At 46.3% G+C, this 134,210-nt stretch overlaps 10 protein-coding genes and 1 non-coding gene across 19 annotated transcripts; 8 read left to right on the top strand and 3 right to left on the bottom strand.

The window, feature by feature from the left end:
- The first annotated feature begins 5,046 nt into the window (after positions 1-5,046).
- LOC113140562 (volume-regulated anion channel subunit LRRC8D) lies at positions 5,047-8,620 on the top strand. The gene is made up of 5 exons (XM_026324449.1): positions 5,047-5,388; positions 5,819-6,370; positions 6,443-6,693; positions 6,991-7,368; positions 7,498-8,620. The coding sequence occupies exons 1-5, from the start codon at positions 5,047-5,049 to the stop codon at positions 8,618-8,620; spliced, it is 2,646 nt and encodes an 881-aa protein (XP_026180234.1).
- A 1,004-nt stretch (positions 8,621-9,624) lies between these two features.
- On the top strand, positions 9,625-15,004 carry ddx39ab (DEAD (Asp-Glu-Ala-Asp) box polypeptide 39Ab). 2 transcript variants are annotated; one of them, XM_026324469.1, is made up of 10 exons: positions 9,625-9,704; positions 11,060-11,276; positions 11,384-11,511; positions 11,976-12,252; positions 12,369-12,487; positions 12,929-13,060; positions 13,251-13,360; positions 13,533-13,677; positions 13,807-13,954; positions 14,445-15,004. In XM_026324469.1, exons 2-10 carry the CDS (start codon positions 11,069-11,071, stop codon positions 14,459-14,461), a joined length of 1,284 nt encoding a protein of 427 aa, XP_026180254.1. In that variant the 5' UTR covers positions 9,625-9,704; positions 11,060-11,068; the 3' UTR covers positions 14,462-15,004. The 2 variants fall into 2 exon arrangements, with proteins under 2 accessions (XP_026180254.1, XP_026180255.1); XM_026324470.1 differs by having other exon boundaries at positions 9,640-9,704; positions 11,064-11,276.
- A 423-nt stretch (positions 15,005-15,427) lies between these two features.
- Positions 15,428-21,248, bottom strand: LOC113140578 (CCN family member 1). Its single transcript, XM_026324473.1, has 5 exons — positions 21,078-21,248; positions 19,635-19,848; positions 18,675-19,115; positions 18,121-18,296; positions 15,428-17,386 (listed from the first exon to the last, which is right to left on the bottom strand). The coding sequence occupies exons 1-5, from the start codon at positions 21,126-21,128 to the stop codon at positions 17,081-17,083; spliced, it is 1,188 nt and encodes a 395-aa protein (XP_026180258.1). The 5' UTR covers positions 21,129-21,248; the 3' UTR covers positions 15,428-17,080.
- A 5,333-nt stretch (positions 21,249-26,581) lies between these two features.
- txn2 (thioredoxin 2) lies at positions 26,582-29,842 on the top strand. Its single transcript, XM_026324499.1, has 4 exons — positions 26,582-26,671; positions 27,737-28,002; positions 28,599-28,722; positions 29,054-29,842. The coding sequence occupies exons 2-4, from the start codon at positions 27,737-27,739 to the stop codon at positions 29,168-29,170; spliced, it is 507 nt and encodes a 168-aa protein (XP_026180284.1). The 5' UTR covers positions 26,582-26,671; the 3' UTR covers positions 29,171-29,842.
- Positions 29,843-36,313: 6,471 nt separating this feature from the next.
- Positions 36,314-65,602, top strand: LOC113140556 (myosin-9-like). Of its 2 annotated transcripts, XM_026324430.2 has the most exons (41): positions 36,314-36,510; positions 48,142-48,470; positions 50,081-50,237; positions 50,959-50,986; positions 51,120-51,213; positions 52,358-52,378; positions 53,839-53,931; positions 54,025-54,088; positions 54,208-54,306; positions 54,417-54,560; positions 54,668-54,763; positions 54,886-55,157; positions 55,406-55,579; positions 55,692-55,865; positions 56,178-56,292; positions 57,310-57,497; positions 57,607-57,728; positions 57,830-57,899; positions 57,987-58,147; positions 58,364-58,472; positions 58,585-58,716; positions 58,799-59,005; positions 59,114-59,251; positions 59,379-59,502; positions 59,620-59,791; positions 59,870-60,082; positions 60,171-60,315; positions 60,402-60,608; positions 60,722-60,826; positions 61,088-61,240; positions 61,338-61,586; positions 61,680-61,892; positions 61,974-62,186; positions 62,278-62,439; positions 62,515-62,643; positions 62,741-62,829; positions 62,921-63,044; positions 63,132-63,340; positions 63,627-63,735; positions 63,972-64,144; positions 64,238-65,602. In XM_026324430.2, exons 2-41 carry the CDS (start codon positions 48,144-48,146, stop codon positions 64,344-64,346), a joined length of 5,883 nt encoding a protein of 1,960 aa, XP_026180215.1. In that variant the 5' UTR covers positions 36,314-36,510; positions 48,142-48,143; the 3' UTR covers positions 64,347-65,602. The 2 variants fall into 2 exon arrangements, with proteins under 2 accessions (XP_026180215.1, XP_026180216.1); XM_026324431.2 differs by lacking the exon at positions 52,358-52,378.
- A 663-nt stretch (positions 65,603-66,265) lies between these two features.
- On the top strand, positions 66,266-69,839 carry LOC113140587 (mitochondrial glycine transporter A-like). The gene is made up of 8 exons (XM_026324486.1): positions 66,266-66,465; positions 67,240-67,317; positions 67,520-67,644; positions 67,759-67,843; positions 67,970-68,149; positions 68,376-68,544; positions 69,039-69,199; positions 69,321-69,839. The coding sequence occupies exons 2-8, from the start codon at positions 67,303-67,305 to the stop codon at positions 69,441-69,443; spliced, it is 858 nt and encodes a 285-aa protein (XP_026180271.1). The 5' UTR covers positions 66,266-66,465; positions 67,240-67,302; the 3' UTR covers positions 69,444-69,839.
- Positions 69,840-72,401: 2,562 nt separating this feature from the next.
- Positions 72,402-75,157, top strand: rpsa (ribosomal protein SA). Of its 2 annotated transcripts, none has more exons than XM_026324482.1 (8): positions 72,402-72,453; positions 73,203-73,374; positions 73,478-73,596; positions 73,848-74,093; positions 74,382-74,510; positions 74,623-74,782; positions 74,892-74,930; positions 75,020-75,157. In XM_026324482.1, the coding sequence occupies exons 2-8, from the start codon at positions 73,242-73,244 to the stop codon at positions 75,112-75,114; spliced, it is 921 nt and encodes a 306-aa protein (XP_026180267.1). In that variant the 5' UTR covers positions 72,402-72,453; positions 73,203-73,241; the 3' UTR covers positions 75,115-75,157. The 2 variants fall into 2 exon arrangements, with proteins under 2 accessions (XP_026180267.1, XP_026180266.1); XM_026324481.1 differs by having other exon boundaries at positions 75,017-75,157.
- Positions 73,632-73,771, top strand: LOC113141716 (small nucleolar RNA SNORA62/SNORA6 family). Its single transcript, XR_003296793.1, has one exon. It is a non-coding gene; the product is annotated as a small nucleolar RNA SNORA62/SNORA6 family (small nucleolar RNA).
- A 679-nt stretch (positions 75,158-75,836) lies between the features above and the next one.
- Positions 75,837-85,488, top strand: ubn2b (ubinuclein 2b). 4 transcript variants are annotated; one of them, XR_003296659.2, is made up of 17 exons: positions 75,837-76,649; positions 77,173-77,301; positions 77,404-77,505; positions 78,225-78,356; positions 78,476-78,582; positions 79,100-79,595; positions 79,988-80,058; positions 80,152-80,281; positions 80,549-80,655; positions 80,767-80,877; positions 80,990-81,133; positions 81,232-81,282; positions 81,359-81,401; positions 81,612-82,892; positions 83,199-83,406; positions 83,543-84,665; positions 84,905-84,943. XR_003296659.2 is itself a non-coding variant. In XM_026324437.2 (17 exons), exons 1-17 carry the CDS (start codon positions 76,344-76,346, stop codon positions 84,949-84,951), a joined length of 3,534 nt encoding a protein of 1,177 aa, XP_026180222.1. In that variant the 5' UTR covers positions 75,837-76,343; the 3' UTR covers positions 84,952-85,488. The 4 variants fall into 4 exon arrangements, 3 of the variants coding, with proteins under 3 accessions (XP_026180222.1, XP_026180224.1, XP_026180223.1); XM_026324437.2 differs by having other exon boundaries at positions 84,597-84,665; positions 84,905-85,488; XM_026324439.2 differs by having other exon boundaries at positions 83,543-85,488.
- A 674-nt stretch (positions 85,489-86,162) lies between these two features.
- On the bottom strand, positions 86,163-87,869 carry trir (telomerase RNA component interacting RNase). The gene is made up of 3 exons (XM_026324500.2): positions 87,072-87,869; positions 86,692-86,763; positions 86,163-86,614 (listed from the first exon to the last, which is right to left on the bottom strand). The coding sequence occupies exons 1-3, from the start codon at positions 87,372-87,374 to the stop codon at positions 86,507-86,509; spliced, it is 483 nt and encodes a 160-aa protein (XP_026180285.1). The 5' UTR covers positions 87,375-87,869; the 3' UTR covers positions 86,163-86,506.
- Positions 87,870-89,660: 1,791 nt separating this feature from the next.
- On the bottom strand, positions 89,661-102,417 carry hook2 (hook microtubule-tethering protein 2). 3 transcript variants are annotated; one of them, XM_026324457.1, is made up of 23 exons: positions 102,222-102,417; positions 101,660-101,742; positions 101,052-101,124; positions 100,865-100,915; positions 100,627-100,759; positions 100,279-100,346; positions 99,832-99,897; positions 99,648-99,728; positions 97,659-97,825; positions 97,079-97,219; positions 95,573-95,774; positions 95,298-95,408; positions 94,779-94,866; positions 94,493-94,559; positions 93,932-94,069; positions 92,627-92,714; positions 91,729-91,734; positions 91,554-91,588; positions 91,392-91,474; positions 91,213-91,316; positions 90,569-90,676; positions 90,414-90,485; positions 89,661-90,269 (listed from the first exon to the last, which is right to left on the bottom strand). In XM_026324457.1, the coding sequence occupies exons 1-23, from the start codon at positions 102,264-102,266 to the stop codon at positions 90,141-90,143; spliced, it is 2,139 nt and encodes a 712-aa protein (XP_026180242.1). In that variant the 5' UTR covers positions 102,267-102,417; the 3' UTR covers positions 89,661-90,140. The 3 variants fall into 3 exon arrangements, with proteins under 3 accessions (XP_026180242.1, XP_026180244.1, XP_026180243.1); XM_026324459.1 differs by having other exon boundaries at positions 90,569-90,649; XM_026324458.1 differs by lacking the exon at positions 91,729-91,734.
- Positions 102,418-134,210: the final 31,793 nt, after the last annotated feature.

Here is a 134,210-nt window from a genome sequence, read left to right as displayed (position 1 = left end):
GTCTTTTTGCATGCTCATGTTTGCTAATTAGCACAAAACCCACGCAGCCTTTTTTCAGTCTAACTTTCCTTGAACATTCAGTAATAAAGCAGCTGAAAACTAGTGTTTTTATTAAGGTTTCCATCAAGATCTTACTAAAGGTTAGACACTGTAAGGTCTAGGCCACTTGCTCTGATGAGGTCTGTGAAAGCTTGTGATGTTTTTTCTCAACATGGACGTGTGAATCCTGTCACATAACACGACCCCACCCAAAACATCCCTGCCCATGGGCATGGTTGCAAGTGCAGATGAAGAGGTGTGAAGCCGCAGACCTTTTCACAGCAGAACTTTGAAACCTAGCGTATTGATGGGCTGATCAGCCCAGCGTTCAGCTTGTACACCACAGTCTAATTATAAAGCCCTGTTTTCCTGAACGAGATGCAAAACATCTCCAGTCTGTCATTGACATCTCAAAACAATGAGAGAAGAGAAGAACTTTCTTGTTCACTATGTTTACCAGTGTCATTGTTGACCATAACACAACGTAATGAAACATTTGATTACAATCACTATTTCTAAAAGACATTATCAGTGTCACGATCAGCCTTTTAAATGGAAAACACACACGGGCAGAAATAAGCAGTCATCATCATCTCTAGGGCCCAGGGACACTCAGCTTAGCATGAAGCCATTTTCACATGTTGGTGCACAGGTCAAACAAACATAATGTTTTATTACTGAGGTTTGCAGCTGTTTGTAGCTGAACCAGTGGATGCAGGGGTGGAGATAATATATGTGCTCTGTATCTGTGGGCGGCTGTGTGCTAACGTTTTAGCCATTACAACTAGTACTTCCCCTTATGTGGAAAAAAACTATTTCATGCAGTTTTGAGGCAAAGACATAATCAAGAGAGGTTTAGCAGATGTTGATTAGTTCACAGAAATAAAACACTGTCTCTGCTAATCCACAGTAATGATGTGATAAATGTTGCTTATTTATAGTAATATTTATTTATTATTTTTCTACATATAGGTTAATTATTTTATTACTTTATTAATTACTATTAATTCATATAATTTAAATAATCTCAAATTTAATAAATTAGAATAACTGCTGTAACAATTGAATTTCCCCTTGGGGATTAATAAAGTTCTTCTTCTTCTTCTTCTTCTTCTTCTTCTTCTGATCTATTACCTTCACTTATTTGCTGTAATGACATTTTAATGTGTATCCAGGCTTGTTACCGACACACAGTTGATCCATCCACCACTGTGGTACAAACTTGGATCCAGGCATTCATGGTCCCCAGATGACGGTTTCTAATGACTTGGATGAACATAAGGGTTTGTATGACCCTCATGGGGTCTTGACGGTTCAAGGATGGAGTTCAGACACCAATGTCCTTCTTCACAATAACTTGTAGGACCTTTGATGATCCTTTCATGTTTCAGCGCCACCATCAGGTAAAAGTTTCACTTTGTCCACAACTTTTGTTCATGACTAAATAGAAAACTAGCGTCTAATCAGTGTCAGTACAGATTAAACTGGATGCACCGTGAGTCTTTGTGCTCAGGGTTTGAAGGTTGCCCAGACAGCAGGTGTCCTCAGTCACTGGATTTAGATTTCCATTTAACAGCTTTCAAAACCACATTAACCCGAGTACAGTGTGTAGTGGGCTGCACTCTGTATGTAGCAGCAGATGTTGCTAATAGATTATCTAAGGAACTGCCCATGGCCTCACAGTTACAGCTTCACACTTCATGTTGAGATGTTTCTGTGCAGGAACAGTCGAAGCCTCTTTCACAAGTACCGTTTGCCACCACTGCTGCAGCTATCACACCACTTCTCTTCCTTTTCTCTACTGTAGCTCTTACTGCACACTCCATCACACACACATACATGTGCACTCGGCGTACGCAGAAAATACACACACCAGCTGTGTAGGTACATCACACTGTGGTTCACAGTCAGTTTGAGTCTTTGCTCCAGATTCTTCTTGGCCCGAATTCAAAGAAACACATGACCCTCCTGTGCAATCACACAACTTGGTTCATGTAAAAATGAGAAAAACGCCTGTTACCTTCAACCTCACACGAAACAACCTGGCACAACCACAAACCCAGTACAACTACTGCGCTGAAGTACAATGCTGAGGTATTGGTACTTTACCTGAGTATTTCTATGTTGTACTACTTCATCCTTGGACTTCACTACATGTCAGAGTCAAACCTTGGACTTTTTCCTGCTCTACATTTATCTGATAACTTTAGTTCCTTTTCAGGATCAGATGGATCCAACAAAATACAGACTGATCATCAAACTTTATTGATCCCTGGGGGGAAATTCCCAAGATACCCAGCAGTATGGAAAGTACTTCAAATTAGAAGTATATAAGGTAGTTAACGTCAGCTACCCAGCGGTATATAAAGTACTTCAAATTAGAAGTATATAAGGTAGTTAACGTCAGCTACCCAGCGGTATATAAAGTACTTCAAATTAGAAGTATATAAGGTAGTTAACGTCAGCTACCCAGCAGTATATAAAGTACTTCAAATTAGAAGTATATAAGGTAGTTAACGTCAGCTACCCAGCAGTATGGAAAGTACTTCAAATTAGAAGTATATAAGGTAGTTAACGTCAGCTACCCAGCGGTATGGAAAGTACTTCAAATTAGAAGTATATAAGGTAGTTAACGTCAGCTACCCAGCGGTATATAAAGTACTTCAAATTAGAAGTACATAAGGTAGTTAACATCAGCTACCCAGCAGTATATAAAGTACTTCAAATTAGAAGTATATAAGGTAGTTAACATCAGCTACCCAGCAGTATATAAAGTACTTCAAATTAGAAGTATATAAGGTAGTTAACGTCAGCTACCCAGCAGTATGGAAAGTACTTCAAATTAGAAGTACATAAGGTAGTTAACGTCAGATACCCAGCAGTATATAAAGTACTTCAAATTAGAAGTATATAAGGTAGTTAACGTCAGCTACCCAGCGGTATGGAAAGTACTTCAAATTAGAAGTATATAAGGTAGTTAACGTCAGCTACCCAGCAGTATGGAAAGTACTTCAAATTAGAAGTATATAAGGTAGTTAACGTCAGCTACCCAGCGGTATATAAAGTACTTCAAATTAGAAGTATATGAGGTAGTTAACGTCAGCTACCCAGCGGTATGGAAAGTACTTCAAATTAGAAGTATATAAGGTAGTTAACGTCAGCTACCCAGCGGTATGGAAAGTACTTCAAATTAGAAGTATATAAGGTAGTTAACGTCAGCTACCCAGCGGTATGGAAAGTACTTCAAATTAGAAGTATATAAGGTAGTTAACGTCAGCTACCCAGCAGTATGGAAAGTACTTCAAATTAGAAGTATATAAGGTAGTTAACGTCAGCTACCCAGCGGTATGGAAAGTACTTCAAATTAGAAGTATATAAGGTAGTTAACGTCAGCTACCCAGCGGTATGGAAAGTACTTCAAATTAGAAGTATATAAGGTAGTTAACGTCAGCTACCCAGCAGTATGGAAAGTACTTCAAATTAGAAGTATATAAGGTAGTTAACGTCAGCTACCCAGCAGTATGGAAAGTACTTCAAATTAGAAGTATATAAGGTAGTTAACGTCAGCTACCCAGCGGTATATAAAGTACTTCAAATTAGAAGTATATGAGGTAGTTAACGTCAGCTACCCAGCGGTATATAAAGTACTTCAAATTAGAAGTATATAAGGTAGTTAACGTCAGCTACCCAGCGGTATATGAAGTACTTCAAATTAGAAGTATATAAGGTAGTTAACGTCAGCTACCCAGCGGTATATAAAGTACTTCAAATTAGAAGTATATAAGGTAGTTAACGTCAGCTACCCAGCGGTATGGAAAGTACTTCAAATTAGAAGTATATAAGGTAGTTAACGTCAGCTACCCAGCGGTATGGAAAGTACTTCAAATTAGAAGTATATAAGGTAGTTAACGTCAGCTACCCAGCGGTATATAAAGTACTTCAAATTATTTCATTTTATTATTATGAATGCAGGACTTTTTTTTGGAACACAGGATTTTTACACTGTGGTATTTCTACTGTTGCTGCAGTAGAGTATCTGAGTACTTCTGGTACTGACTGCTGCAACATGAGCTGAATTCACAGTACTGTAACTTCAGCGCCCCCTGGTGGATATCACAGTACATATAGTGCTGTCATTTTGTTTCTGCAGTACATGAACAATAAACGAAAATAAAATATAATATTCTGTCAAATGAGCCTTTCTGCTGACTTTGTACTTTTTCTTTTGCAATATATCAAGTAGATTTGAATTCTGATATTTTTATACTTTTACTGCAGTAACATTTTAAATGCAGGGATTTTACTTGGAACAGCGGATTTTTACTGTGTTGTATTTCTGCTTTTACTGCAGTATACTACCTGAATAAAACAGGTAAAACTAGTTTCAGCACAACCATAAACATTTTCCACTGTTTCTGTCTTTAAGATGTTTTGCTCAGACCAGTTTGGTTCTGGAGGAGTTAATGGATTCAGACGTGGCCCCCTCCACCAACTGGCTTTGAACTGGTTTCTGCTGCTGAATTAGATTTCTCAGCCACACGTCCCTGCTGCCATGGCGATCTGTGTGTCTGCCAGCCGAGGAGGAGTTTGTTGTAAGTTTCAGGAGTTTTTCACGGCAGAACCGGACAGCACTGGAATAAACTTTCTGTGAAGTGGCTCTGAGCTGAGGAGACGTGGGAGAGAAAAGCAGGAGCACACCTCATTTCCCCAGGTAGGTGAAAGTTATTCTTGGGCTGTGAAATAACATCAATTCTTCAGATCTGATTTGTATTATTTTTTCACTGAGTTTCCCTGAAAACACAAAGCTGTTTTTGTTCTACGTCCATTTGAACTTTTTGTTTCAAAGGGTCAGTGAGCTCATTCAAAAGATCCGACCGAGCACACGGGACAAAAAAAAAAAAAAAAGAAAATACGCAGGAAAGAGTCAGAAACTGATTCCATCAAACTGTTTGTTTGCCGACAGTCGTGTTGTTTGTCTTCTCACAGTTTCACGACACAGAGCTCGTCATGTTTTCACTGTCGGAGCTGGCACCTCTGAACCAGCATCAGAGCCGCTGTAAACTGCTGAAGCCCTGGTGGGAGGTCTTCATGGACTACCTGGTGGTCCTGATGCTGATGGCATCTGTTTTGGCTTGTACGGAGCAGCTCTCCAGGGACCAGGTCGTCTGCGTTCCTGTGGATCCACCTGGGACTGCAAACATGAGTCATCACAGGTCCTCAACCAGCAGAGGCCTGAGTCCATCAACAAAGACCCCCCATGTTCCACACAACATGAACCCAAAACTTCAATCAACTGCCCGGGGTCGACGCACACACCTGGCCTACCAGCAGTATGTTTACATTAGCCAGGTATAACAATTATTTATTCAGATATGTACTGTTAAAGGACACATCCAGTGATTCTGTGTGTCACTGAGTCCAGATCCCATCCAGAGACTGACAGCAACAATGAATGTGTGTGAATCCAGAACCTGGTTCAGCTTATGGGTCTGAGCCGTAGACCTCCATTGTTGTCCAAAAACTATTAAAAACCCAGCAGGGAGCCACACCGCTGACCTGGCTCACATGGTTCTTCCTCACCAACAATGGGAGGCCCGTCTGTTTCCAAAAACCAGCTCCAGCGTCACTGTTTACAGGCTCTGAAGGAACAAAGAGTCCACTGGTCTCACAGCAGAGTCTGGAGCTGGTTTTTGGAAAAAGGCAGGTGGGTGTGCAGCCCTTTGTTAACGTGTTTACAGGTTGAATCACTGCAGGTGTAAGCATCTCTCTGTCTGTGTAGGTGTGCTACCACGAGGCTCTGCCCTTGTGCTCCCGCTTCTTCCCTTACATGGCCCTGCTGCAGGCTCTGGTGCTGGTGTCCAGCGGCTCCTTCTGGCTTCACTTCCCCCACAGCTCTGCCCGCATAGAGCACTTCCTGGCCATCTTGGCAAAGTGCAGTGAGTCCCCCTGGACTTCTCAGGCCCTGTCCCACGCCGTCCAACAGGAGAACATCCAAGAGAAGGAGGTGGAGAGACGACAACAGCAACCTCCTCCCTCTCCTGCACCCCTGCCGACTCGCACCAGATGTCCCAGCGTAGACTCGAGCACAGACAGCCCGCTGCTGAAGAGGTCAGACTGTGGGTCCTCTGCCATCCCACCCTCCCCGTGCCCTTCAACACTCTCCAATCACTCCACCATGTCGCCCGGATCCCTCAGTAAGCCGACAGTCATGATGGACAGCCCCAGGCAGGGAGTCAGCCTGGACAGAAGTGATGGGGAACAGGCCAGGGCGCTATTCGAAAAGGTCAGGAAATTTAGGTCCCACTGTGAAACCTCAGCTGTCATCTATCAGGTGAGAGTCCAGAAGAAGATTCTATCGTATCCTTTACCTCTGAACCTGTTAATTTTAAACTCATCTCTTTAGGTCTACTTGGCTCAGACAGTCTTCAAACTGCTGATGGTAGCGCTGATCGTCACTTACAGCATCCCTCTCCTCGGCTCCTTATCGCTCACCCACATCTGTCGCCCTGAGGAGCAGACCCTGGTGGGCTACTCCACCTTTCAGTGCATCCATGTGCTCTCCTCACTTCTACGCAAGCTGCTGCTGGCCTACCTGACCCTGCTGGGGCTGTATGGCCTGCTCAACCTCTACGCCCTCAGTTGGATTTTACGCAGGTGTGTGAGGTGTTGCAGGGATACACCAGAAAATTTAAAGCTGCAGAGATTCATGTGAACAGACACTGTACAATATAAAAGGGATCCCTTGCAGTGACAAACCCACTGAGATTTTAGAATCAGAATCAGAAATACTTTATTAATCCCTTGGGAGAAATTGTTTATCGTCTGGTTTTGCAGTTTCCCTCCTTTCTGAGGTTTTGATAATAGGATTAGAGTTGAATGCTGGGTTTGGCCTCCAGTGGATTATGTGTCATTCTGTTTTTTGTTTGTTTTTTATTTGATCTCTGCCCTCAGCTCTCTACGACAGTATTCCTTCCACTCGCTGAAGGAGTTGTGCTCCCTGACAGATGTTCCAGACCTGAGGAATGACCTGGCCTTTCTTCTACACATGCTGGACCAGTATGACCCTTTACTGGTGCAGCGGTTGTCGGTTTTTCTGTCCCCCGTCAGTGAGAGCCGGCTGCTGGAGGAAAGTGTGGCGAGGTGCTGGGGTGAGGAGAAGCTGCGCAGCCTGACTAGCGTGGATGCAGAAGGCTGCTCCACCCTGCAGCTGGTGGCCTTGGCTCGCCTCCCCCCGGCCCTCTTCACTCTCAGCCATCTTCGGGTCCTCAAACTGGAGCTCATCACAGACGCCAGGTTCACTGCACAGGTATCCAACATGACCTCACTCAGGTGAGTTGTATGCTGGTGTTTTCATGGTCCACACATTTTAAACTATGCAGTGCCAATCTAAAATAGTAGTTATGTTTGGTCTAACCAACCAATAATAATTTACTCATTTACTGGTTCTGTCTCCATCAGGGAGCTCCACCTGTACCACTGCACAGCAGCAGTGGATCCTGATGCGCTCCGAGTCCTGCAGGAGCGTCTGGAGATCCTGCACCTCACCTTTACTCAGCCGTCAGAGATCCCCAGCTGGGTCCTTTCTCTCCGGAGCTTGCATGAGCTCCACCTCTCAGGTCGCCTGAGTAGTGAAGGTGGGGTGGGCCGTGACTGGGCACTGGGCAGCCTCCGCCAGCTGCATCACCTCCGTGTGCTAGTGATTCAAGGCATGCTGCAGCGGGTCTCTGTGGAGCTATGTGAGGTGGCAGGCAGCTTGGTAAGGCTGGAGATCTACAATGAGGGCACCAGGCTCCTTGTACTGACAGGTCTGAAGCGAATGGTCGACCTGACAGAGCTGCTGCTCCAGGACTGCCAGCTCGAGCGTTTACCATCCGCCCTGTTATCTCTGACCAAACTGCAGACACTGGACCTGAGGCACAACAACCTGAGAACTCTAGAGGAGCTGCTCAGTCTGGCTCATCTGCGACGTCTTTCTTGCCTCAGACTTGCCTATAACCGTGTTTTGGCAGTGCCAGACAGTGTTGGTGTCCTTCGAGCCCTAGAGGTCCTGGATCTGTCCAACAACCAGTTGCGAAGCCTCCCCCCAGCACTCTTCACTCTCCACCGCCTCTGTCGTCTCCTACTGGCTGGAAACCTGTTAGAGGAGCTGCCTGCAGAGGTGAAGGCTCTGCAGCTGCTTACAGAGCTGGACCTCAGTGGGAACAGGCTGGAGAATCTTCCCCCGGCTCTTTTCAGTAGCTGCTTGGAGCTGCGCATCCTTAATGTTTCCCACAACTCTCTTAGTTCATTACCCGAGGGGATTGCAGCTTTAAGTCTTCTGTGCAGGTTGGACCTATGCAGTAACAGTCTGCACGAGCTGCCTGCTGAACTGGGCTGCTGCTCAGGGCTGTGTGGAGGTGGTCTTCTGGTGGAGGAATGGGTGTTTCTTTCTTTGCCTCCCCATGTCAGAGACTTTTTGTGCCGTTCGTGCCCGCCCCCTGGTACATCCTCAGAGGGTCATTCCTGCCCAGAGTCTGACAGTTTCCCATACTTCTCTCCTACACAGTGGAGATTCTCCTCTGCCCTGGAATCACAGATTTAAAACATAATCCCACTAGTTTTCATTGTAGGAAAACACGTTGCACTTACTGTAGATATGTCAGATGAGAAGTGTTGTAAGCTTGAACGATGGTAATGAGGAAATAACTCACTCACAGAGGTAGAATTTCTTGCAGGGTGGTTTCTGATATACTACACTGGGCAATTCATGGTCTTCTATAAGAAAGTGTGTGGTTGTTGTGTTTTGTATTATTATTAGTTTTATTATGAAAATATTTACCATAAGTGTTTATGCACTGTGACTTGATGCTGCTGTGACTGTACGGTTTCACTGGACTCCACACCAAAATCTTGAATTAGCACAGTTTTATCAAAAACAACATTAAGAACTGGTGTTCTTAATGTTGTTTTTATACTTTTTCCACAATCAATTTTGTTAAACCTTCAGGTGTTTAGCACATGTTATGAAGAAGATGAATGAATAAATAAAGATAATACGTTTGTGTTAAAAAAAACAGCAATAATAAAAAAAGCAGCTTCTATGGCCACGGCCAATCTACATATTAAAATTGTAACTGTATACATTAACATATAACATATACAATGGTTTCTATAAATTTAAATTTAAGATCCCTCATCCTGAAAATAGTCTTTTTCTGTGTAGTAAAAGTAGAAGAGGTAAATTATTTAAAATTGGAAATGTTTGCCCTTCAGGGTTAATGAGACAGCTTCAAGTGGAACAATATTTGTTACTTTTCAGCAATTCAAATATTTTTTATTTGGACTTAAATATTCCCAAATATAGTCTATTATTATTATTATTGATGTTGTTGTTGTTAAAAATATTAATATGAGGTTGATTATTAATTATTATAAAATATTTATTGTCCAAGTCCCTCGCAGGCTTCCATACAAGCACTTTCCTGTGTCCCGCTTTTTTTAACTGCGTCGGACTGCGGCACACTTTTTGTCCAATCACTGGCTGCGTTTTCCGCTCGTCGCCCAAATCCACCAATGATGTTAACGCGTTTGAGCGAAGGCGGGACTTCCGGTTACTCGTATAAAACATCTGAGGCCTCCCCATGCGGTTGTGATCCAGCGGTGGACTCGTAGGCGACACTGAAAAGGTGAGAATATGTTGTTCAGTTCTTTTTTAAGCAGTTGGGGGCGATTTCTTTAGGTTTTGTTGATGTCTGGGGCGTCAGGAGTGAACTTTATGTAGCTAAAGTTAGCTTAGCTCTGGATGAAACCGGTTCTTTCATTGTTTGCTTGAGGGAGCTAGCTAGCGCTTTGTAGCTAGCATTAGTTAGCATAGCTAGCTCGCCGAGCTCCCTCTCGTTTGTTAATGTGTTGTTACAGTGAACGGGGAGATTTTTTATAATCCCAGTCATATGTTCTGTGCAATTACTGTTCTATAATCCGTTTGTGTTATAAGTGAAGTTCTGCTGTTACGTTAAACGATTAGCTGCTGTTAAATAGCATGTTAGCTTGCCACGTTAGCACCAGTTATGCAACACAATAGGTTTCCAGCGTAGGTAGCAGCTAGCCGGGATGGTATTGTCGCTAACATCACGGCCCACGGCGCCGTTTGACCCGGTTCGTGTTCGGTGTTGTAGACAATATATTTGTAAGCACACAGAGCACGAAGCTAAACGAGTTAGCCTCACTTTTTATAATGTTCGTTTATATTCGTGAGACCGATACAGGTCGAAACCCAATTATAATCACACCCCCCTCGGCTCCTGTTTTTCTCTCGATGTAAAATGTGAAGACGGACAACAGGTGGGTTCAATTAATCCCTGCTGTTAGGAAATCTTTAACAGCCAAATATATGACTGGACTGAAGGTCATGAAATGCAAAACTGCACATGTATTTTAAGTAATGATCTAGAAATTATGGCCACTTCACTTCTACTTTGGAAATATGAATCATCAGATGCATAAAAAAAGCAAACATATTTTGTGCTAATTCAAGCTCAGGTGTAAAGAAGTTCAGTTTAAGACTTTGACGTTTTTAATATGAGAATAAATTAAATTTATGACCGAAAATGAATATTAAGGCAGAAATTTAGGACGATTGTCAAGATTTGTGTAATGTGAAAGGCAAACACACAAATAGTTTCTGTCCTAAATATTAGTGTTTTCTACCTTGTTCTTTGTTCTCAAAGAGACAGACCTTTTCCTTCCAGGCTTCTGTGCTCTTTATAAATAAAGTCTAGCACACACCTTGAGATACTTTGTGTGGCTCATACTACGAGATATAGGCAACAGGTTAAACCACAGGGGTGTGTGTGTGGTGCATAGCATGCATATTGCAAATGCTCGCCCTGTAGACAAGGAATTATTTTGGCTGCTGTAGTGCTGATATCCCGAGACAGTTTTATGCCATAACATTAAATAAAATGTTTTACATCACAAGGTCTATTGCCATGAATATCATCACACCCACATTGAAGGCTAAACTTTGTGTTTCCTGTGTTAGACAGACATAATGGCTGAGAATGACGTTGATAACGAGCTGCTCGATTATGAAGAAGATGAAGAGCCTCAAGGAGCCCCAGAGAGCGCAGCCCCTGCAGGCAAGAAGGAGGTGAAGGGTTCCTACGTGTCCATCCACAGCTCTGGCTTCAGAGACTTTCTGCTGAAACCGGAGCTGCTCCGCGCCATCATCGACTGTGGCTTTGAGCATCCATCTGAAGGTGAGTGTTTGTCTTGGTGGCTGTTGGCTGCATTAATAATGTTGCAGACTAGTTTTTAATAACAGACTGAGTACATTGGCTTAACTTTTTGTGTGTGTGTTGTGCAGTCCAGCACGAATGCATCCCACAGGCGATCCTGGGCATGGACATCCTGTGCCAAGCCAAATCTGGTATGGGCAAGACGGCCGTGTTTGTGTTGGCCACACTGCAGCAGATTGAACCTGTTGATGGACAGGTTAGTATGTGTTTAACACACAAGACCTCTGTGTCATAAGTGTTCAGTGCTGAAGTTGTCCTTGGCTTTTTGATCCAGAATAAGCATTTGTTTACATCCTCGTACGTCCTTATATTTGATCTGATGGCAATTGAGGGGGGTGTTTGTGGAGCATAAACATAATGAGGTCATCTAATGAAGTGTCTGTAGGTGGTGTTTGCTATTAGAGCTTCTGTTCTTTTAAATCTTTCTTCTTGATGTCGATTCTCAGTTTTTCTGAAGGTGAAAATGCGTTTTACTTAAATTCAAGTAAATTTATTGTTGTAAATTTTTCATTTACTTAAACATGGAGCAAAAGTCCAAAGGTCCTACTGCACTGAGTTCACTTTCCGTTTTAAAAAGGAAAAAAGCCTTACATTTCAGATTAAGTTGTCCAAAGTGTCCAAATGCGGTTTATTTATTTTTTTTCTGTCTCGTATCTACAGGTGTCTGTATTAGTCATGTGCCACACGAGAGAGTTGGCCTTCCAGATCAGTAAGGAGTATGAGCGCTTCTCCAAGTACATGCCTACAGTTAAGGCTGCCGTGTTCTTTGGTGGCTTGGCTATCAAGAAGGACGAGGACGTCCTGAAGAAGAACTGCCCCCATATTGTCGTGGGAACGCCGGGACGCATCCTCGCTCTGATCCGGAACAAGACCCTCAGTCTGAAGAACGTCAAGCATTTTGTCCTGGATGAGTGTGATAAAATGTTGGAGCAGCTCGGTGTGTTTCCTCTTTGATTACAGGCTGATTTATTTCCTTCCCTGCTGTCTCTGATTCCACTGTGATGGATCCATGACCTCCATCAGAATCTAACGTAAGCACTTTCTGTGTGACAGACATGAGGCGTGACGTGCAGGACATCTTCAGGATCACCCCCCACGAGAAGCAGGTCATGATGTTCAGCGCAACACTGAGCAAGGAGATCCGACCAGTCTGTCGCAAATTCATGCAGGATGTGAGTGAATGATGGTGGTTGTTGTCACTGTGGGATTAATGTCCAGCCGCCCCCTGCAGGTTAAAACATTGTGCTTGGCTGAAGCCTGTTTAAAAACAACAAATTGGAAGCCACAGCAACATGTGCAAGAAAACACTGAATTGAGGAACTTTGGGTATAAAACACAAAAATTACATAAGTTTAAAAAAAAAAAAACGACTGTGGCTAAAAAACAGTTGAGTAGTTTCTTGAAGCATGATGTATAATGAAACATTAACTCAACTGACCTTTGTACTTTTCCAATATGGATGTGAAGTAGGGCTTCAGTTACGTTCAGAGTGCTCCTAAACAGTTGGGTTTAACCTGCAGAAAACCTGTCAGTAAACCTGCTGCTGCACATCTTACATTTTGACTTTGCTGGTCAAGGTGACGTTACCTGGTTAACTGTCTTCCCCTGTGCAGCCCATGGAAGTATTTGTGGACGACGAGACCAAACTGACCCTCCACGGCCTGCAGCAGTACTACTGCAAACTGAAGGACAGCGAGAAGAACCGCAAGCTCTTCGACCTGCTAGACGTGTTGGAGTTCAACCAGGTATGATGTGCTGTCCTGCAGCATTCAGTCTGTCACGACCTCGTGACTGTGACCTTCCATCCTGTTCTGTAATTTGGGATTACAAAATTGTGGAAGACAAGACTTTAGGTGAACGTACTGCACTGAGTGCAATATAAACTGTGCACTTTTTTTGAACGTTGTAATTCCAATGCCTCTGCTTCGCCTCTAGGTGGTGATCTTTGTCAAGTCAGTTCAGCGCTGCATTGCTCTGTCACAGCTTCTGGTGGAGCAGAACTTCCCTGCCATCGCCATCCACAGGGGGATGGGTCAGGAGGAGAGGTGAGGCTCCAACTCTCTAACATGGTCACTATGTCTATGAAGCACTGGGCCTCATCTGTTAACTCGGCACCAGTACTTCAAAAATGATCTGGCCCAGTGGTGGGCCCAGCAGCTGTATGATAATCCTGCCCCTAACTCTGTCCTCCCTCCTGCCTCTTCTTAACCCCCCCAGGCTCTCTCGCTATCAGCAATTTAAGGACTTCCAGAGACGGATCCTGGTGGCCACTAACCTTTTTGGCCGAGGGATGGACATAGAGCGAGTCAATATCGTCTTCAACTACGACATGCCTGAAGATTCAGACACCTATTTGCACAGGGTGAGCACAGCTTAAAGTTTGTTCTTCCTGGAAGTTACTTTTCCAGTCTCATGTGACTGAAGGCCACATGTTCAGTGTGACGTATTAAACTTGAGGATTTCACTCACTCGTGTCACTCTGCACCCACAGGTTGCCCGTGCAGGTCGGTTCGGGACCAAAGGCTTGGCTATCACGTTTGTGTCCGACGAGACCGATGCCAAGATTCTGAACGACGTGCAGGATCGCTTCGAGGTCAACGTGGCCGAGCTGCCCGACGAGATCGACATCTCCTCTTACAGTGAGTCTTCCTGCTGAAGTGCGATCAGCGTGTGTCTCGTTTCAGTTTAATCTGCATCATTTAATGAAAAATGTGAAAATACTAAAGTGACAAAAGACCCGAACGATTCAGTTTACACCAGATTAAATGTGACGGGACCAGGACTAAATCTTTACCCTGATATTTGGTCCAGAGGGTTTTGTGACTATAAGCTGAAAAGTGAAGGTGCAGTCACAGGTGGAGAGGCACATGTTAGAGGGATTGTAACTTGTGGTTAAAGTGCGTTCACCCTGAGCACTAACTGATGTTAGTGTGTTAAAGCCTCTGATGTGGGTCCCACAGATGATCAGCTGCTGTAATAAACCTTCAGAGTCGGTTTACATCAGCTGCTGCAGCCAGGTCTCTGTGGACTCATCACGTCCTTCACATGTTCCAACTGATGGTGAAAAGTTAGTATGTTCAGCTGTTGATCATCTCTTTGACCCGCTCTCGTCCTCTGTCCCCCCTCTAGTCGAGCAGTCCAGATGAGTCCCGCGGCCCGGCAGACGTCTCCGCTCTGTGGATCTCGTGTCTTTTATTTGGACGTAGACAGACATCACTGCGCGTTCCCTGTGTTCACCAAACGTTTATTTTTATCGTCAGTTTCTGGGGACACGGACTGTGGTCAGTTTTAGTTTGTCTTTTACTGTTTGGTTTTTTTTGTTTTGTTTTGGGGTTGTTTTTTTTTTTTCCTGCTCAATGAAATTAAAATTTTTTATAAAATGCCATTTTTACTATTGTGGTCTCTTGTGAGGCTGTTCTCCTGTTGACCCCGTTTCCACTGGTCTGTCAGGGATTCGTTCAAAGAAGGAACATGTACAAGTGATTTTTGTTTTTAGTCTTTTTAATGTTAAAACTAGTTTGTTTTGGAGGTTGTGTACTTTCTGTTCGCCCCCCACCCCCCAGCACTGGAACACTCCGGTTTTAGAGAGTAATCGCGTAGTGATACTTGAAGAAATGATTTTGGATCCTATGGCAGCTCCTTCTTTGAATTTCCAGTTGTGGCTCCAATAAAAGAAGTGACCAAGTGGAGTCCTATGGGTGGATTTGCTCATTTTAATACAGATGTGTCATTAGCATGCTGTAGAACCAAATAATTGGCCTATGTGTCTGCTAGTGTGTTGTATTCGGACATTAAAAACACTTGACACACAAACCTGCAATGACAAAATGTCATTAATTGAGCTAGAAACATCCTGAGGATCTACAGGTACTACTGACCTCAAACTCTGCTGTGCTTTTACTGCTGATTAGCAAATGTTAGCATGCTAAAGAGGGACAACAGTCAATATTACGACTGCATGATGAGTTAGCATTTAGCTCGAAGCACTTGTATTGTTCGTGGTCATGTTTTATTTACACACCCTCATATCACAAATTAACCTCAGGGAGCTTTAACGTCTGTACAACCTTAGAAAAATCTTTTAAAAAGGAAATGAAGACTTTACCTGAAACTGGAGTGAAAATCAGTTTATTAAAAAATGTGCAAAGCACCTACTGGAGAAGAACAACATGGCAAATGCTGTGTAGCCTCTGAGAACCTGTCTTTTTTTTAAATGTATGATCTTAAAAAGCAGGATTTTATTGTTGCAGATGGTGTTAATGATCACTACTAAACACACAATCATGGTTTTTAATTAGCCTTTGCTCACGAAGGATCTGAACTCGGTGCTAAACTACACAACTATGAAAAGTTTCAGCCCTTATGCAGCACAGAACTACAAACAAGGTAAAGCTGCGCCTGTACATAGCTGCTCTATAGTGTCCTTTAACAAAACTACACCTACATGAGAAACAAATTTATCGCCTGTGAAGTTACAAAGGTTGAAAGCTTTAGAGGCAGCAGTTTTCTACACTGAAGAAACTGCAAAAACATCGATGCCTCTAACTTATGCCACAACAGCAAAAACTGGAATAAAATGAGGAAAGAAGAGTTTAGCATGTCCCCTCTCTGGGTTACAGTTGCATTTAAGACATGGTTATGAGTCCTGGCTGTGGTAAGGTGCGTGAACTTTAATCCAAGTCCCAGTTGAAGAAGATGCTTGGCTTCTCCAGTTGTAACAAACGCAATGAGCTCCTCTCCTCCACCACAGCAGAGGCGTCTTCAGGAACAGTTGTGTTGACCTGTGGCAGCTCAGGGCCCTGGAGCTCACGTGAAAACACCGTTTCTCCACCGCTTATTGTTTAGTTTCAGTCAGCTGCTCGATTACAGGCCTGAGCGGTTCCACCCGATACTTACAAATGACATGTTTACCTCTGCACACGCACAGGCTCCGATTTTATTTTTATAGCCAACCCTACACTGGCTGGTTTTCTTTCACTGCCCTTCAGACTCGGGATGTAATTTGCACAGAATGAGTCGACTTCTCGACGCCAGAATCCCAGGCGTGTTCTCGTGGAGGGAAGGCAGAGGATGAGTCCAGTTGTGGCAACATGTTCCCTCCTCTTCCACAGCCTTCATCATCCATCATCAAACCAGACTTTTTGACCACTGTGACCCTAGATCTGACCCTGTGGCGTCAGATCCTGGTTCATCCTCTCTGATAGGCCAAGTCTGCCTCCGCAATAAATACAAAAGAATAAATACCCTGAAGAGACTTGAGCTGCGCTGTGGCAGCCGTCCCAGTCTTTTCTGTGAAGGCTCCATCTACTTTTTCAGTATTCAGACACTGGAGTGCACACACACCTGATTCCAGCTGACAGGTTTTCTGTCAGTCTGTCAGACCTGTTCAGTAGCTGTCGCGTGAATCCATCAACAAAAGAAGCAACAGTTGTGCTGGTGTGTGCCAGCTCCTGTTCCATGTTTCCCCAACAAGTCTCAGAGTTCAGGGGACGATTGGTGGCTGTTTGCATCCACAGATTTAGGCCAGAAACAGCTTTTGTCTACAGTAAAAGCAGGAGATGCACCAGCCTGAGCCACCTTCTCCCCGCTCCTCCACAAAACATCGTCCAGAAAAGATGTTTGACGTCTGCAACGTTGCTTTGCTCCTACTCATAGATACACTTAAGGACTGCTATTCTACAATGGGATCAGTTTAGGAGAGGGTGGGGGACTTAGTCTTTTTTGTGAAGGAATGTAAGCTCGGAGGGGGGGTGAGGCTAGTACCGCTAGTCGATGAATTTGTGCGTGTCTCCGTAGAGCCATCGCTGCGGAGGCATGACAGCCTCGTTGAGATGGTTGCACTCGTCGCTGCACTTGCAGGACTGGATGAACATCACAGACCTGTTGAAGCGTTCGCCGTCAGGGCAGGCGAAGGTCACGTTGGCCGTACGGGTGCGACGGGGCGAGCAGCATCGCCCATCCCTGCACACGCCGCAGTAGTTGGGCCTGTAGAGGCGAGTGCTCCTGCAGCCGGCGTAGGACAGACGGTGGGGCTCAGGGGCCTTATGGGTGCGAGAGCATTTCCTTCCTTTCTGTGGAGGGAGACAGAATGAAGTCAGTGTTTCATGGTGACAGGGCTAAGCAGGCAAACATTTCCTAATCAACCCTAATTCTAGGGTCACACCGCCAGAGCTGCTGAACTGTCACTCTTCAGACTCTGGGACATGAACGTCAAAGTTCATGCAGCTTGTACAGAGACAGAAACAACGTAAAGGTCAAAACAGACGGCAACGTGACACCGATGCACGTTAACGTCCACAGCAGCTCTGCAAACATCAGGAGAGCAGAGACAGGTGCAGAACACGTCATGGGCTCGAGGGTGGCTGCCTGTTTCTCAGGGGGTGATGTGTTGAAACCAAACACATCTCTGAGGAGTCTGGTTATTTATGAAGAAGAGCTTTTTGGCTTCATTTCTTTGGAGCTATAGTATCTCAGCCTGGTTGTCTGGTTTATTTTTCTGGTCCTCTACAGTAACTTGACTTGACTCTTGGAGAGATCTTTTGTATGTGCACCTGTGTCGACATGCTGCCACGCAGCAACAGATCTGAGAACAGATAGAAACGGCTGCAGCTGCAGAGGGGTCCAGGGGCTGGGGGCTGTGTACATGCCATGATATTAATACCAGTGTGCCCCCTGGAGAGACGTGCTCTCCTGAATCTATTTAGCGACGTGGCTGCACTGCATGGTTGTGGGCCATTAGAGGAAGCTGTACAATCTGTCCCTTTATAGGCCCTTTATAGGCTAAGGCACCAAACACATTCCTCACCTTGACAGGGATGGACATGGAGCTGCAGGGCCGGACGTTGCACAGGCGCGTCTCCTTGATCAGCTTACACCGGGCATTGTCATTGGTAACACGAGAGGAAACGCCCATCCCACAGCTCCGGGAACACTGAGACCAGGAAGTAGTCTGAACCACACACCGATCACCCACCTGCCAAGCTGGGAGAGATGGAGCAGAGGAGGACAGGCACGGAGAGTCAGAGAAGAAGATCAGCAGTGGTAAAAAAGTAGAAAGAGCCGGTGGGAGAGGGAGGGAGGGAGGAGCAGAGGTACAGAGCCTCATTCAGGGAACAGGCAACAGTGACGCATGCAGAGGGTGATTACAGCGAGGGGAGAGCTGGGCGACAGAGCTATGTGCTGTGAGAGGGAGGGAAAGCACCACTGGTGTGCAAGGAGCCAGTGGAAAACAAGCCTCACATAAATGCTGACACACTGATGCAGAGGGAGAGTTGCACAGTGAGGCCGTTTGTGCGTCATGGCTCAAACATAAACATGATGCTTTACTGCGTACAGGAAACAGGCGGCGCCCTCTCTTACCCGCCAGGTGCTTGTTTCCACGAGGCTTGTCCCACCTGCGCCCCACCTCCAGCAGCTCGTTGCCCAGGGTGTCCTTCTCCTTTTTGGGCTTGTAGGGGTACAGCTTCCGGTGGAGCTTAGGGTAGGGCTTTGGGTAGGGGTAGGCTGGGTAGGGAATGAAGGGGTAAGGTGGGTAAGCGGGAGGCTGGAGTCTGCGGTGCACCGGAGGTACAGCGGTGGTTCCCTTGTGGCAGTCGATGCTGAGGCAGCACTGGCCCGGCACCTTGACCAGCTGCGGGGCCGGACAGGAGGGTGACGCCAGGGGCAACTGGCTGGGGCAAAGGGGGACACACCCCACCGCTCCATCGATGCAGGTGCACTGGTGCTCGCAACCAGCACGGAAATTCTCGCCGTTTTGATAAATCCGCCCGTTGTACTCACAGGAGCGGCCCTCTGCCTTCGCTGGGGGGACAGAAGAAGACAGACCAGTTAAAAAAACAAGGCTGAAAGTGACTTTAATGGCAGGAAGAAGGAAGAAACAGGAGGAGGCTCACATTTAGGTCTTCTGTGCTTAGAGGTTAGAGAGCGGGAGAGAAGCAAGCTCTATTCTTAGACCAGAGAGGAATTTTGAGTTGTTTACAACGTCCTTCCCCTCATTGGGACTCCCCATGCAACACCCCGGATACCCCCCTTTTTATAGAAACACCCCCAAATAAACACGCATATAAAAATACCACTGTGTGCGTGTTTCATGGGGCTGTTTGTGTACACACTGAACTGCTTATATAAATCCCGGAGTTGGCCAGGTTTCAGTGGCAGCTCATGAAGGTGCTCTGTTTTCAAAGTGTGGCACAGACTTCAAACCTCAAGCCCCTTTCAAAGCGGCACTCCAGCCGCTTGGCTCAGAGGCCAGATCCCCCACCCTGAAGTTACACATTTCCCAAAGTCAAAACCCTTAACCCCTTCCTCTGCGGTACGCACCCCTGCAGATGCCGTGGGTGCGGCCCACGTCGTTGCCGTAATTGCACTCCAGGCCTTTGTGGTGGTCGCAGGGCCGTCCCTCATGGCAGTCTTGGTTGAGCTGAGCCGCACACACCTTGCAGCAGCCGCATCCATCCGGGACGGAGCTGACTCCTGGGGGACAGGACGGGGGCCCTGCCGGACACTCGCACAGCACCGGGCAACCTGCAGCCACCTACAGGAGGGAAGGGGTTGGAAGGAGGAGGACAATAGTCAGACTCATGTTACACACATGACAGAAATTCCTCAAAGTGAGTGTGGCTTGAACATCATCTGAATAGCCAGCACTGTCCCAGCCCCACAGAGATATCCGTAACCCTCTGTCACCTCCCGCTCTGCAGTCACACTGCGAGCAGGGATGAAAGGGACGTCCTCTGACCCCAAAAACACCCCACCTCCCTGCTGCTGCAGCTTCAGTTCCTCACTCCGTACTCACAAACACTCCAAAGACTCCCAGCAGGTTGTGAGACCACAGGGAGCTGCCAGCCTCACCCAGCGGGACCCCCCCCTCCCCATCCCAAACCCAGACCAGTTGGTCTGCCCCGACACAATGCAGTGACAATAACTTTCCATTTTTAGCTTTATCACTGGGTATAACCTGGTACCAACCAAAAGCCACTTAATATTCCTGAGGATATTTATGGAGAGCAGTGAGTTCGTATTGGCCTGGAGTGTATTTTTATCTATTAGTTTAACTGTTGGCTAATATTACTGTGGCTTGGAAATAGCTTTAGTTTTTTTTAACTTTACCAACTAGGGAAGTAGAAACCAGCAGCACATTTACTCACGTTCTTCAGCACAGATTTCATGTTACTTGTCTTCATTTGAGGTGGGAATACTCCTTACCCCATTTATTTATTCACTTCACATTCTGTTTCATACAAAACCCTAAAAACACAGCGTATTATAACGTGTATAACATGTAGTATTTAGAAAGCTACATTAACGCAACAATAATAATATTCCAATAACAAAATACTTTTAATATTTCAAGTAGGAGCGACACAGAACCTGTGTCAGTGTTTTTTTATTAGAGTATTGTTATTTTTACTGAAGTCTTGAGTTAAAATATCCTCCGTCACTGTGGATTCCTGTCCCTTAATTGTCACCACACTCATTTTGCTGAGGACCCTCTGAAACTGGTCCCCTGATGGTCCCTGAGCCACATTGTGGAGACCAGCTGGTGCATTACTAATAACAAGCAGGGATGTGAATAGTGAATAGGATTTCATCAGAGCATTATTCGGACAGCTGTAAGCTGTAGCCAGACCACAGCAGCCCGAGGACGGACGGTGAAGCTTTTTATCTGGAGACTAATTTTGCTGATGACTTTCTGACATCAGACGGAAACCTCAGGCACAGAAAGTGTTTCTTCCTCAGAAAGTAAACCTCACACACACTCACCAAGCCGACCGTCAGCACCTGCCACACAGCCAAGAGCAGCAGTATCCCCATCCTGTGAGCTGGTTTGCACAGAAGAGGAGAAGAATGTTGGAAAATAAAGAAATAATCCTCAGCAGCTTTTGTCCACAGAGGTTAAATCCATTTGCTCCAAGACCCTTTCATGTTTCCCATCACTTCACATTTTCATGGCTCAAAGTTTGAGCCTCTTTTTATACCAGCTCCGTGCTGTTTATACAAGCCACGCCCACTCGGACATCTCAGAACCAATCAGCGTGCAAGGGGCGGGGCTCGGAGCTCCAGCACGAATATTGGAGGCCGGGGTGGGGGCGTGGCCAAACATGAATGCACTCATTCATAAAAATTCAGAATTACTACATTCCACAGACGACCTGGCTTTTGGCTGCTTATTTATTTGTATGTGAGCAGAAATAACATTTTTGATGCTTTGAAGTTCTGTCCATACGCCTGCCTCTGTCCGGCTGCTGCTTCATGAAGAGCAAAATAAATATACTCAGCTGCTGGGATGTGCTGCATTAATGCTGGGAGCAGCCTCGGAAAACTGCTGGGAATTTCCTCAGGGAAAACTGGACAGGTGAAGTACAAATACAGAGTGTGTGTTCCTAGACAGTGATAACTCATCATTTCTTGTCCTGTGTTTAGCTCCCACATCACTTTTACTGCGTCACCACACACACACACACACACATCATGTAAACAGACGACAGCTTAGATCATTTGGTTTAAGGTGGATAACCTCCAACACACATACACACACACCTGCACAGACCCTCTGTGTGAAAGGGTTAAATACATATCCTACATTGGCACTTCCAAACAGAAACACATGCTGTGGGTGGGATGAAAATGTTTTGCTTTGCAGTTTTCCTGAAATCTGTCATTAACCTGGAGCATCCTCCTCCATCCTGAGCCCAGAGGTTCAAACCACTAGGTTTGTGTGGACATACACAGATATACTCAGGTCATTTACTACCATTAAATGGCAGTTATCACACAAACTGCACCTGCCACTTTGCTGCTTGTGTTTTTCTTGTCCTCAGATCTCACAGATCGATGGATCAACCAGTCACACTAGGATTTATACATTAAACCACAAACTACACGATAAAGTAAAAAATGTGTTTATTGAAAATAAAATAAAAATAAATTAATCAGAATGAAATGAAATACTTGGAGCTTAACAGCAGGGTAGAGTCTAATATGCACTGTAATAAGTAATATAATGCAAATACTGTGCAAGAAGAGCAAATACCATCATGTATACAGTAGTATCAGAAAGTATTCAGGGCCGTCACTGCAGATTGAATTACTGTGCAGGAGGGGAGGGGGTTTGAAGGCTCTGTGAGGCGACTGTAGACACAGAGAGCAAAATTCTGTATTCACCAAACCTCCATCCTCTTCCCACACAATCCTCCTCTCTCTGTCGGTGCGAGGAGGTGACGTAACAGGCCCCTGTAAACAAACCCAACACGTCGTTAGAAAACGAAGCGGGAAAAAAACACTGGATTCACTGAATCTGTGTGTGCAGACACCCTCACAACACACACACACACACACACACATTCTTGTTTTCTTATTGAACTTCCATTGACTCATCAAAGAATCTGTCTTTTCCACTTTGTCCTCGGTGGCTTCCATCCCAGACATAATAAACAAACAGAGAATTTCCAACACACCAAAGTGGAGGCATTCATTAGTTCCTGCTTCCACATTGTGAGCTGACGGCAAACGTCATCTCGTAATGGTTAAAGTGACTGGTTGAGGAGTTCACTGGAAAACCTCCCTGTCACTGCTAATAAACAGTCAAAGGAACGGTTGGAGGTGTAACGGGGGAAAAGGTGAGCAACGGCAGTGAGAAACAAGCTTCAAAAACAAGTCAGTGGAAATAAAATCCAGGCAGCATGGAGGGATTACTGACCTGGGCCTACTGGACCTGGGCCCCGGGGCCCAAGGTGTTTCAGGGGGCCCTGAGCCTCCATGTGAAGTAACTTCAGAGCAAATACTTCTTGTTGACAGATGCACAAAACGACCACAAAGACTCTAGAAGCTACGAAGAAAAGCTAAACAAACAAACAGACTCAAAATGACCACAAAGACATAAAATAACCTCAGAAAGACGAGAAGCTACAGACACAAATCAAGAAGCTACAAGCAAAATAACCATAAAAAGACACAAAAGACTCGTGAATCTACAAAGAGACAGAAAGCAAGTACAGAGACTAGTCTGGGAGCCCTTTTCCATTCAGGTGCCCTGAGGATGACCCATCCATGCCAGACTGACTTTGGATATGGGGGGAAACATGAGAAGGTGCATCAGGACCGTAGAGTGAAGCCAGTGGAGGTTTTTTGGCACAGCGTGATGAGCGGAGCAGCGTTTGGTTTTTCCCGTAAGGCCTGTGTGTGAACGGGGAGGGGGGGCAGAGGAGGACAGGTGTGGATGTTTGTTTAGGAGAGATTCTGCCACACCTGCTGCAACAACTCCCACGCTGCAACCGGTACACCTGCTTCCCACTGTGAATGTTCTGTCATCACTGTTATTGTCGTTATTACAGATTTGCTTCTTTGCTTCAATCCGCTGAAGAACCAATAAGGGACTTTGTTTGTATGTGACACTATCACATGTTGAGCTGTTGTCCCTGCTCATGCCGTCTCTTCTTCTTCCTGAAAATGGACGGTAGTAAACATGTTCTGTTATCACCCATGTGTCATGTATTTCAGGCATTTTCAGTGAAGGCCAAGAACAGGGAGCCTGAAAAACACGGCGCGCCCCAAAGCCGAAGGAAGGGGAAGGAAAACCAGGCAAAGCGAGAAGTTCGGAGAGTGCTGGGAAGAAAGGACGAGAGGAGGGGGGCAGGAATTTAAGTCCTGAAGTTATTTTTAAACCAAGAACAGGGACGCTACTGTTGACTTCCCAGAGATCTGTGTAAGAGTCAAGCAGGCGAAATGAGCCAGGGAGTGTGTGTGTGTATACACCCTAACACAAAAACACACACAGCTGTCAGGTGTGTCATCCCTCCAAACACTGTCACACACATTTTCTGTATTTCTGCTCTAGTTTCACACCCTCAACAGGCTGCACATTGACCCTCATGTAAACAGAGTGTGTTTTACAGCAATCACACCCTAAACCTCCGATGAGAAATGAGTAGGGCATTCACCTAAACATCTATTTGGATGATTCCTGTTTTCCCATAAATGTATAGACTGTACGTGTCTGTGTTTCATTTGGTCTAAGGGACTATAATAAAAACTTATTCTGAGTCAGAATATCCCAATTAAAGTTTCCCAGTAAATGAGTAAAAACACGAGGTCACCGGTTCTCATGGCACAGTGTGTCTGCACAACAACAGGCTTCACATTCTGTGCTCTGCCATCAGGCTGTTATTATCACATAAAGGCGTCTGGGTTTATGGGGAGTGAGCGGGGACACGACTCACAAACACAAAGGATCCTGGGAGTGTTGTGTGTACGCAGGGAACACACGCCCTGCCATTCATGCGTGCTTTGTCAGGGGCTGTTATGAAACCTCAGCCTTATCAATGGCTGTTGTACTCCCCACTGCAGGAGTGTGCAGGAAACCTGTCGGGAGTGGGAGGAGCCGCGAGAACGGAGCGGTCTGTGCAGGACGACTTCCATGACAAGCAGAGTACAGTTTGCTCTGAGTATCCTTTCTGTTTGACCTTTGCCCCCGAGCGCTCCTGATGGGGTCAGATGAAACTGGGTCACCTGTACCTGTTAGTCAGTGGATATACTGATGGCGCCCACCGACCAGCCGAGGCAAGGTCGCGCCCTCCCCTCTGGATCCCCCCTTCCTCCCGCGTCTTCATCCTCTCTCTGCACCTCCAAAGTGTCACAGGGAGCACCCTTGTTCTAGCCTTCTCCTCCTTTCCACCAGGACCCCTCAAAAATCCCAGATATCCCTGCAATTTCCGGTGCAATGTTTATTTGGTGGGAAGAGGCCTGGGGGGCGAAAAAAGAGTCTCACTCACAAACAGTTTGGGCTCGTTCGAGGGTAAACACGTACAGGAGGGGTCTGCGAGACCAGGGGTAAAGAGGACTGAGGCTGGTGTGTTCTGGTCCTGACACACAGATCCCACCTCAGCAGGGACACAGAGCAGCCCTCTGTTCAGGCCCCACGGCCACAGTCTGATAAACACCCCCTCCTCTCCGGGCTGCTCAGGGGACATCGTCCTCTGCTGGAGAAATGAGGGCATGACATGAAAGAACAGGTATCAACAAACAAACCGAGAGACTGAAATAAACGTGTGTCAACACTGCAAGAACTTCACTGCATCACATTGATGTAACCATGATGTTTATCCATAGCTTTTACCTTGATATTTAAACTGTTCATAGATGTTGTTATATTACTTTGGTTAACATGGTTGATTCATTTTTGCTATTTTACCAGCATCAGCCAACTAAACTATCAATCATTAGTTTTTACTAATTTGAACTGTTTATTTATTATTGACTGTATTTCACGTCTGCAAACAGCTGACTCAATATGGGAATATATATATTTCAAATTAGTTTTCTAATTTTTTCACCTCAGTTGAGTTAATCCACTTCCTCCCCACAGCAGAAGTGAGAATCACTGATTTTAATTTCAATTTTTTCCAACATATTTGCTCCTTGTATCAAACCAGAGGTGTGAACATAGAGACACGGATCAATGTGCAGCTAAACCTGTCGAAGGTGGAGGTCGCCCTTGTTTGGCGAGCTGGTGTCTTCTCACTAAGGTAGTTAACGTCAGCTACCCAGCAGTATATAAAGTACTTCAAATTAGAAGTATATAAGGTAGTTAACGTCAGCTACCCAGCGGTATATAAAGTACTTCAAATCAGAAGTATATAAGGTAGTTAACGTCAGCTACCCAGCAGTATATAAAGTACTTCAAATTAGAAGTATATAAGGTAGTTAACGTCAGCTACCCAGCGGTATATAAAGTACTTCAAATCAGAAGTATATAAGGTAGTTAACGTCAGCTACCCAGCGGTATATAAAGTACTTCAAATCAGAAGTATATAAGGTAGTTAACGTCAGCTACCCAGCGGTATATAAAGTACTTCAAATTAGAAGTATATAAGGTAGTTAACGTCAGCTACCCAGCGGTATATAAAGTACTTCAAATCAGAAGTATATAAGGTAGTTAACGTCAGCTACCCAGCACTATATAAAGTACTTCAAATTAGAAGTATATAAGGTAGTTAACGTCAGCTACCCAGCGGTATATAAAGTACTTCAAATTAAAAGTATATAAGGTAGTTAACGTCAGCTACCCAGCGGTATATAAAGTACTTCAAATTAGAAGTATATAAGGTAGTTAACGTCAGCTACCCAGCAGTATATAAAGTACTTCAAATTAGAAGTATATAAGGTAGTTAACGTCAGCTACCCAGCAGTATATAAATATAAAGTACTTCAAATTAGAAGTACATGAGGTAGTTAACCAGGTGGTGGCGCTGCTCTCGAGCTGTGGTCCTAAGAAGCTGCTCTGTCCCGCTTCCTCTGTTGCACCAAACCGGAAGCTTCACTGGTGTCAGAGGCCCAGGTCCCTCCAGCTGCAGACCGAGGTAAAGACTCTGCAAAGACCCGGTTTGTCCTTGTTCCTCACGCGGTGGGAGGTACGCGCGCGTGTGTGTGCGTGTTGTCGGGCTGTCCGGTTGTACCTGTGTGTGTTTATGTGCGTTAAAGGGGCGGAGGTGGCGGGAAAAGGTGAGGAGGAAGAGGAGGACGAAGAGGGCAAAGTCATGCGTAACGCAGGTTAATGGAGGAGCTGCAGTTTAACCGTGAACACATTTAACATGAATGTATCTGATATTATTGGTTATCGATCATTATTGTGTTGATCACTTTAACGTATATTACACACGAAACGACTTTAATTACTTATTCAACGTTAATATGTACTTAATAATATTTGTAGATTTAATCTGAAGAGATGTTCTCACTGGTTGGTGGCACAGTGGTGCAGTGGTTACTGCTTTTTCCTGCCAGTAGCAGAGTGTGGGTCTGAACCCAGGTGGACCCGGGGCCTTTCTGTGTGGAGTCTGCATGTTGTCCCTGTGTCTGTGTGGGTTTTCTCCTCCCACAGTCCAAACACATGCAGGTTCGGTTGGTTGGTGACTCTAAATTGTCCGTTGGTGTGAATGTGTGTCTGTCTCTGTGTGTCAGTCCTGTGATTGGCTGCTGATCTGTCCAGGGGGGACCCACCTCTGACCCACTGCATGCTGGGACTGGCTCCAGGCTTCACTGGCTGCTTTTTGTTTTCAAATGCATTTAATCTTTATCAGTCTTCATATTAAACTGTTGAGATTCACGTTGATCGTCTTATTCACTGTTTTCTTTATTGGGCCGATCATTTTTAAAGAAACAGATTATTTAAACTTTAAAGCTCCATCAGGCTGGAACTGCAGGATTCACTTCCATCCCTTACTGGTTTTAATGGTTTCAGGTTTTAATGGTTGTTGTCAAAGTTGATCTGTTCGTCAGTAAAATGTGTTCTGTTCATTTTATGTTGGGGAGAGTGTTTTCATGGGTTTGGTTCATGGTTTGTTAATCTTTGTGTATTTTCTGGTGACCCCCCTGTAACATGAGACGTGTTAATGACTTAGATATAAACTTTGTCTTTGACACAGATGGCTCACAGGCTGCTGGTGCGTAGAGTTTGGACGCTGTCTACGAAAGATATCCGTTGCCTCCGAGTCTCCACCGCCTCCATGGCTTCCTCCTCCCTGCGGCCCGTCACGAGCCGGGTGTCCTTCCTGTCTCCCTCGTGCGCTCTGCCTCGCCCGCTGCCTCACAGCTTTCGCAGAGAAGTCTCCTTCAACGTCCAGGACCAGGAGGACTTCACGGACAGGGTCATCAACAGCGAGCTCCCGGTGCTGGTCGACTTCCACGCTCAGTGAGTGAATGACTGTTGTTTGTGTGTCTGTTCCTTCCCATCATGTCAGTCAGGGACATGGACCAGGTGTGAACCCCCTGAGCTCCTAAACTGCCACCATGCACAGACTGAACTGACATGTGAAGAACATCAACGTCATCTGTGCTCAGTTTCTTCCAAAGCTGCTGGGTTCCCATATGTTCCGTCCAGTTTGGCTCCATCAGGAGCTTCTCCATAAATGTCCAACCAATGTGAAGCGTCCTGGTCTCTCCACTGCCCCCCCTCCTCCATGTTGATGGTTCCCACACTGAATGATGACGACAGGCGACATGTGCAGAGGAGGGAGACGTTAAAACGACCACATGGATTCTGGTCTGACTGTTCTGACAGATAGGAATCGGATCTAGAACCAGATAGTCAGTTTATTAGGAACCCCAGTGTCAGTCTAAGTCAATCTAATCCAACAGTCCTGCAGTAAACACATTTTTAAAGGCGTGAGACGGCGTTTGTTCCACAGCGTTGCCCTTCTGAAATCTTCATTGCATGTATACTCCTTGTACTGGTTGTGTTTCGGCTGATATAGTTATTTGTGTGTGTGTTTGTGTGTGTGTGTTCAGGTGGTGTGGGCCCTGTAAGATCCTTGGGCCCAGGTTGGAGAAGGCCGTAGCCAAACAGAAAGGCCGTGTGGCCATGGCCAAAGTCGACATAGACGATCACACTGACCTGGCTATTGAATATGGGGTGAGTCTTGTTGTTGTGGTTCTACTGACATTTGGTTTATTGATGTTTTCTCAGAGAAACATCTTTGATATTTACAGGAAATACTGTTGTTTTCTTAAACTGTACTAGACCGACATAAACCCCAGGCCTGGTGCCTGGTTACTGTGAATGTCAGGGATTAGATGCTTTATTCTTCCTAAAGGAAACATAAAACCTGCAAACCTCTTATTATATGATAATATAATAATCCCCTATTATATGATAATATAAGACGTTAGCTTCTTCTTCCTCTTCTTCCTCCTCCTCAACTGTATCGGTCTCATCTTCTGATCAAACCCTTCTCCGTCTGCAGGTGTCTGCCGTTCCCACGGTGATCGCCATGCGAGGGGGCGATGTCGTTGATCAGTTTGTGGGGATCAAAGACGATGATGAGCTGGACTCATTTGTCACCAAGATCATTGGACAGTAATGCAGTGGCCCCGCCCACCGCCACTGTTCAGGTGCTGTGTACGTGACTCTGGCACCGTCAACAGCACTTCGCCGCCGTTTTCAGGCCGTTTAGCAGCCGCCGACAAATAAACCCAGCCTGTCCGGTGCTCACACCCATCCCCTGACACAATGCATCAACTCTGCTTCAGCGCTTCTGTCTTTGTCTGTCCCACGTTCCTTTTGTCTGGTGATGGGTGTGTGCCTCCATTACGTTTTTAGTGCGCTTCATTTCACAGCAGTTTCTTCCTTTTAAATGTGATGGCTCCGTTTGTACGAGCGGATCCACTGAGCCAGGGTGGGACTACACAGCTGCACAGCACCGACCCTGCAGAACATGAGGGATGAGCGTTCGCACCTGTGGGGTGGGGGAGGATTTAACTTTAAACCTGACACTGCAGTTAGTGACCATGTTTTCTGTAGTTCCTGATTTTGTACACAAGAGGGCAGAATTTCTTTAACAAACACACACACACACACAGACAGAGTCATTCTGGGGTTTGTATGTGTTTGTGTGTCTGGGTCCTGACTGTGAAACTGAAGTGGAGCAGGAATTGCAAGTATGAGTTTTTAGTTTCTTACTGAATTGAACTCTTGTGTACTGGAAACATGTCCAAGTGAAATAAAGGAGTCAGAAGACGTGTTTGTCTGATGATACGGACTCTGCTCACTGCCCCGTGTTCAAACCAGTCATGTGCAAATCGATCAGGTCGACTCAGCACCTGGAGACGTATCGTCTGTGCCCTGATAACTGAATGTGTGTTTAAGAAAGAGATGTGAGTTTCACTTATCTTCTCTGACGCCGTGTTAAAGTCCACCTCGTGTCCCTGCCTCAGCGGTTTCAGCAGCACTGGAAATATGCAGGAATCAGCTGCTGGTTTTTGTTTGGCTGCAGGACGTAGACTGGAGGAAGGTTTCTGAGTATGTGAACATTTTTAGATCAACTTGTCGAAGCTCTCGATAAATAAATATAAATAAATAATTCGCTGTCAACAGTTTGAACACTAACCGACTCGTGGAGCAGAAAGTTCAGATGGACTGTTTTTTTTTAATCCACTTATGGCTGTGAGACATATTTGACGTCCTTGTTGGAAACCTACTGTCAGATCTATAAGATCAGTTTCACTGATCCTTTCTCATGACCACAGTGGCCAAGGTCACATTAAATAGACGTACAATAATTAGAGGTTTTAAATCTGGATTAGATTAACAGGGAGAGTGTAAACGTTTGCAGTTTTAACTTTTATTTGGAAAGTTGAGAATAAGCAGCTTTCCAGTCCTCTGTGAGATTGTTCAAATTAGTTAAACCTGAATCCTTTTTTCCCACCCAGGTCACATCAGACCAGGTCTAATTAAAATCCATTAGACTTGGATTCGTCAAGACTTTTAAAGTGGATTAAAAAAGAGTATTATTGCTCGGTTTGATTTGCTCAGACTTATGCCATAACCTCTGAGTTGGAAGCTGCAATAACCTGATTCTTAATCTCAATTCTAAAAGCAAAACTAATAAACTGTGTGTTTCCTCTAGACTTTGTCAATAATTAACAGCAGAACGTGGAACCTTTATTTGCACAGCAAGTCCGACAACAAGGCGATTCAGAGTATTTTATAAAATCTAAGAAACTATGATTCTTGAGGGTTTTTTTGACTTTTACAAGCAGCACAGACTGGTACTAAGTGAAAGTCGTCATTCCTGTAAAGTGTGTGTGCGTGCGTGTGTGTGCATGCGTACGTGCGCGCGTGTGTGTGCACTTGAGTAAAGCAGGTCAGACGACAGGAGAGCACCTGTGGCTGTGATTCCATCATCTCCAGCACTAAAAACATTCCCTCCCCAGCCTGTGTGTTGTTTCAGAGCTCTCAGCTGGCAGTGTCCTTGTCCTTATCACTCAGCAGGTTTTATCTGTGGTCCTGGTCAGTTTATTAGGAACACCTAGATGAAACAGAGTCAGTCTAATCCAACGGTTTGCAGTTTCTGAGCTCTTCCTTTTATTGTGTCCACACTTTTAAAAATTCCTCTGACATTACATAAGCAGGTGTGACTGAAGGTGGTGACCCACAGGCACAGAGGTCTGTGCAGTGAACTGTGTGAAGCACATTCCTGCATCACTCTGAGATGTCTGGGATCCCAGGGCGGCACCCATCTGAACCACTTCCTGCTTCTTCTGCTAGTTTCTCTGCTTCTCAGTAATCGCCGACTGCTCCCAAGAGGCCTCAGGATTTACACAGATGAACCAAGCTGCCCCCAACCCACCCCCGCTGCACACAAAAGAGGTGACTGAGGGGATGACGACAGGCTCAAAGGTTCAAGAAGCCTGCAACCCTACACCTCTTCCGCCAAAAACAATAGACCACACCTCCACCCTGCTCTCGCCGTCTCTCTCTTTTACTCCACCACTCTTGTGACCATATAAGGCAAAAAAAGACAGGGGAAGCCGGCGGCTGCTGCACAGCAAACCGACCGAGAGGCAGAGCTGCAGAATTCTTCTCTGCCCGAGTCTGCACGCCTTCCTCTGAGCCCGAAACCATTACGATGTGCTGAGTGTTTGTTTGAAATCAAACCCTGCTGTCACTGAGCCAAATGATGTCAAAGTGTTTGTACTTGGTTTGTGTGTGTGTGTAACAGCAGCCTGATCTCGCACATGTTGTGTTTACAGTAAATACATAGCTGTATTTATATTCAAACACAGGCTGCCAGGTCTCCACTCTGTTCCAGACACCAGCCTGATACAGCTGCGCTTTAACCCAGGCAGTTTCCTCCCAGTGGTCGGTTTATTAGGAACCCCTGTGTCAGACTGATCAGTGTAATCCAACAGTCCTGCAGCGAATCCTCCTTCATGAAGGTGATGATGTCCAGGTTGTGTTCAGGCTGTTTCACAGCTGTTCAGTTGGCATTGTGTGTTTTTTTTTTTTTTTTTTTTTTTTTTATTTAAACAGGTGTTTCTATTATTTTGTCCCACCCATTTGCGTCAATGAGGGCAGGCTGAATAGCACAAACTGTTCTCAGGAGAACACAGTGAAGAAACTACAGTAGAGGAGGAGGATTAAATGCAGGCCTGCCTACTGACATGCTGTATCATTGAATTAACATGTGTAATAGATGGAGATGTCACATTAGTAGAAACGTTAACTGAGTAACATCCCAACAAGGGAGGAAACGCTTTGTGTATTTTCCCTTTGCTCCACATTCCTGAGTTTTGTGAGTCAACATGAGGCTTATCGCTCCTTCCTGTGTACTGATTACTGAGGAAAGGAGGCTGGAGACTAACAGACAGAGGGCAGGATAAATAACCATCCACTCTGCTGTACTCTCATTACTGCATTATCTTAAAAGCTGCAGTGGCTCTTAATTAGCCTTTGGGGCTCTGGTCTTTTAAATACACACAAACAGACACTTTGATTTCTCATGTTACAGGCTGTGTGAACTGAAACACGTTCAGCTGTGGTTTTTACTTGACTGGTTATATAACCCAAGACGCAAGGTGCAGGAATGAATGGCACTGTGTTTACATGTGGTTACTCAGTACTTCATTATACTGCAATACATTTATCTGATAACTTTAGTTCCTTTTCAGGATCAGATGGATCCAACAAAATACAGACTGATCATCAAACTTTATTGATCCCTGGGGGGAAATTCCCAAGATACCCAGCAGTATGGAAAGTACTTCAAATTAGAAGTATATAAGGTAGTTAACGTCAGCTACCCAGCGGTATATAAAGTACTTCAAATTAGAAGTATATAAGGTAGTTAACGTCAGCTACCCAGCGGTATATGAAGTACTTCAAATTAGAAGTATATAAGGTAGTTAACGTCAGCTACCCAGCGGTATATAAAGTACTTCAAATTAGAAGTATATAAGGTAGTTAACGTCAGCTACCCAGCGGTATATAAAGTACTTCAAATTAGAAGTATATAAGGTAGCATAATTAGAATCCAATAGTATTTTGCTGCTTAGAGTACATTGTGTTGCTGATACTTCTGTAGTTTTACTGCAGTAATATTGTGGCTGTAGGATGTAAACCTGTGGTAGGAGCTGAAATATCTGGGTCAGACTGGGGCAACAAACAGACCTGACACAGATCTGAGCCACAGTTGACACATACACTCAGTTGCCAGTTTATTAGGTACACCTAGCGACGCCTAAGGCCTCTATGGAGGTGGACTAGCTCATGTCAGTGAGGTGTACCTAACAAAGTGACACACACTCCCACCAAAACACTGCAGAGCGAATGCCCAAACACAAAGACAGTGGCCAGTGAGTCAACGGGCTCTTTTCTACCATGCTGGCACTGAATGAGCTGCTTTCTTTCTGACTGCATCATATAATGGCCTCATATAACGCCCTGAATTACAGACACACCCTGCTGCTATTACAGCCAAGGGAAGGAAAAAGAGAGGGAGAGTAGGTCACAGTGAAAAGCAGAGAGGGAGGCAGATCGTGAGGTCAGAAGTCTCCATATTTGGTAATCCATGCCCACGTCTGTTTGGTGCTTTTGTCGACTAATTTCTTCACTTTTTCAGTCCGAGGTTTTTATTAGAAGCTGAGCTTCTTTTTTTTTTCTTGTTAGTTTGGGTTTTGCCTGGATTTGTTTATTTTAATATTTCCCCTCTGTGACTCACTCCCACTCGTTGTCCTCTCAGCACCGTGGCATCTGCTCCTGCTCAAAGTAAGGGGCGACCTTTGACCTCCCAGCTGACATTTTGAATATTTCCCATCCGTCCCAGAGAGGGAGAGAGAGAGAGAGTTGGAGATTTATTGGTTTTTCCAGGCAGGCGTGCTGAATGGTCAATGTTTTCCTCTACATACATGTGATGCCCAGCTGCTAAGTGTATAGGAAAACACATTCCTTTCATAATGACACATCGTGAACGCAAATCACACATTTGACCGAAACTTACTGTTTGTCAGTGGATTCCAGTCGCGGCTGAGACCCCGTCACGATGTCAGAGAGTCTGTGTTGTGTCAGGGCAGCTTGTTTCTAGCACCATCTCCAATGTAAAGAAGGCAAAACAGTCCACAGTTCCACCCTCTATTTATCCAGTAGATGGTTATTTTAGCTGTTTGTCTGTTTCTCTTATTTTATTTTTTATTATATTTATCTAAGAACCCTCTAATGCACAGGTACCTCTGGTTGCAAATCATTATCAAAGCTGCTAATTTTTTTTAATCTGCGTTTCACAATGTTTATTTTCCACAGCTAATGTGTCCCTGCTGGTTGTGACATGTGCACTGGCTCTGTGCCGTCAGCTTCCCTCAGCAAACTGGGCTCAGATCAGAACTAGTCTGAATCCCAGGAAAGTATTTGAAGTAAACAGGTTCACATTGTGCTGTTGCATTCTTCTGTGTAGATTTTTGGCAGTACACTCTTTCCCTTTTCATCCAGGTTTTGTGCGCTGTCCCACCACGCCATCCTCTCTTCTACCAACGCCACGCTCCTTTGCTTTATTCCTCCGTTGGTTTTAGTTCCATTTCCCCCGCGCAGATGTGTTCTCTCCGCACTTGTCTCGAAGAACCAAGACAAAACAAGTGTCAGGATTGATGTGAAGGCTGAACAGGTGTTTACCTTCCTCACATTAATCAAATCATCTCCTGCAGCGGTTCCCAGGTAGCGTTGACATGTCTGCTCATGAACCTGGGCTTACCTGTTTGCATGATGGGAACCTGAGACTAATAAACACAGCTTCATCAAGACACCCTGTCTCATGGGCTTCGATCTCGGAGAACATGTGGGTAAAACAACAACAGAACATTTATGTGTAAGAACACAGAACATGCTGACACTTTATTGGTTAAATTTAAGTTATTTTACAAAAATCTAATGTTTGCTCAAATCTGTCACGTTTAAATGAGCAAAAACACACAAATCTTTCATTATCAGCAATATCTGAGATGTATCACTAACTTTTTCTTACATTTGCATGTAAAGTATTTAAAACTTTAAAACTCAGACTCATCCACATTGTTGTTGTTGTTGTTGTTGTTGACCTGCATCTGAAAACACAGGGAACAGTTTATGTAAAATATTTCAAATCCCTTGGTGGAAACAGGGGCCAGTAGGGCCAAACTAGTTATTGTGAGTCTGCTGCAGGCCGGTGACCACCCTGACCTGGGGCCAGACACCAAATCCTTATCAGCTCCACTGGTCCTGTTCTGCTGCTGACCTCTGACCTCCTGTCAAAGCAGCACACAGGGACAGATAGTGTCGTAGTACGAATTTAACACGTGGATATTTCCAGTGTTGCACAGATGTCGGTGAGCAGTTTGAACAAGGATGGACTGTTGCATGAACAAGTTCTTTGTTACAGAGCTTTTTTTTTTTTTTGCCTCAATGATATAAATGGTGTGGACAAAATAATAGTAACACCTGTCAGCAATACCCAACTGTAGACGCCAAGATGATCATCAGAGCACAAAGTTACATTATCACCTTCATGGAGGAGGATTAACAACAGGACTGGATTAGACTGATCGGGTCCGACACAGGGGTTCCTAATAAACTGGCCAGGTCCGACACAGGGGTTCCTAATAAACCGACACCTTTATCTATATGTGTACCTGTAATCAGGTGTATTAAGTCTAATTTAAATATGAATGTAACTTTGTAAATTGGTTTTGTAGCTGTGACCTTTCTTGCAGAGGCAGGTGTAAACAACAATCCTGCCAAGGGGTTTTTGTTCCCGTAAATAAATCCTCCTTTGTCTGTGGACTGAAGTCTTTGCTGTGACACAGGCACATTGGGAATAAGGGTATAGAATATCCCAGACAGGATTTGTCTGATATTTGGCAGCAGGAACTGTTTTCAAAGCGGACCAGACCCTGCGGACGCGTGAGGGGGGACCCATGATGCTGCAGTCTGGTACTTATATGGTCATGAAAATCCTTAGTATGCACATACCTCCCTCATTAAACAGCATTATCTGGCCCCTCTCCCTCCCTCCTCTGGCCGCTTTCATGTTCAGTTTTTCCGGGGCCCTTTGCCCAGCCCAGAACCCGTTTCCCCGCCACCGTGCGCGCCCGCAGCTGCGCCTGATTGGTCCGGAGCGCGCGGATTGCCGGCGCGCCGCAGCCATTGGCCCGAGGGGCGGATACAGGCGCGCCGGGGCCCGCCTCGTCCTGGACCGCGCCCCGGCTCCGTCTGCCTGTGCGCTGGGTGAAATCAGGCGAAGCAGCGAACAGCCAGAGGAAGAGGGAGGCGAGAAAAGCCGAAGAGAAAGAGGGAGGACTGAGACCTGAATCTGAAACTGTCGACGGGGAACGAACTTCGACTCAACGGTGACTGAGCCTCCCGGTTGTTGAACGACGCCCCGCACCCTAAAAACAGGTAAGACCCTCGGCCCGAGCCCTCCGGCCTGCCACGCCGTCTGCCCGGGTACTTTCATCCAGACTGCCCGGCGCAGCAAGTGCAGGGAACCAGGAAACGCGGTGCTAAGTCCCGGCTGCAACTTCGGCGGCCACGCCGGAAGAAGCGGGAGCCGCGGGGCGGATCGAACCCGCTTTTCTTTCACTTCCCGCCGCTTAAACACGAACGTTACTGCCCGAACCCGAACACGCGAGCCCGTGCACGGCAGGTGAGCTCAGGGCGCGAGGACAGCGGCACTTTTTTGGCTTTGGAGACAGGAAGTGCTGGGCCGGTACCGAACGGCAGCTGCTCGGCTGGAAGTCACAGCAGCGAGTCGGTGATTAGTTTGTGGGGGAACTTTTGTGTGTGTGTGTGTGTGTGTGTGTGTGTGTGTGTGTGTGTGTGTGTGTGTGTGTGTGCGTGTGCGTGTGTGTGTGTGTGTGGCCGGTACCGTGTCTGGCTGGGGGGCATGACGTCAGTCGTTCACCGGTGAACCGAAAAAAAAAAAAACGGTGCTTCGGCTGGAACCTGGTCCCGGTTCTACTGTGAGTTTACTCACATTCATTGACTGAATCCAGTTTGGTCCTAAACATTCTGCTTTATTTCTTATTTATAGATTTAATTCAATCACCAGAGACCAGATACATAAAATAAATAGTAAACTCGGACCAGGTCCTGCAGCTACAGACCTCGTTGGGGAACAAGTCCTTCATATCAGGGATTCAAAGACCACAATTACAATCTGCTTTACTTAGAACACATTTGTCTATACACAGGTGTCAGTTTATTAGGAACCCCAGTGTCGGGCCCAGTCGGTTCACCAGGAACCCCAGTGTCGGACTGATCGGTCTAATCCAACAGTCCTGCAGTGAATCCTCCTCCATGAAGGGGATCACGTTCAGTAGCTGCAGGCCCAGGATGTGTAGAATGAAAATGCAGTTTGACAAACGTAGAACAGACTGAGGATCCTCCATGTGGAGGATTTAATCTGAAAACTGGAACAGATAACTGGCAGCCAGATTGTAACCGACTGGTCTGTGAAGTTCACCAGAGCGGCAGCTGAAAATAACCAGGGTTCTGTTGTAATTGCAGCACGTTCCTTTGTGATGAGCATTAGCCGGACAGCAGGAGTTCTCCATGACTTAGCAGATCTTATCAGGCCACGTTAGGTGCATTTTATTTATGTCATAGGGCTTAGCATGAAAATGTTCCAAGGCTCGGAGCTGATTAATGTTTGGAGAGAACACGTGAGAAGTAGGACATTTGCAGGCCCCGTGAGACCTCATAGCAGGAACGTGGAACCTTTATTCAGCCTAATGCAGATGTTCCATGCTTTGTTGTTCCTGCAGGCCAATCTCAGATGGTTCTTTACAATCTCAGACCTTCATCAGGTTCTTCAGGTGTCACCTTTCCATCCTATCTGTGCTGATGGAACAGCCAAGGACTGAAGTGCTTAGTGTTGTGTTTTCTGAGTTTATGACGACAGATGACATTAAAGTCAGACTGGGCATTGGAACTTCTCCACCCAGCCCTGCTTCTCCTTGTGCGAAGTGTTAGTGGTCTCAGAGAGAGGCAGCACCTTTTTCCTTCCACTTGTGGTAATCGGAGCCTTGCCCTCCACTCAGGAAGCTGTAAAACTACAGCGTGAGCTTAGCTGCTGGGTTTAGTTTTTCATAACGAGGCACAGAAACGTTGCGCTAACGTTCTCCACAGCGTCCTGTGTCTTTTACTGACGTCATCTGTCACGGCTGTTCTTCACGGGATGATGCACCTCGCCGTGACAAAGGCAGATTGCTGAAGACTTTGCCTTAAAGGGCCACGTTGGGTGTCATGTGGTATGTCACATCCTGTTATTGCGTTTGAGTCACTTGTTTGAATCAGGTCCTCGCGGTGCGTTGTGCAACGCCTCGTCTCGAGGCCTATTCTTCTCATTTATGGACGTCTCGGTGCTGTTGCTGAGCCCCCTGCAGAGCTTATTGCATTCCATCATTACTGTGTCAGCAAGGTCCACGTTCGAGCCCCCCCCCCCCCCCAGGAGAGTTTGTACTGCAGGCTGGACAAATTAACTGCAGACGTGTTAAACTCGGTCGTCTCAGTGATTCAGTCTGAGAGAACTTGCCTGTGGATGTTTGGATTTCGGTGAAGGACGGAGGGCCCGGCTGTTTTTGTTGCTGCGTGTTGGAGCCGGTGTGACACAGTTTGGCTGCAACCCCACAGTCGTCTTCTGTTATGAAGTCTCAAGGTTCTCTTAACAAATGTGGGGGCGTTTATAGTCTGAACGATCCTTTTCAGTCATAAACGCACGGTAGCACAGGCTGAAGAGCTCAAACACTGATCTGAGCCAGAGCTGGAATAACCAGCAGCTATTTTAGTAATAGAGTCATCGTTTATTTTCTTTAACAGATGCCAGAAATCACAGTTTGAGGCTTTTCAAATGTGAATATTTGCTGGTTTCCTTTAATGGTAGAAAACGTGGGTTCTGCGGTCCAGTTATGGATCGTTGGACAAACAGGCTGTGTGGGTGCCCTTTGTGTTGTGATCCTGCCTGTATTTTGTGTTTCACGTTCTGGGAGTTGAATGAATGAATGAATGAAGCTGCTGTCGCTACTTTTAGCATTTAATGAATAATCGGCTCATTTCTAGTGAAAATAGTTGTTGGTTCTAACCCTGTTCCTTTTAAGTAGATTAGAGTATGTTGATGGTTTGGTTCTTCACGTACAGTAGTTATGCACCTTCTCATAAAGGCCTTGGCACCAGTGTGACTGATCAGGCAGAGCAGCCAGGTGTCATGCACACAGGACAGTTTCCTACAGAGTCAGCTGAGACTCATTCATGCAGGGAGAGACTCTTAGGGTTCTGGATTAGCCCTGATGGAGGTTTTATCTGGTACAGGTTGTGATGCAGCTGCACACAGACTGTTGTTGCCTTTTAATTCAGCTGCTTTTCCTTGGATGACTCTTCTATTTCTGGTTGACATGAACAGCATAATTACATTGCCTCAGTCAGGCGGGTTGAGCTGACTGAATCTGCAGCAGTGTCTTCTGTGGGTTTCCTGTTTCCTTCTACCGCGGTTCATGTCTAACATTTCCTTGTTGTCACACTCAGACCGTTCTCTGTGACCTCTGTTCCCTGTCTGTGCGCTTCAGCTCCAGCTTAACTGCCTCTGTTCTGTTGTTTTTTCTGCCCCACCCCCTCTGTGCGCACACACACACACACACACACACACACACACACACCTGTCAGCTTTCAACAATACCAGGAAACGACAGAGTTCTGGCTCGGACTACCTCCTAAAAGGAATCGGTTAAGTTCCTCATCTCGTGGGAGAACCTCGACCGATGCCTTTTCTGATAATTGCTTTGTGCACAGGAGATAGTGCTGCTTTGTTTTGTGGCGTGAACAATAGTAATGCTCCTTCAGACCTTCTGTCTTCTCTGAAGGGACGTTTTGCTGGTACAATTTCCTGCCGCACTGGGTGAAAGTCTATCTGCCTGCACAGCTTCCGTTTAAAGCTTTGTAAGGTCGTTCTAGTTGTCGGGCCGTTTTTTTTTTTTTTTTTTTTTTAAGCACTTACACCGTCAACGCTGTGAAAACTAATCAGTGGTGATGGTAAAGCACGGTTGTTCCCGTACATCAGGGGTGTGTGTGTCTGTCTGACTGTGTGGAGAAAGAGGTTAATGCTCTGCAGGTTGTGCAACATGTTCACCTCAAACACTTTAAACTCATTTTCAGACTGAACTTTGAGACCGGCTGCCTAATGGGTCTGTGCTCTGGCTGCTGCTGGGTTTTGTATTTGCATGTCAATAAACATCGCCCTGCACACCAGACATTCAGGTCGTCAGTGGATCTTTGAATGCATTGTCTGTGGAGGTGATTGTTAAAGTGAGATATCTGTGCACGGACTGAGAGGCTCGGAGGGCGTGCCGCAGGTGGTGATAAGGAGAGATAATCTTCAGGGTAGAGGGAGTTGGCTCTGTCAGACATGAAAGCTGTGCCAGTGGAGCGTTCCTCTGAAGAAGAGTAACTGCTCATGTGAAATGTGTGTCTTAACTCCCATCTGCATTCTTTGCCTGCTTGTCAAAGGCTTACCTAACTGTTTATCTAATGGTCGGCACCGTCGGAGGGTGTTCGTAAAAGGTCGAGCTGGGGTCGTGCACACTCTGCGTGATCGGCCCCACTGTTTCACTGATAGATGTGGAATTTGCTCTGTGACCCTGAGAGTGATGTGCTTATCAGACCCACACCTTATTTCCAGTGAAATAGGTGAAGCCACCGTTACACCAAATGGTACAGGATGGCTGGATACCGTCGGTGATTGTCAGTACAAAGAGCTAAAGGTAACGGATCAACAGTTGAAATCAAGTTGTTTTCATCCACTGTTTTCTAAAAACCTGAGGGGTTTTTCCTCCGTGAGCTGGAAAAGTTGGTGTGTTGATAAAAGTCAAATGTAACAAAGTGGAAACAGACTGAGGGGATGATGATGATGATGATGATGATGATGGTGGATGAGACCAGCTGCAGACCAACACGGAGGCGTGTGGGGCGATGAGGAGGCTGGGACCTTCCTCACGTTCATTCTGCTGTTTGAGCTGCTTCTTCTCAATCAGCTCCTCTTCTTCTGTGGTGGTTCAATGGCAGCGACTGGAGAATCGGCTCCACCTGCCGTTCGCCTCCACAGAACAGCAGAGGATGGAAGCGGAAACTGGCTTTTGGTTAGTTAAAATAGTCAGCTCTGTGTGTGAACTAGTTAGCTGAGGGGCGTCGTGGCTTTTAGTTGAAGTTATGGACACGTGGTTTTAATGGTTAAACTGGTTGAAATGTTTGCGACTGTTCGTTGTTCTATACGTCAGCAGTGATAAATAAGTGTCCGATCAGTTTCTGTAAACATTATTGACACGATGGGTATTGATGAGCGATAAATAGTGAAATAATGAAAGACAGTTGGGTCCTCTCAGCCCAGTAAATGGTGGATGGCCATGGCCAGCCTGCAACTCACAGTGAAACTGGATCCCAGCCGTGGCAGGAATGTGAAAAGCAATGTGGAAAGTGATGTAGATCTGTCATGCAGTGCGGTTATTTTCCAGCAAGGGCTTAATTTACTTCTCAGTTCTGAAATCCGCTCCGCATGAGCTCAGGAAAACGCCACCTTCCCTCAAAGACGCAAACACACCAAGTTCCTCAAATGGCAAAATAGTTTTCTCAGTTTGTCATTTCCTCTTTCCTCACTTCTCCCAGCCCTGCCCTTCCCACTTTCAGAGCAGGAAGGCGAAGGGGAGGGAGGGAGTCTGTGATAATGGATTTTGCCTGACCAGGAACCGCTGCAGTCCCTGCCTGGCACCCGCTCTGCTCGTCCTGACCCAGCGTTAGAGGGTGCAGATGGTTAAAAGCACAGGAGAGACTGTCGCCCTAGAAATAAAGATTGGGGATTTGTTGGAGAGGGAAATCCAAACACACCAGTGTGACAGCAGCATGAAACCACAGCCCAGGACTCAGGCCGAGCAGGCAGGGACGCTGTGCCGGGGAATGTACCGTTATTGACTCTGCTGTTCTATTATTATTCCTGTCAATGGGTCAGTCAACACGGCATCACTGGGTTATGGGTTTGACTGTACATGGCCATGCTGTGGTGGAGGTTGTCACGAGTCGTGTTTTTACAGGAACCCAGGGAGAGTCAGTGAGGTGGAAAGGAATGAGGAGGAGTCCAGCTCTGTTTTATAAACACCAAGGTTAACCTGCTTTTTAAAGAGGCGTGTCAAAAAGACTTGAGCGTTTCGAATGAGGTTTTATTGAGCTGAGAGCTGTTTAGATGGTCTAAATCAGTGGTTACTAACAGCCCCATTGGCTGCTGAGCATTATTCATGAGCACCTGCTGTGATTAGCTCAAGGTGATGATGACTCATGTTCTCCCACAGCCAATCAGAAGAGTACCTCATGAATAATGCATGGTTCAGCTCAGCCCTTTGTAAAGTAAAATGTCCTGTGACTGGAGAAAACAGCAAAAAGGACGTCTTATTCCAAAAGCTCCCATGGTGAAAAATCCTACAACACCCAGGATGCATTGCACCCGGTGCATCACAATGGCCCGTCCATTGTAGTTAATTTTAACTCCAACTTCCTGTTGACGAGAGACGAGCTGTAATAAACAAGCATTGGATCTTCTGCCGATCATTGAGGAAGGGTTAGTCCTCAGTTTTTTTTCCAAAGAGCTCTGCTCACAGGTCACACAGAGGTCACACACAGGAAAGCTGTTTGTTTGCAGCTCGTTCTGATCTTTTTGTAAAACTGGCCTCCTTTTGTTTTATGGCTCCCCTTTCTCTTTCAAGTCTGACAGGATACTGCTGGGTCTGTTTTCATGTTTAGAAGATAATCCTTTAATGGTGTCTTAGTCAGGCCCCATAAAGTTCGGGGATTTTGGCCAAAGAGCTGGTTTCAGGTTGACCTACGTATTTGAATGATGAGTAATGCTTGTTATGAATATCTGGATGAGCTAATCTCCTCAGCATTGGGTCTCAGCAGAGCTGAGTCAGGGGAAGTTTGATTCTTACAGGATTATGGAGGACTTGAACTTGTGCCCTGGTTGAGGCTTTATGGTCCCTGTTTCACCTGAAAGTCAACATCCATTTGTCTTAATATGACTAACTCCACTAGGCCTGGAGCTAAGGCCTTAAACCGCCTGATGGGAGTTCTTTATTCCTCTGCCGCTTTTACTTTCGATGTAGAACAGCACGTGTCGAACCAGAATAGCTGCCGGAGTCATTTTTAGACCTGCTGCCTCTGGAGACCTACTTTGAAGTGTGTCATTGACTTTTCTGTGCCGTCTGACAGCGAATGTCCAAATCAGAGGGTCGGCCATCAGAAAGTTGGAGGAGGCAGCCAGTGTTTTTGTCTGTGTGTTGTTGTTACTCAGTGTATTAGACCTCAAATGTTTCAGCTTTCTGCTCGTTCATTTGAAGCTTCTGTGACAGGATCAGCTTCATCCTGTGTTTTGAAAAACCACATTAACTAAATTAGGTGGAATTAACAGCATTATTTCAACTTAAGAGCATGTTTGAGGAGCAACAGCCCAGAGCTCTGGGTGTTCAGCCAGCTCCACTTCTTTTATTGTGGAGGTCAAACAACAAAGCTGCAGATCAGAACCAGCTCATATTCAACCCTGTGTTAACTACCTTATATACTTCTAATTTGAAGTACTTTATATACTGCTGGGTAGCTGACGTTAACTACCTTATATACTTCTAATTTGAAGTACTTTATATACTGCTGGGTAGCTGACGTTAACTACCTTATATACTTCTAATTTGAAGTACTTTATATACCGCTGGGTAGCTGACGTTAACTACCTTATATACTTCTAATTTGAAGTACTTTATATACTGCTGGGTAGCTGACGTTAACTACCTTATATACTTCTAATTTGAAGTACTTTATATACCGCTGGGTAGCTGACGTTAACTACCTTATATACTTCTAATTTGAAGTACTTTATATACTGCTTGGTAGCTGACGTTAACTACCTTATATACTTCTAATTTGAAGTACTTTATATACCGCTGGGTAGCTGATGTTAACTACCTTATATACTTCTAATTTGAAGTACTTTATATACCGCTGGGTAGCTGACGTTAACTACCTTATATACTTCTAATTTGAAGTACTTTATATACTGCTGGGTAGCTGACGTTAACTACCTTATATACTTCTAATTTGAAGTACTTTATATACCGCCGGGTAGCTGACGTTAACTACCTTATATACTTCTAATTTGAAGTACTTTATATACCGCTGGGTAGCTGACGTTAACTACCTTATATACTTCAAATTAGAAGTACTTTATATACCGCTGGGTAGCTGACGTTAACTACCTTATATACTTCTAATTTGAAGTACTTTATATACCGCTGGGTAGCTGACGTTAACTACCTTATATACTTCTAATTTGAAGTACTTTATATACCGCTGGGTAGCTGACGTTAACTACCTTATATACTTCTAATTTGAAGTACTTTCCATACCGCTGGGTAGCTGACGTTAACTACCTTATATACTTCTAATTTGAAGTACTTTCCATACTGCTGGGTAGCTGACGTTAACTACCTTATATACTTCTAATTTGAAGTACTTTATATACTGCTGGGTAGCTGACGTTAACTACCTTATATACTTCTAATTTGAAGTACTTTATATACTGCTGGGTAGCTGACGTTAACTACCTTATATACTTCTAATTTGAAGTACTTTCCATACTGCTGGGTAGCTGACGTTAACTACCTTATATACTTCTAATTTGAAGTACTTTCCATACTGCTGGGTAGCTGACGTTAACTACCTTATATACTTCTAATTTGAAGTACTTTATATACCGCTGGGTAGCTGACGTTAACTACCTTATGTACTTCTAATTTGAAGTACTTTCCATACTGCTGGGTAGCTGACGTTAACTACCTTATATACTTCTAATTTGAAGTACTTTATATACTGCTGGGTAGCTGACGTTAACTACCTTATATACTTCTAATTTGAAGTACTTTATATACTGCTGGGTAGCTGACGTTAACTACCTTATGTACTTCTAATTTGAAGTACTTTCCATACTGCTGGGTATCTTGGGAATTTCCCCCCAGGGATCAATAAAGTTTGATGATCAGTCTGTATTTTGTTGGATCCATCTGATCCTGAAAAGGAACTAAAGTTATCAGATAAATGTAGAGCAAGAAAAAGTCCAAGGTTTGACTCTGACATGTAGTGAAGTCCAAGGATGAAGTAGCACAACATGGAAATACTCAGGTGAAGTACAGATACCTCAGAATTGTACTTCCCTGCCATAGACAATGTGAGCAGTCAAGTTTGTCCGACGCAGTGATGCTGATCTGTGAGTGATGACCTCTCTGCATGACCTGCTGATGTGAAGGGAGTCAGAGGAGGAGGAACAGGAAGTAAAAGCTGCAGACAGAGCTGAGAAAGATGTGAGGACGGAGACAGGACAGGCATTAGTGGAATGCCTTCGCTCGCCGTCTCTCCCTGATAAAGGGTGAGTATGGCAGGAATGTGACCCTGAAAGTCCTGGGTAAACACAAGGGGAGGGAGCGTAGAGCCAGCTGAGGCCTGCCGCAGGACTAATGTGGTCCTCGCTCTGTTCCAGGACGGGGTCACTACACCAGAGATGGGTCGGGAGGGGGGCGAACAGTGATGGGCAGCAGCTGTAGTGCAGCCTGACGGAGGGAGGCTGGGGTCATGAGAAGAATGGCTCCGTCTGGTTGTTTCTCACAGATCAGGGTTAATGTACTGGAACAGGAACAAGGCTGTTAAATGCAGCAGCTTTTCTCTCTCTCTTTCGAAAGACTCAAGGGCCCGTCGCCGTTCCTGAGTGCGGGTCAGGAATGCTTCAGAGAAAGTTGTTGTTGGGAGCTTCAGCCTTGTTGATGAACGTTTTGCAGTGTTTTTCTAATGTTGTTAGAAGCAGCCATGAGGAAAGCAGTCTATCCTCCCTTTACCTGGAGCTGATCCCGGATCACGCTGGGCGAGATAGTTGGATATTAACCTTAAAGTACACAAATATGATATTCCTGTGGGGGGGCTGTGCAGCTGCATCATGCACGATGACTTCACTTAATAAAATCTGTCGTTAAAGGCAGCGAACCCCATCCAGAGACCGACAGCACCAATGAATGTGTGCGAATCCAGAACCTGGTTCGGCTTATAGGTCTGAGCCGTAGACCTCCATTGTTGTCCAAAAACTATTAAAAACCCAGCAGGGAGCCACACCGCTGAGCTGGCTCACATGGTTCCTCCTCACCAACAATGGGAGGCCCGTCTGTTTCCAAAAACCAGCTTCTCTCTGCTCACAGCAACGTCTGGAACTGGTTTTGGAAAGACACGGGCCTCCCATTTTACACCACATTCATTCTTGGGTTTAGTCTGTGGATGTGATTTGTGCAAAACAACTAAAAAATCACAGACCTTGTCATTTAAACTATGGCAAGACTTGTCAGTAGAGTGTTTCACTCTGCTGCTGTGTTCTGTGAAACTGAGCATGAGAATCTGGCACCGGAACCTCATCCCACTGGACCACACTGCATTGTGAAATTACTCTCATGGACGTTTGCAGCTATTATTATTTCAGATACAACGACGAGTATCCAAACTGGACCTGACCTATTATTCCTTCAGCTTCATTTCTCTGCTCTGGCTGTTTTTCTGCACCCTCTTCCTTTGCGTTGATACTGGTTTTACTCGTTCAGTGACTTTCTCTGTGGGCTAAGCCGCAGCACTCCCTGTCAATGACATGTTCTTTTTCAGCTTTCAGAGGCGTAACAGCAGAGAAGTCGACTTGCCTGAACCCGACTTTGTTTTTTTTTTTTGTTTTTTTTATAGGCCGTGTGCTTATGTGTGATATCAAACATCTGCACAGAGCCTTTAATGTCGCTTGTTTTGGTCCACTGCACGTTTTGTATATTTTGGCAGTTCCTGTCCTACTTAACTCTGCCCAATACTAAGAAACACACAGTACATGGCCGGTTTATTAGGAACCCCTGTGTCGGACCCAGTCGGTTTATTAGGAACCCCTGTGTCGGACTGATCAGACTAATCCAACAGTCCTGCAGTGAATCCTCCTTCATGAAGGTGATAATGTTGGCACTTCTAGTATTTAGCCTCAGATATCAGTGGAGTGGACAAAATAGCAGAAACACCTGTAGGTATATCGCACTACAGTTCAACAGCAACACAAACTACAGCCTCCTGAGCATTATCACCCTCACGAAGGAGAATTTACTGCAGGACTGTACCTGGATACCAGGTGTGTCTAATAAACTGCCAGCTGGGATATGCAGACACTGTTTTTCCACACGCCACAGCTCCAGACATCGTAGTTTCTGATGAACTCAGAATGTTTTAGTGTTAATTTTAAAACTGAGGGTAAGGGTTTATTCTGATGTTCCCATTAAAACAAACATTTACTGAGTGAGGTAATGCACAAACTGAGGTCATCGCTGCTGCAGTAACTAACCAGTAACATGCTCTGGTGCTGACTGCAGCAATTCTGTCTCAAACAAAAGTTGCTTTTTACGCCTTTTCCATCTTGAAAGTTGAAAGTTGAGGTTCCTGGGCCTGTTTGGTCTATAAGAGTCCAAATTCATGCAGAGGTTTACCTCATCTCTCCACGATCACCACAGTTGGCTGCCCCCCTCCAACTGATCGGCACCCTGACCGACTGGAACAGCATCAAAGACCTGCTCCCTCACAGGGCTCCCACCCAAACTGGACAGACCCTGCTAGGACCCAGACCTTTGTGGTCCTGGGCAAATGTTTGTCGGTGTCACCTGAAGTTTTCACAGCAGTTAGTCGGGGAGTAACATGGTGACATGGGGTCTTGTTTCCTGTTGTCCGTCCCATCAGTGGTGACCTTTGCATTCCTCAGTGACTGTATGTGAAGATAGGAAAGGTCTGGTCCTGAAAGCCGGACTTTATTCTCCATAGCCCCTCTGCCCTTTTTCTGAAAGCTATTGCTGAAAATGTGTAGCGTCACACAAACACCTTTATTTTAGAGTTTTCTGATTTGATGTGTGTTTCTGATCTCTATCTGGGGACTGACCACAATCACTCTTTCTTCCTCAGTCATGTCAGACGCGGACAAGTTCCTGTATGTGGACCGCAACCTGGTCAACAACCCGCTGGCACAGGCCGACTGGGCCTCCAAGAAGCTGGTATGGATTCCCTCGGAGCGCCTGGGCTTCGAGCCCGGCTCGGTGAAGGAGGAGCACGGCGACGAATGCGTGGTGGAGCTGGCGGACTCCGGCAAGAAGATCAGAGTGAACAAGGACGACATCCAGAAGATGAACCCGCCCAAGTTCAGCAAGGTGGAGGACATGGCCGAGCTCACCTGCCTGAACGAGGCGTCGGTGCTGCACAACCTGAAGGAGAGATACTACTCTGGTCTCATATATGTGAGTATGTGACGTGCACTGTGCTCGTTGTGGTGAGTGTTTGTGAAGAGGCTGAGAACCAGCACTAAATATGTGTGAGACATTTGAAAATGAGCTGACGTCACTTAGACGTAACCCGCCTCAAAAGAAAACATCCATCAGCAGCTAACTTTGGGTTTAGGTTCTGGGTCTGACCCGGTATCAGCAGATATTCAGTCTAAAAAACTGATCAGGACCAGGGCTCGTGTTTGCTGGACATTAAAGAGTCACAGTGATGCTGGGGCCTAATTTTAGCTTCTGTCCTGGTTTTGTTTCCAGCATGACAGTATTTCCCCAGACGTCTTTATTCTAGAGCACAAAAAAACGGTCCAGGTCCACGCACCCACATCTCCAAAGAGCCTTTTATTTTTCATCATGCACGTATCAGCACAGGGGAGTCCCCTCAGCTCGGACACTGAAAGCCAGGCTGAAGAAGACCTGGTTCAAATGTGCTGATATGTGCATGAGAAATAAAACGACTTCAGGTAGATTTGTGTGCCGAGCTCCTGCTCCTGCTCTAGATATGAATGTTGCTCCTGTTTTCTTGGCCTGCTTGTCCACCACACAGATTAATTTGGTACTTTCCTCTCATGTGTGTGAAATCCCCACTCGCTTACAGAAAAGAATCTGCCATGACCAGTCTCCAAACCAGTTTATTTCCTAATTATCTCATTAGGCCTCATTGTTCAGCATCATCCATTGTGTGTGCAGCTGTTAACGTCCTCATGGTGTGTCCATGTGGTTTTCCTTCCCCTCTCTCTGCTCTGCGTGTCCCCTCCCTCGTCCTTTGTTTGGAGTCGTGGTGTAAACAGGAAGCTGTGGGGAACAATGCAGCGTGTGAGGAGGGGGGGGGGGGGGTCACAGTCCACTTTCTTGCAGAGATGGATGTGGAATGTAAATTGTGTTGTAGCAGCTATTCCTCCCCCACATAATTAATCCTATTTATCACCCATGTTCTGGGCTGGGAGTGATTTGGACTCTTTGACTCTGTGGTGTGACCCGGTCACATCCACACAGCCTGTAGCCCCCCCCACCTCCAGAGGTCCAGGATACGCTCGGTTTGAGAGGCTCCAGGCTCTGCAGCTTTCAGATCGTCCGTCTCAGGGGAGAGCGGCTGCAGAGCAGAGGGCGCGAAAAGAATCCAGTACAGGACAGAGCTCCAGTACATGAGAAATTAGTCGATTAAAGATTTAGTGCAGTTTCTAGAAAAGAATGAAGGAGATTTTAAAATTTGGCCTCAGAGCTGAAACGATAATCGCAGCATGTCGATCTGAGCTAGGACTTGGCTAACGTGTCACGTAGCTGCACTTTTGTGCTCAGGTCACTCCTCAGTTTAAACTTGCAGCAGGGTGGGGTTGGGATTACATCATGTAGGACGGGAACAAATGTTTTGCTGGGTTTCCTTGGGGAGGGGAAGCCCTCATTATTGCTGCCACAACTTCTCTGTTCTATGGAGAAGCAGTGATACGTACATATTAGTGTGTGAAGTGACCAGTATCTCAGGCCCTGAGCCTGCTCTGCACAACAGTTTTTAGCATTTGGCCTAAAATCATGTAACACGAACACCGTCCTCTTTATTTTCTGTTCTGCAGACGTACTCTGGTCTCTTCTGTGTCGTCATAAACCCCTACAAGAACCTGCCCATCTACTCTGAGGAGATCGTTGATATGTACAAGGGCAAGAAGAGGCATGAAATGCCTCCTCACATCTACGCCATCACTGACACATCGTACAGAAGCATGATGCAGGGTAAGTCCTGGCCCCCCCCCTCACTGCCACATGACGACATTAAACCTTATCCAGCTCTTTTAGCCTCCTGTGATTGTAAAATTGGGTCCTTCGTGGTTGCACCACCCACAGAGCTGTAAACTGCATCAGTGCTGGAGCTTTGTTTTCATTTTGAGTGTGGGCCTTAAAATGGGAGACCCTGGCAGCCAATCAGTGGCCGCAGAAAATCCAGACTTTGTTGAGCTGACAGTATTTGTGAGACTGTGGCAGCATAACTGTCATATTAAAGGCTCACGTCTGATTTTTGTTCCTCTAATGCAGATTTCCTGTCTCTGGCATTTGCATGTGTTTTTTTTTTCCACCCTCTTGTTTTACATAAAACACAAAGGGTTTGTGACTAAAATCAGCAAAAAAAGTGATGTGAGCACGTAAAGCCGTTTCCTGCAGGTGTGTTTCTTTAGTGCACCTCCTGTGTCTGTGGTGCACACCACCCAAACTGCTCCTCCTGTCTGTTGCTGTTGCTTCTCTGCATGTTGGGCTGCAGCAGCTTGTAATTAGTAGCTCAGTTGGAAAACCCAGCATCACCTCTTTCCAGGCACAGGAAGCCAGATAGTGATTTTCTGTCTGTTGCTCTTTTGTTCTTCCTGTTGTACAGACAACAAACTGTATGTGCTGTGGTGGTAGCTCAGAGTACACAGCACTGATGTTCTGTATAATTAACATCTGCACGTTTCTTTGGCAGATCGTGAAGACCAGTCCATCCTCTGCACGTGAGTCCAGACACACAAACATCACGAGGCTTCAAGTTGTTGTTGCCATCATTTTAAACTTCATCGGCCCCTGACTGTCACGCTCCTCCTCTCAATCCTCCGACTGTTTTCATTCTCTCTTTGTCTCGTGCAGAGGAGAGTCTGGTGCTGGAAAGACAGAGAACACCAAGAAGGTCATCCAGTATCTGGCTCACGTGGCCTCGTCTCACAAGACCAAGAAAGATCAGGTCAGTCCTGCCTCTCACCTTCCTCCTGCTCTTTCACCAGCCTCCACTCATTCCTCCATTTATCTTCATCTCACTCACTTCACTTCCTCCTGTCACTTCTTGTTTTAATCATTTTTAAATGAGACATCCCATAATTCCTGCAGAGTGTGTTACAGGAACAACCTCTTCCTCTGTGCACACTTTGTTATTGTGTAGGTGATTGTTGTATTCAAGCAGCAGACAGACTGAGCACACCCCTGTGAAATATCACGGCAACATTAAAAGCAAGAATCACAATCGTCTTATAAAGTTGTGGGTGTTTGACCCTAAGAAACAACAGGTTGAACAGGCCCTGATAAAAACACAGGCCACATTAGAAACCAACTGAACCTCACTGCAGCAGAAGTGAGTCCAGATGTGGTCTCCAGGTCAGAAACAGCAGGTCTCCCTGCTGACTTGGTCTCTGTCTGATGCAACGTGGCTCCGCACGGGGAGGAACTGGCTGAACCGGTGAGAAACCAGACTGTGAGACTGGATGAAGATGGACCCAGAGCATCAGCAGCTGCTGAACATCAGCTGGATCACAGCTGCAGCTGCAGGAGGAGCCACACGACCAACAAGAGGAGCAGCAGTGACTCGAATGATTGACGCCAAGGATGATTCACTATTTACACCAACCTCCCTGTGACGAACAGAAACTAAGACCTTCTGACGCTGGACCAGGATTATCAGTAGAAACTGCTGTGGTCAGACGCAGTGAGGGACGCTGCAGGACGTCAGAGCAACCACCACCCGCAAAACTGGACCGAGCCTTAAATTCATAATATTTGTTCATAGCTGACTTCATGTTTCAGTGATATCAAGCAGGGGGGGTGCTCGCTGCTGTTGTGTAGTGTTTTCTGCAGTGCCACAGACGTTAGTGTCAGTGCTGCTCAGAGAACCAGCAGGTTTAAAGGCTCCTGACACAGACCAGAGGCTTTACTCTTGTCATCTGCACCGTTTTGTTTCACTGCACCTTCTCGTCTGAAATGAAACCAGAACATCACGGTCGTGCATCACTGCACAGCTGTTATCTGACCTGCCAGCCTCGTGTGGCGGGCTGTGATGAAAACCACGTCTCTCGGCCCATTTTGAGCTTGTTGTATTTCTCTCTTCCCACCAACAGAACAGCTCGATCCTGTCACATGTGAGTTAACTCCCTCCCTCCGTTCACTCTTCCTCTCCACCTGCTTCTGTCGTCACCTTCCTCACCCATCATCCTCCCTCTTTCCCCTCACTGGAGCTCACTGTTGTGGGAGTCACTGTGTGTCGAGGGCAGAGGGGACGTGTCTCTGCAGCCAATAGGAAGCTGGGAGGAAGTTTGTTTGCAGATCAGTGGCAAGTGGAAAATTCAGCCAGACAATGGTCGGATAAGGGGTGGGGGTGCTACGCTGGAAAAACACAGCAGCTTTTGTCTGAACAATGAATTTGTAAATTTGTCTGGTTGAATTTTTCAGACTTTATTGTGTGTGTGTGTGTGTGTGTGTGTGTTTGTCTGAGTCCAGAGTTTGACTTGTGCTTTTTTTTCTGTTTGCTTTGGCATCACCTTCACAACACTCCTGGACACTGACATCCTCTGTTTGTCTTTAACACACGCTGAACTTCTCAGAGGTTTGTATTTACCGAGAGGCTCAGTGTCCAGAAGAAGAAAATCCAGGGCAGGGATCACACTGCGATAGTTGCCACCAGACATCGAACGGTTCTTAGTACCTGAAGATGCAGCAGAAAACCACAGCTTTGTTTTGCTCCACCAGTTTGACTCTCATGTAAAACTGGCCTCACCTGTGAATCAGTGCAGTGGATTAATAACATACTACACAGAAATATGTTTAGAGACTTTGCTAAGAGTCAGTATCACTTGGCGGAGGAATAACAATTACACACCAATGAATGTGGTGAATCCAGAACCTGGTTCAGCTTATGGGTCTGAGCCGTAGACCTCCATTGTTGTCCAAAAACTATTAAAAGCCCAGCAGGGAGCCACACCGCTGACCTGGCTCACATGGTTCTTCCTCACCAACAATGGGAGGCCCGTCTGTTTCCAAAAACCTGCTCCAGATGAGCAGAGAGAAGCTGGTGGAGCAGTGGAAACAGACCAGTGGACTCTTTGTTCCTTCAGTGTAAAAAGTGACAGCTGTCCTCACACACACACACACACACACACACACAGAATCGTTTGCTGATCCTTTAAAGGTTCTATTGAAGCTGCTTGGCTCATTCTGCTCTGGGAAACAGGTGATGGGTTTCTGAGGAGGGTCACAGGTGTTTTGCAGGTTTGGGCACTAACCTGATGTATATGTGTGTGTGTGTGTGTGGTTGACGTGCTTGGTGTGGGATGTGTGTGCGTGTGCGCTGTGTATCGCTTCTTTGATCACTGTTGGTTGTAAATGTTTTCACTTCATGTTCTCACTTCTCCTCAAACGTAAGTACATCCTGGCTAAATAAACACAAACCGTCACATGAGCCTCGTCGTGCCGGTGAAGTGTCACTGTGGTAAATGAACAGCAGACCACTACTTGTTAGATGAGACTGACAGAAATGCTGATTTATTCGGAGGAGACGGTGTGTTTTTAAACTGGGCTTTGCCTTTCTCTTCATGTCCATCAGGGGGAGCTGGAGAAGCAGCTGCTGCAGGCTAACCCCATCCTCGAAGCCTTTGGAAACGCCAAGACAGTTAAAAATGACAACTCCTCCAGATTTGTAAGACTTGGAGCCACAACTTGCATTTCAGGCTTCTTTATAAACTGCCTGTCTACGTGTCCTTAAATGCTGCTGTTTTGTTTCATCCTCCAGGGAAAATTCATCAGGATCAACTTCGACGTCAACGGCTACATCGTTGGTGCCAACATTGAAACCTGTATCCTCGATGCCGCCTGCTCGTTGCTTCCCTTTTTGAATGCTGTGTGTTCTCACTGACACTTCAGACCTTTATCTTTCCACTATCAGAAAGCTTGACCTTGACAGACTGATCTCCAGACCTGCTGGAGAAATCTCGTGCCATTCGCCAGGCCAAAGAAGAGCGGACCTTCCATGTCTTCTATTACCTGCTCACAGGGGCTGGAGACAGGTTGCGCAGTAAGCAGCACACACCTGACTTCGTGTTCAAAGAGGATCTCGGGGATTGCGGAGATTCCTGCTGTATGAATTTTTATCTTTTATGCTGATCTTACTTTTTTTATTTTCAGATGACCTCCTCCTTGAAAATTACAACAACTACCGTTTCCTTTCCAACGGGAACGTTACCATTCCTGGGCAGCAGGACAAGGATATGTTCACGGAGACCATGGAGGCCATGAAGATCATGGGAATCCCAGAGGAGGAGCAGATCGGTAAGGCAGGCACATATCTGAAGACAACAACATTGTGTCCTTTCAGTGGGACCTGGTGTGTGTTCGGTCAGTGCGGCATGAAGCATGTTTGCTGTCTTGTCGTGCAGGCATGCTGAAGGTGGTGGCCTCTGTGCTGCAGCTCGGGAACATGAACTTCAAGAAGGAGCGCCACACGGACCAGGCCTCCATGCCTGACAACACAGGTAAGTCGGAGCTTAACCTGCTGCATTTCACAGGTGGTTCATGATCCTGCAGACATAACGTTGCTGTCTCTCTTTCCCCATCCACCCCCCCATTCCTGTGCTGCTGATTTCCTCTGGAACAGCTGCCCAGAAGGTGTGCCACCTCATGGGCATGAACGTCACCGACTTCACCAGGGCCATCCTGATGCCCAGGATCAAGGTGGGCAGAGACTACGTCCAGAAAGCCCAGACCCAGGAGCAAGCGGAGTTTGCTGTGGAGGCGCTGGCCAAGGCCACGTATGAGAGGATGTTCCGCTGGCTCGTCATGAGGATCAACAAAGCTCTGGACAAGACCAAGAGACAGGGCGCTTCCTTCATCGGCATCCTGGACATCGCTGGCTTTGAGATCTTTGAGGTAAACTGCTAAACGTGCCTGCGGGAGTGTGTGTGTGTGTGTTTGTGTACGTGTGTGTACACAAGTGCAGTGAAATGATGCAAAATGTCAGTTACTTTGCTTTGTGAACAACAGTAAGATAGACTCTTATGCAAATAAAAAAAATCCAAGGCTCTGTGCTTGAAGCCTCCACCAGGGCGTGGTGGTGTGACAGGTTTTCATTTTCTTTCACTCTGATCAACTGCGTTCTTGTTCTCGTGTCCCTCCAGCTGAACTCGTTCGAGCAGCTGTGCATCAACTACACCAACGAGAAGCTGCAGCAGCTCTTCAACCACACCATGTTCATCCTGGAGCAGGAGGAGTACCAGAGGGAGGGCATCGAGTGGAGCTTCATCGACTTCGGCCTCGACCTGCAGCCCTGCATCGAGCTCATCGAGAAACCTGTATGTCGCTTAACGTCACTCACCTGTTGATTTCTGATACTGACGTTTTTGAAGCAGAAGATCAAACTTCCTGCTTCACGCATTGAGGTCTGCACTGCTCCTGTGTTTCCAGGCCAGTCCTCCTGGTATTCTGGCTCTGCTGGATGAGGAGTGCTGGTTTCCCAAGGCCACTGACAAGAGCTTTGTGGAGAAGGTGCTGCAGGAGCAGGGCACTCACCCCAAGTTCTTCAAGCCCAAGAAACTGAAGGATGAGGCCGACTTCTGCATCATCCATTATGCTGGCAAGGTAAACATGGGCATCAATACGTTTCTTAGGTCTAATTATTCATACTGATTTTATCCACTTCTCACATTTAAACATGCATGAGCTCAGGTGCTCCACCCAGTGTGGTACCGGCAAGTAACCAGAGCAAAGCTTTGTCCCAACCAGGCACCCGTAGTTCACGTCGTAGCTTCAGGAAACAGGACGGGTGGGAGGAGCTTATGGTGGGAGTGAGTTTGGGTCTTTTGAGGCTCTAGAGCCCGAGGAGACATGAGGTAGAGCAGCTTTAACAACAATATCCCTGAGGTTTGACTGTAAGACGACGTCTCTCCTCAGGTGGACTACAAAGCAGACGAGTGGCTGATGAAGAACATGGACCCGCTGAACGACAACGTGGCGACGCTGCTCAACCAGTCGACCGACAAGTTTGTGTCTGAGCTGTGGAAGGACGGTGAGTTCAGGCTCATTTGATCCAGGAATCTCTGCTGCTCCACAGGCGACGCTTGAAGTGGGAAATATTTAATGTTGATGCCGGTTTAGTGTTTCATCGAGCTTTGTTTCTCTCTCTCGCTCTGTGCTGTGCGGACCTTTGTTTTTACCTTGTTCAAATCCAACTGTTTCCGTCCATTTCTTCCTCTGTTTGGCCCCGTTTTGTCTTGTTTTCTGCTACTGGGTCTCAGAGGTACAGAATTGTCAGAGAGCCTATTTTTATCAGCGTTTTCCCATTCTACACTCTGACTCAGGTGATGAGGTTTCCTTTTCATTGATTTAGTGCTTTTCCCAGTTTCTCCTGCTGTCTCTGTTTAAACGCCACTTTCCACCATAAACCTCTGTCGTCCCTCCATCCTTTTCTCCTGAAGCTGCTTTTCAGACGATGTCAGTAGATTTTGTCAGTTGCTGCTGTGTCTTTAATCATAATTTGTGCAGGAACAGAATCTTCTCCTCGTCTTTCCGCTTTATTGAACTCTCTTTTCTCCCTCTGTGTAATAGTGTGTTTGGGGCCTCCTGGTGTTGGTCTTGGGTACTGCAGCGATGGGTATATACTGCATGGGTTTGCTTTGGTTTGGTTTTGGTCACCACAGAGATTCATTCCCACTGCAACCCCCAGTGTTTGTCACCTTGCTGACACACATACACACTCAAGTGAAGCACCACATGTAGTTTTCAAAGTACCACTCACTGCACTGACTTTATATTATGTTGTGTAGTCTTTCCACTCTGCACTGAGTTTTTTTTTATTTTTGTCTGTGTTTCTGTGCACAATCACTGAGTTTGTGTGGTGTTTCACTGCCGCCATCCCTGCTCTCCCCTGGTGTCTGTGTACCAGGAAACCAGTGGAGACAGACAATGAACATATTCATTCTTCCCTGACATGCATTTGGTTTGAGTTTGCAAAAATATTCAGTTAAAAACCCACTGGCTGTTTTCATAATGTCTTTCCTTCCTCCTTCTTTGTTCCCTGTTGCAGTGGACCGCATCGTGGGTCTGGATAAGGTGTCTGGCATGTCCGAGATGCCCGGTGCCTTTAAGACCCGGAAGGGCATGTTCCGCACCGTGGGCCAGCTGTACAAGGAGCAGCTGTCCAAGCTCATGGCCACCCTGAGGAACACCAACCCAAACTTTGTCCGCTGCATCATTCCCAACCATGAGAAAAAGGTCAGTCCTCTGCACAGTTTCCTCCAAAGCTGCTCCAATCCGATATCTTCCTTCCAGTTCGACTTCTGTTTGGGCTCTCTCCTGATCTGTAACTGTTCCTCGTCCTCAGGCTGGTAAACTGGACCCCCACCTGGTTCTGGACCAGCTCAGGTGTAACGGTGTCCTGGAGGGGATCAGAATCTGCAGACAGGGTTTCCCCAACCGCATCGTCTTCCAGGAGTTCAGACAGAGGTAAAATAGTAATGAGTCTGTTGTGTTGTGTCCTTGTTACCAGGCAGATTTGTCTTAAAAAATAAAATAAAATCTTCATCATCACCTCCTCCCCCTCCTAGATATGAAATCCTCACTCCCAATGCCATCCCCAAGGGCTTCATGGATGGAAAACAGGCCTGTGTGCTCATGGTAAGCCATGTACAGAGTCCTAGCTGAGCTCCACCTTTAGCCAGTCTGCCTGCATCTCGCTGATCAGTGCGTTCCCTGTCCTGTCAGATCAAAAGCCTGGAGCTGGATCCCAACCTCTACCGCATCGGCCAGAGTAAAGTCTTCTTCAGAGCCGGAGTCCTGGCCCACCTGGAGGAGGAGCGGGACATGAAGATCACAGACATCATCATCAGCTTCCAGGCCTGGTGCAGAGGCTACGTGGCCCGCAAGTAAGAGGACAGTCGGATCCTGTGGAGCAGGACCCTGTTTGAACACATCACTTTCCCTCCATCTCAGCCTGTTTCCATCTGAAAACTGGTTCAACTTTCAATACAGAGCTGAGCAAAATATCAGAGTAACCAAAGTAAAGCACGTCAGTGTGAGTCAGAGCAGCTGTCCTTGGTGAGCGTCCTTGAGTCTAATGAGAATCTATTATTACTTGGCAGGGCTTTTGCCAAGAGACAGCAGCAGCTGACTGCAATGAAGGTGATCCAGAGGAACTGTGCTGCGTATCTTAAACTCAGGAACTGGCAGTGGTGGAGGCTCTTCACCAAGGTGAACCTGACTCTTCTTTGACATCGCAGCCAACGTCTCAGCTACTGTACCGTCCATGGTGTTTTTCTTTTTGCCCTGTTGAAATTTCTCATTTCCACTGTTTGACCCACAGGTGAAGCCTCTGCTGCAGGTCAGCAGGCAGGAGGAGGAGATGCAGGCAAAGGACGAAGAGCTGAATAAGGTGAAGGAGAAACACATGTATGCTGAGCAGCAGCTCCTGGAGATGGAGGACAAACACCAGCAGGTAAGACGTGAGATGATGGATGCTTTCTGTGTCATACAGATGCTGTTTGACTTGGATTTAAACACCTTTGCTCTGCTTGCAGCTGAATGCAGAGAAGATGGCCCTGCAGGAGCAGCTGCAGGCGGAGACGGAGCTCTGCGCTGAGGCCGAGGAGATGAGAGCCCGGCTGGCTGCCAAGAAGCAGGAGCTGGAGGAGATCCTGCACGACCTGGAGGCCCGAGTGGAGGAGGAGGAAGAGCGTGCCTCTCACCTGGCATCAGAGAAAAAGAAGATGCAGCAAAATATCACAGTAAGTGGGAAAAGTTCTCTCCCTTCATGCAGCCGGTAATTTAGGGTCACGTCCAGACTGAACACTTGATGGGCTGGTGATTGATCCGTGTCCTTTACCTGCACACAGGACTTGGAGCAGCAGCTGGATGAGGAGGAGGCTGCCAGGCAGAAGCTCCAGCTGGAGAAGGTCACCCTGGAGGCCAAGATGAAGAAGATAGAAGAGGATGTTATGGTTCTTGATGACCAGAACAACAAACTCAATAAGGTCAGGATGAGAAGACAGGACTATAATGAAACTAGTGACTTGTTGCACATAATGTGAATCTTTAAAAAACATATCAGATGGTGCTGTCTCTGAGGAAACTCACTGTTAAATCTGTCTGTGAGCACAGGAGAAGAAGCTGCTGGAGGAAAGGATCTCTGAGTTCACCACCAACCTGGCAGAGGAGGAGGAGAAATCCAAGAGCCTGCAGAAACTGAAGACCAAGCACGAGGCCATGATCACAGACCTGGAGGGTAGGAGGAGAACACCACATGGACATGACCTTTAATGACACAGGAGCTGTTTCAGATCAGAACAAGATGTTATCACCGCTTCCAAATTTCAGTGTTGTTCTTGTCCTCTTTCTCTAGACCGCCTGCGCAGGGAGGAGAAGCAGCGTCAGGAGCTGGAGAAGAACCGACGCAAACTTGAGGGCGACTTCACCGAAATACACGACCAGATCGCTGAGCTGCAGGCCCAGATTGCTGAGCTCCGTGCCCAACTCGCCAAGAAGGAGGAAGAGCTCCAGGCAGCTTTGGCCAGGTCTGTATGAGCTCTGCAGCTCGCTGTTTTAGTGAGAGACGTTAGTTCTTCCGTCTGCTGACCTGTTCCTCCCTGCAGGATTGAGGAGGAGGCAGCTCAGAAGAACCTGGCCCAGAAGAAGATCCGTGAGATGGAGGCTCAGCTCTCTGAGCTGCAGGAGGACTTGGAGCTAGAGAAGCAAGCTCGGGCCAAGGCCGAGAAACACCGCAGGGACCTGGGCGAGGAGCTGGAGGCCCTCAAGACCGAGCTCGAGGACACTCTGGATTCCACTGCCGCTCAGCAAGAGCTCAGGTAGAGAGCTCCAGCAGTTAACTTCTGTTACTGGGGGTTTGTGTTCTGTCTTCACACATACTGATTAATCTCTGCTCTGTCCCCTCAGGACCAAGCGTGAGACAGAGGTGGCACAGCTGAAAAAGACTCTGGATGAAGAGGCCAAAGTCCACGAACAGCAGCTGGTCGAGATGAGACAGAAGCACGGTCAGGCTTTTGACGAGCTCAATGAGCAGCTGGAGCAGGCTAAGAGGGTACGTCACATCTTTTCACAGCCTCTCGACTGGTTTACCTCATCTCTGTGCGGAGAGTCGCTGACTGTTTGTGACCTTCTCTGCAGAACAAAGTCTCGATGGAGAAGGCCAAGCAGGCGCTGGAGTCGGAGAGGAACGAGCTGGCCATCGAGCTGCAGACGCTGATGCAGGGTAAAGGAGATTCAGAGCATCGCAGGAAAAAGGCAGAAGCTCAGGTCCAGGAGCTGCAGCTCAAACTTTCAGAGAGCGAGCGCCAGAGAGTGGAGGTGGCTGAGAAGCTGACGAAAGTGCAGGTACGGCCGTATGAAAGGAGCTTCCTGGGGTTTGGTCATTGCTAAACCTCTTTAACTGGTTTGGCTGATGGTGTGTTGCTCCTGATAGTGATTTCTCTCTCCTTTGGGCACAGACTGAGCTGGATAACGTCAGCGGCATGCTGAATGAGGTGGAGAGCAAGTCCATCAAAGCAACCAAAGACTGTTCTGCTGTGGAGTCCCAGCTGCAGGATGTGCAGGTACCACAGAGCTGTGGCCTCCGTGTTCTTTCACTTCAGTCATGTCGTCATAGCTGGGAGACAGGGACAGACCACAAGTTTAAAACCAAGACTCTTATATTTAACAACATCTGTGATTGAATAATCCAAACTTAGAGCTCAGAGTCAGAAACAGAACATGAAGTCAGGTAACCCCAAAGACTCTTAACAAGCAGGAATTTCATCTGTAAAATCCGAAGTTGTTTGTTATAATCCGTCTTTACGTGTCCGTGTGAACAACAGGAACTGCTGCAGGAGGAGACGCGGCAGAAACTGTCGCTGGGCACACGTCTGCGACAGCTGGAGGACGAACAGAACAACCTGAAAGAACAGCTGGAGGAGGAAGAGGAGGCCAAGAAGAACGTAGAGAAGCAGCTTCAGATGGTGCAGGCTCAGGTAAAACTCGGCTTTTTAACTAGTTCCACCTCATCTGGGACACTTTCCGTAGAGCACAGGACTGAGCACTGCAGTGTCCCCACCTCTGTCTGTACAGCTGGCTGAAATGAAGAAGAAGTTGGAGCAGGATGCAGGTTGTCTGGAGACTTCGGAGGAGGGGAGGAAGAGGTTTCAGCGGGACCTGGAGGTATCGAACCAGCGCCTGGAGGAGAAATGTGCTGCCTACGAGAAGTTGGACAAGACCAAGACGCGTCTCCAGCAGGAGTTGGACGACCTGCTGGTAGACCAGGACCACCTCCGACAGATCGTCTCCAACCTGGAGAAGAAGCAGAAGAAGTTTGACCAGGTGAGTCATTGCAGGTCTGAGGGGCTGGTCTGGGATGGGGGGGGTCTTTTGATCATATCAGTCTTCATGTGAGGTTTTGCTGATTTCTTACAGATGCTGGCAGAGGAGAAGAACATCTCTGCTCGCTATGCTGAGGAGCGTGACCGAGCTGAAGCAGAGGCACGTGAGAAAGAGACCCGGGCTCTGGCTTTGACTCGCGAGCTGGAGTCTCTGAGGGACATGAAGGAAGAGCTGGACCGCAACAGCAAACTGCTGCGGGCTGAAATGGAGGACCTGGTATCCTCCAAGGATGACGTGGGCAAGAATGTAAGTCTGAGGCTGCAGAAGAGTTTGTGCCTGTTACCTGTTCACACTGTCCTCACCTCAAACCTCCTCCCTGTGCTGCAGGTCCACGAGCTGGAGAAGGCCAAACGTGCTATGGAGCAGCAGCTGGAGGAGATGAAGACTCAGCTGGAGGAGCTGGAGGACGAGCTGCAGGCCACAGAGGACGCCAAGCTGCGTCTGGAGGTCAACATGCAGGCCATGAAGGCCCAGTACGAGAGAGACCTGGCAGGACGTGATGAGATGGGCGAGGAGAAGAAGAGGGCTCTGGTCAAACAGGTACAGACCAGTTACAGACTGAGCACGTGCGTGTGATACAGGTGGAGCTTCTTATTGGGGATGTGGCTGAAATCATGTCTGCATCCTTCAGGTACGGGAGATGGAGATGGAGCTGGAGGATGAGAGGAAGCAGCGTTCTGCAGCCGTGGCTGCACGCAAGAAGCTGGAGCTGGACCTGAAGGAGCTGGAGGGCGGGATCGACATGGCCAACAAGAACCGTGACGAGGCCCTGAAACAGCTGAAGAAGCTCCAGGTGAGACTCCAGAGTCTGGTTTAAATACCAGGTCTGTGTTTTCCAACTTCCTCTGACTCGCTCTTCTCTCCTCAGGCCCAGATGAAGGATCTTATCCGGGAGCTGGAGGACACTCGCATGTCCAGAGAGGAGATCCTCGCCCAGAGCAAGGAGACCGAGAAGAAGCTGAAGGGCATGGAGGCCGACATGCTCCAGATGCAGGAGGTCTGCCTGAACACCACTTTCACTCCTCCTCTTTTTGCTACACTGTGAAAGCGATTGTGTCCTGCAGACTCAAACTTGCTGATTGTTCCCTGTGCAGGAGGTGGCAGCTGCAGAGCGGGTGAAGAGACAGGCCCAGCAGGAGAGAGACGAACTGCAGGATGAGATCAACAACCAGGCCACCAAGAAGTGAGAGCAGTTTCCCGATGGTGATGATTAAACTGTTGTTAGTGCAGCAGCTTTTACTCACCCGCTGGTGTGTCCCGTCTATGTCCCTCAGTGCTCAGGCTGCAGAGGAGAGGAGGCGGCTGGAGGCTCGTATCGCTCAGCTGGAGGAGGAGCTGGAGGAGGAGCAGTGCAACACTGAGCTGACCAACGACCGGCTGAAGAAGGCTATGCTGCAGGTCAGTGGGCTCCCGTTAGGAAGGTCCTCTCAGCACACGCTTTGGAGCTAATGTCCAGTTAGTAAATGTCGTGTCCCGCCTGTGCAGACTGACCAGCTGAACGTGGAGCTGACGGCAGAGCGCAGCACCTCCCAGCGGGTGGAGGGGTCCCGTGCCCAGCTGGAGCGCCAGAACAAGGAGCTGAAACTGAAGCTGCAGGAGCTGGAGGGGACGGTCAAGTCTAAGTACAAGGCCAACATGGCCGCCCTGGAGGCCAAGATCGCTCAGCTGGAGGAACAGCTGGACATGGAGACCAGGTACGTTTACTCAGGAGGTGTGTGTGTGTGTGTGGGGGGGGGTGTTTTCTACAACAGGACATGGGTGTCTGCCCTCAGGTCCCATCCTAAGGTTTTTATAGGTCTGAAATAAAATACAGTAATCAAGTTAAACAGAGCAGGAGAAAACTGACCTGCAGGTGTGTCTGGGCCTGACAGGCGTCCAAGTACAGGTGACTGATGCTTCTGTTCGGTACTTTTAGACTGTAGTAGATCTGCACACTCCCCCTCCCTCTGGTCTACAGTTTGTTTTCTGCTCGGCCCACAGGGAGCGGCAGACTGCCACCAAACTGGTGAGACGCACCGAGAAGAAGCTGAAGGAAGTCATCCTGCAGGTGGACGACGAGAGACGCAACACGGAGCAGTACAAGGACCAGGTGCGAGGTTTTCTGAGTGTTGGTGCTGTCACGTGTGTTTGAACCAACAGCAGCAGATTGTACCTGCCCATGTTTCATGAAAGCTCACGTCACTAAAATGATCAGTAGCTAAATAAAATAACATGTGACCATGTAGTCTGAAATTTCCCAGCATGCCTGCCGTGTGTGTCAGCTGGAGAACAGGCCTCAGGACCTGCCTGTGCCTTTAACTCTGTCTGTGTCTGTTGGATTCTTAGACCGACAAGTTGAACTCGCGTATGAAGCAGCTGAAGCGTCAGCTGGAGGAGGCTGAGGAGGAGGCTCAGAGAGCCAACGCCAACCGAAGGAAGCTGCAGAGGGAGCTGGAGGAAGCCACGGAGTCTGCAGACGCCATGAACCGAGAAGTCAACTCTCTCAAGAGCAAACTCAGGTCAGCTTTTATTTCTGTGCCAATTTCTGCATCGATCAATGAAATGTTAAAGCGGCATCGTTCCAAGTGACCGACTCACCGTTTCTCTTTCAGGCGTGGCGACCTCCCCTTCACCATACGCTCCCGCCCTGTTCCCCGCTCCGTCGAGAGCGACGAGGAGAGCGAGCCCAAGAGCGAGACCCCCGAGCCGAAACCCGAATGAATAACCACAGTGCCACTGCTTCCTAAAACAGAGCGAAAACACACGGACAGAGGAACAGAAAGCTGATGTTCCCTCCACGTTTAGGCCTGTCAGTCTGATCTCTAACGTTAATCTATGCATTTCTAAACACACAGAAGCCAGTAAACTCAGACAATCACCATGCTGACAGTTACTCACATGATTTTTTTTTTTTTTGTTGTTGTTTTTGGGCCAAATTTTTCTTTTGCTTCATTTTTCATTCTCTGGGAAAATACGAAACAATATTTTTGTAAGGAAACATTCCAATTATGCAAGTCCTGATTTAGGAGCTATTTTTCTAATTGAAGACAGACAGAAATCAAAGAAACATGAATGAAGACGATTACTGGAATGGGACCAAAGTAATCTCTCTAGAATTGTATTTTATGCAGAAGTTTTTATAACGGTTCAGAATGGAGGCGCTTCGTGTTTATTATGCTCGCGCTCTGGCCTCAGTTTATAATGAAGGTTTATATGCTGAAATGTATTCTCTGTTTAGCTGCAGTTAGCACTCGTGACTCCGCTTTCAGCTTAATCGTTTGATGCAGAAACAAAATTGGAGGCAGGTTTAAAGTAATTGGAGACTCAACTGACGAAGTCGTGACTGTGCTGAAATTTCTTAATTCTGCACTGAGATGGAAAAACACACCTCAGCCTAGACATCCTAGTGCATGTGTGTGTGTGTGTTTGAAGCAGTGACGCAGAACAGATGCCAACGCACACTAAGGCCTTACATGAACCCTACTGGCCAGGGCTGTTGGCTTTTTTCTGGGCATGCATTGATTTTTATGTTTATCACTATCAGTGTTTGTGCTTATGTTCAGGGTCAAGTGTAAGAGGGGTGGTGGGAAACTTTATTACTCACAGGACACACTGTATGCTCAGAGCACAGCTCGTCTAGGGAGGGGTTGTAACTGTAACCTCTGCCCTCGCCTGCAGGGCTCCATCCAGGTCATGTGTGGCCAGGTGAGGGGTGGAGGGTCACATGATCCCCTGGCTGGCTGTGCTCAGGGGGGCTTTGCTCACACTGTTGGGAAATGAGAGGAAAATGTTAGTTACTGAAAAAACAGCTCACAGTTTAAACCATCATGTCTGTCCCACTTCAGAACTCCAAAAAACACAAGAAGAAAACTGCATCTTGGCCGTTTCTCTGTAACGTTCGTCTGTCTGCACCTCTGCAATGAAATCATGTTGTGAAGTGTTGGTGGTGTTGGAATTAAAGAGGCTTTCTAAACTGCTACCGCCTGTGTGTTTTTAATGCTGATGTCTGGGAGCTTTGAGGTTCACGGCTCCTCACTTGTTTTCATGCACTTGTGTGTTATCACCAGCAGGGGGCATCAGATCCCACCAAGTCAGAACCGGTTTCAGTAAAATCCAGACAAGGAACTTTTATTTCCAGTATTTAGGCTCCTTGCATGTTCCTGTTGCAGTGTTTTTTTTTTGTCTTACTAAAATAATTGACTATTTTCTTAATGTAGAACATTTAATATGATTTTAGTGATGCTTAGAGAAAAACCTTTGTTGGGGGTTTTATTTTGTACTCCATTTTTATTTATTTATTTATTTGTTCTGCCTGAATGGAGTCAGTCAATATTTAAGGTTCTAGTTTGTAAAGCTGTTCATTGGAGCAGTCAGTGGTGATAGTGGAAACAAGTAGAGTAGCTCTGAAATAAACACTGAACATTAATGTGAGTTTTTACTTGAGTAAATAACATATTCACACACATATTGTGTCCACTGGGTTGGTACAAACATATTTGTTGAACTAATGTTCTGTTTCTAAATAATAAACCTCGCCCTGTTTCTGTCACGTACTAAGTAGTGCCCTTTAAATAGTGACGTCATGGTCAGAGCGCTGGTAAGCCAGTCAGACGTCAGAGGCGCGTGTGTGGGCGGGGCTTCCTCAGAGTTGCGACACGTCGCGCCGTTAAAAACGAGAAGCTGCCTCCACCTGCCCAGGTGTGTTGTTACCGTCGGCCGGAAGTCAATGTCGCAGTAGGTGGTTTTGGGCCGAGAACAGGAAGAAACCGTGACTGCGGCAAAACAACGAGGTTCGGATCCGTCAGAGGAGAAGAGTTTTCTCCAGTGTCCTGTGTTTGGGGTAAGCTACACCAGACCTGCAGCCAGTTTATTAGGAACCCCTGTGTCGGACCCGGTCGGTTTATTAGGAACCCCTGTGTCGGACCCGCTCGGTTTATTAGGAACCCCCGTGTCGGACCCGGTCGGTTTATTAGGAACCCCCGTGTCGGACCCGGCCGGTTTATTAGGTACCCCCGTGTCGGACCCGGCCGGTTTATTAAGAACCCCCGTGTCGGACCCGGCCGGCTTATCAGGAACCGCAGCGTTGGTGGTTGGCGTGATTAATGAGTAGCTGTTGGTCGTGCCAGGTTGTGTGTGTTTGTGTGTGTGCGCGGTCCAGGTTGTGTGTGTGTGTGTGTGTGCGCGGTCCAGGTTGTGTGTGTGTGTGTGTGTGTGTGTGCGCGGTCCAGGTTGTGTGTGTGTGTGTGTGTGTGTGTGTGCGGTCCAGGTTGTGTGTGTGTGTGTGTGTGTGTGTGTGGGGTCCAGGTTGTGTGAGGGTGTGTGTGTGTGTGTGTGTGTGTGTGTGTGTGTGTGTGCGGTCCAGGTTGTGTGTGTGTGTGTGTGTGCGGTCCAGGTTGTGTGTGTGTGTGTGTGTGGTCCAGGTTGTGTGTGTGTGTGTGTGTGTGTGTGTGTGTGTGTGTGTGTGTGGTCCAGGTTGTGTGTGTGTGTGTGTGTGTGTGTGTGTGTGTGTGGTCCAGGTTGTGTGTGTGTGTGTGTGTGTGTGTGTGTGTGTGTGTGTGTGTTCTTACAGGAGCTGTAACCACCTTGTTTCTCGTCTGTATCTGTGATTCTGCAGCTTGTGGAGCAGCCAAGTGAAGGACTGACAGTTTAGTGGCTGAGCTGAAGCATCTTCCTGACTATGGAGCTGTCACTGGTGGGTTTCACAGCCAGAACGACGACGTCCATGTTTGTTTATCAAACTTTAGTCGTCGGTGCTGAAGTTTGGTCTTTTATGGATTAGACAGAATCAACATGTTCTATGATCTCAGGGCTGATCAGCCTTGTTTTTCTGACTGTTGACAAAGTGTTGGTGCTTCCTGTTTTTCTTCACACTTGATGTGTCCCCCCCCCCCCAGGCTCACCCAGTTATCAAGGCCTTCATGTGTGGCTCCCTCAGTGGGACCTGCTCCACGCTGCTTTTCCAGCCTCTGGATGTGGTGAAGACCCGTCTGCAGACGCTGCAGGGCGGCGTGCAGCCTGGGTGAGTCAGCACCTGAGCACACAGTTTGGTTTGGAACCCCATGAGCTCCAGAAGCTGCTGTTCTAAAGCGGATGGACACAGTAGAACCTCAAACACGCCGGTCGTGTCTTTCAGGTCGGGCAGAGTGGGGATGGTGACGGTGCTGCGGAGCGTGGTGCGGACAGAGAGGATGCTGGGACTGTGGAGAGGAGTTTCGCCGGTGAGAACTTCAGTGCTCTGCCTCCTGCCGCTGATAACCACACCTGTTCTCCACCCCCCCCTCTCAATCACAGTCTGGTTCATAAGTTCAGCAGCTCAGACTGACCCTCCTCTCTCTCTCCTCCAGTCCTTTGCTCGGACCATCCCGGGTGTGGGGATCTACTTCAGCACCTTCTACTCTCTGAAGCAGCACTTCTGCCAGGACAGCAGCCCAGGGGCCCTGCAGGCCGTGCTGCTGGGAGCAGGGGCCCGGACGGTGGCGGGCGTCTTCATGCTGCCAGTCACCGTCATCAAGACTCGCTTTGAGGTAAGAACAGACGTGTTTGTGTGTGTGGAGGGTGTGGTTCCCTGTAGGATGCAGTATAGGACTCTGCTTCCCCTGTTGTGTTTTAGTTCTCTGCACTGTCTCATCCTGCTTTTCACTCCTCAGTGATGTTTCAGGGGATGAAACGTTCTAAGTGTGTGTTAGTTTAGTGTAGTTATGTCTGGACAGGTGTCATGTGAACTGCAGTACCTGTGTTTCTGTGTGTCAGTGTGGCAGGTACAGGTACAGGAGTGTGGTCGGGGCTCTGCGCAGTGTGTGCCGGTCCGAGGGGCCTGCAGCTCTGTTCTCGGGTCTGATGGCCACGCTCCTCAGAGATGTTCCCTTCTCTGGGATCTATGTCCTGTTCTACAGCCAGACCAAGGCCTCGCTGCCAACAGGTACAGACAGTCATGTTTAAAACATCAGGTGATTTTAGTGCAAATCTCATCCAGAGACGACGCAGTCGGTGTACGTGTCTCAGAGCTGCGTGTTATTCTGACAGAACAAAAACAGCCATCTTTAATAAAAAACACCAGCTCCAGATGTTGCTCGAACCAGAGACCAGTGGACTCTTTGTTCCCTCAGAGACTGTAAACAGTGATGGTCGTTCTCAGCGTCTGGAGCTGGTTTTTGGAAAAAGACGGGCCTCCCATTGTTGGTGAGGAAGAACCATGTGAGCCAGGTCAGCGGTGTGGCTCCCTGCTGGGTTTTTAATAGTTTTTGGACTACAATGGAGGTCTACGGCACAGACCCATAAGCTGAACCTGGTTCTGGATTCATCACATTCATTAGTGCTGTCGGTCTCTGGATGCGATCTGGACTCAGTGACACACAGATCAGCTGCTGCTGCCCTGACTTTGAATGAAATCCCTATTGTCTGTCTTCCTCTCAGAAATCAGCGAGTCTTCCTGCGCCCCCCTGGCTAACTTCGGCTGTGGGGTCCTGGCTGGTGTGTTGGCCTCTCTGATCACACAACCTGCCGATGTGGTGAAAACGCATGTCCAAGTGAATCCACAGCTGAGGACGGTGGAGGCTGTCAGATACATCTACGTGGTAACTAGGACACACAGGATGTTTGGTTTGGTGATGTCCAGTTAGCAGGTTATATTTTAGCTGTTCAGCACGTCTGCATGTTAATGGACAAACCTGCCTTGTGTCCTTGTCCTGTCCTCAGGAACATGGACTCCAGGGCTTCTTCAGAGGGGCGGTACCTCGCTCACTGAGGAGGACCCTGGTGGCCGCCATGGCGTGGACGGTGTATGAGCAGATGATGAACCGCCTCGGCCTGAAGTCCTGAAGAGGATGTCGATGAGGAATCTGGATGAAGGAAGAACAGGAAGTCCCGTCGCAGGGTGAGCAGGCAGGAAGTGTGGAAGTGGAGGCTTCAGGTATTTCACCATAACGAGAGACCAGACCTGAGAGCCCAGAAAGTCTGCACTCATCACATTACAAGAGCGACCTGGAAAGTTTTTTTTCTTTGAAATGTGTCAGGGCTGAAAGTCAAACGTCCTGGTCTTTGATGAGGATTTGGACTCAGACTTTCCACATGTTATAAAACCTCAGTGGGAGAAACGTCTCTAGTGTCTTGTGGTTATGGAACATGTACATGTGGGTTCAGAAAGACTGTCCAGTGTTAATCAAGACACTGACCCAGATAAAGTCGGACTTTTGCAGCGCACTTTGAGCTCAGCACCTCGTGTCACACGTTCACTCGCAGAGCAATAATTTTATAGTCTGTAAAACTTTGGCCGGTGAGCTTCAGGTGTGTTTTAGTCTGTGCTGGGCTCAGTTTTCACACCACACAGACCAGTTCTACATTTACTCAACGACACTGACTTTTATTTTTGGGGACTGGGGCTGTTGAACTGTCCAAAACAATAATGCAGAAGAGGAATGTGATTTCCATGCACCCTGACGTCTGCAGCCTCTGTTTTCTGTTTGTACCGTCTGGGTTGAAAACATATGAATACAGGCAGAGTGCACAGCAGGTGGAGGATCATCGGGCTGATGGAAAATGTGATGATGCCTTTTTCTAACAAATATGTATTTGGATCCTGCTGCAGGTGGACGTGTTTCAGCCTGAGCTGATGATGCATGTCTGTTCATGACTGGCCTTTAAACAATGTTTATGCAAATGTAAGACTACAATAAATTTACTGTTCATGTGGGACATGATTCTACATCTTCATTTTGTGTTGCTGTTATAACACGACAGACTTTAACATGGAGCTTAGATCAAGAACGGTCCTGCAATAAATCCAGTCCAACAGCAGCACGAACTGATCATCCAGCTGTGAAACAGCCTGAACACAAACTGAACATTATCCCCTTCATGGAGGAGGATTCACTGCAGGACTGTTGGATTGGACTGATCAGTCTCACGCAGGGGTTCCTAATAAACTGGGTCTGACACAGGGGTTCCTGATAAACCACCTAATAAATGATACCAGATTTAAATTGCCCCCTAAACCATTTAGATCCTTATGATTATTTATTGCAAACACTGGTAGACTGATAGAAGGAACGTGTGTGAAAGTGTCTGAGACACTTCCAGGAGTTTCAGCAGACACACAGCTCAGCATTTTGCAGCAGACTGTCGGACCATAGAGGCCAAAGACTTATCACGGCTGAGGGACAGAGATAAGCAGCACAGGGGGAGTGGTGACCCGGCATCAAATAGGAAATAAGGACAAGGAGCGCCGGTGGTCGGGCTGATGTCAGATGAAACAGACAACTGATCCATTATAAACCAGATACTTAGAGAAAATATCTGTTACTGAACTTCATAAAGACACATTCCTGTTTGTTTCTGTTTGATTTATTACCTGGATATTGTGTTAAGACCTTATCAAACACAAACCTCTGTTATGAAGAACACACACACACACACACACACAGACACAGGTTTTCAGATGACACAATTGGCTTTTCATCTTGACACATTTAAAAAACCTCATTTGTCACATGCTGTGATCAGCTTTTCTGAAGGTTCAATGTCTCTGAGTGAAGAAATAAATGAGTCACTTACTAAAAAACCAACATAAAAAACAGACTTGAGTGTTGAAAACCCAGATTTTTCTTTATCTACCAGTGTTGTGTTCTTTACCCTCCTCTTTCCCAGAAAACAAGTCCAAAACATGTCATTCCCTCATGTGACACGTGGCCCACTCCTTCTTTAGCCTTATTTGTAAGATCCATCACTTCCAACGTCCTTGACACTCACCCAGAGCCGGAGTTCTGAATCAACACATCATTACCAATTAACCTATTTCCTTTGTCCTTTCAGTATAATACGCAGTGCTGGAAGAAGTACTGTGATCCTTTACTGCAGTAGTAGTAGTAAATGCAGTAAGTGCAAGAATACCATAATAAAAGTTCAAAAGCACCCTCATCCAAATGTACTTGAAGTATCCAAAGTAAAAGTACTCATTGTGCAGAATGGCCCATTTCACATGAATGGATCTGATATTATTGGATTCTAATTATTGATGATTATTGTGTTGATCACTTGTGAATTTCCCCCCAGGGATCAATAAAGTTTGATGATCAGTCTGTATTTTGTTGGATCCATCTGATCCTGAAAAGGAACTAAAGTTATCAGATAAATGTAGAGCAGGAAAAAGTCCAAGGTTTGACTCTGACATGTAGTGAAGTCCAAGGATGAAGTAGTACAACATGGAAATACTCAGGTAAAGTATAAATACCTCAGAGTTGTATTTGGACTAAATTAATTACTTTGATAATACGCAGCTTTCTGCACAAAATACACGTCAGTGAAATCATTTCTCAACCCGTTGTGTCACTGTGTACATATTATGATCCCTGTGTGTGGAACTCTTTATCTCTAGCAAATACAGTTTCAACACAGCTCAGTCTTTCACCGGTAAGTCACCGTCTCAGCATTGTCTTAATATGGTCTTTCCATCTCCATTGTCTTAATATGGGATACCCATCCGACCGGCACCTGACCTGCGGTTACAGCACGTGGGATACAGCCCCGCCTAGTGGCCACAACCTAAAACTGCACCAACACGTTTTTAAATATTTATAGTTTTGTTTTATTTTTTGTCGTTTCTTTTCGTCAATTGACTCGTCTCGATGATCTCATTTTTATTTTGTTAATATCCGTATTATTAATTCATAGCACAATCAATCAGTGTGTGTAGTTTTTGTAAGCTCAATAAAGTTTTTCAAAAAAAAAATCAACCAATCACAGGCTTGGAAATTTGCTATAAAAACTACGTCATTTCCTCCCAGCGCCCTCTTTTTCGCCGTGTAGACAGATCTCCATACGGCGTTGTTTCGTGGTGAGTCTTATTTCAGTAATAACCAGTATAAATGCGACAGAGAGGAGCAGGTGACGACAGGTTGTTTGGTGAACACACACCGGGGCAGCACAGGCTTTGTCTGCCGCCTTTTATCGCCTCGGATGATCCTAGAACAGGCGATGCTAACGCTCTTAGCTAACTCGCTAGCTACCGACACGCGGTCCTGGAGCTAAAGTTTCCCACTGAATGGTCCCGAGGTCACGGCGACAGCTTATAAACATGACCTCAAACCACAAATCAGCCATTAAAGGTCTTAGAAAAAGGCGAGCTGCTCTTATTTGGTGCACAGCTTTTGTTTTTGTGCTTCTAACCCGGATGTCTTTGGTAACAGGCGGGTGAAAACATGAAAAGTTGTTGTGCTGAACCTCCAGAATCACAGCTGGTGTGAAATGTTTGTTGTGAAGAAGAGTAGTAGTAGGTGTGAATGTTTTTTCACTTCGCACCATCACCGTGACTGGCTTTAGTGTCAGTTTGGGTCAGTGACAGCTGATTCAGGAGCAGATTGAGTCTTAAACGTGTCATGTTTATAATTTTCCACACACACACACACACACACACCTGTTTCTGTTCTCCAGTGTGATCAGTAAGTGATTGGACCATGGACTGACACAGTTTGTGACAGTACATCTGGAAGAGATCCAGAAAGGCAGAACAGATTATGTCGTATAAACCGATGTGATTGAATCGACTGTGATCTGCTGACCGGTGCTTGTTGTGTTTTGTCCCAGCTCTCCCATCTAACTCGTAACGCGGGGAAAGTGGTCACGATGTCCGGAGGTCTGGATGTCCTTCAGATGAAGGAGGAGGATGTGCTGAAGTTCCTGGCTGCAGGAACCCACCTGGGAGGCACCAACTTGGACTTCCAGGTGGAGCAATACATCTACAAGAGGAAAAGCGACGGTGAGTGTCTTCACTGTGGTTACTCGTTTTACTTAGTGACACTTACAAACAGAAGCAATCATGACGTGAGTAAGTGAGATTGTTCTTGGTCATTGACCGCCAGGTGTGTACATCATTAACCTGAAGAAAACCTGGGAGAAGCTGCTGCTGGCAGCCAGGGCCATTGTTGCCATTGAGAACCCAGCAGATGTGTGTGTCATCTCCTCCAGGAACACTGGACAGGTAGTTTAATCACTGTACACGTGAACTTTAACTGCTGTGCACACTGTTAAAGCCGGGCACTGAGGTCGGTGTTCAGGTGTCGGAAGTGTGCAAGAATAAGTGGGCCGGGTTTTCGCTAACACCATGAGGACGTCTGTCCCATGACTGGGGTTTGATAGTGACCTGAGCCACAGACGAATTTGTTACATGACATTAATCATTAAAGCTTGGCTGAGGTGTTAACTTTGAGTATCACTTTCTGTCCTGTTCAGAGAGCAGTGCTGAAGTTCGCCTCCGCCACTGGTGCCACCACCTTCCACGGTCGGTTCACCCCTGGTACATTCACCAATCAGATCCAGGCAGCTTTCAGGGAGCCTCGTCTCCTGATCGTGACAGACCCCCGTGCTGACCACCAGCCACTGACTGAGGCGTCCTACGTCAACATCCCCACCATCGCCCTGTGCAACACTGACTCTCCACTGAGATACGTGGACATCGCCATCCCCTGTAACAACAAGGTAATTGTACCAGTACATTGTAGGGATACTTCCAGTGACTCCCTTATGTTGCACACTGTTAGAGCCCAGCGCTGCCCCTGTCTGTGCAGTGCAGGGTGTAGGATGTGTGCTAAAAAATATGCTTGACCTTTAATCACCTCTTTCTGAACCACACAGGGAGAATGGGGTAGAGGTCTTGCCACAAAAGGCAAAGTTTGATTTATATCTTTATGATTCTGTGAATCTTAAAATAAATCACTAGGTAGTTTTATTCTGGTCCTAAATGGCCAACCCATATCTGTGTTGTAGGGTCACCACTCTGTTGGTCTGATGTGGTGGATGTTGGCCAGGGAGGTTCTCAGGATGAGGGGAACCATCTCCAGGGAGCACCCATGGGAGGTCATGCCAGATCTGTACTTCTACAGGGACCCTGAGGAGGTGAGATGGCAGTAGTGCACCTTGACAAATTTACATGGGCTCGAGATTTCTAATTTTACTTTGGATTAGTTGCACATTGTGCTTACACACTTGAATGTGCACCTTTTTGCAGATTGAGAAGGAGGAACAGGCTGCAGCAGAGAAGGCTGTTGGAAAGGAGGAGTTCCAGGGCGAATGGAGCGCCCCAGCTGCTGAGTTCGCTCAGCCCGAGGTGGCTGACTGGTCAGAGGGTGTTGCTGTGCCATCTGTGCCCATCCAGCAGTTCCCTGCAGGTAAGATCACTAGTTTCCTTTTCAGCATAGACACATACCTTGACTTGAACCCTGCAGTCGGTTTTCTTTCATGACACTTACTGTTCAAACTTGTCTTTCTTTGATACAGCCGCTCCAGCTGCTGTTAAGACAGGCGACGTCTATTCTGGTGAGTGTCAATCAGAAATGATCAGAACATGTAAGAAGTACTAATATGTCCACTCAGTACTAAACTAGCAATCTTTTGTTTACCTGCAGAGGACTGGAGTACTCAGCCTGCCACAGAGGACTGGTCCACTGCGCCCACTGCCCAGGCATCCGAGTGGGGTGGTGCCACTTCTGACTGGTCTTAAATCTTTGACTTTGGCAACAATAAAAGTGTTTTGTACACTTTGACCTTGTTGTTGATTTATTTGGTATTTACATGCTCACTGTGAAATGTTCCTCTAACTAAAGACACAGACGCAGCCAGTGGAACCTGTTGAACTGAGACTTTTAATAATAAAATACTAATATTGTAATCCGACTTTCTTACTGTGTTTATGTACTAAATGTAGATAAACCCTTCACTGCCACTCTAATAGTTATAATGGGTATTTATTTTGTGGGAAACCTTTTTGAATATGTAAAAACATGAAATGGAGAGCATTAGGATTTAGTGAAAAGTATTTATACTGGCAGCTGGCTTTTCAGGTTTTAGTTTTTAATAGATTTGAAAGAAATAGAAACATCTTCACTTTGTTATTCTGGGAGTGCAAATTGTTGGACACAATTATGGGTTTAAAATAGAATCTGTGTGAGCAGGAATGGGATATGAATATGTTCTGAAGTGACTGTGTTATAGGATATAGAGTTAAATATCGTCCCTGATTTTATGAGCGACCAGAGAAAAACGCACATTACTGTAATTTCCCCTGGTCTGTGATGAAGTGCTCAAATCCACTTTACAGCCAGTTAAAACCAAAACATAAGCGCAACGGAGCATCTTGTATGTGCAAAGTAACTGAGGGCCACAGCGCAGTATTTCCTTCTGAGTTGTATAAGTATACAGGAACATCCTTCAGTAAAGCACAAGTACTATTGAATTGTACTTCAGTACATGTACTCAGTTACTACACGAGTAAACAGATGGATGCAGGCGCCGGACCTCACTCATGCGCAGAACAACGGTTTCCTCATATTCGCGCTTCTGGGTCAGGTGGGCGTGTTCCGGCGCTGTCATTGGTCAGGCGCTGCTCCCTTTCCTCCCCGGCCACTGAATAATGATGATCAAGATGGCTGCCACAGAGTCCTCCTTGCCGTAGCCAAACATTAGTTTCATGGAAGAACTCAGAACTGCGACTCCCCTCGGTTTAAGTCGCTCGTAAGAGGCGGGAGCGGTGTCGGGGATTATACTATATGGATTGAAACGGGCCGGGAGGAGAGAAAAGTCTTTGTGTTGCCTGCAGCACTCGTATCGAGGAAGCTAGCTAGCAGCTAGCAGCTAGCAGCACCCGTCGACCATCTCCAGGTTTCCAGCCCGCGGCGCAGGAGCGCGGCGCTCCCCGGTTTACGTGCCCGGTCTTCGGACGCAGAGCGTCAAATGGCAGAGCCGAGGAAAGTTCCGTTCGTCACCATCTCATCCTTCAACACGTCGCCGCCCCCGGAGTCCGGCAAGAAACGCCGTCGCGAAGATGAGGCCGTGGACATCAGTTTTGGGAAAGATGGAGGTGCCGCGGCGCCGGGGTCCGGAGGTGGCGGGGGTCTGTTCGGGGACACGAAAGCAGGCGACGCCGAGAGCAGGGACACCAAACCGACTGTCCGCCTCAACCTCCCGCTGACCGAGCCAAGTGACCGAGGGTCCGCCGAGTTCAACTACGGCGAGCTGGTCCAGTCAACTCTTTCTCAGGTTAGAGGGGGACAGGGCGGTGCTGGGGCTCACCCATGGGTGCTGGTGCTCTACTTATGCTCAGTGTTGATGTATTATGACCGACCAAATGTTGCATGTGTCAGGGTTTAGTTCTGTTTTGCCACAAAATAGGGGCAGAGAAAAGCGCCGAGATGTCCTGAAACTCCTTTTGAGTTAGACCTTCAGGCCTGTTTGTGTCAGATCACACATGTCAACACATTGGCCTCATTACAGCTTAAATGTGTCACACACAGTTTAACACTGCAGCCATTACTGTGGCTGAAGACAAGTGCCTCTGTCCCAGTCATAATTATTTATTAAACAAGTAGTTACTTCAGTATGAAATGATCGAGACTTAAAGCCATAAACATCTTTTAATCTCTAGATGCTCCAGTTTTTTTCAGCTCGAGTTATCTTGGATTATACATGTTTACACAGGTGGAGTATTTGCAATGAGTGTGCTAGTCTGACTGCAGAGTGCTCCTTTAAAGGAAATCTGTCCTCCTGTCGTTGTTGTCCTCAGGTAAAGCTTGCAGGTTCAACAGTCCCCAAAGGACTCGCTCCTCCACTGGACCCCAGCGACCCCTTCGCTGACGATGAGAGGGAGCGGCGAGAGGTCGAGGAGCTCGCTAAGAAATTTGAGAATAAATATGTAGGTACTATAGTCTCAGTATAAATGAATTAGTTGTTCCAGCTGTTTGGACCTTGTGCATGCTGTGGGTGTTTCTTTAAAGGTGTTTGTTTCTGTTTGCAGGGCGGTGGCTCAAAGAAGAAGAAAAAAGACAGGATACAGGATCTCATCGACATTGGCTATGGCTACGATGAGACCGACCCCTTCATAGACAATTCGGAAGCTGTGAGTTCTCTTTTTGCTAAATACAGTCATTTATACATGTTCATATTTAGCAAACTGCCAATAATTTAATTGTTAATATCCCATATTGTTGCATTACAAACTGATTGATTCAATTCAATTCAATTTTATTTGATTGTTTTAGTATTTAGTGTGATCACACTGGAAAAGTAACTTTTAATACGCTCAAAGTCGTTATTTTGCTTGTTTTCATGGACACTTACAGTATAATGCAATGAGACAACTTTAGAAAGACTGCAGAAAACAAAAGTAAAGTTTAAATCCCTCTGAAAACATTCAACGCTCTTTGAGTTTAACTGTAATAAGGTTCCCTGGTTGTCCAGTGGTTAACTGAATGTCCATGGTTCGACTCCCACCCAAAGGATGCTTGTTGTTTGTCAGGAGTTAAATTATTATAGCATGGAGAAAAATATGGCTTAGCGGTGTTACCCCATGGCCATACCCCATACCTAATGTTTCCATACGGCTTACAAACTCAAACCACATTTAAGTTTTAACTCAAAAAAAAAAACAAGCACCATTTTCTGTTGGTACAAAGACATCTCTTGGATACTAACTGTAAAAACGCAGTTACATGGCAGAACAGATTAGAACAAATATAAGTTTGCAGTCACATATGTGCATCCTGCAACTTCACACAGCTTTGTTAGTCTGAGCAGTGCAGGTGTGTCGCAGTAACTGTTCTTCTCTCTCGACCTCAGTACGATGAACTGGTTCCAGCCTCTCTCACAACCAAACTTGGAGGTTTCTACATCAACACAGGAACTCTGCAGTTCAGACCAGCGTCAGACTCCGAAGCTGAAAACGCAGGAGCAGAGGATAATCACTTCAAGGTAGGTCCATGCTGCTGCGAGAACACGGTGAAGTAGATCAATATACAGGCCGAATGTGCATGTGTGTTAAAACTGCTGCTGTGCTGAGGAAACCAACTATTTTCTGGACCTGTTTGTAGAAGCTGAAAGGTGGTGAAGAGCGGGTGATAAAGAAACGGCGGAAAAAGCAAGATGGTGGAATTCTGGAGGATAAGAAACCCAAGAAGAACAAAGTACCAAAGCCAGGGTGAGGTTTCCATTTTTATTCAGTGCTTAAACACCCAGAGTTGTCATTTCTCCTCTGTTTGTGTCTCATTTCCTCTTTTCACAAGTCTTTTTTGTAAATCAGCAGCACATGCACTTTAATTTAAAGGCCTAACGAGTGTACAGCTGTGCAGACTGAGCTTGTAGTAATTCTCTGGTTGGAGGTTTGTCAGAAGTGTCCTGGCAGGGTCCTGCATTCTCACATCTAAAATCATGAAGGGCTGAGGGCTGACAGGTTCTATCAGTCATTCACAATTTAAAACTAAAAAAAGGAAACTCATGAAGGCTGATTAGTCAGTAAAGTGCTTTGGTTTAGATGTTTGAAAACTTTTATTTCCATTTAACATCTAGTTCATGTTACCTGAATGAAATTAAACATATTTATATGCACATTATTTATCATCTCTCTCTCCTGTTAAATTCAACTGAACTCCTCAGTTCCTAAACCATGTGAATCACTGCTCTTGGTAAATGTTGTTCTTCTTCTTGTGCCCTGGCAGAGTTTCAGTCCTGAATGTTCATCGGCCAGAAAAGAAAAAGAGGAAGAAGCTGATGAAGGATTCTCTGCAGTTGGCCAACATGCTGCGTCGCTTCACCAGGGAGAAGGAGGAGATGCGTAAGAAGAACCTGGCACGTGTCGATCTGACGCGGCCCAACGCCAAAGTGCCCAACACCAACAGTGCACTCCTCAGTACCCACCCCAAGGCTGCTGGCAGCAACGACTGCGGCATGGCTGACCTGAGCGCCGACCCGGCTGTGATGTCACTGCTAGGTACGGCCAATAATGACATGCTGCAGGACATGATGGGTGACCTGGACTTTGCGATGCTGGACTCTCCTCAGCCCTCCAGTCCAGCGCAGGGGGAGAACGGCTCCTTTGGGACGGGACATAAAGCAGGAGGCAGCAAAGTGTCGCAGGTTATCCTCGCGACCCCTCCTCCTCTGCCCACTGGACTCCCAGGCCCCCTGACAAAGCGCATCGAGGACCTGAGAGCGGTAGGAACTGGATCCGTGTTTTAGTGTAAATTTAAACTGAACATTCAGGATAGAAATCACTGTGTGATTTGACAGAGGTGACAAGGAACACAGGATAATAAACAGGAATAATATTTCTGTGTAAAAGATTCCAGACAACAGCAACTTTGAATCATAGATGAACTAAGGCCAGTCCAGACATAAGACTCTAAAACAGCTCCATCAGATTAGGGCAGCCAGGAGAGAACAGTTTCTGCAGTGAGGATTTGGATTCATGTATGCACTGCTATAGAGGAGCCCTGCTTACATGTTTTTATGAATAACCCCACACAGATAAGGCAGATGTCACCCAAGGACGGCTTCATATATCAGTGTACACCTACCACAGTCTCTAATGTTTCTTCTCGTCACAGGCGTCCCGTCTGTTTGATGAAGAGGGCAGGAAGAAATTCTTCACGTTGGACATGAACAATATCCTTCTAGAGTGAGTACCCTTCACATCTTTACTTCTGCAGACTGGTGTAAATAAATCCACAAATGAAATGTGTGTAAATGTCCCTGTGCTTGTGCATGGCAGTATTGAGTTGCAGGTGCAGGAGCAGCCCGCTGAGGTGCGTTCAGCCGTCTACTCTCACCTGGAGGCCTTCGTGCCCTGCAACAAAGAAGCTCTGCTCAAACGCCTGAAGAAGCTCAGCCTCAACATACAGGTGTGTGGGAGCCACTGAGGCTGTTATTGTCAGATCACAGTGCACGAGCACTCAACAGTAACATGAGCAGATTTAGAATCGTTCTCCGTTTTCCGTTTGTTAGTTTATTAGTAAACTGTAGACTTTCGTTTTCCAGTATTTCACAGCACGTTATCAGGAGTCAGGGCCGTGAGCCAGCAGTTTGAGTGTAACAGTGTTTTTGGACTTGCTGCCTGTGGGTCTCATGTGAGTGTGTGATTTCTAACTGGGCCTGTTCCTGACACCCAGGATGACCGTCTGCGAACACCCCTGCTGAAGCTGAAGCTGGCGGTGTGCAGTGTGATGCCGGAGCAGATCGCTCGCTACAACATGGACTGTATTGCTAAAGTGGCAAAGTGAGGACACAGATCTGTTCAGTCCTTTTATTTTGAAAGTTCTCACAGGATGCTATTAATGCATGTTTCCATCCACGGTTTCTTTTACACACAACGTTTGTGTGTTTTCAGGCAGCAGTCTGAGGAGGGAGAGAAAAACGGCTCCGAGGACGACGATGAGGAGAAACCAGGGAAGAGGGTGATGGGGCCTCGAAAGAAGTTTGTCTGGGACGACAAACTCAGGTCGGGTTCAGACAAAGGGCGTTTGTTTCTCATGCTGGTGGCTGTAAACGTACATGTGACATGAGTTACTGTGGAGCCGTGAGCGTCGTCATGATCTCTGTGTGATTTCCAGGTCGTTGCTGTGTAACCTGGTGCGGGTGAAGCTGTGCTGCTATGAGCTGGAGAGCAAGAACTCGCTGTCTCTGGAGGACTACCTGAAAGCCTTCATGGAGACTGAGGTCAAACCTCTCTGGCCTAAGGGCTGGATGCAGGCCAGGTGTGTGTTGAGTTCACACTGTCTCATAACTAGGTGGTGTATTGTGGCGTCACCTGGCAGCCCACCTGAGTACATGTCATGTTTTCATATTTGTGCAGGATGCTGTTCAAAGAGAGCATCATGGCTCATGGTCACCTCACAGGCTACACGTGAGTCATGTGACCTGTTATTACTTTCTTCCTCACTGACTGTTTAGCTTCTCACTCACTCGTGTTTTCATTCCAGAGCAAAGAAGAAGATGCTTCCTGCTCCCAAGGCAAAACCCAAGGTCAGTTTCCAAGCCCCGTTTCATTCATGACTGCGAACATTACGACCCTTTAAAAGCTACAACTGATGTGCTCATTGTCACAGTCACATTCAAAAACCCGTCAGAAGTAAAAGTGGTTGATGAACCTGTGTAAAACACTTTAAATTCGACATATGTACAGACCAAACTGACACCTTGGTGTAAGTCTTATGTTTGTGTCTGTTCCTACAGGAGACTGTGTGGGTCCAGCGCTCCACCCCGTCCTCCGGGGCCGCACCCTCCCCTGTTGTGCAGGTTTCCAAGCGACCGCCTCAGTCGCCGTCTGAGCCCATATGTTTGGACTCCCTCGACGACGACCTGGCAGCTCCCTCCCTGGACTCCATCTCCCAGGCTCTCGCCATCCTTGGTAACGCAGCCAAGGGCCTGGCCCAGGGGGACAGCCCCCCCTCCCCAGATGGACCCAAGACAGCCACCAACCCCTCCCCTCTCCACGCCTCGCCCCTCATTCAGCAGCAGAAAAAGAACTCCGTCAGCACTCCGAGCTCCACTGCACTTCACTACATCTCTACCTCTTCTTCTTCCACCCCTCTGTCTCGGCCTCCCTCCGTCACGTCCTCTCCCCTGCCCTCGGTGAGGGTGGATGGGATGGGGGTGGTCAAGGGCACACCGCCGGCGCACAGACACTCGGTGTTGAACACTCAGAGACCTATGGGTGTGGCCAAGCCCAACATGCCTGCCTCAGCGTCACCACCTAAACCACGTCCACCTCCCACTGCGTCTCCACTCGTGCCCCCAGGATCAAAGGGGGGGGTCTCCGCTACCCCGTCCAGCCTCCTCAAAGGCAGCAATAATAAAGCCACTAGTGGCGACGCGCTCATCATCACATCACCTCAGTCTCGGCCTCACACCCTTTCATCGCCTTCGCTACTGACCCACAAAACCTTCCAGACGCCCCGCCTGCCCCAGACCCCCCAGAGCAAACCCTCCCCCTCCCTCACTCAGACGCTCCCTGCAGTTCAGTCACAGCCCCAGCCGCAGTCCAACTTCATCACCCCTATGCATGCAACTCTCACCAAGTCCACACACAGCAGCAACCCGCCCATCATCAAACTCACTCCCCGCACCCCCAACCCCATCGTCACCGCCACCACCTCAGCCTCCCCCTCCATCTCCCACAGCCCCAGGTCTCAGGCAACCCCCACCATGCACCAGTACTCCCCCAAAAGCTCAGCAGGGTTCCGGCCGACATTCTCAGGTGCCCAAGGAGGAGCGACCAAGCCGGGGCAAGGCAGCTACACTCCTACAGGCAGCCAGAAGCCCCCGAGCAACAACTGCACCACCAGCACCAGCCTTATTAACACCTCATCCATAAGCAAGCATTCAGGATCCAGTGCCTCCCCCACAGTGGCCTCTGCCAACCCAGGCCAGCGACAGAGGCCCGGGGGTGGGACAGCTCAGGGGGCCAAACCAGTCGCAGCTGTTTCATCATCTGTCTCGTCTCAGCTGCCGCAGGTTGGTACCGGCAGATGGTCACCTGATCGGCAGCAGATCACGTGGTGTCTTGAATATTCAGTGTTTTTCAGCATTTACATGCACATGGAGCAGTAGAAGCGTATTTAGAGCAGTATAAAAATATCTCCATAATGTAGTACAGCGTGATACCATAACCAGTAGTTTTTAATATAGTGTTTGCAGTAGTTTTACACTGTGAGCTTGTCACTTGTACTACTGTGTCGTAGAACTGTAAAAGTGGAACAGGGTTCTTGGGTTGTGTGTTTGTTTCTGGTGCAGGATCTGAAACGTTCACTTTGTGCTCAGGTCTCCACGGCAGGCAGCGGCGCTCTGCTCGGCACACCCTCGTCTCTCCCCCTTGGCTTCGGGATGCTGGGGGGTCTGGTGCCCGTGTCCCTGCCCTTCCAGTTCCCCCCCATACTAAACCTGCCCCCCCTGGGTACGGCAGGCTCCAGTACAGCAGCCAGCGGCGCCGCAGCCAGTAGCAACGCACCGTTTTCCACCCTGACCCAGAGTGAGTGATGCACACAAGCCTCAGACATGTTTCAGTTGTTTCCCCACATTAATCTCAAACTGCAGACAACTGAACACCAACACTTTAATTAGTTTAATTATCTGTACAAAGGTTCGATGTATTTTTGGCACATTAGGCTGCGTTCACATCACAGGCCTTAATCCTCAAACGTGAAGTGTCCTGGTCTCTCCACTGCCCCCCCTCCTCCATGTTGATGTTTCCCACACTGAATGATGACGACAGGCGACATGTGCAGAGGAGGGAGGCGTTAAAACGACCACATGGATTCTGGTCTGACCGTCCTGACGGAGCTCGCACACTCACAAGTCAGATAGGAATCGGATCTAGGACCAGATGTGCAGGTGGCCCAGATCTGATCTGAGAACATCTGGTTTGGTCTGGGTCTCTTGGAGGGAAAACAGCAGCACTGATGTGGACGCAGCTTTAATGGAGGGAAATTTGTTACTGTCCATAAGTCATCACAAACGTGTTTTTTAAAATGTGTTTGCAGTTTGTTGGGGCACAGGTGACACAGGGATCATGTTATGCTTTGACTTTAAATATGTAATGTGGAAAATGCTGATGCCATGTGGCTTTAACTTTTGCTGCTTCATACTCAGTTCATGTTTTTGCCACGTGGCTGTAAAAGATGAGCTGCAGCAGCTGCAGCCACTAAATGCAGCAAAGACTTGTGAAAGAAAGTACTGACTAATCCTCCCGTGAGTGAGACATGATCCACGTGTGTCAGGTCTTTAAATCTTCCTACACAGCTTGATGTTTTTAGTAAATTGCAGAACACACGTTTGTGACGCATCAGACAGGCGCTCTATGTTTGTTGCTCTGCTGTCTGTTCCTGTGCAGGCCTGTTCTCTGTTCTGTGTTACAGCATCGTTTGTTTTACCACCATATTGTGTCAGATGTAAGCTTGTGACTTTTCTCCTTTTTGACATAATTCCATTTGATTTTTCCATTTCCCAACATCCCTCTCACTCCTGTCTTGCTTACTTCCCCACCTGCCACTCACTCTGTTCCCTCCTCCTTCTGTCTGGATCCCTCCTGATTGGCTGTCATCACCTGTCCTTCACCTTTGTGCCATCTTGCTCCTCTCCCTTCTGTTCCACATCCTCCTCCTTCTCTTTTCCCCCTGTTCTGTTGGTTTCTGTTCCTCCCTCCCTGTCCTGTTTCCTCAGATCTGTATAAGAGTCTCCAGTCAGGGTCTCAGGTTGCTCTGCCTCCTCACTTGCAGCTCGCTTTCTCAGGTAAAATCTGACCCTCCCTCTACCCTCAGAGCCTGCTCCATTTACTCCCCCTCCCTGCCTCTCTTGGTTCTGGTGTTTTCTGTCTCTGGTTATTATTTATTTATTTATTTATTTATTTGTCTGGTCTTGTTCTGTTTCCTGCTCATCTGTCAGTGGCAGCATGAACTTTTTTATGTAGTCATTGTAAAATGTCTTTTTGTCTGTTGCTGCATGTCCCTCACTCTGCTGCTCCTGTCTAGATGTCAGTCAGAGCCCAGGAGGAGACGCCAAGAGGAAGACTCTATGACAGAGCTGCACCTCTCCGCCCAGCGGACGCTGACGTCGGGACAAATCAGCTCGATGGTCACCGATTACAGGGTGGGACGTACAAGACTGGGTTACACTTGACCTGAGGAGGTCAGCTCAAGTTTCCATCACCAACACAGTTAAATCTAACTTTTTAAAATGGTTTGATAACTTTTAAATACTATTCTTCATAGAATTGTTAAATAAAATGACAAATAGTTTGTCAATGTTTACAGAATAGACCTTTATCACTGTGGACGGGGAGAAGGCCTGAATGGGATTTTTAGGTGAATGTGTGTGTGTGTGTGTGAGAGAGAGAGAGTGAATGTGCCTTTGTACGTCTCCCACTCTGATGCATGGTCAGCGTGTCTACTTGGTGCTGTTTTTATCATAATGTAATTATCACTGATACCTGTAAGAAATGTAAACTGCAAACTGAGTTTGAGCTTTTTTTTTTCTGTATGCGTTTTTTCATTGTACTGGGATTCTTGAAATGAATTTGATTCTGTATAGAACTCAAACCTGCTTTTAATTAAAATCTTTCCCTTCACAATGGCCTTGTCTGATTCCACTGGCTCGTAAATCAAAAAGTCAGAGAGAAGTCAGAAGGTACTGTCTGCAACAGGTTCTAACAAAACAGGCACAGCAACACATGTAAATGGGCAGTGGAGATTTAATTTTAACCTCAATTTGGCCATTAACAAATCAAATTCAATTATTAATAAACTCTAACAAAGTCCTGACATGAAAAATTTGGAAAGCTACAAAGGATAAGGCAGCTGACTTACTCTTTTGTTTTTTTTAACACATCCCATCCAGAGACTAAAATTTGGTGTACTCACTATAATGTGTGTGGATCCAAAACCTCCATCCATGATCTTTATGACCCATTCTGTAGGGGGTCACAGGAGGGTTGGAGTTGGTCCCACATGACACTGGATGAGCAGCAGGGCACAGCATGGACAGGCCTCCAGTCTGTCATACAGTTAACACACAGACACAGGAAGAACAAGCAAACTGCACACAGAGACCCCGGGTTGAATCGGGAACCTTTGTCCTGTGAGGTGACTGCCCCCAACAGGTCCAGAACCTGGTTCAGCTTATGGGTCTGTGCCGTAGACCTCCATTGTTGTCCAAAAACTATTGAAAACACAGCAGGGAGCCACACCGCTAACCTGGCTCACATGGTTCTTCCTCACCAACAATAGACAGACCAATGAGCTAAACCAGGTTCTGGATCCACACACATTACACTGAGGATACCACATTGTTGCTGTCAGTCTCTGGATGGGATCTGGACTCAGAAACACAGAGAAAGTCACCAGCCTTATCCTTTAACAAGGTATGACATGTTTCTGAAACATCTGACACCAGATCAAATCACCACAGGTGAAAAATAATAGAAAAAGGGGAATCAGGTGAGTCGATGCGAGCAGTCTGTGAAAGACGTGACAGGAAACTTGAACTGGCACGATAAGAAGGTCAGGATTGGCCCGAGCTTCTCCCAGGTGGTTTTCCTCTCATAACACTGTTGCTTCATGTTCACCTTTCGGAGCCTACTTGACCAGAGGCCTGGTTTTATCGTCGTCGCCACACTGGTGGGCTTTGTACTTTTTCACCTCGGCCATGTACTTTGACCAAGCATCGCTCTTGCCTGGCTCGACCTGCGGGAGAGGAGGCACAGGTAAACAACAGAGGTCAAAGGGCGACAGAGCATGCTCACACCACCAGCCACACTTACTTCCGAGTCCTGTTTCTGCTTCTTCGCAACCACGCCGGTCTTTAGGAACACCCCGCCTCTGCGCTTCCCCACCTGGGTTAGGGGATAGAAGACTGACACCGTTACAGGAGCCCTTGCAGACGGACTGCCAATGAAGGAGACTACACCAGAGCAGAAGTCTACATGTGTCTCTCCTGCTGCACCACCAGCGACACCACCATCAGTGGGGAGCACCCCTAGTCTTTACTGAGCTACGGTGTGTAACTTAATGCAAGTACAATACAAGCACTGTGGTGTGTAAACATCATACACAAACTGAGGGACACTATTCAGGCTGCAATGAGTGAGAGTATGCCTGATAAACTGCAGCTATCGCATCTTACAACCAAACCCTTCCTTACAAAGCTCGTCACGGGGGGCGGCTTCTTTCCCACCGAGGTCTGTCCCTGCTCGGTGGCTCTCGCCTCTCCACCTGTTTGCTGCGGCTCCTTTGTCCTCCTCCTCTCCTCCTCCATCTTCTTCTTGAACATCTCCATGAAGCTGCCGTCGTTAGCGAACACGTTGCCTCCGGGCACCGGGGCTTTGCTGGAGGACGGAGCGGGGCTGCCGGAGGGGGACGCTGGGCTGTCGCAGCTGGAGTCGCCGCTGCTGCTGCTGCTGCTGCCGCTGGTTTCGGGTTTTCCGTGTGTGCGCTTTGGATCCATGATTCCTCGGTGTAACGTTCATACGGAGCCTCGCAGGTTCGGTTCACCGTAACAGGGTTGGCAGGACCGGCTGGACCCCACCCGCTCCGGAGCTCGGCTGTCTAAAAGCTGCACGGTCCGATTCAGAAAAACGTCGTTTTGACGAACTGAGCCGAAACAAAAACGTTTTTCCGAAATGAGCCGAAACAAAAACGACCCGGGGCCTGCGCCACAAAAACAAAAGCGATAGCTCGGCTGCTAACGCGGCTAGCACTGTGGGCTAACGCCCGCGTTACTAAAGGCCTTTACGGACGAACAAACTCAACTTAAACCTGCAATTCATGCGCAGGATGTATGAAAATATAAAATACAGCTACGGATTAACACAAAGTTCAAATACCAGCACCGAAGACAAAGGGATTTGGGGATTTTACCGCCGCGTATCGCTAGCCCTCACTGGCTATCACTCACAGGCCGCCATCTTTCTTTCCTCTGCTTACGTCATGCCGCTACTTTGGCGCCCTCTTCAGGTAAATGTACAGGTACATCCGGGTCACAAACCGATTCTTTCTGCAGCCCGAACTGTCCGTTGGAGTCTGTTTCTGTCGTGTTTGGGTCCCGGTCCGAACCAAACCGTGACGGACGAGCAGAGAAAAATGTGACAGTTCGACATTTCGATATTCGGCAGATCCACCTTCGGATCCGCTTTAGGGACCGTCACTCAATAACTGACAAAGAAGAAAAAAAGTTAAAAACTGACCCAAAAAAAAGAAGAAAAGCAAACACGAATTTATAAGAAAAATGAAATGAAAAGGTCGGTGGACAACAGTCATTGAAATTATTAATGAATAAAATAAATTCACATCTGTTTAAAGTGTTCAAATATATTACTTCATTTTTTATTAATCTTTATATTTAATATTGAAGATTTTTGCTCAATAGCTTCCAGGTCATGACCCGATGCAACAGAGTTAGGCATAATTTATATGCCTGGTCCGGCCACACAAGACACACCTCTTATAATTAAAACATGTCACCTCTTTAATTTTATATGAATTTTTTTTATTTTATAGTGTAATAATGTAATTTTAATAATTATAGAATGTTTATAATTCATATAAAATGAATGAAGTTTTGTTTGTGCTTGTGTGCTGGATGAACAATGCTTTCCCCAAATTCACTCAACTGCTCATCAGTTGCACAAAGAATGTGAGAAGTCTGACGAATCAGTTTGGCCTTTAGATCACGACAGAATTAAAACCCACAGGGAGGACCAAGGTGACAAAACCAGGGTCGACTGCTCTGGGTAAGTGTTCAGAGCTGGTTTAGTCAGCAAAGAAAACACCAGATGCCACTTATTGTCTTAACATCCCATTTATGTGCAGTGCAGTAGTAGAACAGAAAGGCCTACAAATCATCACACTTGCCTCAGACCCTGTGTAAAGTACAATATGCTATAATCTACTGGACATGATACAAACAACCAAAAAGTTCACCCTTCAAGACATGCAAATGTGCAGCAAAGATAGAGCCTTAGCAGCATAAATATGAACTGGAACTGATGAAAAATAAGTTGAAAAACGTGCACACAACAGCAGGATCGTGGTCTGTGTAGATCATAGCACAAACATTTACAGGGAACAGGTACAAGTCACAGAACAGCAGCTCTGATACAGGACAGACTCAAAGTTACTGCCTTTGGAAAGAAAAAAAAAATGAGTAGTGAATCAAGGCAGATGTAGTGTTAGTAAATACAGGCTCATCCTTCCAACCTGCCTTTGACCTCTTGTTAACATACAAAACAATTCCAGCGTATTCATGAGTGCGTCCTTCCAGCTCAAACTGTAAATGAGGTTTAGCAGCAATAAACAACCATTAGCTGTTCTTAGTGTTTTTAGCGTTTAGGACTCCAGCCTTCAGTCGCCCACATTCACATCTGTTTAAAGTGTTCAGCTTCGGGAAAAAGTTAAATTCATAGTCAACAAACGAGGACATTGTTCAGAAATTCAGATGCGGGAGTCACATTATCAGCAGAGATATGAAAAAAAAAAAAATCTGCCAATGAGACATGGAGGAGTTCTCACTGCAGGGATTTAACAAGGCACCGAACAAACCTTCAAGAGAGAAAGTGCTTTGGTGAACACTGAAAAATCAAATAAACTCTGAATTACTAATATTAAGGAGGAAGATTCAACTGAATAAAAAAGAAATAGAGACCAAAGCCAATAATTAATACACCCTTACGGTCGTTACATCTTTTCCAGATCCTTCAAATTAAAAACCAAAAAAAAAAAAAACCAAAAAAAAAAAAAAACAATCCAGAAGACAAAAACAAACATGAGAAAATTAAAAACTAATGAAGAAAACCAAACAGATTCACCACCAGCTGAATGCAAGAACCTGTGTTCTCTGTAACCCTGTCAAACTGTATTCCACAGCATAAAAGATATTTTAAAAAAGTTTAAAAGAGACTAAAGAAACAGGAAAGAGTCACAGAAGCTAAAGAGGAAATAAAAATCACCTCAAAAGGTGCTACAGCTCCTCCTCTTCCAGTTATTTCTTCTTCAGAGTGTAAACTCTGAATCTAACCGACAGCAGAGTTAAACCCTGTAAGTACCTTCATCCTCGGGGGCTCCACAAAGAAAACGAAGCTGTTGTCCTGTCATTAAGAGCCAGCAGGGGGCAGCAGCAGCACGACGAATATCTGAGGTGCAGCGGTCCAGTGAGACTGTGGCTCATCTCGTCCTCTTCTCCGTTTCTGCACGTTCGTCCTCCTGCCTGGGGGTGTTATCTGGGCTGGTAGCGGGTCAGGCCTCTCCTGGCGTTGGTGGACTGTCTCTGCTGGGCGAGGAAGGACATGGCCTGGTTGGGGGCGCCCAGCCGCTCGCCGGACACTTTCTGATGCAACGCCATCCCCTGAGGAAGAGACACACAGAGAGAAGAGTCAGGTGTGGGCGTGGAGAACAAATACACAGAATAAAGTTTTTGTCCAGATAAAACAGTCATTGTGTTGTAAATGATGCTGTTGGACTTTCTTCATGCTCGTCTTTGTACACTCACCATGTTGTACCATGCACTGATGATGAGTTTCTCCTCCTGGTCGTGCCTGGCTCTGCTCTTCTCGTAATCGTGCTGTGCACAGGAACAGACCACACACAACATCAGCGGGTTAAGACCAGAGGCCTCGTCTGTGTGTTTGTGGAGAAGGATCTCACCTCCAGGTGCTGGATTTTTCTCTCCTTCTCTGTCAGCTGGTTCTTCAGCGCCTGGATCTCAGGAGTCACAGTCACCGGCTGCTGCTTGTGGTCCAGGGTTTTGATCACCTGCCCAAAGGACACAGAGGACAGATAGGAGCAGTCCACTAATGTAGTTTTACCAACAGAGACAAAGTGGACAGACATCGATCAAAAACGAGTTCGTGTGAGTGAATGTGAGTTCAGACTTCACCCCCCCGAGACTGAGGCGCAGTTTTATAACCAGCAGGCAAAACGACTGTTTCCTGCTCCATAAATGAATCTAAAACTCTGTCTGACTGAGGCAGGTTTTGGAAACAGATGGATTCCTCTGGTAAAACTCTATTATAGAGATCACTGCTCAGTCCTGTGCATGTGTTGGGGAGGGGACTGTGTCTGTAGTTTGTTGAAATATTAAAATCAGTGCAGCAGAACTACAGATGTCGGCTCATTTTTCCCCAAATGTAGTGGAAACCTGGTGCCTACATTAAGTGTCCTCTGCAGGTCTGATATGAGTGTACATGGATTTAAACGTGAGTAACAGCTACAAACACAGTCTGACGTGTAAAGTCAGTGGAGTTGCTCCTTCATTGTTATTTCCGGTGGTTGTGTTGAGGGGGACTGACCGTTCGGGCCTTCTCCATGTAGCGTTTGTATCTGTCCTCCATCTGCTTCATGTCCTCATCCTTCTTGCGCAGGATCTCCTGGAGCTCATCGATCTTTTTGGCCACTGAGGAGAAACAGGGCGACGGTGAACGACGAGGCAGGTGAGCAGGTCGGAGAACATTTTAAACTAATGTCTTACTGTTGCTGTCCACTTTGGGCTCCAAGTCGTCAATGACCTCTCTCTTCCTCTGCAGGTCTGAGTGAGCTTCGTGGAGCTTCTCCCTGGAGGGATCAGAGCGTGTGAACTCGCTGTGTTTGGAGCCCACATGGACAAAAGTCTGTCTGAGCTGAGGATACTTACAGATGCTCCTCGAGCTTTTTCTTCAGTAAAGATGACTTCAGAGAAGACAAACAAGAGGAAAACATTAAACTCAAAACTCAAGTGCTTCTAAAGCGAACATGAACACACACAGTATAAACTGAGAAAGTCAGAGTCAAATCATGGGCCAGGTGGACAGAGGGTGGGCCGTACTTACGATGGCCTGATTTTGGCAGTGGATCGGTGGGGGCAGGCGGAGAGAGACGCAGAGAGGGGCAGGCGTTAGCAGTGAATCACCACAGCAAACATGGGTTAAATTCCCACACAACATGTATGAAAAGCAGGAGAACAGACACTTCAGTCCCCGACAGCCAAGTCTCTTCAACTCTCATCTCTGTCATATACTCAGTGTGCCATGAAAACATGGGAGGGAGTGTTACATTTAACTGTTCGACTCCTGCTTCTCTCTCTCTGGTTGACCAGGATGTTCTGATGTTGCTTAAGCTGTAACAAATATTTCTACTTTATCAGATCAAGGGAAAAGTCTCGTCTCTCTGCTCTGTGGTGACGCACAGACGTGGCTAGAACCTGTTCTTCCTCACATCAAAGCTCCTTTGTCTTTCATTCTGTGTCCACCTGTTGTGAGCACGTTTTCATTTCTGTAGGATTACTGCTTATTGTGAGGACTGAGGTTTGGTTCTAGTACTGCATGTGGGATTTATGTTGGCCTGTCTGTATTTCCTGCATCTCAATGGGACCTTCCCTGGTTTGAGAAAATGAAGGAAAAATAATAAAACAGGTTGTGGAAAGAACTGAATTCTTATTCCACACAGATTTGAACAAAATGACTGGTTCCCCTCAGACTGTAGCCACATCTGTGCATCTGATTTCATGATTACCACTAATTAATAAGAACAATTCCCATCCTCACTGAAATCCTTAACTGACCCCAACCCTGCTTCCCCTCCTCCAGGTTAAACATGAAGGTCTGCTGAAGGAGCACACTGTGTATATAATCTCTGATTCTTGTGCAGAAAACTGTGATGCGGGGATTTGTAAACGTGCAGTGACAAATCTGGGCAGAGGAGAAGGATCAGCTCCGACTCTGCACTCACATCCTCAGTCCTGCTGTCCTGCTCCTGCAGTGCTTTCTGAAGCTCCTCGACCTGAGAACGCAGCTCTGAGATCTGCTGCAGGTTCAGCCTGGGAAGGAAGGACAAGAGTTGGGATCAGAAAGAGCAAAAAAGACGAGAGAATATGAAAAGGTTGAAGGAAGAATTATGAGGAAGCAGCGGGTGATTCTGTGTGTGTGTCACTGAGTCCAGATCCCATCCAGAGACTGGCAGCACCATATAAATGTGTGTGAATCCAGAACCTGGTTCAGAACCATGAGCTGCGACTGAGGCAGAGTCTACAGAACTCCTCACTCAGTCTTTCTGCTTCTCTTTCCAAAGTGTCTCCTCCTGCTCTTCTTTCATTCACAAAGCCACGTCCTCTGTAACTGGACCCTGTTAGACCTGGACTCAGCTTGTGTCTGAGGTTTTCTTGGTTCTGTTCCTCTGCTGGAACTCTGCTTGTGTTCAGTGTGGGCTCAGTGAATAATGTGAGCAGCTGTGGTCTCTGGAACATCCAGCTGCTGGGAGACGCTCTGCAGCCTCCACCTGGACTCTGCTCAGACTCTTCTCCTGTGTCTGCCCCACGGTCAGGGTGTTCACACAGGGACCACAGGGGCCACAGTGGCAGCTTGTGTCAGGCTGAATGAAGATTATCAGACTGAACACAAACATCATGAGGCCCCTCAATCATCTGCGTGTCTGAGGAAGTGGTTGTGTTGTTCAAGTCAGTGTAGAAGAATTCAGCTCTTTGTTCTGTGACAAACCAAAGGCTGCAGGTATGAACACACAGTTTAACACTTTGTACTTGGAGTGTAGTTTCACCGTGGAAGGACCCAGCGCTCTGATCCACGTCCGCACGTCTGCTGCAGGCAGCGTCCATCCGTTCACCGCTCCACCCTACTGAGCATGCTCACTAAACTCCTGTTACTGTTGCTGAGGAGGCTTCCCACACCCTGGGCCTGGTGTTGCAACGGACACACACACAAACACACACAGTCCACCCACATGTCCACATGCCCACAGGCATGTAAACACACACACAGTCGAGGGACAATCTGGCTTTCTTGCTGTCTGTCCTCCAGTCCAGCCCACACAGCTCAGCTGAGCACACAGTCCAGAGGGTGAGTTGACATTTAGGCAGATATCACTCCTACTACCAGGCAAACAACCAGCCTAATGTCCAGGAACACACAATATGGTGGGATGATTATTTCACACTGCTGAACAACAAGGTGGACAGCATGTTGAACACACGCACGCACGCACACACGCACACACGCACGCACACACGCACGCACTCCTCACCTGTTCTGAGTCTCCAGGGCGTTGTTGCTCCGCTGAGCCTCCTCCAGCTCAGCCTGCACCTCCACCAGTTTCTGCCTGTACGTCTCCTCCTGGACACACAGCATCTTGTTCTCGCTCTGCAGACGCACCACCGTCTCCCTGTTGGGGGGGGGGGACAAGGGGGACGAGGACAAGGGGGACAGGAGGTAAAGAAGAAGAAGGAGAGAGTGGAGGACAGATGAAGTGGATCTGCTGATCTGACCCTTCTCTCTGACAACGCCCAGGCCAAATGTGCAGCGCTGCCATGTGTCACTGTATTAAGGAGCCAACTGCACATTCAAGTCCCAAAATAAACTTTTGTGGCTGAGTGAGCCTGAGCACTTTATCACGGACTATAGGGGATAAATATAGAGCGTGAGTGGGCCACCGAGTGACACCACTGCACATCTGCTACAGGTTTAGAAAGAAAATCTCATCTGTTACGCTGAAATGTGTTTGCTACAGTCACTATACCCACACACACACACACACACACACACACACACACAGAATAATAACACACTGCTTTAATAACAGACTTACTTCAGCTCAGTAGGCATGATCTCTGCAGCGAGGTTTCCTACTGTGACACCGGTGTCACACAGGCCTCCTGGGGAGAGAAACGGACACAGATTTTATTAAACAGACTCATTAGTTTGTTTTAATCTGTGACAGGTGAACTTTTTTGACGTATTTCCATCCTCTTATTTATTTTACAGCTATAAATAGATTTAGTTTTGTCTTTAGTCAGGAGGGTTTTCTAACATTTAATATTATTTTCACTACCTGAACATCCTTTCTATCCTTTCTCAAGGGTGTACGACCTCACCTGTCCCACTGAGACACCTCTGTTGGACCTGTGCACACCTGAGCTCCTCATTTGTCTCCCGAAGCGTGTCTCTCTCAGAGATCAGTCGCTGAGGATTGAAGCACAACATCATACTTTGATTTGTATGCTAAGGAGACTGATATCTGTAAAATCAGACCGTATGAAACAGAACACACATGAAAGTGGACAGTACTGATCCGTAGAGGATGTATTTCTTAATTAATCTCACAAGCAACTGAGGACATTAATCACTGCTGCCAGATTGCAGAAGGTGTTAGAACTGACACAGGACGTGGGAGTCCACTGAAGAATAGTACGATATTTGCCTGGCAACAATTCCTCCTGCAGGGATGTGCATCCTGTCATAACCACAACTGATGCCCTGCCACCCCTGAAATTAACTATACTGGTCCTACGCCTTGTCAAGCCACTACAAACAGATGCTACACACAGTAAAAATACTGCATCCTGGCCTGAGCACAGCTGAACTTTTAATCTGGCCAGTGTTCGCAAACTCACTTCTTTCTCCTTCATCAGCGCGTCGTACTTGTCGTGAAGGTTCTTGTACTCAAACTGCCACTTCTCAGCTTTCATGGCCTCCGCTGAGTGCTTGGTGTGAAGCTCATGAGCCTGCGAGTCACAAAGCACAGCAACAGCCTGCATTGGCAAGAGTGCTCCATAATAAATGCAAGTTTTTCCAAACACGTGCACAAGCCAGACTGTGTTTAACATCACTTGGACGTCAACACGGGAGGAAGCGCCCCCGTCCCTCCTCCCTCCTGCCCACAGCTTGCCTGTCTCTTGTAGGTGTCCAGCTGACTGCGGACGGCGTTGGCCCTGCGGAGCTCCTCCTCCAGCTCACAGGTGCGCTGCATGTACACGGTGTTACGCTCCTCCAGGAGGCGCACCTGCCTGCGCAGGTCTCCCAGATCCTCCAGCTTTCTCTTGTAGGTGTCCACCAGTGCTTCGAGCTGGTTCACCCGGTCAGACGAGTGCCTGAGAGGGAGGGGGAATCAGATTTTTAGTTACACACAATGCATCTTCCTGGATATTTACTTAACTACTGAAAACTCTGACGCAAGCCGGTGTCAGTGCATGAAATTCATATTATCAACACAGATGTCAGAGAGGAGCTGAATGGACGTCTGTGTGTGGGCAGAGTGGGAGCTGTTTCTGAGAGTGGAACTCATAATAGATGAACTACTGTTTAAAAGAAAAGGCTGGTGATATTTCATTCTGCTCACACAATCAGGCTTAATCCAACAATGTGCTGTAGCTCTCAATACAACAAAATTCCCCCTTTCAGCCCGTGACTCTCTGCTCCCAGCCCATTCATTTCCACTCAAGCATGAAGGTCAGAAACATTTTCTGATTTAAAAAAAAAAAAAAAAAAAAAAAAAGGCTTTGTGATTTGCTACAACAGTTCTGCAAACCTCACTCAAACAGGAGTGTAAATGTGGGGAATATTTTCAGCTGTAAAAATAAGCCGCAGATATTTTTCCAGGACTAAGGTCATGTATCTGCAACGGACCTAAAAACTGAAGAGACTAAACTAAAACTAATTAATGGCTATAAAGGCATTCAGCTGCCTCTCTCTCAAATACTGTCAGGAAATATTTACATTTAAACGTTGTCGGACCCAGTCGGTTTATTAGGAACCCCTGTGTGTCAGACTGATCAGTCTGATCGTACAGTCCTGCAGTGAATCCTCCATGAAAGTCAAAGTCTAATTTATTTTTAAAGCACATTTAACGCAACTTAGTTGACCAAAGTGCTGTACAATTATAGAATAGCTGCAGACATAGAACAGACAATAGACAATAATAATAAAATAATATAAAAAGAAGAATATCTCATCACTCAGTATTAAAGGCCAATGTGTATAAAAAGGTCTTAAGGTGAGATTTAAAAATAGGAAGAGTACCTGCCTGGTGTACAGGGGCAACTCATTCCAAAGTCTGGGGGCTGCTCCTGAAAAGACCCGACTCTTCATCCTAGATTTAGGTACTATGAGTAAAAGCTGCTCACCAGGCCTGAGAGACCGTGCTGGACTATATGGCTTATCTGAAGGTGATAATGTTCAGTTTGTAATGTTTTTGTAATGTTTTTTTTGCACTGATAAGTTTTGAATGAACTGCACGTCACTGCACCGTCTCTTGCCTTTAATGTCGGGCAGCTACCAAGACCAAACAAAAGCTCCTTAGCGTCAACTCAACACCCACGATAATCAGCTGCACAGTTTAATTTGTGATAATGTACTTGACTGGGTGGGATTTTGAAAAAGCCAGTGCTGGTCTCACCTGAGAATGTCCATCTCATCTTTGAGGGCCTGGGCCTCATGCGCCAGGCTGGTCAGGTCTTCGTTCCGTTGCTGCAGCTCGGCCACCTCCCGCTCCAGTATCTCTCCCCGCACACACAGGTCATCTCTGCTGCTCTCCAGCCTGAGATAAACAGTTTTTGTGTAACTGGACAGGCTCTGGAACAAAGTGACTCAGCAGCAGCGCCTGATTCATATATGACTTACAGGCCTTCCATTTTTAGAAATACTACGACTACGTTTCTAACAGCTGAGCAAATTATGTTAACGTAAATAATTATACAGGTCTTAAATTCTTTATATCTGGTTTCCCCTTAATGGCTCATCCCTGATGTTCCCACAGTGGGAACAGACCAAACCAGATCTGGGCCACTTATGGTCCAAGAGCCGATCCCTATCTGATGTGTGAGTGTGCGAGCGCTGTCAGAACGGTCAGTACAGAATCCATGTGGCTGTTTTAACATCTCCCTCCTCTGCACATATCGCCTGTCGCCACCATTCAGTGTGGGCCCCTCACATAGCAGGAAAAAAAAGACGCAGTCTGTGTGTGTGTGTGTGTGTACCTGTAGTTCTCCTCTTGAAGCTGCTCCATCTGACTCTGCAGCAGCAGCAGCTTCTTGCCAGTGATAGCTGTAGTGGAGGCGTCCACAGAGTCGCAGCGGCTCAGCTTCTCCTTCAGAGCACGTGTCTCTGCCTGAAGGGACGACTTCTCCTCCAGAGCCAGCGACAGCTGTTGGGACACAGGAACAGAAACCAGAGTGTGGAGAGTTGGTAAAGGACAGCTGAAAGAGAAGATGATAATCTACATCTGCAGAGAGAGCCTAAAGAGAGAAAAATGCAAATAAATTAATTGTCCTCCAAACTGAAATAAATAACTCAAATAAATGTGAATAAGGCAGAAGATTCACAGAGAGAAAATACACAGTGACAAACTCAACACCTTTATAGTTCACAGAGAACCTCGAACACATGCTTTGTTCTCCATTCACATGCTCAGGCATTACAAAGCTAGTTAGTCTGCTGCTGTGCAATGATCAGGCAGATGGAGCTTTCTCAATAGTGAAGTTGTTAGTGTTAGCCTTAGGGTCCAAATCAGACCCTCATGACATAAACATGAATATGCACAGCTCCTTAATGATACTGGTTGTACTGGTACAGTCGGAGAGGAGAGATGTTTGACTTCAGGCTGATGAAGTTGCAGTTCAGAGGTGCATTACGTCCACAAAGGTTCATGCTTGAGTTGGGCTGAGCTGAGGTTAGAGAAGCCGGTATTACAAGGTGGACAAAGGGGAGTGTTCACTTACCTGCTGCACATCCTCCCAGTTTGAATACAGCAAAACCCTACACTGAACTTTAAGGACAGATAGCACAGGAGCAGCAACAGTAAATAGCTTCAAAACAACACAAATGACTAATCCCCAGTGCGTGGGTTAAACAAGTAAACAAACAGGTGGGCTGAGAGCAGTACAAATTATTGTTGGCTGCTGCTCCATCCCAAGGCAACGTGTCAGTGTTATCTTGATGTTATGCAACTATTGACTAGAAAAAAAACTAAATGTGTCCCTCCTCAGTCAGTGCTGCAAAAACAAACTGTGGGAGCACAGTCAGGTGGGCTAATCAATAAGGGCCAGAGCACAAAAGCTGCAGGCACATTCAACATGCTGCAACCACAGTTCGAGCAAAAACAGGCTTCAAAGTATCTGAAAGCCAGTTACACAGGTGAAACGCTTTTATTTTAGTCTAAAGAATTTGCACTTTGAGATAACATCAACAGCTCTGTTAGACAAATGGAAGACAAAACAAAACCAGGCTTCAACATGCACTCAAAGTGATAACCCTCAAGATTTTCTGCCTCTGTTGGATACTATTTTGGGCAGCAGTTCAACTCAGCGAATTTATTTGCCATGTATAACAGTTCTAATCCGTCTGCCATTCCAGCACTGGATAAAAATCAGGAAACGATGCAGCATAAAACCTGTGTGAATTTATTTGACCGTCAACATATTTACCCTCCAGGTTAAAAGTTTGGGGTCACCTCAGTTTCCCAGCTGTTCTAAAAATGTGTGTAGTTCACTGTTATGTCTCAGTGTGTCTGAAATTAAAGCACAAACACACATGCAGCTGAAAACTCTCCAGGTCTCAATAATGTAACGTGAATGTTGGATCATCCAGCAGCTTCACACCCTGTGGCTGAATCTAATATTGTTGGGACAGACAGCTCTGTTGTTGTTGTTGTTGTTGTTGCTGCTGCACCTGTAGGCGTCTTCCCCTCTTCACCTGGAGAGTCTGGAGACTGAGCTGCCGTTCCAAGCCGAGCGTCTCGTTCTTTCCTTCCACTGCCTCATTATCCTGACTCCCTTTGTTCATTGGCTTTTACATGTCAGTCACAGCTGAAATCATGAGGGGAGCCCAAACTTTAACCCGTGGTGTAGAAGCTTCTCTTCTGCACCATCACCACCACCTGATGGCTGCTGCCAGACCATCCAGGACCCATTCATTTCAACAGAAAACATTAAGTGAGTAGTAAACTAAACCACATCCAGCAAACCAACCTGATGTTCCAGTTCTCGACAGCGCTGCGAAAGATCTTCCTTCACATCTACTTCCTCACTTAGGAAATAATATTTCCTGGACTGAAAACACAAAATGTGGAGAAACAACACACTGTTCACATCAGTGGAGAGGAGGGAGTGAAAGATGCAGCACAAGTACACGGAGGGGCAATGAAAGCTTCACCTGGTAGTCAAAATCTCCATAAGTCTCTGGGCTTGCTGGTTCAGATGAAGGCTCTTTTGATAAGAGCTAAAACAAAGCAGAGCACAGAGAACACATTATTTTAAGGTCTTGAGTCCATGGTCTTGCACTTGACACCTATCAAAAAATAGTTTTAAATTATGAAGCAGGAAGGACGCTCAGATGCTCAAAAACAGCAGAACAATAACCGTCTATGATCACGCTCCGAGCTGCTGGAACAACCTTCAGAGGAGCTGAAAACACTGAAGTTTGATAAAAACCTGGCACATTTTTTTCAGTCACACTGGTGCCAATGAAACACTAAACATATGAGTTTGGTTTCTGGGTCTCTGTTCAGTTTCACGCTTATCCGGATTTGATTGTGAATTCACCATGACTAAGAACTGGGATTAATGCAAAGCAGGAGGATAAGCAGAGAGGCTCACTCACCTCCTGAATGGCCGTCATCACAACATGCTGGACAGATTCCTCAAGTGTCATTATCTGCTGGATTTGCTCTGTGTTTGGAAGTAAACAACAGGGACCAGTGAAAGTGCAGCCAAACACAGATTAACATAAATACTCAGCCGGCATCTATTTTCAGTGCTCATGTTTAAATAATAACCTGATCCGTTTCTTTTCTGAATTATAATCTGCAACATGTTTCTGGAGTGGGTACAAACAAGCATGCGGACAGTTTATCATTTTCATCATGACTGACATTAGAAAACAACAACCACATGATTTGGCTGGAGTTAATCCTGTGTTTTCTCTTCCTGTTTACAACAGACAGTTCACCTTGTTTCTTCTCACAACTGACAGCGCAGCCCAGTACGAGCTGCACCAGCTTGCCCAGTTCAGTGACATCTCTCATCTCCCCTATCAGGTTCACGTCGGGCAAGTGCTCATCTGACACCTGATGACCAAGCACCTGTTCATGGAGAGTAAGGAGAGACTGGACTGAGTCTCACAGATACCGGAAAGACGGAAAAGCTTCACGCACACATTTAGGAAAGTAATAATGAACTCTTCTTACATCGTGATAGTATTCCAGCATACTCTTCAGAATCTTTTTCAAGTTGCTGACCTGAAAGAACAAAACAAGAGTTCCAACTTTAGTCCTCATTTTCTCCAGGGAAATGAAAAAAAAAAAGACCTAGACATCTTGATTATTTAAGGTTGCTGTGGGTTATTCTGTCATATCCTGTTGTTTCAGAAATTACCTTGAGGCGCCAGTTGGCCTCGCTCTCCTCCTTGATCCGGCCTAGCCATGTCTCATTAAACCACGAAGGGTCTCTGTTAATGAGAGCAGAACAGAGCTCTAGTGACAACAAGGACGACACATCTCTGGACATCAAGACTACAGGAGGCCACGGGGCACCGAGGCTGTGCGCTTCTGTTCAGCCATGCACAATGACATTTGAGTCGGGCTGTTCATTAACGTCTCCCATGAGAATAATGATCAGAAGCAGTTAATGCAAAGTTAAAATAGCAGAACATTTTGTGTCACTCAAAAGAAAGTTGTGTTGTTTGTCTGTTTATCTAAACACAAATATTCCACCACAAACTACAAAGGTCATCAGGCCTGGACAGACTGTGACTGTGTCTAGTATAGTCCAACCTACACTTTTCAACCACAGCTGCTCAAACTCACTCAAAAAAAAAAAGGTTTGCATAGATAATGGGTTGTGCAATTCAAAGGGCAATTCAGTGCAAATCACATAGATAAGCTAAACTCAGTGAGTAGGTTCTGAATGAGCTGCACTGTGCAGTTAAATAATCCCAACAGCAGCAAATACTAAAAACCACCGGTACATATGAGTGCTCTTACATTCTGTGCAGCACATGTGCAATGGCCACTCCGCTCGTTAGGTCGTGCTTGTTGCTGCAGGACGGGACCTGAAACGTCTGAAACTGAGGATGAAGATAAAAAGACATATAATTTGGTATCCGCAGTAAATAAGAACAAACCAGCAGTGCAGGACTAGTCTGCACCCTTTCAGTCTAATAATGAACAGCAGCGTATGTTTCAGTCCAGTCTGTGTGGAAAAAGAGCCAAACAGGCGGACTGAGCCGGAGTCTGTAGGGCAGCCTGGCCGTCCTTCGGTCCGGGGCAGGACTGGGCTGAGCCTCCAGGTGCAAACCTCCAAACTCTTATCTAACTAGCTAGTTAGCTTGGCTGGCTAGCGACAGTTAGCTTCAAAAACATAACGTTCGCACCCGCTAACTGCTTTTACGTGAACCTGTCCAGTCAGTGCAGGTGTGTGTGTGTAGCGGCCACACGGGGCATAAACTTACAAACATTATTAACGACGTACTTTCATCACATTTTACCTGCTGTCACCTGTTAGCGGCTTAGCTTTGGTAGCAGACCCGGCTAATGCCAAACTCACCCAGGTGAACAGGGAGTCACAGAGTTCCGCTTTGTCCAGACTCATCGTGCCGAGGAACCTCAGGAGCTCACGGAGAACCCGCGGGGTTGGTTCTCAGGACTGTTTTTGTGCCCCCGAACTTTGCTACTCGCTCCCGGTGCCTTCCACGTCAGTCGTCACCGAGCCCCGGCCTCCCGCTGCTCCCAGCCGCTTCGCGTTTCGGCTCCACTGAGCCTAACGAGCTTCCGTACTAAGAGCGTTCCCATGGAAACGGCTAATCGCGGCAATGAAAATAAATAAATAGCCGACTTTTTATTTTTTATTTATCTTTTATTAATACTGTTATCTATAACTGTGATGTGTTCTTAGTAATTAAAATCTTAATAATAATGATAATAATTCATAGCTCTGCAGAGAAAGGCCTGAATGAAGTTGAAGGAGAAAGTTTAAAACACATTTGATCAAACCTCTATTAAAAAAAAACAAAAACAAATAAACCTTTATGAGATTAAGAATCTCTTTTTCCAGAGCTTCCTGACCAAATAAAGTACAGTCAACACAAAACACTAAAAATCCCAGAATTTGTGATCATAAACAACATGGAAATTTAAAAAAGTAAAAGTACAAGTAACATAAATAGCTCATAAAAAAACAGATCTACACTTAAAGGTAGGAAGGTGTGTTTTGTTTTGATAATTAACTGTGATTTTAATCCCTGAGTCCACAACATTGTGAATAGAATATGTTCAAATGAAATGTAGTTTCAGGCTGCTGTTCGGTTTGATTTAAGAAAGAATGAAAGAAAATCCTCAGAGCGACCGTGTCCAGTGTCTTAAAAGGTCCTGCTGTTTTTGCTGCTGCATTCAAAGTTCTATAAAGCACCACTGGATGGCTCTAGCTGACAAACAGCCTTAGAAAACAAACTGATGCACAACTGGCTGCTCCACAGCTCACACTGTGTGACAGGTGTGGGGGGGGGAATGGTTCCTGTCTTAGACCAGAAGGGATCATAGAACCCACTCCTCTGGTTTGCATTAGGAAAATTTGTGGGACACATTTTGTGAACATTTATAAACACCAAACTCCACACTTCATAACCATCTGTCAGCATAAAACAGTCCAGTCCAAACTGAACAGCTGTGAAACAGCCTGAACACAAACTGAACATTATGACATTACATGGAGGAGGATTCACTGCAGGACTGTTGGATTGGACTGATCAGTCTGACACAGGTGTTCCTAATAAACTGACCACTGATTGCATCTGATCCATATTTATTGTTTTCACTGCAGTAAGGCCTAAACCAGTGTGTTATTTTCCAGCCTCAAAAACACGTTAGCAGGTTTGCCGTGTTATTAACATGCTGACAAACACGTCCTCCTTTTCCTCTGTAATCGGCACCTCTCCCCGTCCACACGTCTGCTTCCTGTGTTTATTGTTGCTGTCACAAACCAGACTCCAGCGACCAATCACAGCAAAACACTGCCCACTGTGTTTGCTTTGGCAAACCCAGTCAGTGAGTGTGCACCAAGCCCACTGCGCTTGTTTAACACCTGCATATGAAGAAATCTGTGCTGCACTTCCGGTCCTTCTCATCCAAAACCGGTCTGGTTACAGGACCGCCTTACATCTGGTGTTACCATATTTGTCTGGCTGGAGTTCCTGTTTTTCTGCATGGCTTCTCCCCAGAGGAATGTACGTTTGCCCCTCCACTGGCTTTTATCAGAATCTGTCTCTGCTGTTATCTCTCAGCTGGTTATGATTAAACTTTAATTAAATACTTTATCACTGTATTTAGTCAGTCTATCAGCTTGTACTCGGCTCCTGCCTCGTTCGGTATCTGCAGTCGCACACGCCCTTTTCTCCTGAATGGTTTTGTTCTGGTTTTTAATGTTTATGAATTTTGTTTGAAATCTGCTGTAGAAATAAAGAATGAGCAGTGGTAGACAGTAACTAAGTACACGTACTTACATACAATTCTGAGGTATCTGTACTTTACCTGAGTATTGTTGTGCCACTTCATCCTTGGACATTTCAGAGCTAAATCCTGTACTTTTTACTGCTCTACATTTATCTGATAACTTCAGCAGAAGACGGAAATCATCAAGTAAAGTACAAATACCTCAAAGTACAGTATCTGAATAAAATAATTACTGTATTGCAGCTGTTAAAGTAGCTGCTTGTTTTATCTTTACCTATAATAATATGTCAGAATTTACTGTTAAATATATCTTAATATTTTGAATCTGGAAAGTAACCAAAGCTGGAGAATAAATGTAGTGCAGTAAAAAGTATGTAGCGTATGTACACTAATGTAAAATGGAAATACTAAAGTAAAGTAAAAGTACTTTACATCAGCATTAGTACAACAAAAATTTCAGTCAAAGTTAGTTAGTTTTATTTCTGCTTTTTCTTTAGTTTAAATTATCTTTGAATACTTCAGATTCAGAGTCTTTGTCTCACTGTAAAAATCCACGATCTAAGAATATTTTTCATAATTTTTCTGCACATGAATGTGAAAACAGCCTCTACGTGTCACAGTCTGCTCAGTGAAGGTCAAACACATTCCTGAGTGCAGGGAAACGTCAGGACATGAAAACAAAAAACATGAAATATGTAGATTTTGTTTTAATTCAGAAGGATTTCATGCAACCTTGTTGTGAGCACAGTGCAGATAGTTTGCTCTTTGCACTTAAAGATTTTATTTTTAAAAAAAAGGAACTATCCACATTTTTTTTTCCAAGCAAGAAAACCACAAGCTTCAAAAAAAGGAATAATTACTCAATCTTAGCTGCTGGCCCTCCCACCTCCACCCTCCCAGTTCCCCGCAGGGGGATGCGAGTGCGTCAGCGTGGGGTTGGAAAAGAGGAGAAGTAAAGCTTTTTGACTTTCAGGAAGGAAACACATCTGGGGAATAAGGAAAGAGAGAACGGGTGAAAAGAGGAATTAGAGTGGAGGAAGAGGAGCTGGCCAAAAATAGTCAGCCTCCGCTCGAGCTCCGTGCACCACACCCCCCCCGCCACTCAGGCATTAGTCAGCCCGACCCCTCCCTCACTGGGTGACTAACTTGTCCGCTGAACCCCCCCCCCCATGTCATGACCCTCACTTCCTCCCAGGTGTCTTCATTCAGTTTGGGATTACTCAATTTGAGGCCCCTGAACAGTCCTAATCTGAGGTATTAGTACTTCACCTGAGTATTTCCATGTAGTGCTACTTCACTACTTCACAAATTAGAAGTATATAAGGTAGTTAACGTCAGCTACCCAGCGGTATATAAAGTACTTCAAATTAGAAGTATATAAGGTAGTTAACGTCAGCTACCCAGCGGTATATAAAGTACTTCAAATTAGAAGTATATAAGGTAGTTAACGTCAGCTACCCAGCGGTATGGAAAGTACTTCAAATTAGAAGTATATAAGGTAGTTAACCTCAGCTACCCAGCGGTATATAAAGTACTTCAAATTAGAAGTATATAAGGTAGTTAACGTCAGCTACCCAGCGGTATATAAAGTACTTCAAATTAGAAGTATATAAGGTAGTTAACGTCAGCTACCCAGCAGTATGGAAAGTACTTCAAATTAGAAGTATATAAGGTAGTTAACCTCAGCTACCCAGCGGTATATAAAGTACTTCAAATTAGAAGTATATAAGGTAGTTAATGTCAGCTACCCAGCGGTATATAAAGTACTTCAAATTAGAAGTATATAAGGTAGTTAACATCAGCTCCAACATTAAAGTGATCGACACATTAATGATCAATAATTAGAATCCAATAATATATTATACATTATTCTATAATCAGAAGCATTAATGAGTACTTTTGGTACTTTATATATGAGACTTTTGATGCTAGTAATACTTGGAATACAGAAATATTTACTGTTGATGTTTTACTTAAACACTACTGATTCTTACTGCTTTTGCTTCTGTATAATTGAAGATTCGTAGACAAATGATTAATATCTTTACGCTGTAAAACAGGTCTGGAGCCTTTTTGCAGTATTAGCATGTGGTTGTCACAGTGTCCTCATTGTCAGGTCAGTCCACGCTGTGAAAACACCACCACATCTCTGAATGAGTGCTGTGATTTGGAGAGACAAAGACGTGCTGCACCTTTAAATGAAGGAATGCCAGCGATGTGCGGCTGTGCCCAGGCATTTGGGGCAGGAATGTGTCGGAATGCCGGCAGCGGTTCATTTCCCCTACAGCTTTCCCAGGTGTTTCAGGGAAAGGAAAACAAGAAAACCACGAAGCAGAGTTGGACAGACCTCGAATAAAGGAGAGGGTGTGGACCTGTAGGTGAAACACAGCCTGATCAGACAGCACTTTTCTAGACATGAGCTCACTCATGTATGTACAGACTGTCAAGACATGTAAACCAGAGGAGGGACAACAGAGGTTTACGACCTTCCCTCCCTTATCAGCTGTCTCCTCGCTCGCTCTGGAACCACAGTTTTATGTCTGTGGTCAGGGCAGGTCGTCAGGAACGACCTCACCTCTGGAACCTGGCGTCGCTTTGAACCGTGCACGTGGATACGGGCCGGTTGCTGAGCCGCAGAGTGTGTGTGAAGGTTGAACTGAAGCACGCGGCACATGTTGAACACATTCGAGAGATTCGGTCAGTTTGCTGCTGTGTTTGTTCAACTCTCCCTGGTGACTCAGTGGCTGCTGTGTCTGTGCCACTTACACACTGAAGTTTTACTCACGTTACGTAACAGGAACTGAATGACCCCTACGCTTATTGATCCAAATCTTAGCATGACTCATGGCAGCAGCAGCAACTGGAGCATCAAGCCCCACTCTGCTCTTTTCACACTGGGCCAGTGTAACCCTAACCCCGAGGCTGAGGAGGAGGAGGAGGAGGAGGAGGAGAGATCAGCTGTGCCCCCATCCATCCGTCACCATAACCTGTAAAACAGTTGTGCTCCGACTGCTCTCGCTCTCCCTGCACAGTAAACTCTGCTCTGTGTGTGTGAGAGCTCCCTCTCCTCATCTCCCTCACCGCCTCGCCCTGTTGCTCACACACACACACACACACACACACACTCAGGCAGCACATGGCCAGCACGGGTGAGTCACAGCAGGCTGCTAACAAGTGCCTCTTCTCAGGGAGAGTCCCTCCATGTGGGCTCGTGATTAAGGCCAATCCCCTTGAGTGTATCAGGTGCACGGCTCTGCTGGGCAACGTGAGACTTGGTTCCACCGTCTCCAGGCTGACAATAAAAATGAACTCATGCAACTCGGGCACCTGAAAGATGATACCAGCTGGTTCAGATAATCCAGAGCTTCCACTTTATGATGGGGTAGTGTCTCTTTGCTTGTGTTGTTGTATGACACAGATTTGACAGAAACCCGTGCATGTAAAAATAGAAGCATTGAGTGTTTTCTGTGACAGGATGCAGCAGGGGACAAATTACAGTCCACTGGGCCTGACTGCTGAAGTTGTACTGTCAGGTCAAGGTGGATCCCTACACTGATTATGAGAAAAACACTGTCAGCATGCTAACATAACGTCAACATGTTGATGTTTAGCCTGTATATTTTAACCTGTATATTTTCATCCATCTTTAGTTTTGTGTGCTAGCAGGCTCATTAGCGTTACCCAGAGAATGCAAAGTCTAGTCAGGTGAATGTTGCAGGTGAAAAAAGCTTTGTATGCAAACATTTTGATGAATAACTACGGTGATTACAGGGCAGGATGTCAGCTCTGTCAATCCAAGATGTGCTGATTATTTTTATCCACTGGTGGTTTATACCGTTTAAGCACTGGGGACCTGCTAGCCAGCGTTTGTTTAACTGGCCTAACAGGATCGGATCATGCAGCTGTCCTCAGGTGCAGGCTCTGTATAATACCTCAAAGACTACCTCTGGATTGTGGCTAAAAAGAGTCTGAATATGTTACTTAGTGGTCATGAATGCAATAATTACCGTTTCAGGACTAATAACAGGTTGGAGGCTTAGTGCTTAAGCCCGCTCCTCCCAGCAAATGTTCACAAACTAGCAAACACACCTCGTACACCCACAATCAACTACAACAATAGTGGAGCGTGCACTACACTCCACCTCACCAGCCAGGTGCCAGGTGCCAGGTGCTCCACCCTGTTTGCCTTTTCAGATACACTCCACACACCCTCCTGCAGAACAGAGCGTCCAACAAGGGTTCTGCAAATGGAACAGGACATGGAGTCCTGGTCCTGGCAGTGATGGTGGATTTACACTGGCAGGGTGTGTGGTGAACATGACTGGGCCTGCTGGAAGGCCTGTTGTCCCAGTAAAACCAGCACTCAATGTCAACACTGCAGAGACTCAGTGAAGTTATTCCTAAGATTTTAATAACTGTCACGTTTCTCAGTCTGGGTGTGCCTGTGTGTTGGTCTGTGGCAGTGTCAGGTCAGTAAAGAAAAACCCTTTTCTATTTCGAAATCTAAGGTTGATGAGGGACAAAGTCCAGTCCTTCTGAGGCTACCACTATCCCCATCAGTCTGAATTCAACAAATAAAGTTCTAAAGTGCTGTTAGCTGTGGACAAAGATCAGGAAGGGATTTCTTTACAGCCAGTCTGACCAGGACTCACTCTTTTGTCTCACCATGAAACATGTGTGCCATAAGTACATACGAATAACTTGCTCCACTTATGCTGCTGTGAGAGACGGTTACGATCAGGGTGATGGATCGGGGCATGTGTCATAGTGAATAAAATCTCGCTACTAAAACATGAATCCATTACACATGGACTTGGCTTTTGCTGTACATATTTTGCAAAGCATGTTATTGGTACTCCCTGGGATGAGGTCAGACTGAACAAGTACAGCCACTAATAGGTTATAGGTCGGTTTATTAGGAACCCCTCTGTCGGACCCAGTCGGTTTATTAGGAACCCCTGTGTCAGTCCCGCAGTCAATCCTCCTTCATGAAGTGTCATAATGTTCAGTTTGTGTTCAGGCTGTTTCACAGCTGTTCATTCAACCTGCATGACCAGTTCGGAGGCTGTAGTTTGTGTTGACATGTGTTCCTATTATTATGTCTACCCCATTTATTTCATTGACACTGGGGTAAATAACAGAAACAGCTCCTGGATAACTCAGCACAGTTCAACAGGAGGATGCGTGGCAGGACTACTGGATGAGTAGATGTACCAAATAAACTGACAGCTCATTGCATCAAGAAATGTGGACCTATTTTTATTAGCAGTGACGCCGAACGCCACCATTCTTGACCGTTTGCTGGGTGTGAGACCAGATCCTAATGAGTTGTCAACACATGCCAAAAAAACGTCAGCCACACCTTCAGCCTTGCACAACTTCCCTATTCTTTTGGTCCGCACACTGTGCAAACACACCCAAACGGGCTTCACCCCTTAGTCCCTTCGTCTTCTGCAGCCTAAGTTAATTGATGCCCTTCACTAATAACCTAAATTACACAGGCGGACTTTGAGGGCAGCGAGCGGACTGTCAACAAGCCTGGCCTGAGTGAAACCGCGGGCCTTCACCCGATGTGACGCTCCGCCTGACTCAGCAGCACACAGGCTCTGTTTACTGGACCTGTCCACCGCAATCAACAAGCCTGGATCTGGCCTAACTGTAATTCCACTGTTACCCTCATCCCTGCTGAGAGAGGGGGCAGACGGGGGGAGGGGAGGCAGCAGGGAGGCGTACCCCCCCCTTCTTCTCTGTCCGTCCTCATCCACATCATCCAGAGCAGCACACAACGCTCACAGTGCAGCAAACACACAGCTGCATGCATGATCCTGCTGAAAGCATGAAACTGAAATGCAGCTTTATTCTCTGCATACATAATACACAGAAAATCTAATTAGGATTCAATATTCCAATTACAGCCTGTGTTCAAATGTAAATGAAAGCCACATATTTTATCATATTGGAAAGCCGCAGTCACATTTGTATCTCAATGATTTAGGCCAAACTAAATAAATCTCCCTGTTTTGGTTAATATATGTTGTTTTTACCCAAAAACTGAAACACTGTGAGCTTCCTGAAACAAATCTTAGATTAGATTTTATTTTATTTCAGTGTTTGGTGAGTACGGTCGAAGTAACGCGTCTTAAAAAGCCTAAGGAAAAAAAATAAAGAATATGTGGCAGAGCTGCGTGTTGCACCGCATTAGCTTTTACAGGTGTGCCTAATAAAGTGGCCACTGCCTGCAGGCACTGGGCTGGTTGCTCACTTGTTGCTCACACATCTGTCTGCAGTAGCATCAGCACAAAGCTGGTGTGGAGCGTCCCAGTGAGAGTGATGCGTGCAGACAACCACCCACAGGTGAACTGGAGCGACGGCGGAGCTGCTGTGCCGAATGACACCCTGTGACACACAGAGCCGATGACCCGAAAGAGCAAAAGCTGCTGACCCCACACTCTGTCTCATTTCACAAGGCTCCATCATCCAGTGCAAACTTGTGCTGAACTCGTCATTTGTCTGATCTCTGGTTTGCTTAGACCCAGCCGCCGACTGAGAAGCTGATTCGCATAAAGTCAGAGCCCTTTGAAGTGGCCATCACAAGGCAAAACACCAGGTATATGTCACACACTCCCGCTACAAAGGGATATATACACAAAGAAGACGATAGCACCTGTGGTTTTGGAGGTAATTACAGGAATGTGAATAAAGGTTCAGTTTGAAAAGGGAGTTGACGTGCAGGATTAGAGCCTTGTTGAGGCAATAACTCCTCGCGACCTTTGAACTCTTGCTGCAGGGTTAGCCTGCAGAACGCCTGCTGCAGCTCTCGCTAAGCACAGGGAGCAGGGTGATCTCACTCCCACTCCCAGCTCACTGTTACGCCATTGTTCCTGTTATCTGTGGGCTAACTGGCCTACAATCATCCCAGATTTACTGACTGCACTGATGAAACTTCAAGGTGCATCGAATAAGTTCAAAGTGCAACAAAAGGTCAAATATTTATCTCAGCTTGTAATTAAAAATAACTCAGGAAGCCAAAATTCACATACTGAGTGTGTAACAGAGAAAATAGTGGTATTACCCTTTGTATTGTAACAGAGTGAGTCATTAAAAGTTAAACATTTTATACTAAACTGCTTTTGAATTTACAGAATTATTGATGTTTATTGACGTGTGGTTTCATGTGTAAATGGTTTAATAATCATATGAATAATGTGTGTACAATGCGTGGATGATCTAATGATTTCCAAAAGTCCAGAAGTACCAGCATCCAAATGTACTTGAAGTATCCAAAGTAAAAGTACTCATTGTGCAGAATGGCCCATTTCACATGAATGGATCTGATATTATTGGATTCTGATTATTGATGATTATTGTGTTGATCACTTTAATGTTGGAGCTGATATTAACTACCTTATGTACTTGTAATTTGAAGTACTTTATATACCGCTGGGTAGCTGACGTTAACTACCTTATATACTTCTAATTTGAAGTACTTTATATACCGCTGGGTAGCTGACGTTGACTACCTTATATACTTCTAATTTGAAGTACTTTATATACCGATGGGTAGCTGACGTTAACTACCTTATATACTTCTAATTTGAAGTACTTTATATACCGCTGGGTAGCTGATGTTGACTACCTTATATACTTCTAATTTGAAGTACTTTATATACCGCTGGGTAGCTGACGTTAACTACCTTATATACTTCTAATTTGAAGTACTTTATATACTGAAGTGTAGCTGACGTTAACTACCTTATATACTTCTAATTTGAAGTACTTTATATACTGATGGGTAGCTGACGTTAACTACCTTATATACTTCTAATTTGAAGTACTTTATATACCGATGGGTAGCTGACGTTAACTACCTTATATACTTCTAATTTGAAGTACTTTATATACTGAAGTGTAGCTGACGTTAACTACCTTATATACTTCTAATTTGAAGTACTTTATATACTGAAGTGTAGCTGACGTTAACTACCTTATATACTTCTAATTTGAAGTACTTTATATACTGATGGGTAGCTGACGTTAACTACCTTATAAACTTCTACTTTGAAGTACTTTATATACTGATGGGTAGCTGACGTTAACTACCTTATAAACTTCTACTTTGAAGTATATAGGTATATATAATATATATAATCTGTAATATCAGTAGCTAAATTTATCCAATAATTGTAGTGACTCAAATGACCCAAACTAACTCCCACCATAAGCCCCACCCTCTCGCTATTTGCCCCTCCCATCTCGTCCTGTTTCCTGAAGCTACAACGTGAACTACGGATGCCTGGTTGGGACAAACTGTCCAGTCCAAAGCTAGCGTTAGCTGACTGAGGAGTAAATGTGTCAGTCCAGTAGACGCTCTGGTTCCTGCTAACGTGACCCAAAGCTCCAGGTCCTCCCAAATTCTGTCACCTTCAATCCAGGTGGCAGGGGGGGCTCACTGACGGAGCGGACTTTGCCAACACAGGGTAGAGGAGCTGGAATAACAACAGCAGAGAGTCATGGGGGGGGCATAGCTGAGAGACACCAGGGCCTGGATCTGGGTACCTGCAGGGACCAGACTGGGTGGAACACCTGAGTTCATGGAGCTTTGAGTAGGTAACAGATTGTGCCCTTAGGGCTTCAGTAATGTCTATAAAGCAAACACCTGCCAAACAAAACAGGCTATAAACTGCTTTAAGTGGATTAGGTGGATGTGTGGTCTGTTACAGTCTCTTTAAGAAACATTGAACTAAGCAGCTCATTTCAACTCATCCTCTAATTCCTTTTCATTTAACAGTGAATTACTTTGGCAGTTGGTAAATCCCAACCCCACCGCTGTAAATGGTGCAGAACAAAGCCTTATCTGTTTCACAAGTGAGTGCCCCCCCCCCCCGATAACAAACTTTCAAATGTCCGCCTCACATAATTAGAGCCGTTCGCAGGACTGGCCCCCACAGGGAGGAATGGAACAATCCCACAGACAAACATTAACCCTGGTCCTGACCCTGCAGCCTGTCAAGAAGACGAACGTCTGAGACTGCAGAGAAAAAAAAAAAACAGCTTTCCATTTCCAGTAAACCAGGAAGGGGGAGGGAAGGGGGATTTTGGGAAGTTTGGTGAGTCATCACTTTCTTTTCTATCGGCGCTCCCCCTTTGGCATCGCACCGCTGAGCCTGAATACCTCCACGGCAGATTGCCCCGTCATGCTTTGAATGGGCCCTCTTCAGAGCTGATAGCTGCCTCACACCGAGCGTCACCGCCAGAGTCGCAGCTGCCTGCGCGGCTGTCGGCGTCCTGAGCTCCCGGGATCCTTTGAAACCAGAGGAGATAACACGCTCGGGCCCAGAGCATAAAAAACAAAGAAACAAGCAGCGACTTGAAGCTCTTTGAGTTTGTCTCTCCGGTCCATGAGTCAGTGGATATCTGCTGAGAAATTATTATTCACAAACTTCACCATGTGTGACAATAACATGCTGACAAATGGCCGTAAAGTGATGACAGAGCTGAAATTCAGGAGCTTTTACAGCAGTTTTCAGAGCACCCCGTAATGGAAAGTGCCTCAGTTCACATGGAGAAAACCGCACATTTTATTGCTTTACTTTCTTCTCCTGTTTTTATGTCAGCGCTTTGTGTGACCGCTCAGTCCTCACAGCTCTGGGGCCCACTAACTGTTCATCGACATCATCTTGTGGTCAGGGACTCTCCCCAGTGGGGCCCCCTGCGCTCTGCACAACAACACCCTCAAACCTTCTATTAGGGCCCACACTGTTCACTGCCACACACACACACACACACACACACACACACACACACACGCAGGATATTTATCGCACTTTAATGACAGGCCTCACAAAGCATGATGTCACCGGCCGCAGCACAACAACGTACAACAAAAGGGCGGCCGTCGCGCTCGCCTCTCAGTTGAACCGCGCTGACCTCACTGGATTGAGAGGCCCCGGCCTCACTGGGCCCTTTGTGCCCGTGAAGCCGTCGCGGTGTGTGACACATGCGGCCTCGGTGCTGCTGCTGACTAAGACTGAGTAATCAAAACAGTCGTGGAAAGCAGCCGGATTCACAAAGACGCTGTTCCCATTAAAATGTCATTGAGTACTTGATATAAGGCAGTGTTTGCTCTTGTAGGCGAGAATGTGTCGCCTTTGTTAGCTGTGGTTGATTTGCGCTACATGCACAAAGTAGTCAGTTTATTAGGAACACCTGTCTCGGGCTAAATCGGAGGGAGAGCTGCAGGTCAGCATGAAAGAGGAGGGCGTGTTTGTCAGCATGAGTGAGGGAGGCTGTGGATTCTGGGCTGGAAATTACAAACCAGTGTGAACCCGTTTGGTCCACAGGCGTTTTCTACCTTATGCTTCGCTGTTTCGTTGATTTAAGAAATGACTTGACCTGATCATACAACAGCATTCAACAGACAACCTCTCTGACCGGTTCCATCGGTAGAAGAAAGGAATTAAGGCCGTACAATTTCAGGTAATTAAAAATCATGCTGAACGTTTTTCAGCTACAGGCTTTCTCTTTCTGGAGGATGCAATCCGACACAGGGGTTCCTAATAAACTGACCACTTAGTGCATGAGGCCTGATGTGTGTGTGTGTGTGTGTGTGTGTGCTTCATGTTAACTAGTGTGGATGTGACATGCAGGCCTTATTGGCTCTGTGTCACCTGTCAGGCTGCATTTGCAGATGTGCCAGTTGTTGTCGGGTGTGTGTTTTGTCCATCATTGCTCATTAACACACACTGTATTCACAACAGCAGCTTGAATCGTGGCCCTGCTTTACTTCCAGTGTGTGTGCTTCACTGATGTTTCAATAAACAAAGACAAAATCCCCTTCACACACAAGTTTAATCCAAAACACATCAGTTTTCTCATTAATGAAAGTGAAAAATGAAATGTGTTTAAGTGGAAAATGCTTGAAATAACTTTGTGTGTGTGTGTGTGTGTGTGTGTGTGTGTGTGCACCAGACATACACACCCATCAACACGCCTGCATTAAGTTAAAAACATGATCCTGTCTCACAGTCATTACACACAAGCTTCTTCCAGTTTCCAGTAAAGGTAAATAACTTCAATAGCGTTTCTCTGAATCTGCTCCCTTGTGCATAAACACACATATTTAACTAATAGACTCATCAAAGACCTTCCGTCTGAAATATAAAAAAGCTCAACAACCTCTACTGTGATTTATGAAAAACAAATCCATTACTTCTCCAAACGCCTGCTTGTGGTTTTCCTTCAAACGGTTGCTTTGCTGGCTAACCCAGTGGCTGATGTACGGTGGATTTCCACTTCCACTTTGGCCAGTTCATCTGAAACGCAGCAGAGAACAGAGACGGGGAACGGGAACGGAGGGAGGAAGAGACGAAGATCTGGAAGCCATTAGAGGCTGGCAGCTGCAGCCTGGAGTGGCTGATTCAGAGGAGAGAGAGGGTTCGGCACATGATTGCCATAATGAATTTAATATCTGTGCATGTGCAGGTCATTAATGCAGAGCCTTGTGATTTAGCAGCGGGGAAGATGGAGAATGTAAAAAAATAATTTCCAAAAGAAGTCTTTTATTTTTGCAACCGCTCTGCCTTCATTTCTGGAGAGCAATTAACTCTCATCTGGCTGTTTATCCACCGTTTCCAGTCTTTTTCTTGCTTCCTTCCTCTCTTGGTAAATGTGCAGCTATGTTGGTACTACTGGAACTGTGAGGACACTCAATGATATAATCCATTCCCATGCAAGGCTGAGCCCTAAAGCCAAGTCTGAACCCCCCTAGCAGCCCTTTGGAGGGTCAAAGACCAAAACAACATGTCCTCACAATGAGATAAAACTTCTCCATCCAGCCATAGAAAGACTCAACCCAGGGCTGTTCCTGTAAAACATTATTCTAACTATGGAGACAGACTGAGAGGGATCTGGCTGCAGACACGACAGGAGGCTGCCACCAGGATTTAGGTGCTGTCAAGTCGTCAGCTTTTTCCAGAAGTAGAGCTACAGGTAGGTTCGTGTTAACCACTACCCATAATTCCTGTTGTAAACATGACCATAAAGCTGCCATGGTTAAAAGCTTCCAGCTGACATTGGCGGTCTGTAGTGGTCCCTGTGACCAGGCAGCTTTGGGACATGCAAACAGGTCCAGACAGGTACGGCTGACCGTTAGCTAAAACCCACCCCCAAAACAGTGATTGTCCAATCACAGTCCAGCACCACAGCAGGTGTGTCAAACCTTGGACTGGTCCACACGTTGAGCGATGAGCTTTGCAGGCTCCTTCTTTCTAAATATTCTAAAAACATTAGCCTCCCCAGCTCAGTAGCTTTCCAGCTACAGCATCAAACTGGTGTTACGTTCAAAGGCAAGCAGCAGAGGAATTCATCACTTCATAACGTGATGAAAAACACCTGTTCAGGTCATGAAACGGCACCTGTGTCAGAGCCGACATGCATTTAAATCAGAGCTCAGACCGATGATCGTAACTAGACTCCATGTTAGCTAGGAGAGAGCTAACCACCATGTTTTTAACATTCCACCTTTTTAGATTTAATACTCCACATGGCCTGTTATTATTATTAGCATTACATATGTAGGCATTCACCTCTTATAACAAACCACTTTACACTTTCTTCAGGTAAAAGTGAACCAGCTGGAAAACTACAAAGTCAGTTGAAGTTTCCAAACGAAGCTTGAAATGACCTTTGACCGTGTAGCGACCTCTAGCTAAGGCTGACATTTCTAAGACATTAAAGTTGTGAATCTGCTGCTGTTAAACCGGCACAGGTAGTTTGACAGGTGAGCTGGAAAAGCTCCTGATGATAATATGTTGGTCTGTGGTTAAATAACAGCTTCCTGTGGTGCATCCATGTGGGTCCCGTTTCACTTTAGTGTCCTTGCAGAGGAAGTGAGACAAGTTTGCTGTAAACAGACAGATTCCAGAGAAGAGATCCCAACTCTCCCGTATCCTGTTCAGAAAACCCCCGGACTGGACCCACAGTGGGACTCTGGGTTTTCACCTTGTGACTCATCCACACGAATCACAGGGATGAAGATTATGCGACTCACTCCAATACGCACATAAAACCTCACACGTGTGGAGAATGTGTGATAATGCAGGACATCAACAGCAGGCAGACACATTAAGGATGGAAATATTTATGACTGTTGGGAGCGAAGGCAGTGATTGATAACCATGTGAGGGAGGCAGCAGCACTTTCTCTGGTGCTCTGTGAGGGATTATCTGTGTTAAACACCCACGACAACACAAACACAATGCAGACACACATTCATACAGTTGATTTCTTCATCCCTATCTCGGCTCGAGCTACTGTGTTATGTCAGCCTGGGTAACCACCTCAGCTTCATGGTGAACCAGCGAATAATAATTAACCCTCCCTGCAGCTCAGTGCCTGCTGTCACAGGGAACAAAGAACAGTCGGTTAGACACGAAAGTGAGCAGCATTGTTCACTGATGTACAACATGAAAAGTTGGGCCTGTCCCTCTGCCTGCATCTACATTTCATACGCTCATTCCTAAACCACTCTCTGCATGGCTGCTCCTTCTCTTCATCAGCTCTGGTGGTCTGACATCCTCACTGAGGTGGTCTGACACCCGTGTGGTCCTCCAGGTCAACAAGGAGAGCACAGACACTAAGCGGGCCAGAGAACACACACACACACACACACACACACACACACACACACACACACACACACACACACACACACACACACACACACACACACACACACACACAAGGGGAAACAGATCACCTGGCATGAGTAACTAAGAAGGAAAGTCCTGCCTGTAGGGGCCTCACAGATGGAAAACAAAGATGGTTTAAAGAGCCATAGTGGTGGCAGGGGAGATAAAGATACTGTGATCCTGTACTTCAGTAACAGTAGAAATACCACAGCCTACAGATCCTCTGTTCTCATTTGAAGTACTTTTCATTCTGCTGAATTTCAAAACGTTTGATGATCAGTCTGTATTTTGTTGGATCCATCTGATCCTGAAAAGGAACTAAAGTTCTCAGATAAATGTAGAGCAGGAAAAAGTCCAAGGTTTGACTCTGACATGTAGTGAAGTCCAAGGATGAAGTAGTACAACATGGAAATACTCAGGTAAAGTATAAATACCTCAGAAATAAAGTACATTACTTGAGGACATGAGTACATACACATATTATTAAACTCCATGGTGTAAAAACCAGTCAGTAAGAACCTGAGATAATTAATCTTGCAGTAATGAATAAAAAATATGTTTATTTACAACTTTAAACAGTACTGTCTGCTAAATGCTCGACTTCACCATGAAAAAACAATAACTGGCTGATAAAAGCTGCACCGGCTGATTTGTATATTCTGCAAAGGCATGAACCGAAACCAGCAGCTCTCTGGAAAGTAGGAAGATTTTTTTTTTTTCTCACTTTTTTTTTGTCTGCAAAGATAAAACTGGTTGCACAACATTTAAACAGAGCACAGGATTAAAACCCAGCACATCAGAATAGCTGGCAAAAACCAGCAGCTATCAAACGTTCATTCAACCGAAATTAAAAGTTAACATGGTTTGACTGTCACTGCAGCAGAACTGGTCAGAATTAGTTTGGTGCGAAATCTAAATTCCTTTTTGCTAAAGTGCCACAGGGAAAAGGAAAAGAAAGAGGAGAAGTGAAAATGCACAACTGTGTCTGTTTATCATCAGAACATCTGTGGTCTGCATCTGCATTCAGGTTTGAACCAGAAGTGGTCAGGTTCCACACCAGAAGTTGCTTTCTTTTCTGTTTTTAGTTGTTTCCTATTTTGGTTAAATGCAGCAGGAGGCTCCTACTTGTTTAAAGACACAGAGTATTTTGACTCATAAAAATGAGAAATCCACTGACAAAAACAAGCCATAATAACACACATTGCATCATTTAGTAAAAACTCACAGTGGGAGGAGAATATAAAAAAATCCCATCTGCATGCTCTTTTAACACCGACTATCACCTGTTCAACATTTATCCTGCACCGAAAAACTGATCGGACGTGAAAATTAAACATGAATATTCCTGCTGAAATGTGGAAGATCTTAGTGTTTGAATAATGGGATTTTTATTGGTTTTAGATCAACAAACTAGCCTCAGGAAAAGGAGGGAATCAATCGATAAAGAAGAAAAAGAAGAAGAAGAAGAAGCTTAGATGGTTTTTTGTACAGTGGAAAATCACCAGGACACAGTTTCATCAAATCAAAGGCTGTTCCTCTGTCAAACACTGTCACAGGGTCAGACACAGAACAGCTTCATGCACAGATCAGACTGAGGAATTGGAAAATATTTAATTCCAGCAAAGGGCCCACTGCACCAAACAACACGGGGACATATGCTCCAGTTTAGAGTGGACCACAGAAAAGTCATTAAATGCTAAACCAAAATGCAATATATTGAAATGTAATACAACAAAAAGTGGTTTCGGGTCAAACAAAACTAATTCCCGATTACGAAGATGTGACCTCTGTCTCATGTCATGTGTGAACTTCTGACTACAGTGACGTTGGATCTTAAAACAGAAAAATATCACTTCCCTTTGGGATTATTATTAGCAGATTTAGTCATGGAACTTAGCCATAGATACGTCCTGGTCAGATCCACCCCTGACCTTTGTGTTGAGGTGGTGTGAGACGTGTCTGCTGAAAAGACATGGTACGGTGAGATCGAGCGGTTTATCGTGAGATCACTTTATGTCATCACCATGTTCTCCATGACACAGGATACGTGTGTGTGTGTGTGTGTGTGTGTGTGTGTGTGTGTGTGTGTGTACTCACACATAGTAAACAAGCCGGAGTTGTTTCTGTGTAAATTTGACTGAAGTTACTCTGAGCTGCGTGTACACGGTTTTTAGCGTCTGACTGTGAAATAGGGGAAAAAAAAAACCACCTACTGCAGAACAAATGACTGCATGAAGCCTCATGACTCACATTAGGAATCAGTTCTTGTGGTTTGTATTATTATTATTATCATTAATATCATCATTATTATTATTCTTCTTATTTAGTCCAGGTATTTCTGGAAAGCGTCCTGTTCTTCAGAACCCTCACAGCTCTCTTCTGTGTAGATCTGGAGCTGGTGAAGTTGCAGCTTCCTTGGTTTGTGGTTTGTGAGATGATTGAGCAACATCGTTCACTGACGTACGCAACTTAACTTAAATTGATGACTCCACTTCTGAAACTCCCGGTATATGTGTCAAGTCCGGCAGCATTTGGAAAGGAGAATAATTCCAGGTAACCACAGCACTGCCGTCAGCCATGTTGCATCAGCTGACAGAGAGATAACAACAGATAGAGACTCAAACAAACAGGGGTTGGACAAAATAATATGTACTCACTCAGTGGACAACAACAAGGGGCAGCAGGCTCATGCCAGTGCGTGTCTTTAGGACTGGTTCTGACTGTTTGATCCAGACATTCATGGTTCCCAGAGGATGAATCCTCCTGGTTTTGCTGACCCCTCTTACTGCCAGGTGACCATCATGTTTTTCTAGTGCACGTGCTGAACGTGCCTGTTCACATCTGTGCTCGGAGAGCGGCGTCAGTCAAGGACAGGAGAGCTTTTAGTGAGAAGTTCAAACCCACTTTACTGTATTTGCTCAGCTCTCCCGTCACGAGAGGTGTGCACGAACACCGTCGTCAGTTTGGGAACGTTTCAGAAACTGTTGGACACCAGCCGATGTCAGGTCCCTGAGGAGGGAGGGGGTTTCCAGAGCTTTCTGGCCATCTGAGTCAGAGTATACCGGCAGCTCTAGTCCTGCTGATGCCATAGTTTGTGATAGCATTGCATTAGGCTGCGCTGTGTTATGAGCTGTTACATGTATTTTGTCCAACTTCTGCATGTCATTTAAATCTACACACACACTAATGTGCCTTGGAGCGCACGGCGTCTGCCTGCGCTGAAGGTGCAGGGAGCGTGTATTCGACTCGGCACCCTGCCACAGGAGCCGCTGCTTTCAGGGCCTTTCTCGTAAATCTGTTGTGAAAGCTTCGGGCCGCTGACCAGGACAAGGGAAGCGAAAATGAGAGTACGGTCGACTGCTGTTTGAGGGAAAGATGGAAAAATACAAAGACGGGAAAAGTCCAGGAGGTTTGTGCCTGTTTTGTTGGAAACACTGCATTGTGTTCAGCTCCTGAGGGCCAGAAAAAGGCACCGGAGTGAGATGTAACTGTTCTGTGTGACAGCGATAGTTTCTTCAGGTGTTTACCACCTTTGCATGTCCTGGAGAAATAAAGATCTGAAGAAAAATGATGTGTTTTGCTGGCTCTCCAGTCTGTGCTATCCGATTCCTCACATGTATTGTTTACTCTCCTTGGATGTGTGTGTGTGTGTGTGTGTGTGTGTGTGTGTGTGTGTGTGTGTGCGTGTGTGTGTGCGCGCGTGTGCTTTGATGTGGGTAGCTCCTGATAGATTCCTGTTTGTTTTCACGGCACCAGATCAAAGTCAGGTGGCCTTCGAATTAGCTCGGAGGGCTTTGCATTGTATGTCACCGCTGAGTAACGACCCAGAGGAGCCAGCGAGCCTTTAATGTTGATCCAAAAACCAGACTTTTCACTTGCTAACACCATTTCACAGGTGAGAGCCGTGTCAGCTCGCATGAAACTAATTCCCACAGTGAGCTTTGCAGCAGCACTGGAAGTACTAATGCAGTGGCTCTGGCTTCATCCTGTTAATTTCTATGGATAAGTGATCCAAAATCACATTGTGCTGGAAATGAGAGGCCCACAGTGGCAAAGCTATTCTCAGAGACAGAATCGGATTATGTGACGATCCATATGCAGTCGCTTTATGCCAAGGGAGAAGACAGACGTGGAGGAGAGATGGTGGAGAGGAGGCAGAGGGCTGAGAGATGAGGAGGAGGAGGAGGAGGTGGAAGATGGAGATGAGGGCGATGGGAGTTAGTGTTGCCAAAGCTTGTCTGTCATTCTTTGCGTCAGCCTGCCTATTCCCAGGCTCACACGCAGGTACAGCATCTGCTCCAATGAGAGTATCTGTGCGCACATGCACAAAACACACATTTTCTCACTCCGTCGACGCAGGCTGGAAGCTGGAAATATCCTCTTTTATCCACGGTCACAGTCTAATTAGATTCCACCGCCACAGCAATCCTCTCCCTCCACATCTCTCTCTCCTTTCTTACCTCGCTCGCTCTCCATCACGCTGTAGCAGCGCAGACCTTCTGGCTGTTTCCCTGGCAACAGCTGCTTCCTGTTTGTCTGTCTGTGTTGCCATGAAGGAAGGGTAGGGTGACGGTGGCGGCGACGGGTGACCTACTAATGACGATAACGTGGCTTTGATGTGGACGTCAGGGTCACCGCTCTGACCTTTGTCTGGTACTGGTCCACGGCACAGACCAATAAGCTGAACCAGGTTCTGGATCACATTACGCAGACGACACCACATTCTTTGGTGCTGCCAGTCTGTGGATCAGCTGTGGAACATAAGTACATTTAATTAAGTATTGTACTTAAGTATAAATTTGAGGTACTTTTACTTGAGTATTTGTATGTATATAGTATTTTCTGCAACTATATACTTCCAGAGGCAGATGTTGTACTTTTACTGCACTCCATGTGTCTGACAGCTGCAGGTACTTTCCCAGTGACAGTTTTTCTATCCAGAGAAAACTTCAGATATGTGAGATCCTGTAGAACATGATGCTCTGCTGCAGATGAAGATACTCACAGTCTATAAAGTATCTCAAACTGGTCCATGCCAGTAAAGTTCAACATGTTTTCTTGATTTATGAAAAATAACAAACAGTAAATCACTGACCAGACTAAATAAAAGCTGCTCTGGTTCTTCTGGTTCCACCATGACCCTGGTCTCTGCTGAACACAGAAGAAACCAGCATTGTTCCACCGTCCCTCGTGGCTGTGTCATGCAGCCCACACAGACGACCGGCAGAATTAATAATTAGTGCTCGGTAAACGTTAATGTGGCACCGCCGACCTGTGAGGTGAGGGAGGTCAGCTTTCTCTAATCACTGACGTCCAGAATAAAACATGTCAGCCACAGTCTGAACCACCTCCATGTGAATTTGCTTTTACTTAATAAAGTTTAATCCTAAAATTTTACAACTGGGAAACAGGAAACGCCAATTCCCAGACATGTAGGGAACTGTGGGTGTGGATCTGTTACATAATTCTTTGGAAACATCAAAAATAATAGCATTTTGGGAAATGGTGCATAAAGTACCACAACACAAAAACTGGCTTATGATGTCCCTTTGAGCTGTAGGTGCTTTATCTCTGCAGAAACCTCATGGGAAGGGACAGATACTACAAGTAAAGCATCAGACATTACTCAAAGAAAAACACAGGCTGTAAATAAGAGTCAAACAGGCCAAACACAGAGAATCACCAGCTGCTTCCTTCAAGGTCAAAGATTTTTTTACATTTCTCAACCTTTACAGTTGAACAGTTGTTATTGTGCTGCCTTCAGCCTCCTGGGATTTACTCAATAGCCTGAATCAATGGAAACAGTCATGGCAGTGTTGCAACCTCTGCATCACATGATGCATTTCATTTCTCATCAGCCTGTCCAAGCAACGTGTGTGTTGCAACTTTCTAACAATGAGCTCGTCAGCATTAGTGGATTGTTTGTTGGTGCATGTTTGGAGACACACTTTCCCTCTCTGGACAAGCCTCCCTGCATAACGACTCGTATACGTGTGTGTGAGTCTTTGGCTGCAGCTTTGAAGTGTGTGTGTGTGTGTGTGTGTGTGTGTGTGTGTGTGGCCTTAATGACACCTGGCGTGACTGTCGAAGCCTGCCAGACGTGGCTAAATGCTGCTTCCCTCACGAACTATGTCTGATAAATGCCTGGACTGACATCAAACCTGAGCTCCCCAGGCGTTTGTCTGAAGAAGAGCTCTTTGTCGAAGCGACCGCAGTGTTTTGGCAAGAGGTGAGGGGGTGTACCCGACTCTCACAGGAAACAATAGCTTCTATTTGAGAGACTTATCAAGTTCACAGGTACAACACATGGTAAACAGCATATGTGGGACAAGTATCTTGTTCCATCCCGGCCCGTTCGCCTCCCATCTCGCTGTCTGTCAGGAGATAAAAGAGGAAACGCGGCAGAAACAGAGAGGGAAACACAGAGCGACTTCAAAGCTGGAGAGGAATTTCTTTAAACGTGGTCCTCCAAAGACCACATCAAACACGAGGAGGGAGGGAGCGAGCCCGCTTGGGTTCATGTGTTGCTGTACGTGAATGTGTGTGTGCATCGTAACATGGCACAAAAGCTGCAGAGAGGCATCCAGGCTACGCCGCCGCAGCCCAGAGTGGAGAGGAAAAAGAGGCTGTCAGCTCCGATAAAGAGTTTGGAGAGCGTGTGCGTTTCTTCTCGGCCTGGGAGGCCTCTCCAGCGCCCAGAGAGCACTTCAGCACAGCGGCTGCCAAGGAGACGATCAGAGGGTGGCCCCGCAGCCCACGCAACGCTCACGCATCCTCACCCTGCCGTGCACACACATCAAAACACACACTTCATGCGCTTTTACTGTGTATAAGCCAGAGTGGATATCGATCGTTTTAAACAGAGCATTTACGACGCAAATGCTATTCCTAGGGCTGAGAGTACACCCACACATCTCCCCCCATGATGCACACACAGGAGCGCACAAACGAACAGCGATCCATTTCCACAGACGCTCCTGTACAAGCCTCTGGTATCGGTTGCAGGCAGCACTACACAGTCACGTCTGACTCAACGGCCCCTTGTCAGAAAGAGGCATGACCTCTGTCCTGCTTTCACACAGCCTGTGGAGCCTCAGTCCGGCCTCGCTCAGTAACAATGGCCCCTGGAAAAATAGAAGCCACTTCAGTGGAAACTGTGAAGTCCTTCAGTCTGAGATTTGTCTGACCCTGGTGCTCCTGTTCTTCCTTTCTTTTTATGGGGTTCTTCCTATTCCTCCATGTTTCTGGCTCTCGGGCAGACGGGTTATTGTGGGCCTGCATCCTGCCTGTCGGCCTCTGGTGTCTGCCTGCTGCTGCCCGTCTTTCCGTCTGTCTGTCTCTTCCTGTTTTCTTGTAATGACTATGGGGATGTTTGTCTGTGTGTTTTACCCTGAGTGATTACCTATGATATTATACAACAGGAGGAAAATCTCTGGCTTCAGATCCAGGACAGTTCCTTCCATTATCTGCCACTTCACTTATTCCTGCCCCTGATCCAGAGGGTGGCTGGAGCCAGTCCCAGCATGCAGTGGGTCAGAGGTGGGTCCCCCCTGGACAGATCAGCAGCCAATCACAGGGCTGACACACAGAGACAGACTCAGATTCAGACCTATGGACAATTTAGAGTCACCAACCAACCGAACCTGCATGTGTTTGGACTGTGGGAGGAGAAAACCCACACAGACACAGGGACAACATGCAGACTCCACACAGAAAGGCCCCGGGTCCACCTGGGTTCAGACCCTAATCCTGACCTGCATGTGTTTGGACTGTGGGAGGAGAAAACCCACACAGACACAGGGACAACATGCAGACTCCACACAGAAAGGCCCCGGGTCCACCTGGGTTCAGACCCTAATCCTGACCTGCATGTGTTTGGACTGTGGGAGGAGAAAACCCACACAGACACAGGGACAACATGCAGACTCCACACAGAAAGGCCCCGGGTCCACCTGGGTTCAGACCCTAATCCTGACCTGCATGTGTTTGGACTGTGGGAGGAGAAAACCCACTCAGACACAGGGACAACATGCAGACTCCACACAGAAAGGCCCCGGGTCCACCTGGGTTCAGACCCTAATCCTGACCTGCATGTGTTTGGACTGTGGGAGGAGAAAACCCACTCAGACACAGGGACAACATGCAGACTCCACACAGAAAGGCCCCTGGTCCACCAGGGTTCAGACCCACTACCTGCTGCTGGGAGGAGACGGTTACAAACCACCATACCACACTAGCAAAAAATTTATAACAATGGCCAAAAAAATTAGGTGAAATAAATATTAGGCCTAAAACTGTGAGAAAGAAATAAAAGTAAAAAAAGACCGGGGCACAGTTCAGGTGTAAAAACACGTCCACATCCCTAGTCAGCAGGGATTCAGTGCAGTCAGTCACCGCCTCTACAACAAAGAGGAAATAACTATTTTCTGCTTTTTTATTGTATAAAAGCCATTCAGCTTTTTCTGAGAGAACATGTGAAGCCCCTACAGAAGATAATGAAGATAATGTTAACACTGGCATCAGACAGTGATTAAATATACAGCACACCCACAGAAATCCAACACCTCAGCTGTGACAAACTGGTGGGAGCTGGAAAGGCTGACCTGTGGAAAAAGACTCTAATAATCAGTGCAGCTGAGCGTCCTCGGTGAACGCTGGAAGCCTATCACAGCCACGATCAGTTCACATATTAGAGTTTACGTTTGTCATTTATCATCTGCGTCTTCCGCTGAAATAAGCAACAGACACAAACACGTACACACTCGACCACAGGATGCGATCAGAAGCCGAACATCCTCTCTGCATCCTGTGTGAAAGCCTTTCTGCCGCAGCAGCACAGGAAGTCACGTCTGCGAGGAAGGACACAGGGGTTGGCTGGGGGCCACGCTGCACCAGTGAGCAAGGGACGCAAATTATTTAGTTCAGCTTCAATGCGACTTTCTTCTCGCTGCCACACTGGGAGCTCGGTGGCGTCTGACGGGCGTTAGATGCCACCGATTCATCGGCAGCTGAGTGGGGGAGAAACAGGGTTGGGTTTGATGCTGCAGATGATTTGCCTCAGGACACTGTTGTGCTCTCTGATGCTTCTTAATTGATAACCAGATGTGGGCGGATGGTTAGAGGTAGCTGGGAAGAAGAAGAAGAAGAAGGGGGGGGGGGTGTGTGCATGGAAGAGACACCCGCTGGGTCCACATGGCTTTGAAAGGCCCCGTTTAAGTGGCTGCACTCACGCATGCACCAGCAGGAAGCACCGGCCCTGCTGTGAGAAAATGTGGACGCAAACACATGGACCCTCTGATCGAGGCTTTTGGAAAGGTGGTTTGTGTTATCGGAGGGGCGGCCACAGATAGTGGGCCAGGTTCTTTATTTTGAGGGAGCTGAAGCACAGGTGCATGTTGTAAATAAGGAAGCAGCTGATGATTCAGTATGAGTGTGTGTGTGTGTTACTGAGTCCGAATGAATGTGGTGTCCTCAGCGTAATGTGTGTGAATCCAGAACCTGGTTCAGCTTATGGGTCTGTGCCGTAGACCTCTATTGTTGTCCAAAAAACTAGTAAACACACAGCAGGAGCTTGTGAAGTCCAGAATCACCAAATATGAATACTTTCCCTGGGGATACAGGGCTTCACTGTCGGACTGATCAGTCTGATCCAACAGTTGTGTTTGTTCAGTTTGGAGGCTGCAGTTTGAACTGGACTCTGTTGCCCTGACAGTGTCTCTGGTTTTTAGCCTCACTGATATAAATGGACAGATCTTACACATTATTAGACTGTGTGTGGTTCAGGTGCCAACAGTGGAAATATTAACATCACTTCCTGTGTATCAGGGGATTTTGTTCCTATAAAAATACCTTCAATGCATGTAGGCCAGTGAGGTTTCATAAACTACTTTGTATTAGCTGATTCAGTGTAGGTGCTCACCCAGAAGGAAATCCTGCTGCCTTTTACTTTAAATGCATTTCTTTATAAAAACTAATCCTAATGTTTCTCTAGTGCATTTGCATGTGTGATTGAGAGCAAACATCTGTGTGTGGATCCACCGTCATGGAAAAGAACCCGACCTACCACACCCAACGTCCTAATTACCATTTCTGCACCGAGCTGTCACAGACAGGATCAGGTGTCAGGGGTGTTTACGAGTCACAGGTTTTGACTGTCTGGTTACAGCCAGATGAAATCACACACACACAGCCTGACACAGGTGGAACAGACGTCTGTGAGCTGAGAAGTCAGTTAGGATACAGACGCAGCCAACTGACTTGAGCTTGCACTTAAAGGTCCTTTCACATCTGACACTGAAACTCGGTTAAACCTTCAGTGTTGTGAGGCGTTGCAGGCTTCACAGCAGATGAATGGAGATCCTCTCAAACAGTCACTTGCACCGCACCGTCGACTCACAACGTCAATGAGATGAGAGTAAAACTCTGGTTATTAGTCACAGCACTAGAGAAAGTTGACGGCTCCCCACGGCTGCTTTGTTTTACAAGTGAGACTCATAAATGAGCTCAGCTGAGACTGAGATGTCAGAGCTCTGCACGTCGATGTTCAATAAAATGCAGTTACCGTGATCAGAATCAGCGTCTCAGGAGGGAATCGGAGGATTTTTAACCACATTAAAGCACCTGCAGAGCCACAGAAGAAGAATGAAGGAGGAACAACAATAGACTTTGATTTCTCTGCATTGAAAATGTCATTTTAGCCACTTAGTGTTTGCAGGGGTCCAGCAGCTAAAGCCTGTGCAATTTCTCTCTGCTTTATGTTAGAGAGTGAAGAGAAGCAGCAGCAGCACAGGCTCCAGCAGTGTGTCTGCATGAGGAGAGTGCTGGGGGGGGGACCACCTACACTTCCACCTGCTCTGCCTTTTAGAGGGGCCTCTTCAATCACAGAGCTGGGGTCATTCTGGATGTGAGCCTCTAGCTGCCAGGCACCGTTTGGCTATTTCTGTCCTCACGCTTCACAGTGAAACACAGAAAGATCCAGTTAAAGCCTGAAAACCACGACAGCAAACATCAGGACCTGCACACACACACGTCTGTACCTGAGTATTTCCATGTAGTAGTACTTCATCAAACAGTACTACTTCATCAACAAAATACAGTCTGATCATCAAACTTTATTGATCCCTGATGGGAAATTCCCAAGACACCCAGCAGTATGGAAAGTACTTCAAATTAGAAATACATGAGGTAGTTAACGTCAGCTCCCCAGCGGTACATAAAGTACTTCAAATTAGAAGTACATGAGGTAGTTAACGTCAGCTCCCCAGCGGTACATAAAGTACTTCAAATTAGAAGTACATGAGGTAGTTAACGTCAGCTACCCAGCAGTATGGAAAGTACTTCAAATTAGAAATACATGAGGTAGTTAACGTCAGCTCCCCAGCGGTACATAAAGTACTTCAAATTAGAAGTACATGAGGTAGTTAACGTCAGCTACCCAGCGGTACATAAAGTACTTCAAATTAGAAGTACATGAGGTAGTTAACGTCAGCTACCCAGCGGTACATAAAGTACTTCAAATTAGAAGTACATGAGGTAGTTAACGTCAGCTACCCAGCGGTACATAAAGTACTTCAAATTAGAAGTATATAAGGTACTTCCAATTAGAAGTATATAATCCAATAATATCAGATCCATTCATGTGAAATGGGCCATTCTGCACAATGAGTACTTTTACTTTGGATACTTCAAGTACATTTGGATGATGGTACTTCTGGACTTTTACTGCAGTAACATTCTGAATGCACATGGAACAGAGGATTTTTACTCTGTAGTATTTTGATCGCAGTACTTCTTCCAGTCCTGCCTGTGCCTGCGACTCATAACTCAACTCTGCGCTCCGTGAACTTGCTGCGTTAACAGATGTTTGAATATTTTCTGAATAGATAACAAGTCATTAAATTCTGCAGAAATCTCTCAGATTTTTGTTCAGTTTGGGGGAAGATGTGATAATAAATGACAACACCTCTGACTCTGCCCAGACTGACACAGTGCTGAGGAATGACAAAGCAGTGAACTGTTTGACAGGCGCTGTGAAGATGACTAAGTCCAAACTTTCAGAGTGAGATATGAAGGCTGGTGTGGGGTGTTGACTGGTCCCGACTTCAGGGAAAACTATTCTTCTGATGCCACATATGTTTTTCCTGTTTGTGGCAGCTGTTTCGCTTAAACGCTTGGTAAACACATACGTGAAGAAAGTTTTATTCATGCTCTCAGCAGGAAAACAAATATTCCCCAAAATGTCAATTTCATCTTGATAGCAAAGTAAATTTTTTTGTTTTCTTACCAGAACATTTCTCACAGCAATGTGAGACCTTTTTCCAAAAACCAGCTCCAGACGTTGCTGGAACCAGAGACCGGTGGACTCTTTGTTCCTTCAGAGACTGTAAACAGTGACGCTTGGAGCTGGTTTTTGGAAACAGCTGGGTTTTTAATAGTTTTTGGACAACAATGGAGGTCTATGGCACAGACCCATAAGCTGAACCAGGTTCTGGATTCACACAAAGTCATTGGTTCTGCCGGTCCCTGGATGGGATCTGGACTGTACCGATACTTTCATTTTACAGAACAAACGATTTACTTCTAACAGTACTACCGATCGTACTGCAAATCACTGCCTGCATGTGTCTCTGTCTGAGCTTGTGTGTGTTTGTTGGCATTTAAACACACTCGAGTCGTTGCACACTTCAGTGTGTGAGGTTTCTTCAAGCTTCTTAGACCCGGGCTGGTAAACAGCTCTGCCATGCAAACAATTAAACAGTAATTTGTGACCAAACAAGACTCTCAAATCGCCCAGCGAGAGTCTATATTTGGAGCAGGGCTTCCTACATGCACTACTTAAGGTAAACTACATTAAATGCGAGGTAATTACCATGCCAGATAACAGGCCACATAACAGGCCACAAACTGCTAATTGTGCTGCCTGCGGTTGTCTCCTCCACATGGCTCCACCCTGCAGAACCTGCAGAACCTGCAGACTGCTCCTAACGCTAGCCCCGGCCCCCGTCCTTCACGAGGTCATTGACCGAGTGCAGAGACACATAAACAATAATTGTCAGCTTGAGGTGAGATACAAAAACAAGTGAGTGGAGGCACAGGCAGCTAGGTGTGCGTGTGTGTGTGTGTGTGTGTGTGTGTGTGTGTGTGTGTGTGCTCAGTTCAAGTTGTGGACAAGGTGGTGCAGCAGCAAAAGTGCATTTAAATATGTGAGTAAGAGTGTGAGTGAGCGTGGAGAGCAGCGGGTGGGTGTTTGTGGGGGAGTCGGATGATTTTTACAGGCACTGATTCACTCGAGGGCGTCCGTGTCCAGGCTTGTTCAAGAAGGCGCCCAGTTACGGGATCGCACAAAGGCTCCCCGAGGCTTAACAGGAGTTGCAGACGCAGGCAAAGTCAGAAAATCTGTGGTCTTTCATGTTGACAGTAAAACCTGCATGTGAGCGTTCGCCTCCGAAACTGCTGCTGCTGCATCTTTTCTCTGAACTATCTCTGCCCTGAGAAAATCCCTGTGGATCCTGTCCCAGGGTCAGTGTTGTGTTTTATTACTGAGCTACATCTGAGAGAACGTGTGTGACATCTAACTTACTCACGCTGCTGTCATCACCCTGAGCTCAGCTTCATCTTCACAGACCAGTGACCTCACTCGCACAAAGGTCACGACCTCCCCGTCATCCACTCCCTGTGCAGCTTTTACCTCCACTATTAAAGTTATTATGGCGTCGAGCAAGTTCCCATTTGTTTGGATGAGGAGGGAAACCAGGAAGTGGACCAGACACCAAAGATGAGACTCAACACAGACATAAAACAACTGCTGACGGGTGAAATGGAAAGGGGAGTTTTTGCAGAGCACATGTGATTCACACACACACGCACACACAGATTTCTGATAAAGAATTTATTGGTTATCAAATGAGCTGAGCTGCAGAAATGTGCAGAGCAGCTGCTTCCAGATCTGCCTGTGTTTGAACTTTTTGTTTGTTTCTAAAGCAAAAGGTGAAATCTACTGTTACTACTTTCTACTCTGTGGAAATAAAAACACACGTCTGAACTTGTGACTGCTGGTTTATGTTTTACCTAAAAATCATCTGTCGATTTTCTCTGACTTAGTCACGGTGGCAGTGAGGTTGTCCTGACTTCCTTCTCCCCAGCAGCGTTTTCCAGCTCCTCCTGGTGGATCCTGAGCCGAACCAGATGAGATGTATAATCTGCAGCATGTTCTGGGTCTATTGCAGTGACCTCTGACCAGCTGGAGGGTGGGGGATCTTGGCCCTGCTGGCTCCTTTTGACTTTGGCTTCAGTGGCTTTTCACTGAACTTCTGATTTAAAAAACCTCAGCCAGTGATCTCTGGCGTTCATTGTGATGGAGACGTAACTTTGCAGCTCTACGTTCATCGACAGACTTGAAAAAGCCTCCAGTTCTGCCCAGATATTGACAGATATTTTGAATCTGTATCTGTAAATGCAGAGTACAGACACCTTATGTCTCTCCCATAGTCCAGGCCCCTCAGGTGAGTGTTGGAACATAGATCCGACAGGTAGATAAAAAGCTTTTCCTTCCGGCTCAGCTTCCTTTTCACCTCGACAGTCTGATGCACCTCCTGCTTCGCTGCTGATGCTGCACCGACCCTCCGGCCCATCTCACACTCATTTTTCTCAGATGCTGACCTTCAGCATGTCGGGGGCGGTCTGCAGCCGACCGCGAAGAGTTCGAGGGTAGAGTCTGCACCTCTGATCCTGGGCTCTGGCTCTCTGCTGTGAAATGGTGGATTCCTTGGGTCGGCTGGGAGTGACTTTTCGGCACCAAGTGAAAGGGTTGAAGCATCTCAGGGCCTTGGGGTTGGGATCTTTTCTAAAAACGCCTGATCTTAAGCTCCGCAGAGGATGACATGGAAACACTCTGGTTTGATTTTGTTTTAACAAAAGCCAAAGCCATGTTTTCACCATGTGCTAGATTAAAAAAAGCCAGAAGACAACACACACAAAGCAGAGCAGCTGTGGCGTCTCGCTGAGCCAAACCATAACTGAGGAGACCCACTCAAAGGAAATCTCAAAGTAGCTTGGCAGATGCCAAACACACTGGGATTAAATGTGTGTAGACTCTGGTGAAGAAGAGGAATTCGTGTGGTATTTTATTCGCCACTTCAAGACTGTCAGGATAAAATGTCAGCTATGTCCAATCCTCTCCTGAGACCAACACTAAAACACTGAGCGAAGATCTGGAGCCGACTGTTCTCTCATGCAACACAACCCCAACCCCTGCATTCCCCTCTTTTACTCTAAATGTCCTGTCCTGCTGCAGGCGCCCGAGCTCTTAACCTTTAACTGTGAATAGAGCAGCATCGTGAAGAGCAGCCCCTGCCTTCATTAGCACGATCGCATGTCGCTGCACCGAGGACGAGGAGAGTAAGAGGGGAGGAGGAAGAGGTCGGGCAGGTATCGCTGGAGTAAAGAGGATGAAGACGTGAGCTGTGGTGCTGACATCAGTGACCTACACTTCTGACTGACTGACAGCTTTTCTATCAGTCTCTCTGCAGAGCATGACTCCAGTCAGATACTTGACTCATGGTTCACCAAGCAGGACGGAGATCCGAGTCTGTCCAGCCATCACAGCCACAGACGCTGTGTGGATGCCCCCGGAAGGTTTTTTACCTCCCTCCCTTTATCGTAACCAAGTGAGCCCAGAACAGGCCGACGGTCCACTTACTGCTCGGAAAAAGTAGATTTAAAAAAAATGAGAAAACGTTTGGTATCGGCACTGAACAGTTAAAATTCAGTGACATGTAATGTGAAACGTGTCTCCTGATTTTCCACTACAGCTCATTTGGACTTCGCTGTGTTGTGCACTCCCTCGGTACACTGCCATGGGCGTAGGCGCAGTCTTTTTCCCTCCAACTATCTCCTCACAGAAGATTAGCCAGATCTTTTTTTATTCTGCTTTGGCAGCATTTCCAGTTTTGCATGTCTGTCACTGTCTGTTAAAAGCGAAGGCTAAAGCTTCGTTTGGACGGCGGTATCTTTACAGGGGGAGGTGGAGGATAAAATATTTACTGTGCTCCCTGCTAAATTAACTTGTCATTCCTGACGCCATTTTTTACCATCAGGAAACTACAGGATGTGGGCTGTGACATGAATATTCTGCAGAATTAATCTAATGAGAATACCAGTATCTGCAGCAGCACATTTGATGATGGCCTACATTTTTTTTCTGTCATCCTGTTCCAAAATATGTTGAAGTTAACCTGCTTCCCAATATCAGATTAGAAACTATATTTCTCACACACACACACACACACACACACACACACACACACAACTTCACACTCAGCCGATGAAACGCAGGAAAGGATAAACTCAGATGTTACTTAAAACACGTCAGTGGACAGTGAAATCACAGGAAGACCCTGGGT

This window comes from Mastacembelus armatus, chromosome 8, assembly GCF_900324485.2.
Source record: "Mastacembelus armatus chromosome 8, fMasArm1.2, whole genome shotgun sequence".
NCBI lineage: Eukaryota > Metazoa > Chordata > Actinopteri > Synbranchiformes > Mastacembelidae > Mastacembelus > Mastacembelus armatus.
Note: the sequence above shows the minus strand (reverse complement) of the source record. Positions and strands in the feature narration are given on the sequence as shown.

Coding starts and splice junctions, on each gene's coding strand:
- LOC113140578 (XM_026324473.1), bottom strand. CDS start 21,128: ATGGGGATACTGCTGCTCTTGGCTGTGTGGCAGGTGCTGACGGTCGGC. Junction 18,297..18,674: donor TGGAAACAAGCACCTGGCGG/GTAAGAGAGGGC, acceptor CATCTCTCCCAG/CTTGGCAGGTGGGTGATCGG. Junction 17,387..18,120: donor CCATGTCCATCCCTGTCAAG/GTGAGGAATGTG, acceptor CTCCCTCCACAG/AAAGGAAGGAAATGCTCTCG.
- rpsa (XM_026324481.1), top strand. CDS start 73,242: ATGTCCGGAGGTCTGGATGTCCTTCAGATGAAGGAGGAGGATGTGCTG. Junction 73,597..73,847: donor CCTCCAGGAACACTGGACAG/GTAGTTTAATCA, acceptor TGTCCTGTTCAG/AGAGCAGTGCTGAAGTTCGC. Junction 74,931..75,016: donor GACAGGCGACGTCTATTCTG/GTGAGTGTCAAT, acceptor TTTGTTTACCTG/CAGAGGACTGGAGTACTCAG.
- hook2 (XM_026324457.1), bottom strand. CDS start 102,266: ATGAGTCTGGACAAAGCGGAACTCTGTGACTCCCTGTTCACCTGG. Junction 94,560..94,778: donor GAGGTGTCTCAGTGGGACAG/GTGAGGTCGTAC, acceptor TTCTCTCCCCAG/GAGGCCTGTGTGACACCGGT. Junction 94,070..94,492: donor ATCATGCCTACTGAGCTGAA/GTAAGTCTGTTA, acceptor CCCCCCCAACAG/GGAGACGGTGGTGCGTCTGC.
- trir (XM_026324500.2), bottom strand. CDS start 87,374: ATGGATCCAAAGCGCACACACGGAAAACCCGAAACCAGCGGCAGCAGC. Junction 86,764..87,071: donor CGCCCCCCGTGACGAGCTTT/GTAAGGAAGGGT, acceptor CCCCTAACCCAG/GTGGGGAAGCGCAGAGGCGG. Junction 86,615..86,691: donor AGCAGAAACAGGACTCGGAA/GTAAGTGTGGCT, acceptor CCTCTCCCGCAG/GTCGAGCCAGGCAAGAGCGA.
- ddx39ab (XM_026324469.1), top strand. CDS start 11,069: ATGGCTGAGAATGACGTTGATAACGAGCTGCTCGATTATGAAGAAGAT. Junction 12,488..12,928: donor GTCGCAAATTCATGCAGGAT/GTGAGTGAATGA, acceptor TCCCCTGTGCAG/CCCATGGAAGTATTTGTGGA. Junction 13,061..13,250: donor ACGTGTTGGAGTTCAACCAG/GTATGATGTGCT, acceptor CTTCGCCTCTAG/GTGGTGATCTTTGTCAAGTC.
- LOC113140587 (XM_026324486.1), top strand. Junction 67,645..67,758: donor CAGGGCGGCGTGCAGCCTGG/GTGAGTCAGCAC, acceptor CGTGTCTTTCAG/GTCGGGCAGAGTGGGGATGG. Junction 68,545..69,038: donor CAAGGCCTCGCTGCCAACAG/GTACAGACAGTC, acceptor TCTTCCTCTCAG/AAATCAGCGAGTCTTCCTGC.
- LOC113140556 (XM_026324430.2), top strand. CDS start 48,144: ATGTCAGACGCGGACAAGTTCCTGTATGTGGACCGCAACCTGGTCAAC. Junction 56,293..57,309: donor GTCTGAGCTGTGGAAGGACG/GTGAGTTCAGGC, acceptor TCCCTGTTGCAG/TGGACCGCATCGTGGGTCTG. Junction 59,006..59,113: donor AGATGCAGCAAAATATCACA/GTAAGTGGGAAA, acceptor ACCTGCACACAG/GACTTGGAGCAGCAGCTGGA.
- LOC113140562 (XM_026324449.1), top strand. CDS start 5,047: ATGTTTTCACTGTCGGAGCTGGCACCTCTGAACCAGCATCAGAGCCGC. Junction 5,389..5,818: donor AGTATGTTTACATTAGCCAG/GTATAACAATTA, acceptor CTGTCTGTGTAG/GTGTGCTACCACGAGGCTCT. Junction 6,371..6,442: donor CCTCAGCTGTCATCTATCAG/GTGAGAGTCCAG, acceptor TCATCTCTTTAG/GTCTACTTGGCTCAGACAGT.
- txn2 (XM_026324499.1), top strand. CDS start 27,737: ATGGCTCACAGGCTGCTGGTGCGTAGAGTTTGGACGCTGTCTACGAAA. Junction 28,003..28,598: donor CTGGTCGACTTCCACGCTCA/GTGAGTGAATGA, acceptor GTGTGTGTTCAG/GTGGTGTGGGCCCTGTAAGA. Junction 28,723..29,053: donor ACCTGGCTATTGAATATGGG/GTGAGTCTTGTT, acceptor CTCCGTCTGCAG/GTGTCTGCCGTTCCCACGGT.
- ubn2b (XM_026324437.2), top strand. CDS start 76,344: ATGGCAGAGCCGAGGAAAGTTCCGTTCGTCACCATCTCATCCTTCAAC. Junction 76,650..77,172: donor TCCAGTCAACTCTTTCTCAG/GTTAGAGGGGGA, acceptor TGTTGTCCTCAG/GTAAAGCTTGCAGGTTCAAC. Junction 77,506..78,224: donor TCATAGACAATTCGGAAGCT/GTGAGTTCTCTT, acceptor TCTCGACCTCAG/TACGATGAACTGGTTCCAGC.